The 108,650-nt window shown below is 52.8% G+C and overlaps 1 protein-coding gene across 1 annotated transcript; it reads left to right on the top strand.

The window, feature by feature from the left end:
- The first annotated feature begins 5,887 nt into the window (after positions 1–5,887).
- Positions 5,888–107,675, top strand: Sez6l (seizure related 6 homolog like). The gene is made up of 21 exons (XM_048340700.1): positions 5,888–5,973; positions 6,082–6,594; positions 50,983–50,995; positions 52,024–52,203; positions 67,167–67,365; positions 77,013–77,726; positions 78,457–78,590; positions 79,803–79,995; positions 81,731–81,916; positions 86,369–86,531; positions 87,258–87,424; positions 88,208–88,402; positions 89,659–89,797; positions 93,049–93,245; positions 94,958–95,152; positions 96,552–96,743; positions 102,781–102,975; positions 104,611–104,643; positions 105,296–105,410; positions 106,548–106,650; positions 107,646–107,675. The coding sequence occupies exons 1-21, from the start codon at positions 5,888–5,890 to the stop codon at positions 107,673–107,675; spliced, it is 3,942 nt and encodes a 1,313-aa protein (XP_048196657.1).
- The last annotated feature ends 975 nt before the right edge of the window (positions 107,676–108,650 follow it).

The raw sequence follows: 108,650 nt of genomic DNA, 5'->3' as shown, positions 1-108,650 counted from the left end.
CCAGTGGTACCCTGGAGTTAGCCAGCCCCGCCACTGCCATGGCAACCGCGGGAGACGCAAACAATGCCTGTGTCACACGAAATTGTACACAAAGGGTGTTTGCTTTTTGTCCCATTATTTTAATAGGTAGGCTGGCAGCGCCGGGCCTGCGGAACAGCAGGCCTCAGAGGAGCTGCCAGCCGCAGCCTCTCCTGCAGCGACTGGAATCTGTCACAGGCTTTCGGGCGTCGTTGGCACTCAGCTCGCATCTGGGGCTGGAAGTTCCTGGGGCTTCAGAATCTGACTGTCAGCCGCCATCCATCGCCTGCTCTGTTCCTGATGGCTAGCTATGGGTGTGTTTCATCACCGTGGCTCCCACATGAGTGTGCAGGGGCACACACACACACACACACACACACACACACACACACACACACCTGTTGATCTGGAAGGTGGAGATTCACTCCAGATCTATGCAACATGTAATAAGTAAAAGTCCTTCTACTCATGGGACTGGGGGGACAGGGGGGAATCTGCCTGTCACGCACTGCAAGGTCGTTTTATGCAGCAAGGAAGGTTTCTGAAGTGTGGAAGGCTTTCTCGAGGTGGCGTCTTCATCCTAGCTGATTGCAGAGGGCAGGGAAAGGCCCACTGTTTATCTGCTGTGAGGAGAGGCAGGGAAACAGCTGGAGGAAGGGGCACACCCATCCAAGACTGGAAATTTGCCAAGGGAGGCACGGGAGGAGTCTGAACAATGAAGAAGGGGCGCTCTGGGAGGGTTCTTAGGGAAGGGTAGGAGTCTGTTTTGGGAGAGTCTCCAGCCCATTCGCAGGCCTCCTCTGCTTAGTCCATTGACCTTCAGAACTAGAAGTCCTGTCTTCCTGATTATGCAGGTGGGTGAATTTCAGGAACAGGGAGGGCAAGCGACTTTACCAAGGTTGCACAGGAGAGCATGGAGGAGGCTCCGGCTGTCCAACTTCTTCCTCTTGTCCCTTGAGCTCCCAAACTTCCACCCATGTTGGGGTATCTCAGGGGAATAAGGAACGTAGGCCTCATCCCCATAGATGGCCCCTTGCCAGGAGACTGTGTGGGGTAACAGCAAAGCCAAGACTGGTACTGTGTGGGCCATGGGTCGTCCCCTCTCCCCACCTCACACCAGGCCGGCGGGTGGATGTCCTCCCTCCCCTTCCTCCCCTCCTCCCCAGGCAGGGCTGGGCTCTGGCTGGGAGCTGGGAGCAGGGCGCCTATATTGACTGGAGGACCAGCCCCTCCCCCCTGCCCAGCCTTCTCAGAATGCTATGCCAACACCAATGGCCAGGCTTAAGAGGAAAGGACAAGCTAAAGAATGTTCTGGAATTAAACAGAGCAGCACTGCCTGGGTTGATTCCACGTGAAGTGAGTCATAAGAAAAACGTGCTTGACCTGGCCATGTTCTTAACCCACTGAGATGTCTCCTTCATCTATGCCCTCAGCCCCAGGCACACACAGGAGTGCACAGCACCCCCAGACACTCAAGGCCTAGAGTGACCCACAGGTACGCGTGCACCTGTGCGGACATAAACGGTTCTTTATGGTCTGCAGAACACACAGGTCATGAGGGTCAAACGCCAAGCAGAGAATTTAAATTGACATGGCAGCTTTAATTGACTCGATTCCCACCTTTGCAGTCCTTATGGCACAACCCTGATTCAGGAAAAATCTCAGGAGGGGGGTGGGTAAGGGAAGAGAGAGAGGGAGAGGACGGGGCGGGGGGGAGGGAGTGGAGGGAGGGCAGGTGGCTGCAGGAAGCTGGCTTGTCAGATACACTTGTCTGTGATGGAGCCTTTCCTGTGCTCTTGGCAGGGCGACTTTCCTTCCTAGCTGACAAGACAGGGCCCCTGGAGGACGTAAACCCATCCTGCCGGCTCTGCTTTCTGTCACCTTTCAGCAGGAAGCAAAGGCATTGTCACCCTGGCCAGTCACCACAGGGCAGGGGTGCTCGGGCAGGGGCGCTCCTCTAGAGCTAGGCAGGGAGAGAGGAGAGATGGGGATATCTCCAAGGGGTCCAAAGGGACTGTCATTGCTCCTGTGCAGGCTATGCAGGGTGGCCTGGCCCAGGCCAGCTACGTCACTGCTGGACTATGCCCTGGGTGCCATCGTGCCAGAATGATGGAGGCTGTGGGGCTGATCTGCATGACAGGGGGAGGGGGGCATCTACATCATGGAGTCACTGCTTGGTGTTTGGTGTTCCTCCCTCCCCTCAAAGACCCATTATGTGGCTGTCTCTGGAGCTGTTGCTTGTGTTTCTTTTTTCCTCTTTTTCCGTGTGTGTGTGTGTGTGTGTGTGTGTGTGTGTGTGTGTGTGTGTGTGTGTGTGTATTCTGGGGCTTGAACTCAGAGCCTGGCTCGCTGTCTTTGAGCTTTTTTCCTCAAGGCTAGCACTCTACCACTTGAGCCATGCTGCCTCTGCCAGCTTTATGGTGATTAATTGGAAGTAAAAGTCTCAAGGACTTTCTCGCCTAGGCTGGCTTTGAACTATGATCCTCAGACCTCAGCCTCCTGAGTAGCAAAGATGACTGGGGTGAGCCACCAGCACCAGGCTGAGGTCTTCTCTTTTTGTCTGTTTTCCTGTGGAAAATGTGATTGGAATTTCCCCAATCTGAGCCTGGCACTGGTGGCTCTCACCTGTAATCTTAGCTAATCAGGAGGCTGAGATCTGAGGATTGTGGTTTGGAGCTAGCCCAGGCAGGAAAGTCTATGAGACTCATATCTCCAATGAGTGGCCAAAAAGCTGGAAGTGGCACTGTGGCTCAAGTAGTGGAGCACTAGCCTTGAACACAAAAGCTCAGGGACAGTGCTCAGACCCTGAGTTCAAGTTCCAGGACCTGAACACACACACACACACACACACACACACACACACACACACACTTCTCTACATCTAGATTCTCCTAAGGGAGGAATATGATGCCGGTATGGAAAGAGGGATCACTAAGTATGGACAGACTAGTCCTCAGGATTAACTCTGATGATTATGATTGGTGCAGACAAAGGACGAGCATCACGGAAACGTGAGGACAATGTCCGTCACTAGTGGAGTATCCCATTCCAGCACAGGGACTGTGACCTGCCGGGTACACTGCTCAGAACACGCCTCTCCCTTCTCCACCTGCACAAACTCATCCCCTCACCACTGGCCATTCCTCTGATGAAGTGTCTCCTATTATAGACACTCATCCTAGATCTCACATCCCTCGCTCTAGATCACTGTGCTTTTATGTTCCTCGTGTAACCCAGAGCTCTCTGAGGTGCTTGGGTACTAAGCATTTTGCTGTCTGCCTCTCACCTGAATAAGATAAGCAGTGGAGAGGTGGAACTCTGACTCGTTCACTGAAAAGTGCCCAAAACACTTCCTGGCACATGGTAAGTGCTCACCAAGTATTTGTTGAAAGGATGGATGGATGGATGATGGACAGACGGATGGAGAATGGATGGTTGGGTGGATGGATAGATGGATGGGTAGATAGATGATGGGTGGATGATAGGTGGATAGATGGATGGATGGACATGATGACTGGGTATATGGATGGATGAACTGATGGATAATGGATGGATAAGTGGATGAATAGATGGGTGGGTATATGAATGGAAGGATAATGGATGGATGGATGGATGATGGATGGATGTGAAAGCTGATATCCAAAGCACATTGGGTCTCGTGTAATATTACGCAGCAAGTCAACAGAAAATAACTCAGGCCTGCAGACTGCTATCTCTGCTCCTTTGCTATTAACCACACACCTCTGCTAGTGAATTTGAGTATTTTCCCTGTGGTCTAGGCTGCAGGGCCCATGGTGATGGCCATGGCTTCAGCTCATCAGAGGACACAGCGCAGCATGAGGAAGTCAGTGTGTGGCATCCCGTCAGGCCACACGATATCATTGTCCACTTGTGTCCACCACACCATGTGACAAGGGTAATTTCTGCCCCTTCTCTCAGAAGAGGAAAGTTAAATTTAGAGAGGTTAAGGACACAGTCATGTCCTTTTGCAAGAAGAGGCAAGGCAGGGTCTCACCCTTTGTCTCCATTAGATTAATTTTAGCTGCCTGCCATCTGACTACCACACAGTAGCAAACAAGGTGGATGGAACGGTGGGCACCAGGGAGCAGCTGAAATCTTTTCCTTGAGCATCCGTGGGCAGCAGAAGTCTAAACTACCTCAGACACGAGGCCTGCAGTGCCCTCCTAGGATAAAGATGGACCGGTTGTATAAGACAGAACAAGTCCCTGCCCCCCCCCTTTTGTTCCTCTGTGAAATGGGTGTGGAAAAAAATGTCATGGAGAAAGACTTTCATTTGTGAGCTGGACATAGAAAAAGAAAACAAAAGAGACAATGTCCTGGTACTGCTGTGAAGTTTTACTCAACACATTTGCAGGTGACTGGGTCTCCGTCCTCTGCTCTCAGGGCTTTTCACCACATCATCCATGGATGCCATCCAGATGTTCAATGTCCTTGCCTAGAGGAGTGGCTAAAGGGCAGGACTCTCAATCATTGCACCTGCTGGGAACATGGAGGGGGCTTCCCCAAATCACATCACAAGAGCAGCTGTCAAATTCCCGGGAGGCTGTGTGCTAGGTAGAAGGGTCTGGCTCTGAACTCAGTCCTGGAACCCTCTGGCCCTACTCCGTCCTGGCAGAGTGGCCTGGCATCGCTGAGGTGTCTCTCTAGGGTCTCCCAGGGACAAACCACACCTTCCTCTTGGGATGATTATAAAAATCGATCCAAGAACGAGGCGGGCTGGCACCTGGCAAACAGTCGGTGCCTAATTAGAATTCATTTCCTTGTCTGCCAGCATGCAGCCTCCTGTGTTTCTGTGTTGTTTCCTTCATCACCCTCCCCTGTCCCTTCCTTCATCTTCCTTGCTTCCTTTTCTTTCTATTCAGCATGGATTCCTGAACAATCCTGAGTATTCCACAAATCTATGGTGACCTTCAGGACAAGCCCGGTCACTTTCCAAAGAGCTCTCCGCCACTCCTCTGCACTTGTGCCTCGACCTCCCTCTTTATAAAGCTCAGTTGGCATTACTGTGCAGAATGGACATGGCCTGCAAGCCATGGAGTGGACAAGCTGGGGGCTGTGGAAGCACCAATCCTGTCAGGACCTGTAATGAGAGCTGCGCCTAAAGCACCCGGTGAATGAGGGACACTGGGAGTGCTTCCTCCTCATGCAATGCTCTTCGTCCCCCCCTCTTGGGTTCTTGTTTGGGGCTCCCTGCTCCAGAGCTCTGCTAAAGCCACCCCCCTCCCTGCTACTGCTGCCTCCTCTCCATCTGCTCCTCTGCCTGCGCAGCCCGTGGTGCCCCAGCTGCAGGAAGGGGGAGGGGAGGCCTTCCAACCAGGCATGTGGGGCCGGGGAGCTGCCCAACCACTGCAGCACCAAAGGTGGTCTCTGTGAGGGGGGCCTTCCTGGCCCCACACCTATCTCCTAAAGCTGGGGGGAAAGCAAAGCTGCTGGAGAGGCACAGCAGGCCCCAGGAGGGTGGAGGGTCCTTGGGAGTCTCAGCTCTTAGTGAGAAGGGGGGACCAGAGATAAAGGAACTGTCCCAAAGGGGGGGGGATGGAACTGTCCCCATACCCCGAGGGAGCCCAGGCTGAGGGGTCCCCAGGCCCTGGGGAAAGCCAGGCTAAGGGGACCCCTGGCCCACAGGGACGACTGGCTGGGGGCCCTGGGGCCCCACAGACAGTAGGGATGCGAAGCTGGAGCCCCGTGCACAGGGACCCGGACCTGGCCTTGAGTTTGGGCCACCTGCTATGGGACTCACCGTGTTGTGTTTTCCGGGCAAGAGTGGCAGGCAGGGGTCGGCAAGAGTGGGAGACTTTCTGGGTTTTTGGATTCACTTAGGGAAGCACTGGCAGGGAAAGGGGCGGGCATGGGCTCCGAGGGCCCTAGAGGAGCTGGACCTGGGCCCGTCTGTGAGGAAGGGCTGGAGGCCTCCAGACCCCAGTGTGAGGAGTGGTAGGGGGCTCCCTGGCCGGGGTGCGGGGAGCCTCGGCGGCTGGGGGGAGGGGGAGAGGGGCACGGGGCCCACACTGGACACCAGGGGGTGGGTGGTCAACTTTGCAGGGCCGGGCGGGCTGCGGGGGACGAGGCTGGCACGGGGGCGCCCCCCAGGCCCTTGCAGGCGCTGCGCGCGGTCCGCCGGCCCCTCCCTGCGCGCTGGCCTCGGCCCCCGCCCCAGCTCCTCCCGCTCCTCCCTCCCGCTCCTCCACGCTCGCCGTCGCCTCCACCGCCACCGCCGCCGATCCGGCTCCTCCTCACTCGCCCGCCACTCGCGCCCCGCGCAGCTCGGCAGAGCGATCCGCCGCGATCGCCCGGGGCCTCGCCGGCTGCCCCGGCCCGCGTGCCCTCCCTGCACCCCGCCTCCCTTCTCCTCCCCTCCCCTCCCTACGCGGCCCTCCCCGCCCGCTCGCTCTCCCTGGCCGGCCTGCCCGCCGCCGGCCCTCCGCAGTCCGGGCTCGGCGCCCCCTCGCCCCGCAGCCACGATGCCCGCGGCCCGGCCGCCCCACGCGGGACTCGGCGGCACCGCGCTGCTCCTCGCGCTGCTCCTGGGGCGCCCGGCCGCAGCCACGCAGGGAGGTAAGTGTCCTGGAGGGGGGCAAAGTTATGGTGCGTGCGGGGCAGCTGCGGGGAGGGGATCCTGGCTGGCCCGGAGACCCACGCATCGCCATCCTGGCTGGAGGGCGTGGGGGGAAGGTCGCTGTCTGAATTCGGGGCGCCGGGTTTCCCGGGCTCGGCCTGACGGAGTGTGGAGGTGGGGATCGCGCCAAGGACCCTAGGCTCCCCCCCCCCGCCCCCCCCCTGCCTCAGCCCGTGGCTGAGAACCCCGGGGCTGAGAACCCCGGGGACAGCCTGAGGAGTCCCCTCCATGAGGTCTCCTCCAAACCCCCGGTCTGCGTGGAGCCCTTTGCACCGCACCGGTATCGGGGCTGGGGTCCGCATGAAAGGCTCTCCTCCTGGGGAGGGGACCAGAGACGAGGGGCCGCCGACCCACCGGGAACTGGAGACCGGACTCAGAGCGCGCGTCTAGGGGACCTCGTGTCTTCCCCACACTCCCACCCCAGGACCCCTTGGCCGCCTCTGGCTCTGGCTGCCCAACGGGGCGCCACGAAGCCAGAGCAGGACTTGGGTGTGGCTTGAGCCCGAGGTCAGTGGAGGGGGCTCTGGGCTTGGTTCCCAGAACTTGGCAAGGGAGAGAGAAGAGCTTCTCAAGTGGCGCCAGGAAGCTGAGCAGGGCCCCCTTCTCTCCTTCCCACACTCCAGAACCCCCTCCCCACACACAGTCAGGGACGCTAGCAGGATACTAGGCACGCCACCGTGTGTTTGCTAGGTGGAGAAAGGGGTACAGTATGGCAGAGGATGACAGCCCCTTTGTCCTGTACCCTAGCTACACCTCAGGGGTTCCCCCCTAGAAAAGTTGTACTGAGGGACTGGGGTCCAGAGAAGAGTCAGTGCCTAACTCACCAAAGCTATCATCCCAAGAGCCACCATAATTAGGAGAAGAATTGGACCACTGGCCCTGACCTCGCAATGTCCTAAGGTCTGACTCTGCTTCCCAGAAATTCCATCCTCACGTGGAGAAAAAACAAAAGCAAAGCAGCCTGCTGCAGTATCCCCCCCCGACCCCTCCCGGGGCCAAGGACACCCGCCCTGCCCAGTGGGAGCCCTGTCTCACTTGCACCATCTCAGTCCCGAATTGGGATGGGGGCATGCCGGTGTCAGGCTTTGTCCCTCTCTCCACGGGGAGTTCTGGATTCCCCCACCCCCACTCTGCCCCCCCTTCCCTGTGCGCAGCTTCTTTCAGCACCATAAGCCCTGGACAGCTCCAGCCTCTTGAGCCCTAGCTCCAAGTCTCTTCTCTGGCCCTTCCAACTGCCCCCTGTGGCCTGGGCTGCCTGTTAGCACAAATCATGGGGTGTGCAGTGCACAGCAGAAGAGATAGCTCATCCCCTTTCACCTGACAAAACCTCTCATGAAGAGAGAAGCCTCTTTGGGTGAGGCTGGGGTGTTTACAGTTTGACCCAGGTTTCGGACACTTCTGGGAAAGACCGAGGGCCAGATTTGGTTTCAAGAAATCATTTCTATCACAGTATGTCCCTTCTTAATTAGCTGCCTCCCTCCAGCCTTGGACTGAGTCCATATCTCCACACACACTCCTTTAAATCTATATTGTGACTAGTACAGAGACAGACAGAGAGTGGCTTTTCTAAAATGGTCCTGCCTTTGAGACCCACATTCTACAATACACTACCTTCCAGGGAAGAGAAAAAAAAAAATGGCTTAATGGCACATATTGAACTGTCATCCAAGACAAAGGTATTCTGTGTGTGTGTGTGTGTGTGTGTGTGTGTGTGTGTGTGTGTAGGAGTGTGCACTCTACATTTTAAATTTTAAAATGACATTCCATAGATTATTTTTTCCAACTGCTCCACACTATGGTTAGCTAGAACATAAGCATATATGTTTAATTAACTTCAGGTCACCACCAAATTAAAGTCAACTGATAGACTGCTTTGGGAGGCTCGGAAATAAGCGTGCAGCTTTGACTCTCAGCCTCTGGGTCACAGATGGGAGCCGGTTTGGCAATAAACATGGCCCATTGGGATGGGTGCATTTGAATCCACTGACCTTCTATAATAATTCTCTCTCACACATGAAATCTCACATCCACTGTCTGGTTCCATAGTGAGGACTGGTCCTCCCTTTGAGGGCAGGGAGGTGAGGGGATTGGTAAACACTTGAAAGGAACTTGTTGCTACATTTCTATGCAGGGCACGTGATTCTCTGAGCCATTTTGCTGTAAGGCATGAATAAGTAGAAAGTGTAACTTGTTTTTGAAGAGGCTCTTTATCGTCTCAGATAGGCACATGGGGAATAATTGTAAGTACGTGCTAAGATTCCTGAGCTTGAGTGTAGTCTCTTTTCCTTTTTCCTTGAATTAATAAAGCAAATGCAATATTGCTCAGTAAGACTGGAATTCCTCCCTCACCCCCCCCCCGGGCAGCCTCAAATGTGTGTCGCTGTTAGATTCACTTAAAGTCTATTTTCATTATGGATTGACAATTGTCCTCCTGCAGTATCAGCTGCCCCTGTCAGGAACTACCTTACTGCCACTTGAAGGATGTTTTTCGGGTTCACACAAGCTCCACTTGGCCCCGAGGAAAAGAATCTTACATTCCTTTCCACCCCTTGCCAAGGCAAAGGTCTGGCTTGGGTTTGCTTTGGGTTTGTTTGTTGTTTGTCTGGGATCACAGTGGCTTGTTTTCTAGTTTTTGTTCTCAGTCCCTTTCACAAGCTATTCAAGGGGATGCAGTTTACTAACTGTCCTATTTGATCTATCATTTCTTCAATGTGAGTCATGGTGCAGACTTCTGGTGGGGGTGATTCAGGGAAGAAGAGAGGCAAGTTTGGATCTGGGGGCAGCAGAAGGGGGGCAGCAGAAGGGGTCCTCTTCCAGCCTAGAGCAGAGAAGGCTATGCTGAGCACCCCTCTTCTTGCGGCTTGCTACTCAATGCCTGTATCTCAGGGAGACATGGTGGTGACTCTTGACACACACAATGAAAAGAAGATTGTTCTGAGAGGAGTTAGAGTCCACACTCCAACTGCCCTGTTTCTGTATTAAGTTCTGTTTTCCTGGATGAGGCCAAATCACAAGAGCACTGGAATTCTGTGTATGGGGTCCAGGGAAAGAAGCGTGGCTTTGGAATCGGAGGAGTCCAAGCCCAGAGCCTCGCTAGCATTTCGTAAAAAGGTGTGGTGGTCTTTGGCAGGAGCCTCTGTTTCCCCATCTGTGGGATGGGGACAGGTAAAGAAGTGGGGGGGGGGGTAGGACAAGCCTAAAAGGAGACTGCTGGGATTGCTTAAGGTATACAAATGCTCCTGGCACCCAGTAGGTACTCAAGCAATGTTTTCCTACTTTCCCCTGGATGCTGGGAGAGACACTGAGATCATTGAGGGGAACTGCCCTGTCTGAGGCCTCAAGCCGGTGACAGTTCCCATTTCCTAGTGCAGCAACACTCATGCTGCATGGTTTCAAACCACACAACCGCCACTAGGAACTGAAGCTCATGGTCTGAGCAATGGATGGCAGGTTCATCAATGGGAAGATGCTAGAGGAGCATCTTCAGGGAGAAGATATTCCTTCATTCATTTACTTATGCCTCCAATCACTCATTCCTTTGCTCATTCCTTCCCTGCTCACTTGCTCACTGATTCATTTACCTATTTGTTCACTCACTGATGCATACACTCATTCATTCATTCACCCATTCACTCATGCACTCATTCATTCACACACTCATTTGCCCATTCATTCTCTCATTTATTCATTCACTTGCCTATACGTTTATTCACTCATTTATCCATGCACTTGTTCATTCTTTTTCTCCTTTTTTTTTTTGCCAGGCCCAGGGCTTGAACTCAGGGCCTGGGCACTGTCCCTGAGCTTCTTTTGCTCAAGCCTAGCACTCTACCACTTGAGCCACTAAGCCACATTCCCGGCACTTGTTCATTCATTTACTCCTCATTCATTCCCTCATTCATGAGTGTGCATTTGTGGGACATTTCTGGTTCAATCAATCGCTTTACAGTTCTGGGGGCTGAAAGGTGTAGGATCAGGGAACCCACGGATTTGGTATCTGAAAGGTATAGAATCGAGGTGTCCACAGATTTGGTGTCTGAGAGGTGTAGGATAGGGGTGTCCACGGATTTGGTATCTGGTGAGGGCCTCTCACTGGTGGGCAGCATTTTGCTCTCCAGCTGAGCTCAAAGAGTTCAGCATATGGATTTGAGGTGACACGGGCACAGCACTGCACCTTCAATGCACCCTGCCTTGGGTGCTGGGTCTCCATACCAGGGTGACCACCCAGAGAGAGCACCGAGGCCTGGGTATGCTGGGTTCCATAGCTGAGAGACACCCCCCCCCCCGAGCTGTGACGCTCCACAGGAGGGCCGGCTTCCTTCTCAGCAGTGGCTGTCAGGGAGGGCTTCCCGGAGCAGGTGACTGGCCCTGGAGTTTGGACTGGCCTGAGGGGAGGTAGCAGGTGCCAGGGGACAGAGGAGAGGTTTCTAGAGATCCTGAAGCAAGGGTTTACCCTTCTGATTGAAAAGAAGGAAACCGGAGCTGGTGGGAGACAGAGATGGGGGTGATGGGGGCAGATGCACCTGTCACCTGGGAAAAGACCCAGCCTGCCCCTCCCTGCCCTGCTGGCCTTGCCAGCTCCTCAGATGAGTGGAACAAAGAACTGCTGGGTGCAGTGTCACCGCCGTCCACTAGAGGCTGCCATGACAGGAGAACCCTCCAAAGGCGGCGGGGCTCCGCGGCCAGGAACAGACACAGCCCTGCAAAAGCCTGCAGGGTTGTTCTCCTGTGCTGGAGACTTGCGGAATCCTCCGGTCCCCATGTTCTCAGGAAGAAATGGAGCGGTCCTCCCGTGGCTATGGCACAGATACACAGGGCAGGAACCCAGCAAGAAGGATGCAGACGGACAGACGGGAGGGCGATGGAGCCCACGTGGGCAGGATCAGCAGGAGGAGGCGGGGGCTGTGTGGAAGCCACCCAGGATGGTGGATCTGGCCTGTCTTTGTGATGGCTGGCTTGTGTTGGTCACATGGAGAAGCAGCACCCTGTCCCCACCCCCACCCCAGAGACACAGGGCTTACCCCCCTTGTGTACATTAGGGAAGCTGAGGCACAGAGACATTAAGCAATGTGCCTGGCATCCCAAAGCCCAGATGGGGTGGCAGCCAGGCATCAAACCCAGGACTGTGCCAGATGACCCCTTGGTTATTCTGTTGTTGTTGCTGCTTTCATTGGAGACAACACTGGGATTTGAACACAGGGCCTCCCACTGTCTAGGCAGGTGCTCTACCACTTGAGCCACACACCCCTAGCCCTTCTTGTTTTGATTATTTTTCAGATTGGGGGTCTCTTGGTTTTCCCCAGATATCAGTTCCCAATTCTCCTTCCTGCAGCCTCTCCTCCAGCCTCAGATCTCAGTTCTCCTTCCTGAGCCTCTCTTCTGGCCTCAGATCTCAGTTCCCCTTCCTGAGCCTCTCCTCTGACCTCAGATCTCAGTTCTCCTTCCAGCAGCCTCTGCTCTGGCCTCAGATCTCAGTTCTCCTTCCCACAGCCTCAGATCTCAGTTCTCCTTCCTGCAGCCTCTCTTCTGGCCTCAGATCTCAGTTCCCCTTCCTGAGCCTCTCCTCTGACCTCAGATCTCAATTCTCTTTCAGCCAGCCTCTCCTCAGGCCTCAGATCTCAGTTCTTCCTGAGCCTCTCAGCAGTGCTGCGTGGTGTCAGGCCAGCCCACACGTGACTTATTCATAAAGATGGGATTTTTGCTAAGTTGCTGCCAGAGCTGGCCTCAACCCATGATTCTCTCAATCGCCCCCTCCCTCCCAAGTAGTTGGAATTATAGGCAGGAGCCTACATGCCCGGCCTTGAGGTGTGCATTCTTATATTAAGGATTTTTACTAAATGAGATTAGACCCACCCTTGCCACTGGGTAGTACTAAGCACTGATGAACATGTGCATTTGTGTCATGTAAGTAGCTACTTTTACTCTGCATCTGTACCTGACAGGACCCTTCTGTAAACTTTAGCTATCTGCAGTGTGATCTAGTCATTACTATCAGATAATCTCTGGACAGTGAGCACCACCAGTGCCTTTTCTGTCCAGCCTGGCCCGGAGCTCATGGATGCAGGCTCTCGGGAAGGGCCCAGCAAACATCTGCCCAGCAGGCACTGAACGCGCACACCAGGCCTGACCTGCTTCCTGCCCCTGGTAAGCACAGGCTCTAAAGAAAGTGAGAGCAAAGTGGGCCACAGCAAGGAAAGCATGGTTTTATTCATAGGCAAATAGCTCACAGTCATTTCCACTAAGGTATAACTCTGTATGTGGCAGGCAGGCCATTGGCTGGTTTGTTCCATCTTCCTGATTCCCGTCCATTTTGTAGACGAAGAAAACCAAGGTTTGTGTGGTACTGGGGTTTGAGACTGGAACCTTGCCCAGGTCAGAACTCTCCACCACTTAAGCCACTTTGCCAATTCTGGGGTGGGGCAGGGTGGGCGGGATATCTTGACATTTTAATCCTCTTGATCTCAGTCTCCTGGGTAGCTGGGTTGACAGGCATGAGCCACTGGACCTAGCTTGGGGAAACTAAGTTAGGTGCAGTTGGTTGTCAGATTCAAGCTCAGGTGACAGGACTTTGAAGCAGGGCCATTTCCAAGCTGGGCTCTGCCATGTTTCTAAATGTGTGGCGGACGCCTTGGACACCAGTGTAGGGTCACCTAGGTCAGGGTGACAGCCTCCTCACCAAACCCCAAAGACTCCCAGTAAAGAGACAAAAAAAAAACAAAAAAAAAAAAAAACAAGAATTCTCCTAAGCCCTCCTGGGTCCCCACAGAGGAAGAGTTTCTAGAATATTCTTCCTGGTCAAGAAACAACTTCACCAGGGAGACTTAGCATTCCCATTGAAGTTCTGACTGTTTTCAGTTTCTCACATTCTGGGGTCTTCCAACTACAATGGGGATATTCATGTTGTGTAAAATTAGTTTACATGTAGCTGGACGCTGGTGGCTCACTCCTGTCATCCTAGCTACTTGGGAGGTTGTGAGATCTGAGGATCACAGTTCGAAGCCAGCCTGGGCAGGAAAGTCAGTGAGACTCTAGTCTCCAATGAACTACTCAGAAGAAGCCAGAAGTGGTGCTGTGGCTCTAAGTTATAGAGCACTAGCCTTGAGCACAAAGAAGCTCAGGGACAGTGCCTAGGCCCTAAGTCCAAGCTCCAGTACTGGCAGGGGGACAAAAATGTTTACATAAACTCCCTACTGACAGGCCAAAGCTCAAGCATTCCCCAGCCTTGAGCCTGTAGTTCTTCCACCTGTCAAATGGCTCTCAGCCATCACTGCTGGTGCACAGAGCTGCCCCTCGGGGCCAGGACCAGAGTGTGAAATTCCCACAGGGCTGATTTTAAGTGCATGGTCTTGAACAATTTACTAGTTCCCTGAGCCTGTGTGTGCCCCATGTATGAAACTGAAGAGTCCTGTCTACCTTGCACAATTGTTAACAGCATGTGCAGAGGTCTCTCACTCACAGCCAATCCTCCATCAACAGTTCTATTACTGCTTTTCTTGCCCAATCTGGAGAACTCCTATTCATCCTTCAAAACCCAAACCTAGTTCTCTTTTGTCCTGCAATGCCTCTACTGGGGGCTTCATCAAATTTTTTACCTCTCCCCCTTCCTCCTTGGCAAGGAACTCGTAGAAAGCCTCAACTGAATCTTACTCCTCCGTGCCTCCCTTTGCCTGGTCTACTTCCAGGGCTCTCACCACTTGCCAACCTGTGCTAAATTCCCTTCATCTTACACTTCCTGGTGGGGAGGTGCAGTAAGACTCCTGGGAGGTGAATTATGTCCTCATCTCTCCTCTCCTCATGTGGTTTTGGGCAGGGCTGATACACCTCAGTTCCTCTTCTACAAAAGAGGAGTCATCATAAAGCCCCTGCTCTAGAAAGGCTGGAAGGAAAATCGATGAGAAAACAGATGTGAGGTCATGGAGTGGCTCTACAGAAAAAGAGGAGGAGAAAGAAAAATGAAGAGATGAAGAGAGACACGCCCTTCACCGGCAGAGGGGGAAAAAGCACGCTTTTGTACAAACACAGACCAACAAGATGAACTGTCCCTTGGCTTTTGGAATCCATCTTTCTCCACAAAAGAAATACCCAACTCCATTATTTACCCTGTAACGAAGTTCATTTCAGAATGAAAACCCTCCCAAGTAAGAGGGAAGCTCAGGTGTCAGTGGATCTGACTTCTTCAGAAGAAGAACAACTGAATGTTGAGTTGAATTCAGAGCTTTGAGCTCATTTAGCTGACGCTCTGCTGCTGAGCTGTGCCTCCAGTCCAACATTTTTCCTGGATCAGTAGAGATGGAGTCTTGTGAACGTTTCTGCCCTGGGTTGGCCCTGAAGCTTCGATTCTCCAGAGTAGCTAAGGCTACGGAGGTGAGCCCACGGGCAGCTGGGCACAGCCACCTTGTCACCTGGAGCAGGCCGTGGCTGGGCCCTGCCTGATCCCAGGGATCAGGGGCAGGCAGCATTAATCACACCCGCCCAATGCTCACACTGTCCATCTGTCCTGGCTTAACAGCTCAGCAGGGCACCCCACACGCACACCTCCACACCACCCCTGGTGCTTTCAAGTCATTGAGGATAGAAACCCAAGTGCCAAGAGAGGACTCGGGCAGTGCCAGGCCAGGCCCTGCTCCCTCCCTGCTGTCTTCCGATCTGGTTCTAGAGCAAGTTTAAGAGGGAAGGGAGTCTCATTCTCCTCACACGTGAGCTCTGGTTGCCAAGGAGAAAGGGGGATGACAGCTCCAGACGGAGGGTGGGGGGTGGGGGGCATCTGAGACACCAGGACCCACAGCCCCCACTGCCCTGCAGTGACAAGGCCTGGGTAGAGCATGAGACGCAGCCGTGGCTCCCTCCTCTCTGAGCTGGTACCCAGGCCTCCCAGCCCCGTGGAGCAGCTTGCTCCTGGGAATGGTGCCATCCGAGCAGATGGCTTGAGTCAAGCAGGCAGAGCAAGCCAAGGATGCCCAGGGAGGTCCTGGCCTGGCCAGGGGCCCCTGCTGGGCCTCTTGCTCTCTCCATAGGCCACTGGGAGCGGCTGATGGTGACACCAGAGGAGGCCAGGACCAAAGACTGAAGGAGACATAGGTGATGGGGCCTAGAGCCAGAAATGGGGCCAAGACTAATCAGGGACTGGAGATGAGAACACAGGAGATGGAAACAGCCAAACACACAGAGTCCAGAGCTTGGGACCAAATTCTAGAGGGAAAGAGATCTGGGTACAAAGCTCTAGGTGACATTTTCCCTGTCTGGTATCACCCATTCCCAGAGCAGTGGTAGGAATGTGCTAAAGCTTTGTGTCAAGCTAGGATCACACCTATAACCCTAGCTACTCAGGAGGCTGAGATCTCAGAGTCACAGTTCAAAGCCAGCCCAGGGCAGAAAAGTCCCCATGAGACCCTTATTAAACACCAGAAATACAAAAAAACAAAACCTGAAGTGGAACTGTGGCTCAAATGGTAGAGCACTCGCCTTGAGCAAAAGAGCTCAGGGACAGAGGCCCTGAGTTCAAGCCCCATGACTTCAAGCTCCCCATCAGGCCTTCGCTCCCTGTGCCCCTCTTTTAAAGCAGGCTTGCCAAGTTGTAAAAAAAAAAAAATCTTTATGTCCTAAAGTTTAGAATACCAATAGAGGACAGGGCCCACTGGCCAAGGACAAGAGGCCAGCTAGAGAATGTGTACAGGACTCTGTCTGGTGTGTGACCTTAGACTTGTCCCTTGACCTTGATGTGGAGGGGGGCTGTGGGTGGGTCCTGATGGTGGTGAATTGTCACTCTTGTTATGGTTGCTCTGAGCTGATCTGAAGGCTTTCCCATCAGAGCAGGAAAGGCAATGTAGCCTGCTTTTGATTCTCTTCAGCTGATTGGTCTGAGTGTTTGTGCCATTCTCTCTAATCCCACCCTCCTGGGGGTGGAATAAGGAGTGGGAGTAAGGCTTAGGGGTCCTGGCTGGGTCACAAGGGTAGGGCCCTAGAAAGCAGGATTGGTGCCCTCCTCACCTCTGCTTCCCAAGGCTATTTTGATGTTTCCAGATCAAACTCTACCTGTACATTGTCTAAAACAGTAACCACCAGCCACCCCTGGCTATTCATTAATTATTTAATTCATTTAAATTGTACACTGGCGTTGTACTGTATTTTAAACACTCTTTAGCCTGTGTTTGTTCTATTGGGCTTCATGGGGTCAGCCCAAATGTCCACCTTTCCAGAAAGCTCTATTGGCTCCGTACTGCCCTAGCTCATGACAGTCTGCACACAGCTCTTCGTGCTTAACTTCTTCGTCAGATTTTGAAGAGGGGTATGAGGCTGTGGCTCAGTAGCTCACAACTAGATTCTCTGCTACTCAGGAGGCAAAGATCGGGAGCATTGTGATTCTGGGCCAAGTAGAGCAAAAAGTTAGCAAAACTTCATCTAAATAAATAAGCCAGGCACCAATGTTGTCCCAAGTAAGTGGGAGCTATAGAAGGAGGAGAATCGCAGTCCAGACCAGACCAGGCAAAAATAGAAGACAACCTACAATGTAATCTAAAGTTAAAAGGAGCTGAGGCATGGCTCAAGTGGTAGAGTGTCTGCCTAGCAGGTGCAGGGCCCTCAGTTCAAACCCCAGTATGTACATATATACATATATATGTACATATATATGGAGAGAGAGAGAGAGAGAGAGAGAGAGAGAGAGAGAGAGAGAGAGAGATCTGGCTTGCTCTGTTCAGTCCTTTGCATCAGGAGAACAGTTGCTATTCAGTTGGTTGTGCCTAATCCAGGCATCCATGCCTGGGACAGCCAATGCCACTAATGACATCTCACATACCAGCCCTCCATCTCCCAGCTGCTTCCTGGGCCCTTCCCCTGCCTCCCATGTGGCCCTGGAGCCAGGCTATGCACATCCATTAAATACTCACACATATCCACTAATTACCATACTGGGAGGAGTTGTAAGAAGTGACACAGAGCCAGTAACTATGGGAGTGATGTGTTTCCCTCTCTTCTACATGGCCAATCCCTGGGGTTAGTACCTGATTCTTACTATCTCTAAGTTGTTACTATCTCTTAGTTGTTTTAAATAAAGGAATAGAGGAGCTGGGAATGTGGCCTAGTGGTAGAGTACTTACCTCGCATACATGAAGCCTTGGGTTCGATTCCTCAGCCCTACATAAACAGAAAAAGCCACAAGTGGTACTGTGACTCAAGTGGTAGAGTGCTAGCCTTGAGCAAGAGAAGCTCAAGGCTGTCACAGTGCCCAGGCCCTGAGTTCAAGCCCCAGAACTGGAAAAAATGAAATAAAATAAAATAAATGAATGGATGGATGAATGAATGAGGAAATGAAATGAGTGAATGGATGAATAAGTGAATGAGTGAAGAAATGAATGAGGAAATGAATGAGTGAGTGAATAGATGAATGAAAGGATGGATGGATGGATGGATGGATGAGTGATGGATAGATGACCAAGTGAATGAGGGAGGGAGTGAATGGCATACATTTACTCTCTCACAGTGCCTGGGGCAGAGGAGCAAGTGCATAATTTTAGTCTTTCAAGGGTGACCTTGACTTCAGAGGACAACAATTTGCTGTTGGAGTTGAGGGATGAGTCAATACATTTCTCTAGAGCTCAGACCTAGACAGGAAATGAAGAGAAGCAGGGAAGGTGGGGAGGGCAGAGTGGAATGACATCTGTGTTTTGCGGGGACATGGTGGCCTTGTGGAGTGGCTCCTGCACGTGTCCAGGACATTTCCCTGAAGCCTGAACAACAGGTGGAGCAGGAAGACATCTCAGAGCGAAACATCCTGAACACCGTAAGGCAGGTGAAGGCGCCAGAACACTGAGCCCAGCGCTGCCATCACTACCTTGGGTGATTTGGGAGCAAGTCATTTCATTTCCACAAGTCTCAGTTTCCATCTGCAAAGACAGAACCAAATTCTATGTTCCTCACTCCCCTCTGGGGGGTGGAAATGAACCCCAAAGCTGCACAGGCAGAGAGAGTCCTCCCAGCATCTCATCCCCTAAAGCTCCCCATCAGGCCTTTGCTCCCTGTACCCCCCTTTTAAAGCAGGCTTGCCAAGTTGTAAAGCTAATTTGGGGCCAACTGCCTTGGAAATTAATGCAAAATATGTGGAACCAAGTCTCGTTTTCGAGGGCTTCAGGAAGGGAAATTTGCCTGATTTATGGCATAAACAAAAAAAAATGAGGTGCCGAGACTAATTTGCATGTGTTTACTTCAGCTGGGTTCATAACTTTTTGTTTGTTTTCAAATTTTTTAGAGTTTTTTTTTTGTGGTTCTTGGGGGATTGTTGTTATTGTTGCTCAAGGAAGCAACATCCCTATCTTGTGAATCCCTGAGTGTCCTCTTGAAGGGGCCACTTACCCCTGGTTGCCTCGATTTCCTGGGTGATGAAATGAGAATGCATGCTCAGGGGAGGAGTCAGGAGTCTCTACAACTCAACAAGAGAGGCTGGTACCCAGGTGTAACCATGATAATGTATACCACAAGGCTCAACTGGATCTGGTGTCACCACTACCACCGCCACCACCATCATCATCATCAAGCTGTGAATCTCGTCCAAGCCCTCACTGATCTGGGAAAACCTCAAGAACACAACTGCCCTGTGTGAGTGAACCTTAGGGCAGGGCCAGCAAGTGCTCAGGGACCAGACGCATCCGCAGTCCCTAACCATCAGGCACCTTGGTCCTGGGAGCATGCACATGCCCACCCCTGCCCAGGCACCTGCACTTGCGCACACAGCTGGGAAAGCTGTGCATGGCCACACTACACAAGTTCCCAAGGCAGAGGCCATGTGCAACTTCTCTCCATCCCTACTCTGGCTCCCAGAGGCTGGGGGCTCATGCGTCATGGCAGAAGAAAGCTGTGGGCTTGTCATTACTGGGCTACAGAACCCAGGGAACCCTGAGCTCTATGGAGCCAGCGAGAACCTGGATAGGAGTCTGGCCTGCCGACCCAGGACACGCAGTGGAAGAGAATTCACAGTTTATGACCCTCCCCCCTCCACTAGATAAAAGGTTTTGTGGGAATTTGAAGAGAAGCATCGGGTTTACGACAACCGCACCTGCACTTGGCTTTCAATTGGAAGTATTTTATTATCTTCCTTAATAAAATCGAGAAGCAGAAGGCAGCAGCCCAGGTGGGCGCATCCATCACTCACTGCCCAGGCCTTTATGAGCTCCGTTCAGCCTGCTCAGCACAAGCTGAGCCCTGCTGGCTCAACCACAGGGCTGGGGCCTGGGTGTGCAAGAGGCCTGCGAGAGGCTAGGTCCTCCCTCCCAGGGCCAATCCCCTCCTGGGTCCCAGAATGTGTAGACCCCTGGAAGGCTGAGAAGGAGAGAGACTCGTAGAATTCACTGGCATTCTGCCATGGCTTAATTTGCTAGTTGGTTATTAGCAGAACCGTCAAAAGTGTCTGTCTGGGATAGCTGTTTGATTCTAGTGAAGAAAGCTGGCCCTGGGCATAGTGGTGTATGCCTGTGATCCCAGTTAAATAGGGGGCATAGGTAGGAGGATCGTGAGCCAAGGCAGGTCCCAGGTAAAAGTGCAAGTCTTTGTCTGATAAAATAGCCAGTGCAAAAAGGATAGGAGACGTGGCTCAGTGACAGTGAACACCTAGCCAGCAGGAGGCCTTGAGTTCAAATCCTACTGCTTCCAGGAAAAGAAAGAGAGAGAAAGAGAGAGAGAGAGAGAGAGAGAGAGAGAGAGAGAGAGAGAGAGAGAGAAACCAAGCTGGTGTCTCACACCTGTCATCCTCGCTACTTGGGAGGCTGAGACCTGAGGATCACAGTTTGAAGCCATCATGCTCCATCCTATAATCCCAACGATACAGAAGGAGGAGGTGGGAAGATGATGGTCTGAGGCCAGGCTGGGCAAAAGCTCAAGACCCTATCTGAAAAACAAATGAATTTGGGGGGAGACTCCAAGAATGTCCAGAACTTGAAAGACAGGAGCAGGGGAAGAGCCCCTCATCATCCCTCTTCACACTGTTCTCAGAGTCACCTGCCCTGACCCAGTGTGGAAGCTTGCATGGGCCCACAGAAACCCCACTTGCCTGGGACCCCAAGACCTGCCCTCCAGAGATGACCCAGCTGGTGAAAACATGCTGTGTGGCCTGGGCCCATGGCTGCCCCTCTCTGGGTCTCAGTGTCTCCATCTTTTAAATGGAGTGGTCCGAGACACACCAAGAGCTCCCAAGGGCCCACAAGTCCAGGTTCTGCCCCTGCCTCTGCCTGGAGACCATGCGTGGCAACCTGTTGTGATGGCATGGACACTCTGGGCCCTTGCTGAGCCCTGTGCTCGGGCTACAACTCCTGCTCTGCCACCGCTGAGAGTTGGGGAGGCTGACAGGTTGGCTGGAGGTCATACGGGCAAGGACAGGTCTGAGCCTGATCCACGAAGCGAATGAGAGCAGATACCTCCTCCCCACTCCCCTCCCTCACAGAGGGAGCCCAGCTCTCCTGGCTCTTCTCCTTCCTGAAAAATCCAGTTAAGTCTGTTAATGAGCCAAATAAACGCACCCCGTCAAGTGTGTGATTGATTGGACCCCGCTCCCATACTCCTTTCTGTGGTGCCAAGAGATGCCAGGCTGGGCCCAAGGCAGCCATAGCCGCCATCCTCTGCCTGCTCCATCGCTCCTGGGTCGGCAGGGAGCCGCCATGCCCGGGATGGATGCTCCGATGCTCAGATTTAACTCTTCCCCGCCAGGGATAAGAGTCTGGGGACATTCCCATTCCTGCCAGTCCCCACTGCAGCCTGCTCCTTCCACCTGCCACAGCCAGAGCCTGGTGCTCCAGGCCTACTAAGAAGTCCACAGGATTCTGTGCCCTTTGACTTCTCAGCCTCTGGCCTCTCAACCTCTGACCTCTCAGCTGTGTTTAAAATCCCCAGTTCAGGGGCTGGGGATATAGCCTAGTGGCAAGAGTGCCTGCCTCGGATACACGAGGCCCTAGGTTCGATTCCCCAGCACCACATATACAGAAAACGGCCAGAAGCGGGGCTGTGGCTCAAGTGGCAGAGTGCTAGCCTTGAGCGGAAAGAAGCCAGGGACAGTGCTCAGGCCCTGAGTCCAAGGCCCAGGACTGGCAAAAAAAAAAAAAAAAAATTCCCAGTTCACCCTCGATCTGCCCCTCCCACCTGCCCAAGCACTTCTTTTTTGTCGGTTGTAGGGCTTGAACTCAGGGCCTGGGTGTTGTCCCTGAGCTTTGCCCCTCAAGGCTAGCACTCTAGCACTATTTCTGGTGTTCTGGTGTCAATTGGTGATAAGAGTCTCATGGACTTTCCTGCCCAGGCTGACTTTGAAACACAATCCTCAGATCTCAGCCTCCTGAGTAACTAGAATGACAAGTGTGAGCCACTGGCACCTGGCTTGCCCCGGCACTTTAAAAGCCTTTCTTTGTTCCTCCTCTTATTATCTGAAGCACAGAAAGAGCAGCAAGAGAGGAAAAGAATATAAATTTAGGGTTAAATTCATCCTGCTTCCCTTCTGTAACTCTGATCAGATCATACAAAAATAATCATTATATAGTATTACATATGACACATGTAAGATGTAATAATAAGATATAATCTCTCTCTCTCTCTCTATCTATCTATATATCACTGACTCTCCATTTTAGGCTTGACATTACTGGGTAAATTAAATAATATTTATAATATAGTTTGATGGGCAGAAATTAGATATACACTGAGATTGTTCTGGCAAAAGACCTTTTTTTTTAAAACTAATGTATGAGCGCGTGAACCAGTTTGGAGGGCCTGTTATTGTGATTTAAGATCTGATGTCTAAAGGGTTTCTTCCACAATCCCTGCTGAGAGAAGAGTTGAAAAAAAAATCTGGCTGTATCTCCCTGGTCACTCACGGGCTTTGGCCTCCAAAGTGTGCAGGAGCGTGATGAGTCAACAGCTGCAGGTGTGCGCCTGTGAGTGTCTGTTTAGGCCAGCCGATGAGTCTGTGGTAAGACTCAGCGTGGCGGTCGTCCTGCTCGGTGTGTGTTCACCAGCGCCACGGACCTCGGGAGGCTCTGTGGGGGCGGGGGAAAGGCCTTGGGGCTCCTCCATGCGTGGCACCCCAGCACCGAGGGGTCCCCTGGGCACCCCCTCTGGGCGCTGGGGATTTTGTCAGCATTCCTCTCAAGGGTCTCTCTCTCTCTGCCTGTGTAATGCTCATGCGTGCACTAGGTAGAGTTGGTCTGTGTGCTCATTTTTGAACAAATCTCTGGGCCTGGAGTGTTACAGGATGCCCACTGATCACCCCTGAGCCCCGCCCCCCCCCAACTTATGTACTGAAGGTAGAAGTTTGATACTTCCCAAAGGGCTCTGTCACAACCCAACCCCCCTTAAAAAAAAAAATCTATGGAAGTCCCAGGTATCCAGGAGCAAGGAGCTTTTTAGAGTAAATGCTAAGAATAAAATGAGCAAGTATAAATCCCACAGGGACCTTCGTCCTTGGTGGAGTTTACATAGGGCCTTGGGACAACATTTACAGTAGTGACACAGCACTGTCTCCAATCTCCCTGACTGCCACCTCAAGCAGGGAGGAAAGGGGTAGGGACCCCCCGGGGTGAGCTGTAATGCAGCCCTCTGCCATGCCTGCCCTGTGCAGGACACCAGAGAGAGAGACCTGTGCTGTCTCCCTACGAGCTCACTCTGACTCAGTGAGAAGAGGAAATGTGTGCTCAATCGAGTCCTTCCTTCACTGAGCCTTGTTTATTTCTAAACGCACAGGTAGCATGTGACATTCTCTTAGGACACTTACATTGATGGGCTCAAGAGATTGCAACCAAATTTACATGTCTTCACTGAAAGAGAGAAAGTGAGAGGGCCCAGGGATTGTCTCCTACTCAGAGTGAGATTGAGCAAGTCACTTCATTCTTTCATCCACCCATCCACCCATCTACCCATCCATCCATCCACCCATCCACCCATCCACCATCCACCCATCTACCCATCTACCATCCACCCATCCACCCATCCACCATCCACCCATCCACCATCCACCCATCTACCCATCCACCATCCACCCATCCACCGCCCACCCATCCATCTATTACCCATCCACCATCCACCCACCCAACCACCTGTCCATTCATCCATCATCTGTCCACCCACCTGTTTATCCAACTTTACTTACCTCTGTACATTAAACAACTATCTTTCTTTTCTTAATATGTTAATATTTCCATTACCTTTAAGTAATTATGTAAAAAAAAAAATTCTTTCTATTCATCTACCTAGTAATGAACCCATCCGCCCCTCGGTCCACCCAGTCCCCCATGTCTCCATCTAGCCCTGTTATGTAAGGCCATTTTAAGAACTGGCTTGGACTTCAACAAGCTTGTCTGGGGGATTCCTTCCGTCAAACCACACAAACCAAAAGCATTGTTGGTGTAACATTCTAAAAGGAGTACTAAAGTTAGGCTTTTGAACTTACGTTGTTCATTAACTGTATCTTTCTCAATTTATATTTATCTTCAATTTCTCAAGAGGCATCAAATGTACACAGGAATTCTTCACAAAATATGACCCTAACCTGTCAACTCTTTTCAAATGTAATGAAACTTTTATGAACACTAAATTTAAGAAATACTGAGGTTGACATATAACAGAATGCTCTGGAAGGATTTAATGTCCGCCTTTATTAATTTTGCTTTTATAGTTTTCTCTTACCATTTTGGAGCCCATATATCGCTTTCGGCTCTTAGATACTGTGACGGGCTCTCTCAAAGCTGTAAACCCCGGGGCATGATGGGTGCGGCAGGGTTCCTTTCTGCCTCTTGTGGCTCCTTGCTGATGGAGGAAGGGAGGCAATGCTGACCACAGGACAATCTCAGGATTCACTGGAAACACGAGCTGCCTGCTCTCCTATGCCTCCCGTAAGGCATCTCTGGCCCCACCTAGAAACCATGGCGCTGCTCAGAGCAGGGAGAAGTCAGGGGCATTCGCAAGTGCCCGCCGTAAATCTTCAGTAGTGCTGCTGTAGTAGGAGCGTTTTGATTACTTTTTTGAAATGTGAAATCGTGGATTTATATCCTGTGGTCACATTTGGGAACTTCTTTTTATTTTCATTTTCCAGATAAAAAGATGTTTCGAGAGATGCTGAAAGGTTTAAGATAATAAAGGAAAATTGCTCTCGCCACAGCAGGGAATTGTGGGCAGTTGGCATTGTCTTTGAACGAAGAAACACTAGAGAATTCCCAAGAGAAAAAAATCATCAGTATGTCACCAGAGGGGAGGCGGAGAAAATCTCATTGGAATTGTAGCACTGGGTGAAAATTCCAGTCTGTCTCCTTTACTGAACCAGGAGAGAAGGCTGGGTGCAATGGCACATGCCTATCATCTCAGCTAGTTGGGAGGCAAGGAGAGGAAGATCATGACCCAGGCTAGTCCAGGCAAAAACTCAAGACCTTAACTCAAAACTATGTAAAGTAGAAAGTGCCGGGAGCATGGCCCAAGTGTAGAACTTCTGCCTGACAAGCCCAGGGACCTGAGCTGAAACCCATAGCATCTGATATGATTACTCCATTCATGGAAATAATGATGAAGGATACATGACTCAGAGAAGGAAGGTTACAGAGCAAACCCATGTCAAGGTCAAGACCAAGGTCAAGGTCAATAATTGAGCTTGGCCTGATGCTTTTTTCCCATCCCACTGTATCATGTTGTTCTAAAATAGCAGAACTGAGCACATGACGAAGGTAGCCTTTAAAAAAATAATTCGCTTCTATGTACACATACATTTTTGAGCATTTGGGAGATGTGTGGGGAAAGTTAATTAACCCTCCCTGGCCCATCGCACCCAGGAGGGCTATTCAGACAGTCTGTGCAAGATCTTTTCTTCTCTTTGTGACAAGTTTGGAAAGCAATTTTCCCATCAATGTTCCTGTGTCTCTCTTGGTGTTTAAAACTTGCTCTGGCATTCAGTTCTGCTCAGTTCCTGGTGGATGTTTGGGTCCATTTTTCCCTGGCATAATTACAACACTGGGTTCAGGGTGCTGTGCCTACACTGTTCCCTGTTGGATGACTCCAAGATGCAAATGCTGGTGCTGGCCCCTATAGTAAAGAAATTCATGAGGACAAAATTCCTACTCCCAGGAGACTCTGGGGCTGGGAGGGTAGGGGAGGCTGGATATGGGAGCAGACAATTCTGACTAAAGGTGGCATGCCCTTTAATACACCTAAGCCTCACCCAGAAGCCCAGAGGCACACGAGATCCAGACTGGGAATCAGATACTTCCAGGAGAAGGTGATTTCTCAGCTACATCCCCAAAGGATGCGTAAGAATGAGGAAAAAGGAAGATGAATGAGAAAAAGACATTACCTAGCACCAAAGCTCAGGGCAAGAATGTTGGGAGGAGGGCTGGGAATATGGCCTAGTGGCAAGAAAGCCTGCCTCATATACATGAAACCCTGGGTTTGATTCCTCAGGACCACCTATATAGAAAACGGCCAGAAGTGGCACTGTGGCTCAAGTGGCAGAGTGCTAGCCTTGAGCAAAAGGAAACCAGGGACAGTGCTCAGGCCCTGAGTTCAAGCCCCAGGACTGGCAAAAAAAAAAAAAAGAATGTTGGGAGGAGACAACCTTCAACCTGAAGGCTCCCAGATCAGTGTGATCCCGGGATAGTGTGTAGGGTGCAGCCTGGTTCTTTTTATGGTCCTCTTGGCCTTGCTGAAACCAATAGTATTGCTAAGGCTGGGAATGAGGAGGAGGAGGTAGCAGCAAACAAAATAGGCATGGTTGTTATACTCCTGGAATCAATGTGTGCATGCACACACATGTGCACACGTGTGGAATCACACAGGAGTGGGGGAGCAATGAAGACATCCGTCCTCAGAGAGGGATTCTGTAAGATGGTGACCTTTAAAACTCAAACTTAGTAGATAAACAGAGGCTCACAGGCCAAGAACAAAGGAAACAGCATGTGCAAAGGCCCTGAGGAAGCCACACACTTGTCAAGTGAGAACTGAGGCCAGTGTGGCTGGAACAGAGTGAGCGAGGACCAGTGCGGTCAGAAGGGGGTTCACAGAATTCATGGGGTTCCCAAACACGTTTAGTGCTGGGAGGCAAGCTAGGTTTAGGGAGAAGGATGGCTCTGAGAGGTCCTGTGCAAAGGAGGAAGCGATAGAGCTTCATTTATTCAGAGGATCCTCATCATCCTGGGAAGGCAAGGCCGGGCCTGAACCTGAGAGGAAGCTATGGGGACAGGAAGTGGCGAGGTCCAGGCCCATCTTAGAGTTCAAGTCAGCAGATCTACTTAGGGATTAACCACACTGGATCAAAAATCAAATGCTCCCCCCATTCCCCCCACCCCAGTCAACATGGTGGTCCATTGGTGGTCCACTGCCATGAGGAGGACTTCAGCCATGAAGCAAATTCGGCTTAGGGAGCTCATAGCACTGACCCTGCAGGGACAGACCACCAGCAACTGTGAAATATGGCAGCCTGTGGAGGCTCTGCCAGGGGCGTCTTTAGATGGGGGGGACAGATGGCTTTACATAGACATTCCCACACACACACATACACCCTACAGCTCACCCTCTCACACGTATTCCTTTCGACAATCAGGGTGGTCTTGTCTACTTGTTGCTTTTCTTGTCACTTATTTCTTTTCTTATCGCACCCGCCATGAGACTAGAATGCATGAGGGCGGAACATTGACTGTCTTATTCTCCAAGTCCCTGGGACACAGTGGGTGGTCATAAATCCCTGAGGAAATCATGAAGGAAGACAGACAGACGATGAATAGATACATAGATATAGTTGGGTAGGTGGGTCGATAGATAGATGGATGGATAGAAAGCTAGATGATGGATAGGTAGATGATAGACAGATGGATAAATGGATAAATGGATGGGTGGGTGGGTGGATGGATGGATGGATGGATAGATATATCTGGGTGGGTGGATAGGTAGATGATGGATGAAGAGATAATAGATGGAAAGCTAGAAAGCTAGATGACGGATGGATAGATGATACATGGATGGATGGATGGATGGGTAGATAGATAGATATATTTGGGTGGGTGGATAGCTAGATAACATTGGATGAATAATAGACAACTAGAAAGATAAATGATGGATAGAGCAAGAAATAGAAAGCTAGAGATAAATGGATTGATAGATGGGTAGGTAGATGGATAGATAATAGATGGATAGACATGATAGACGGTAGAATGGTAGACAGACGGATGGGTGGATGCACAAACATAGAAAGCTTTTGAGCTCTCCCAGGCTCCCATCAGAAAGCCAAGGCTGGCTTTGTGTTCTGTCTGTTGCCATCCCCCCCACCCCCCAGGAAGAAGGTTCTGGGATTCTGGGGAGGATGGATCCAGGAAGGCCCTGTTGGAGTGGGTGGTACATGAAAGACCTGAGTGGTTTGTGTATGGAAAGGGGGTGGCCCGTGGCCTTTCCAGAAGATTCCCAGGCAGTGTGGACAGAGGGTGGGGAGGGGTAATCCCCCCTCAAGGCCCAGCCAGCTTGGGTGGTTGCTAAGCAACTGCCTGGGGGTGGGTTATGTAATACGTGAGAGGAACGCTGTGTCCCCTAAAGGAACCAGGCTCTCTGGTGGTGGAGGTGCTCCACCTTGATGTGGCCCTCGCCTGCCGGCTTGAGTGATAGAGTGAGGGTGAGCTGGGCACCAAGAATGCGCACACACCGCCTACAGGGAAAGGAGCCGGGCCGGGCGGGGGCGGGGAGGGGGTGCGTGTGTGCGAGGGGTTCCGGGAGGCGCTGGCCCAGCCCCTCTCTCTGTGTGGGCCCTACTTGCAGCTTGAGTGACACCAGATCTTCCTGCGGCTTTGACCCAACTTTACAGTCAGGTGTGGACCAAGGGGAGAAGCTTCTGGTCACCCAGGCTTTCTTCCATTAGCTTTGGCCATTTTCCCATCTCCTCATTCTTCCTACCAATCATCATGGTGCGTTGAATGAGAGAACCAGTGACTCATAGAACAATCAGAGAGAAAGGGGAGCAGGGTCTCGGGGCATTCTGGGTGAATCACGAACTTTGAGTTCCAACACCACCTGTCTCTCTTGTCTCACACTGGTGATGTCACACTCTGGACCTCTGGACCTCTGTTCCCACTCCCCTGGGCTGGAGGGGGAGGGGGGCTTCCCTCATGTCACCTCCTTTCCCAGTCCTCCAGATTCCAGAACATTTTTATTACTTGCAGATAATTCCATTGAATGTGTGCAGAGAGCATTACCCTGTGCCTGACACCCTCCAAGGGCATTGTGTTCATTTTTTCTGTCTTCACTGAGATCTTGGTAGCTTCATACGCCTCCACTTCAAAAAGGGAGAAACCAGAGACACAGAGAACCTGAGCAGCGTGCCACACACCACCCAGCACGTGGGAGACTTGCTTCTATCTCAGAACCCTGTTCTGAGATGTCCAGATGCGCAGACCCCCAGGCACACTGAAGATGTGAGTTCAAGCATGCTCATTCCATATTCACCTACCCCCAGAATCTTACCAAGCAAAAGAAGAATCCAGCCTGTGGTCAGTGACTCACACCTGTCATCCTAGCTACTCAGGAGGCTGAGTTCTGAGGATCATGGTTCAAAGACAGCCCAGGCAGGAAAATCTGTGAGACTCTTATCTCCAATGAACCATCTGAAAACCGGAAGTGGCGCTGTGGCTCAAAGTGGTGGAGCACTAGCCTTGAGTGAAAGAGCTCAGGGACAGTACCCAGGCCCTGAATTCAAGCCCCACAATTGACAAAAAAAAAAAAACAACAACAAAAGCACACTCTATCACTAGATGAATTCCTATAACAAAGTGGGAAAGTCAGTCTCTAACCTTCAGTAAAAAACTGACATCCTCTGGTGTGTCCATAAATTCACGGTGGCTCACTCTCCCAACAGACACCTAAGGGGGAGGCCTGGCTGCCTTCCCACCATCCCTAACCATAGAGATTGATGGATGGGAGAACATTCACACACACACACACACACACACACACACACACACACACACCACAGCCTCCTCCCAGAGCCCTCCCTGGGGGCCATTATCAGACACAGACTCTTCAGCCAGAGGGACAAGAAGGGACAGGAGTCATCCTATTCTCCCAGTAAACCATCCATCAACGTTATGTCTTCCTTTCTTTTTTTTTTTTTTCTGATGGGATTCGAGGGAGAGTTTATTGACCACGAGGGTGGAGGGGCAGATCTGCTCTTCAATCACAGCCTGTTGGACATGGTGCAGATCTGAGTGGAAGACAGGCCAGCCCTCTGGTGATTTAGAACATTCTCCACTGTTACCCAACTGGCATGGGATGGATCATTACTCATCACTAATAAGCCTTTCATAGAAATGGCACATTTTAAAAAAGAAAATACATGCTAGGTTGCCATCACTTTCTTTCATTGTAATTCTCCCACAGTGCTGTTTCACTTTAGTTTTTCATGCAATTGCGATCATCTTATTTTTCTGTTCAGTTGAGCTCAGACTGATTACTGACACACCCCTGGTACTGCCCAAGGGGCCTCAGCTCCCTGCAGCCTCAATTCCTGCTACTTGATTTCTCCTTTTCTTTTACTTTGTGCGTTCTTTTTTTTTTTAACATCTGTTCTGGAATTTGAACTCAGGGCCTGGGAGCTGGCCCTGAGCTTTCTTTTGCTCAGCACTCACACTCTACCACTTGAGCCAACACCATTTCACTTCCTTGCCCTGGGCTGGTTTCAAACTGCAATCCTCAGATATTGGCCTTCCTGAGTAGCTGGGATTACAGGCGGGAACCACCAACACCCAGCCAGTTTCTTTGGGAATAGTGAAAGTCCATGTTGGGGCCATCCGCTGGGCCTGGCAGGCTCCTGCATTTGCCCGGTAGACACTGCGCTTGCCCGGCAGACACTTGCTGAAAGAGTCAATGGAGCTGGCAGGGGAAGGGGTCCTATTTTGTCCATTTACACCCCATTCCATGCACTGTGCCTGCCTGGTTTGCCCTCCAGCTGCCCAGAACCCTGCAGACAGGGAGCGGGGAGGCCATTCTGCACCCCAAATTCTGGACGTGTCCCTTCCCTCAGAACAGCAACAAAGGTGCTTTAGCTGTTGCTTTTGTCTGCCTCCCACTCATCTCTGAGGCCCCGGCCAGGCTGCTGGGTTTGAGTTCTTGACAGACTGTAGACAGATGATGTTGGTCACAGCTCCACAATGGATGTACACAACCACTTGCTGTCTCCTGTCCTGTCACACACCTGCCCTCTTTAGGGCCAGTATCACCATGCCAGACAGGGATGTGGAATGCATGGCCACCCTGACCACACTCATCGTGTTCACCCAAGTCCTGTAGCTATAGGCTATGGACATTTGACTACTCTCTCAACCAGAGGGAAACGGAGGGCCAAGGGTGGGGCAGCTTGACCAGAAGCCACAGTGACCCACAGAAGTAGCTGGCATAGTCACAGAGCACCAAAGGAGGCGAGGCTGAGGGAATTCCTCAGTGTGTCCACCACACTGGCCTCTCTGGAGATGAAAAAGTCACAGAGAGAGAGAGAGAGAGAGAGAGAGAGAGAGAGAGAGCATCACGAAGCATCATTAGAATATCTCAGCTTCTTTTTCTTGTCATGTGCTTGGCACCTTTGGCATCAATATGGCTTTGAAGGAAAAAGATAATTGTAGTTCCAAAATATCCAAAATCTCCACACAGCCTTGTTCTAAAACACCTTCTACAACCCTAGCACCCACCCCCCTATGGCACTGGGCAAGGGCTTCGCCTGCCTTCCTTCCTTCCATCTTTTTTGTGGTGTCAGGATTTGAACTCAAGGCTCCACTTGCTATAGGCAGGCTTTCCACCCCCTGAGCCTGGGAAGCATTCTCAGTTGCTACCCTGCTTCCCCCTGCACAGTGAAGAAATGATTGCACACAGGTGTGCACACTTACCACATGCCAGGGACTGAGTCACAGCAGAATCAGCATGCATAGGTATTGTACCTGGGGAATCAGCCATGCTGAAGTGATAGGACACACTGACACTGATGTCCCGGGAGAGAACAGAACGGGGGCTCTAGAATAACAGAGGTCACCCTGGGTGCCGACCTCCACCCAAAGCACTTAGCGCACATTAATTGTGCCAGCAGTTGCATCAAGGTATAAAGGAGGTGTTGTGATCACCTCCCTTTTTACAGAGGGGAAAACTGAGGCTCAGAGAGGTCACGGACTTCTCCTGAGATCACACAGTGGCCAGAGCGAGTGGAACCTGGCTCCACAGCCTCAGTATGTGACAGCCAGCCTCTTTGTTCTGAGAGTGTTCCCATCCAGTCTCCCATCAGGCTGGGGCAGGGAAAGGCCCCATGGAGAGGGGGTGGGGAGAAGATGGGGCAGGCCCTCGAGCAGCAGGGCAGACAGAAGACAGGAGGACAAAAGACAAGGCCCTGGGCAGGTTGGAGTTCAAGTTTTCTAAGTCCAGGAGCACAGATGTTCTCATGGGCTGGACGTTGTGAGCACTGGAAAAAGAGCAACCTTGCTGGCTTATCAGCACTCTGCATGTACCGCTCTCTCTCCCTCTGTCCCTCCCTCTCTCCTCCTCCCTATCTCCTTTTTGTCCCCCTGCCTCCCTTCTTGTCTCTCTCCCTCTCTCTCCCTCCTTCCCTCTCTATCTCCTTATCTGTCCCCTCCAGTCCCTCGCTCTCTGTCTCTGTCTCTCTGACTCTCTCTCTCTTTGTGTCTCTCTCTATCTCTGTCTCTCTCCCTCCCTTTCTCTCTCTCACTGTGACAATATTCACCAGTTACCTGCTAGACTTGCAAGTGCACAGACCCTACCACATCTCCAGCACATGTGTGAGCCCCCATTACCCTCTCCACAGATGATAGAATCGGCAAAGAGCAAAGATCTCCAGCACATGTGGGAGCCCCCATTACCCTCTCCACAAAGAATTGGCAAAGAAATCAATGTATCAGTGTCATCTTACAGAGGCAGATCCATTTCTTTGGTGCATCTTGGGGCCCATTCCCCCCCACACACTCCACCCCACCCCGGGTGTAGCTGTAGCTCTTTGCCACATTCCTTCCATCTCTTCCTCTGCCTCCCTCTCTGTTGTTTCCAGCACCTCGCTGGACAGGGTGGTCTCCAGGATGTCCGTGAACAACACTATGCCAGTTTGGAAGACTCCCGTCCTGAAAGGTGTTCCATCCTCTCTCTGAGCTGCTTCATGGCTCAGCCCAGCCGGCTTCCTCACCCCACTCTGCCTTCACCTCTTCTTTCCCTAAAACTCCATTTCCCAAAGTAGGAGCAGGAGATCACGTCTGTCTCCATCTCCTGAGCACCCACTAAAGAAAAAGAAATGGTTTCCCCTTCTCCATCTCTGCAGCATCGTCCCTTATCCCAAGACACTGTGCTCTAAGCTAAGCCAGCTCCCTGCAACAAAAATGGAGACTGGCCCAAGCCAGTGGCAGCCTCTGTCTTGGGGCTGATCTTTGACGCCCAGAAGCTGCAGTGATTTATTTTGAAAAGCCCCCAGGGGACACTTGATCCCTCAGGGGAGAGGTCTGGAGTCCTCAGGATTTCTTTTGAATCCTCATGCTTTTCTGAGCCCATCTAAAATTGTGTTTAAAGCGCACACGCGCACACCCGCACACACACACACACCATAAACCTCAAGTTTTTGCTTTGCTGGAGGTTGACCAGGAGAGGTTGACCCAGGAGGGGGGCCTCACCCTTGTTACAGGGACACCTGGGGACAGATACAGCCTTTGCTCTTATTTCTGTCAAGTCCTCAAGAAGGGAGGAAAAGGGGACACCATCCACCAACACCCTCTCTGGCTCTGACACAAAATGTGCTGGGGGCAGATGGGACAGAATGACTACAGACCTAAATTCTTGACTAGGTCAGCCATCATCTTTGAAAGATGCCTTTGATCTCCAGACTCTCGGTCCCTTTAGGAATGAGATGGAACACTTCTCTCCCCAGGCACCAATCTGGATTACATGCAATGATTCAGGAAAGGCAGCCAGGACATAGTAGGTCCTCAATAAAATACTACTTAGTTACAGTCATATTTGCAGCCCACATCGTTACTGATAGAGGTGGACTTAAGTCTTCCTTGGGTTTGAGTTGTGTTCTATTGGTTTGTTTTTTCTCCTGTGTTTCTCTTTCTTCATTCTCCCTTTCCAACCTGCTGTCAAATCATTGGAAAGGTTTAGAATGACGTCTTAATTTAATCCGTGGATTGTTTTGGTTTTTTTTTAAGCAGAGATATTTGTACTTAGGGGTGGGTAAATGAGGGTTCGCCAAAAAGATCCTTAACTCTCCAACTTCAGCACCGCTTGACATCAGCTTCCAAACCTACAACCATTGCCCTTTGCCCTTTGACCCTTAACTCCTTCTATCCTCATTCCTGCAGTCTAAACAACAAGAAAATGTCATCATCTTATGCAATAGTCATGTGTATTTTAAGGAAATTGAGAGAAAAGTTAAATATCTCTGCTTACTAAGATAATGACTATTTCTAGTGTTTTGGGTTTTTTGTTGGTTTTTGTGAAGAATGTAAGTTCTATTTTCTTCAACCTCAGAACTTACAGATATTTGGGGAAGGGGGGTCAGTATTGAACTCAGAGCGTCATGCTGGCTAGGCAAGAATATTGCTATCTGAGTCATGTCCCCAGTTCTTTTTGCTCTAGTTGTTTTTCAGCTGCTGTTGTGGCCAGGATCAGGTTTGAGTGATTCACCCAAGCATTTGAGTGTTAGGACTTGGGGTTCTTTCTTGCAGCAGCAAAGTTGAGAGATAGGGTTAAGAGCTGTAGCCTAAAAAGCCAGGCACCAGTGACTCATGCCTATAATTCTAACTCCACAGGAGGTCAAGATCTGGAGGATCACAGTTCAAAGCCAACCCAAGCAGAAAAGCCTGGGAGTCTCCCATTTCTAACTAACCAGCCAAATGCCAAACTCGAGAGGCAGAGCTCCAAGAAGCATGGCAGAGTGCTAGGCATGAGCAAGAGAGCCAAGCACAAGTGTGAGGTCCTGAGTTCAAGCTCTGGTACCAGAACAACTAAACAACAACAAGGAGAGAGTTGGAGCCTGGTGGCAAATTGTGGACAGGCCTTCTCCTAAACCTTGGTGTCTACTCATTTCACAGGCTTTCCCCAGGCCTCACTCCCGCCTTGACTCCATATTCCACAATGCGATGCAAGCAGGGGCCTCGGTACAGCCAATGCCGAGCCGTTCCAAACCCAGCCTCCCAAACTGGGATATAATTACACACCAGGACGCCGGTTATAGTAACAGAAAACACACTAGTACAGCTGCCATCTGTGGGAGGGCTGAGACCATCTGCCATCATCAGAGTTTGGTGTTTGGGTTTTTTTTTTTTTTTTTACATTCTTGAACATTTTCTAGTCTTTGATCTATGGAGAACCTGAGTCTGGTTGGATAGGATTGTTTTCTTCTTGAGGTAGAGATTGAACTCAGGGCCTTGCATTTTCTAGACAAGCACTCTCACCGTAGTCATGCCCCAGTCCTTTGGCATTAATAATTTGTTATTTCAGCTAGGGGTCTCATGCTTTTGCCTCCAGTTGTGTTTTGCTATCTTCAGAGGGTGATTCTTCTATAGCCTCCATCTCTCTCATAGCTGGAACTAAAGGCAATGGTCACCAGGCTTGGCTTAGTTTTTGAGACATGGCCTGAAACCACAGTCCTTCTCCCTCTGTCACCAAAATGCCTGGCACTACAGATGTGCACCACAGGTTATAGTGGATTTTTAAAAACAATATTGTATACCAATTTATAGTAGAGGGAGGGGCACATGTTGTGTGTGTGTGTGTGTGTGTGTGTGTGTGTGTTTCTACAATCTTTGAGGTTGGTTTGTTTTTATTGTCTCTCTTTCCTTTTTATGGTGCTAGGAATTGACTCTGGGTTTTTCTTGTGCATGTTAAGCAGACCTTCTGCCTCTGAGCTACATCTCAACTTCTGTCCCTATAAGATAAATGAATAAAATTGCCAGATGCAGGTGTAACCCTAGCTACTTAGGAGGTTGAGATCTGAGGGTTGTGGTTTAAAGCCAGCCTGGACAGGAAAGTCTGTGAGACTGATATCCAAATAACCACCAAAAAGCTAGAAGTGGAGCTGTGTAGCTCAAGTGGAAGAATGCTAGTCTTGAGCCAAAAAGCCAAGGCCCTGAGTTCAAGCCCCAGTACTGGCACGCATGCATGTGTGCACATGTGTGCATACACACACATGCACACACATACCACACAGAGAGAATAAAATCACTTTGGCTAAAAATGTTAATGACTGAAACCCAGCCTGATCCAGGCATGGCTGGGTGGATTTGAGTTCTTGGACATTCCTTGTTATTGACCCTTGGCTAGTGGAATCTAGGTAAACACCCCACCATGCAGAAATGCCCTGTGGCACTGCCATGTCACGAGTAATGTGTGCTGGAAAGGTAGAAGTTGATGTGTCCCCCCCTCCATTTACCAAAGCATTATGTGTTTGGCTGAGTTGCCTTGAATGTGAGTGAGCCTGAGCCCCCTCCCCCCATGTGGAGTTCTCCTGTCCATAGTTGAAACTCTAAAGTCAGATCATGAGGCACAAAACACATCTCAAAGAGCCACACTGTAATACCATGCACACCCATTTTCCACTTGGTTGTGAAATAGATGATCCTTGCTTCACCTGGAGAAAGACTGGATGTGTCAGGGTAATGGTACACATGCTAGTGAATAAATAAACCCTCATTCCTCAGTGACCTGGAGCTGGAAAGCCCAGGGTTTGCTCACAAAGTGTCCGTTGCAGACATTTCAACTCAACAGGAGCCTTTCTCCTGAGCGTCCCAAACGCTCTGTCCTGCCTGAGGCTCCACCATTTTTGGCTTTGGGAGTCTTCAATAGACCCTCGGTAACCACTGGGAAATGAGGGAGGCGAGAACATAGGGGAGCTGAGTAAAGCATTGTAATGCCAACCATGTGTGTCCTTGCTCGAGAACTCTCAGAGTCTAGCTGCAAGGAAGGCTAGGACATGACAAACATCTGAACCTAGCTGCAAGGGAAGCTGGGGCACAGCAGAGAACTCTCCCAGCCTGGCTGCAAGGGAGGCTGGGGTGTGCTGTCTGAGCTTGCACGCAGCAGAAAAGGAAGCGCAGCAGCCCCTGTCAGTCACACTGGTCCTATGCTGTCATGGGAAGTCACTCACTAGAGCAACAAGTCACATACTTTGGGAGATATGCACACACAGCTGGCACTCACCACCCACAGCCTGCTGGCTCAGGGTTGGCAATCATGTTGAGCCAATCCATCCAGAATCTTCCCCCATTCTTTCTCCTGAGCTAGGTCAAGTCATGTGCAGATGACCCACTGCTTAGAACAGTCCACGTGCAGGTTTCCAGCTTTCCCATGGTGAAAACCTGCACCTACACAACTATTCTGTTTGTCACTTCAGCAAGGTGCCCAGTGAACTTCTTTCTGAACCTGCTCCACACTACATCACAAGACAGGCTCTGGGACTAATGGGCTCCCCCACTGTGCACTAATGTAAGTGTTCAGAGTAGGTTTCAGGCTAAGCTATAATGTCCAATGGCTTAGGTCTAATTATATGCATTTTCAACTTCAAGTGAGGTTTGTTGGGATGTCACTCCACCATAAACCAAAGAAAATCTGTGACTTTAAATATGCATCTGAAAGCTGGGGCCTATGGCTCACATCTGTAATCCTAGCTACTCAGGAGGCTGAGATATGAGGATTGCAGTTCAAAGCCATTCCAGGCAGGAAAGTCTGTGAGACTCTAATCTCCAATGAACCACCAGAAACCAGAATGGTGCTGTGGCTCAAGTGGTAGAGCACTAGACTTGAGCTGAAGAGTTCAGGGACAGTGCCCAGGCCCACAGTTCAAGCCCCACAACTGACAAAAAATACAGATTCAAGTTATAGAGTACCACCCATGAGTGAAAAAGCCAAACAAGAGCTCAAGGCTCTGAGTTCAAGCTACAGTACGTGTGCACGGCATCCAAATTAACTCAATTAGGTAGATTTGGCATATTCTGCCTGGCATGGTGTCTTCCAGATGACAGATGCTCAGTAGATGCCTTTGAATAAAAGAATGGGAGGAGGAGGAAGAGGAAAGGGGGGAAGAGGAGGAGGAGGAGCAGGAGGAAGAGGAGGAGGAGGGAGAGGGAGGGAGGGGAGGAAGAAAGGGAGGGAGGGAAGAAGGAAAGGAGGGAGGAAAGGAAAGGGAAGGGAAGAAGGAAAAGAAAGGAGTAGAAGGGGAAAAAGGGAGGAGGGAGAGAGGAGGAGCCACAAAAAGGAAACTGTGTCCTGTAAAGCTTCAAACACCACATGTATTTTAGCCACAGATAGAACTTATCTGTGAGCCAAGTTGAGAAATTGGAAAGCCACTCAATAAGCATAACCCCTACATGTCCCTCCTCCCCTCCCCCTTTCTCAACCCTCCTCCTCCCAACCCCTCCCAGCCGCCACCCAATGCACAAGCTACATCTTCCCACTGGTTCTGACCTGAGACCTGCCAGTCCAATTTCTGCTAGAAGAAAGACAAAGCACCAGGAGTAGTAAAGAATAAAAACTCTCAGATAATTCATCAAAGCCTTCATGAAGTCTCCTCTTCTCTTCTCTGCCCCCAACGGAAGGAGGGAGGGCTGGCACACACACACACACACATACACACAAAGCTCATTTTCTTGAGTGGGCACCAACAAAGGACAGAACATTAGGGTTATTTTTTTTTCCTCACTCTCTCTCTCTCTCCCTTTAAGAGAACATAGAGCTCCTTTCAGCATTCATTGGGACATTTTGGAACACAAACAACAGCGGAAGGCGATCGTGCGGTGATAATTGCCTGTAATTCCGATGCCAGTGGCATGCCAGTGAGGCCTCGCCTGCGTTCCCGGGTGACAGCTTCTTTTGTGCTCAGACTGGGAGAGTGGGCACGGGTTCCTGCATCGCCAGCCCAGTGCCCTGTGCACACACTCTCGTTCTTCCCTGTCTTCATTCTCAGGACCATGGTGACCCAAAGACTCGGGGGTGGGGAGGAGAAACAAGTTTGATATTCTTCCAATTTTTCAATCAGAAGTGTCTGTAAGCCCAGATTAGCCTTTAAGCACAAAAAGGCAAGCGTAGATCAAATGGTGGGGCACTGAGCAAGCAAGCTAAGTGAGTATAAGACCCTCAAGTTCAAATCCTGGCTCCTGCAAATAAAATAAAGAGATGATATAGGATGCTTAGGACCTTGGAGCAGTCCCTCAAGATCACCTCCACAGGTGTATTCACACCTGTTCTGTATGTTTGGCATCTGAAGAGTAAAGAGTAAAGAGATGGATGAAGGGTTGGGTCACCAGGAGACAGGGCAAACTTTGTTCTGCTTAGGAGAATCATCCCCAGCTACAATCAGTAGTTTCACACCGGGGGGTGGGAGGGGGAGTGCCAGCTGCCAAGGGGAAATTTGGGATGCAGGCCCTGGCAATGTTACTACATCTCTGACACTTCTCTGAGCCTACTCCTTGACTGGCCAAGTTGGGTAGCACCACCATCCCCATCAGATGTCTTGGATAATGGAATGTATGGATGAGAAAAGAAAGAAGAAAGGAAATGGGGAGGGAAAGGGGGAGGAGGGATGTCTGGCTTATTCACACAGTAAATATTGGGAAGAAATGTCAGAGTAGATGATGGATGGATGGATGGATGGATGGATGGATGGATGGATGGATGGATGGGTGGGTGGATAGAAAGGTGGTGGGTGGATGGATGGATGGGGGTGGATGGGTGGATGGTGAATGGATTTGTGAACTCATGAATGAATGCATGGATAAATGGATGAAAGAAGGAGGAAGAGGAAGAAGGGGGAGGGAAAGGGGGAGGAAGGGATACAGAAATAAAGAGCAGAGGGAAGGAGAAAGGGAGGCAGGGATGGAAATAAACAAACATCCTGTGGGACACAAGGGTTTTGAACTTGAATGAACTGCATCTCCAGTCCCATCTTGGGTATCTATCGCTCACCTGAAGCCTTGCTCATCAGATTTTCCTGCAGCCTTTGAGACCCAATTAGAGCTGACCTCTGAGGTCAGTTCCAGCCTGCAGGGCCCAGTCTCTCCCTGGCCTTGCTGTTTCCTGCTGTGTAATTGCCACTGGGTATCATGTCATACAGTCTCCTTGTGGATTGTTCCTGTCACACAGAGTGCTCACCTCCTGGCGTGGAGGGTGGGCTGGGAGAAGGTGGGTTGACTGAGGATGCCATTCCCACTCCAGGAGCCCCTGCAGCTCTGTGTAGGGCATGGAGATGTGGTGTCTGTATTAGAAAGAGCATTCACAGAAAGCGTGCCGAGCCCTGCACACAGTCAGCCTCACCTGGCCAGTGCCGCCACTCCAAGACTACAATGGCATGTGTCCCCACTAGCGTGGGAAGTTCCTAGAAGCGAGCAGGAGACAGGGGTCATCTTGCACTGGTGGTGTGACATCCTCCCAGCATGCTTTGCAAGCAGGGAATGGAGAGTTAGCATGCACACTGCTGGTGTGAGCTCTGCCCCAGTCCTGGAAGCTTCCTTTCCCCAGATCTGGGTCAGGGGAGGTTCCACTCGCAGGCAGCTTCATTCAGGCCACTGTTCCAGAAACGTCCTGCAGGAAAGCAGGGCAGAGCAGCCCCGGGATGTGGCTGTGTTCTCAAGAAGTCTCCAGGCTCAGCAGGGGAGAGGACTTAGCAGGCCAGAGGGGGGACCCAGGGCCTCCTCCCTCAGGAACACCTGGAGTAGCAGTGACAAGTGACACACCAAGGGGGACGGAGTCCAAGATCCAGACCAAGCAAAATCACAAGCCCTGAGGATGAAGGGAGCAGGACAGGTCCACACCAGAGCTGCAGAGGTCCTCGTGCAAGCCGAATCAGAGCCCCCTGCCTCTCTTGACTGTAATCAATCTAAAGCACAGCACCCGGGGGGCTCAAGGCAGAGGGCAGGGGGGCTGCTACTTTCTCTTCTTTGATTTTCTGGACAACCAAGGCTCACTTATACCAGGTCACACAGCAAGGCAGCTACAGGTCTGAGACCCAAACCAAAGGTCTGGCTATCCTGCTGGGCCTGACCCTGTGGCACCACCCACCTGTGTCTCTGTAAGGAGAACAGAGGGAGGTAGCCAGCTTTTTATCCAACTGTGTGCTGAGCACTCTGCACTGGACCCGCCAGTAGTCCTAAGGCTAGCTGCTACCCTGCCTGTGGCTCTGGAGGAGGCATCAGGGAGTCGGAATGAGGAAGTGGCCAGCTCCACAAGGGGCGGGGGAGGCAGGGCAAGCAGACTGGAGCTCATTCATTAGTGTTGCAAGTGAAATACTTTAATATACATTTTTACTGTGTATTTATATTTATTTATAAATATATATGATTAATATAAAATGAATGTAAGTAATATAAATAAGCTTTTAAGTTAAAAATATATAGTATATAGATACACACACGTGAGCAGCCTCAACCATAAACTAGAGCTCAAGAGAGAAAGTCATCCATCAACCCAGTGATTTATTGAGGGGAGAGTTTTGCACCCAGAGCGGCTGGGAGGTCGGACCTGGCAGTGACCTGCCTCCCGTGGTGAGGAACTTCCAGCTATGCATGCCCTCATTTCTGTCCTGCGAGGCCCAGGACAGGCCCTTCCCAGCAAAGACAGGCCCCTCACGTCAGTGTCCCCCGAGCCCGCATACCCTGGAAGAATGTGAATTTCTTGCCTCCGTTGTGAGGGTTTCCAGCCACCTTCACACTTCGGGGTGGCATGGGACTGTTTTTTGTTGACATCCAGGGCTCTTCCCATGGGTTGTCTGCCTTCCATCCACCAAATGGGTTTGTTCTGCTGGCATTGGATGGAGTGTGCCGAGGAGAAGAAGCAAGGGGTTGTATGGGAATGAAATCTGCTAACAGGCATTGCTACCTTTCACTCTGATTCTGAAGCCAGTAATATTTCAAATTCATTCTCTCTTTCTCTCTCTCTCCCCTCTCTTCGCTCTCTCTCTCCTGTCAGATGAAACTGTGTACTGAGAGTTTGTTATATATGCCACTAAATTCATATGCATCAAACACAATTTACCTCATTGGTATGGTGGAGTAGATTTAGTTTCTCACTGCAGGTATAGGCTGTCCTTCTTTGCTTCCTCCCTAACAGAAAGAAATGTCTTACTTAGGGGTTAAAAGTCCAGAGTTTTGTTGTTGTTGTTGTTGTTTGGGGTTTGTGTTTCTTTTTTTATTATTTGTTGGTCATGGTGCTTGAGCTCAGGGCCTGGGCACTGCCCCTCAGCTATTTCACTCAAGGCTAGCACTCTGCCACTTTGAGCCACGGTGTCACTTCTAGTTTTTGAGTGGTTAACTGGAGATAAGAGTCTCATGGGGACTTTCCTGCCCAGCTAACCTCCAACCGTGATTCTCAGATCTCAGCCTCCTGAGCAGCTAGGATTACAGGTGAGAGCCACTGGTGCCCAGCTCAAGGGTCCAGGTTTATGCCCAGCCGGGATATGAATCCTAGCTCTGCTGGTCATTGGCTAGGTAACCTTGGAAAAGTCTCTTCTCCCTCTGGGCTCTGTTTCCTCATCTGTCACATGAGGATAGTGACAGAATCCGGTGGAAAGGATTGTTGTGTGGTTTAACTCTGACACTGAGTGTGAAACAGGCGGTATAGTGTTAATACATGGAATTCTGAATGATTATCGACAATAATAATTATTACCATTGCTTCTCCCAGAACAGAGAGAAAGAGACAGAGATGTTGGGAGACGTTTCCGTATTTTTAAGTCAACCCCAGAAGCTGTCTGGATCTAATCATTCATACCTTGCTAAATCAAACTTGTCATTTCTGCTTTGGAGTGGAAATAGCTTCAATACTGAAATTAATTACTAATAAAGCAGGCTTTGTAATTATTAATAAAGCCAGTATGGGGGGAGCTGTGGTGGGTTCCATACCTTATTGTCACGGAATAAAAACAAAATATCTGAAGGGAAAAAAAGACAAAAGCTAAATTAATGCACCATCCTGGATCCAATTGAAAAAAAAAAAAAGCCCTCAGAAGGCTGACTGCTGTTGACTATAAATCTGAGCAAGGGGACTGGAAAGGCAGAAACTGAGGCAGAAGGGGAAAAGAGGAGAAGTCACTAAGCCAGATCCCTGGGAAGTTTCCTAGAGAATGGGGCAGGCAGGGTCCAGCACCCAAGAAGGTAATGGTGGTGGGCAGGGAGGAACTGCCGTCCATGGTGTGAATGTCTATGGAGACATTAGGTTAGGGGTGGAGGAAAGGACCTAGGACTGGGGTTGCCGTCCTCTGTGTGGATGTCTACAGAGGCATTAGGTTAGGAGTAGAGGAAAGGACCTAGGACTGGGGTTGTGGCAATGGTGCGGGAAGGAAAAGAAAATACAGTGTCCTTGTCCTTTCTCCTCCATGATCACTGAAAGCCACAGGTTAGTAGTTTACAGAGAACAGGGGTTGGTCAGCTTATAGTTCCGGAGGTTGGGAAGGTCAGGGTTACAGGCAGTGTTGGACTTCCAGCGAGGCCTGCATTCACATCATGACCCAGCCCTGAGTATCCCATGGCAAGACAAGAAAAGCATGCCGGCAGGTGCTTGCATTATAACCAACTCTCTCCCTCAACCCACCATGAGTTCTTCCAGGAGTGCAGAACTCTCTAATGACCCACCCCTCAAGTATCATCCACACAGCACCAAAGAGATGGGGTTCCCACACATGAACCTTAGAGTGACACCTTCAAACCATCATGCAAGGTGTGCTTTGGAAATAGAAGTCAGAAAGGGGAGCTTTAGTCCATCAGGGATCCCCCAGAGAAATGGAACCATTAAACAGATAGATGGAACAGATAGATAGATAGATAGATAGATAGATAGATAGATAGATAGATAGATAGATAGATAGATAGATAGACTAGGAAATTGATTCACATGATCACAGCACAATCCAGGAAGTCAGAGTCGGGGGAGGAGGGTCTTGACTTGCTCTTTACAACAATCCACTCTCATACTAACCAGTGCCAGGAGAATCACATTAGTCTTTTCCAAGAGTGATGTCTCCAGTGATCTCATTACCTTCTCCTAGACTCCTTAAAAGTCCTACTACCTCTCAACATCACCATACTGGGGACCAGGCTTAAAAGCAGCATGTGAGCCCTGGGCAGGGGCAGGGTGCAGGGGGGAGTCCAACTGCATTCAAGGTATAGCAGGTGCTATTGACTTGGAGGAGGAAAGCCAAGGAGATGTGAGATGATCAATATGCTTCCCAATATAGGGTCTGAAGCAGCCAGACAGATGTTGATCACCTACATCCATCAGCCACGGCTCTGATGATGGCAATTAACAAACAACCCCCTTCCCCAACATCTGGAAATTAAAGCTACAAGTAGTGAGTTTACACTCATCTGTGATGTGACTGGGTTCAAATTGAGAGACCTTCTTTAGATACAGCACTGGCTGCTGTCACAAAAGTTCTGTTTGACTTGGATTGGGGGGTGTGGCAGGGATTTACAAAAGAAGAAAAAAAAAAGGAAGGTCACTGAAACAAACCATTTTGAACATCACAGAGCAGCATCAGGGGCTGGAGAAATGTGGGGGGATGCAATTCTGAGGCAACTTGGAAGAGATTTGTCTCAGCTATCCTACAACTCAGGGAATTGAGAGAGAAGATCAACTCCCATTTCTCCCCTGCTCAGGCAATTTCAGCTTTCTGATTAGCTTTCTGTGGCTTGCAGGGACTTTATCGGGCAGATAGTTGTCACACCAAACACAGGACGAGCTTGTCACTGGTCAGAAAGCCAAGTCCACCGGAGAGATTGGCTTGCCTGCCTTAATCGATGCCATTCTCACAGCACTAAGAATCATGACCACTGCCTAGCCAGTTCCTGCTCCTCCATCAAGACTTTCAAATAGCAGGATCTGCCAGCCTATCAGAAGCCATTAGCCTCGGAGGTTGGTTGATTTTGAGACAGAGAGTAAAGGTTCTTTCCAAGGACAAGCTGAACACAGGAGAGAAAATAGACAATGGCCTGGATCCAGAAAGAAGAATGAAGTAACGGAAGGAGGATGGCATGCAACAAGATGATGTCCTTAACTGTACTTTGAGTTTTCTAGGGAAGCAGAGAAAGAGATAGATTCTGAGTGTGTTTGGAGGAAATAAAACTGTTGTAGTCCCAGTTTGCAATTCTTTTTCTCCATCCCCAGTACCAATACACTCCGCTGTCACCTACTCAGCCGCAAAGGTCTATTGCTTGCAGAAGAAAGACCAAAATGACTCAAATGACCCACTGTTCCCAGCATGGACTAGTGGCCTGCCACCTGTCACTGCCACACAAGCTGTTCTGCCACCCAGGAGCCCACACCCTACCAACTCCTCTCAAATTCACTCCGTCAGACGTCAGACTTCAAGCCTCAGGGCTGCAGAGCTCTCCTGGGCCCCCCACCTCCATTACATTTATATCTGAACCTTGAATGTGCTCTGAGAATTAAGTTCTCTTCTTTCATATTCCTGTTCTCAGCTGGTAATTGTACCTACATCTTTCCTGTGATTATATGGTGGGAATCTGCCTATGAACTCTATGATTGGAGCTGTGGGTTCATTTAGAGAACACCGTGTTCACCCCAATCCTTTCTAACTTCCTCTGCTACCGCCAATGTCACAGACTCTCTTGCACCTAGGAACATCTATGATGATATCTGTAAAATGAGATGGTAACATGGTGGTATCTGGCCGATGAGATGGCCCCATAGTAGCGTCTGGCCAATGAGATGGCATTGTGGTGGTGTCTGGCCAATAAGATAGATGTGTGATAGTATAAGCTCTCGTGGCCCCTACCATGTGAGGATGTAGCAGTGGTCAAATGAACAAACTGTGAGAAATGTGTGAGCAAATGGACTTTGTGAAAGAGAAGTAAACTAGGAAATAAATGTGGGTGTCCATAGGGATTCACTGTGCATTGAACAATGAGCATGAAAGGCCAGGCAGTTCCAATGGCTCCTTCCTCTCAGCCTACCATGAGGATAGCAGAGGTGATAGCAGATCTGAGGTGAAGGGCTCCTTTAACAATCCCAAAGCCTGTAGAGTCGAAGACCACCCATCCCAACGAGGCTCAGAGACAAAGGCCACTTCCCCAGGTCATACACAGCTAGTAGGGTAGGAAGCTGCGACCCCAGGGCCACAGTGCGGCCTCCGCATTGCTGTGCTCATCTGCTCTAGTTGTTCATCTAAGCCAGTGAAGGTCAAAGTTTATGGTGTCTATGAGGACATGGGGGCAGGGGTGGGGGGAGTTGTTCAATGACTCCAGCTTCTTGGGTGTACATATGCCAAAATATCAAATATACGCTACATGTGACCTTTATTGCATGTCAGTGATCACTCAATAGATACAACTGCCAGGCAGCCTAATCACCAGACACCAGTGAGAAGATCAGGCTCTCGGACCCCAGAGCTGCCGGTGGGGATTTGGGTAAGCAGATGGGGGGTGGAGTTTGCATTGAGTGAGGGGTGGACCCTCAGGTGGGTACCCTGTCAGGTCACCCGGGCACAAATCCTGTCTCCACAAACTGCTCTGCAAGTGGGAAACGGATGCTGAGCCATGGCCCTAGCATTAGCATCCCAGGAACACAGCCAACCTCCAAGAACAACTCATGGGCTGCAGAGCCAAGAACACTTCAAAGGAGAGCCCACTGTTTCATAAAACCCAGCACAAGCCACTTCCTCCGCATACTTCCCACGTAGCTGGGATGAAAGGCCTGAACCACTGTGCCCAGCTTTTTATGGGTCAAGATGGGGTTTCTTGTACTTTTGTTGCCCCAGGCTGGCCTGGAACTGTGATCATCCTCAGCTCAGCTTCCCAGGTAGCTGGGATTACAGGTGTGAGTCACCACACCCATTTTTGTAAAGGGATTTTAAAGGTTCCCAGGATCTTAAGCATGCTAGTAGCCAAGTGAGCCATGTCCCACGACACGCGGGGGTTTAGAGACATCCTACACACGTCGGCCACTGGAACACCAGCCACTGTGTCCCCAGTGGCACCCGACTCTAAGGTTTATTGAAGTAGGTAGCCAATAAAGGAGAACAGCACGCAGTATTCAGGCAGGAGAGAGAAGTTTATTCCCAAGCTGCTGGCCTGTGGCCGAGATGATGCATGGCTGAAGAGAAGGCCTGAACCTCTGCCAGACAGGAGGTATGGTCAGGTGGATTGCAAGGGGGCGGTAACTGCCTCCAGGTGTGCCAGTTACCTAGGTAACGCAGGTACTGGGCACAGGCTTAGACAGGCGGGGGCGCGGGGGGGGGGGGGGGGGGAGCGCACCTGCATGGAGCCCTCCCGGGGTGGACCTACACCCACCAGAGGAAGGAAAAAAAAAAAATCTCACATCAGACCAGAAATGCAAACGTTCCATTCGACACCCACAGACCATTTCTGCTGGGTAATAGATTTAAGCAAGTTTGCTTCCCCGGCATTCGTCCCTAATCTGCGCTTGTTCCCTTTGCAGAAAGTGTAGTGTCCTTCAGCCACGCTGAGAATACAAATGAGCCGTTGTCTGTGCCCGCTGTCTGAGAGCCTTCTGCTGAGCCCTGCTCTGGGCCGCCTCCTCTTTCCACCACTGGGCCTTGCACATGGCAGGGAGTGCCAGGGGCAGAAGGGGGACAAGGGAGGCCCTAAGGGGGGGGGGCTCCTCCAAGCCCCCACTCTTCTCCTGCACCCCAAGAAAGAGAGACTAGCCAGTGATGAGAGACACTGTGTATCCACAGCCTTCCAGGCCTTCTTCTAGTGCCTGCATGATCGTGTCCAGTGATGGATGCAAAGTGCAAGCTCAGAGAGGTCAAGCACTGGGACCAAGGTCACACAGCATTTTTCCAGTTCCTCATTCCCAAGTGGAGGGGTGAACTGTCCGATCAGACAATGCCATGGGACCTTGGAGGGGACAGCTATTGACAGGCACACCCTGGGCAACAGCCCCTCTTGGTTCACTGGTAACCCAAGGAGCAAGACAGTACATGGTACATGGTGGCTGGCCTCAGGCTGAGGGACAGTGTGGGGTGTGGGGAGGTGCTCTGGGCAAAGCTCTGGGGTTGGGGGTAAGCTGTAAGAAGAACAGGAAGGCCAAGGGGGTTGGCTGCCATGTTCATCCGTGGCTGTCCAATGCCTCCTCCTCTCCCTCCTCTCCTGTCTCCCTTTCTCCATCTCTCCGATCTCCTCATGGCCTCTCTTTCTCCTCTTTTCTCCCCTTCCCTTTTCTTCTCTCCTTTTACTTCACCTCCCTTTCTTCTCCACCCTCCTCTTCTTTTTTGTAACCCTTCCCTCTTCCCCTTCCTCCTTCTCCTTCTTCCTCTCCCTCCCCCCTCCCCCACCCAACAGATAACAAGCAGCCCTGGAACCTCAGGGACAAAGCTCTCCCAGGTCCTGCTGGGTTGGAATCCCAGCCCCACCCTTACTAGATGAACAGCCTGATGTCCTTCTCTGGGCCTCAGTTTCCTCTTCTATGAAATGGAAATGGAATAGGATCACACCTTGCAAAGAGGAGTCTGAACACCTTTCATGCGACTTTCCATACCACGTCTCCTCTGGGGGGAGGTCAGAGGCGCCCACCACTCCTGGGACAGGCAGCGCCAGGCATGGCTGGGAGTCTTTCTTGGCCACCCTCCGCCTGTCTCCGCTGTCTCCTTGACCATCCCATCTGAGGCTTTGCCTAACCTCGGTGTTTTCTTTCTGTGGGTGTGTTTTGTCCTTGCGGAATCTGCAGTGTCACAGTGGCTCCTTCCCCTTCTCTGTGCCTCAATTTCTCCCATGTGCAGGGGGAGCTGCGTGATGAAGCCAGTGATAGTTGAAGGTGTTTGTTCTTATTCTTGAACACGTTTTTACTCTTGGAAGGTGGGAAGGGACGTGGAACTGAAGGGCTGGGGAATCTGGGTTGGGGTCCCCTTTCCAAGAACCAGAAGTTCCCCCTTCCTTTGAAACTAAGCAGCCTGCAAGGACGGGCGGGGGAGGGGGAGGTACTGTGACCCTTCTGCAGGTTCCTGGATGAGGCTGGAGTACAGAATATGGGGGCATCTCTCACCTCAAGGCCTCAGTGCTTTCCCAGGTTCCCTGAATGTCTGGGCCTCCAAGAGACAAGACTGAGCAGTGTCAGAGCCAGGCCTGGGACCAGATCCACCACATTCCCCTCCCCCAAGCCGAGCTGGGGGGAGGGGACAGGGGGACAGGCGGGGAGCTGGAACCCTGGCCAGGGAAATGTTCCATTTCAAAGTCACAGTGCATTCCCTCCACACAGCTGCGAGGAAAAAATAGAGTGGGTTGGAATTAGCACATCCTCTTCTCTTCCTTTTTAATTTGTCACTCTTCCCTCATCGGGAGAGCTCTAGCTCCCCGACTCCGCCACAGTGGATGCCTTCCTCCCTCCTCCCCCCTCCTCACCCTCTCCCTCCTCTCCCTCCTCCACCACCACCACCAGAGGAGGGCCTATCAGGGACAAGGCTGGTGGAGGTGGGAATTCTTCACCCTGACCTCACCCAGGGGCTTCTGAGCAGGGACTCCCCAGGTTCTACTTGCCAGCTTGAGTCATAACAGGCCTATTTGTGGTGCTCATTGTCCCCTCCGCATATAGAAATGTCACGCAGGACACAGCCCCTATCATCAGGGTGGAGGGAGACAGTCCTGTGTACAAATAGTGACCAGGCAATGAGACAGAAACTGTAGCAGCAGGCAGAGGGGGCAGATGGAGCCTGGGAGGGGCCTCAGAGAAGGCTGCCTGGAGGCAGTGATACATACCTTGGGTCTTGAAGGATGAGTCGGAGTTCATTAGAGTGATGGTCTAGCCCCATGCTTGACTGTAGGTAATATCCAATAACTGTGAATTCTTCATTCTGCGTCCTCCAAGGGCCCGGCCTGGTGCAGTCCCCATCAGCCCCTCCGCTGCCTCCTGGCTGTGCAGGAGCCTGCACCACAACAGTCCCCAAACCCACTAGCTCCCACTGCTTTCAGAACCTTCTCCTAGACTCTTCTCTGCTCCCCTCTTCCTCCCCTGCCTCAGGAAAATGCTTCCAGAAATTGCCTGCCACCCTCCAGGCAGGCTGCTTGCCAAGGACAGTGTCGGGGAACATTTTAGTGGGTCCTGGGTTTGAATCAGACTGTGGCATTTCACTCCGGCCATGATTTCACCTCCCTGAGCTGCCTCAGTTTCCCCTATGTGAGACAAAGACAGCCAAATCTCTGTTTCGTATGGAACTGTCAGGGTAAGGGCCGCTGCCATTGAACCTTCGCTTCCCCTTCCTGCTTCCGTAGGGGCAGGGACGTGGTAGGGCCCAGGTGGGCCAAGGAAACTGTGCGCACAAGGAGCAGCACACAGTGTGGCTACTTGATAGGCAGAGCCAGGAAGCAAATGGGTTAAGAAGCTGGCAGAGCAGCATGCATGGGTCTCTAGGCTCCGGGCCTAGACGCTGACCCCGTGGGGTTTATCGATCCGACAGAGCAGGGGTATATTTCTTCCCATGTCCCGTTTTGAGGGCACACCTAGCCCTCACTGCTGATGGCCAGGGCGCATTCCTGCTTGTCCTCAGTCAACCCAGAAGCTGAAGAGCAGTCAGGCTCTTCATCTCCTGCATCAGGCCTGCAGCCTGGGACCGTTCTTGATGGAGGAGCTGCTGGGCCCAGCTGGGAGCCTCAGCATGAGTCAAGGTCATGTCCTAGACAGCGTTCAGCCTGCCCAGGCTGCTGCTGCAGCCACTGCTTTATGAAACAACTAGTGCGATCCCAGCCGCTCAGGAGGCTGACACCTGAGGCTCACAGTTCAAAGCCAGCTTGCGCAAGAAAGTCCATGAGTCTCTTATCTCCAGTCAATCGCCAAAAAAGCTGGAAGTGGAGCTGTGGCTCAGGTGGGAGAGCTCTAGCCTTGAGCAAAAGTGTTCAGGGACAGCATCTGGGCTCTGGGTTCAAGTCCCAGGACCAGGAAAAAAAAAAAAAAAACCACTGTGTGCGGCGATGAGGAGAAATCCTCTGGAGGGGACACAGAGGCGGGGTGGGAACTAAAATATGAGCCCCACATGGAGGATTGGGGAGCTGTGCTGATGAAAGCACTCTGTGACAAGATGGCACCCCTTCATTTACTTCAAAGCTGCTTATTAGCACCTAGGAAGTACCTGGCATGGATGGCAGGTGCCAAGGAGGGGAAAGACAGGGTTCCTGCCTCCCTCTGCCTGCTGGGCAGTGACAGCGCACCATAAGACATTGCACTGAATTCTCAGTGGCTCGACAGAGCCCCGGTGTCCTTACCTGAGGCTGGCAGGTGACCAAGGGGCAGTGCAGGCCGGGTGGGGGTCACGTGACAGGGGCTCCTGAGGTTTGGAAAGAAACCAAGAGTCAACCCAGGCTGGCAATTCTGCTCTCAAAATAACAGCAATCCCGGGTTTTACCTGGCAGGTGGGACCTACAGGTAGGGAGGGATGCCTGCTCAAAGGGGGCTCCACCAGCTAGGGGTGCAGAAGGACGGGCAACCTCAGATCCCCAGTCCCAGAGCACACCTTAGTGTCAGCACACCCCCAATGGGCGGTCAGCACATCTTAGTGTTAGCACAGTAGGTGGCCAGCATGCCTTCTTGTTTGCACAGAGTAGGTGGCTAGCACACTTCAGGGTTTACACATAGTAGCCAGGCAGTATGCCTTCATGTTTGCACATAGTAGGTGGTGATCACACCTTACTATTTACACGTAGCCTGCCTTAGTAATTGCACACAGTAGGTGGTCAGTGCACCTTAGGGTGCACTTAGGGTGCAGCATAGAGTCTGCACATAGTGGGCAGTCAGTATGCCGTTGCTGGTTGAATGACAAGCTCCTTTCCCAGGAGGCTTCTGCCCCTCCCTCTTCACGTCATTATTGTCATTCACAAAATGTTACCTAGGGTGCTGACCCATCGGTGGGGAGCAGGACACCAGGTGTGTGCCAGGCACTGCCCCAGGCTCCCAGCATTCATCAAGTGCAACTCCAAAGTTGCCCTCCTGCAGCTTCTACTCTAATGAGGGAAACAACTGACTGGCAGAGGTCTTGAAAAACTAGAAAGCCAAGGAATGTATTAAAAGGCACCAGAGAGTCAGGCCCTGTTGGCTCACACCTGTATCCCCAGCTACTAAGGAGGCTGAGATCTGAAGATCAAGGTTCAAAGCCAGCCTGGACAAAAAAGTCCATACCAATAACCTCCTACCTCCAATAAACCACCAAAAAGCCAGAAGTGGGAGTTGTAGCTCAAGAGGTAGAGCGACCGTGTTGAGCACCAAAACTCAGGGGCAGCTCCTAGGTCCTGAATTCTAGCCACTGGGCCAGCATGCATGTGTGTGCACACAACAACAACAACAATAATGTATCAGACACCATGGGAAAAATATAAAGCATGTGAACCTAGAGGGCGGGGCAGCAGGGTGGCAGAAATGACCCCTGAAGCTGGTGACCCTGACCTCTGTGTCCACAGACCCCCAGTGCAGACACTGGCCCTGGGCAGATGGCGAAGCCACCTGTAGCAGGTGTCCCCACCCCAGTGTGGACAGGTCAGCATGGAGGCTCCTGGCAGGAGCCTGACATATCTCAAGATGTGTCAACATTGCCATTCTTAGCTGGGGCAGCTCTGGCTGGCTGGAAGTCCACACAAAAGGTGAGCGCCCCTGTCCCCGAGGACAGACAGCAAAGACACTTCCTGCTCAGCCCCAGCCACTCCAGGACCTCCCGTGGGCTCTGCCTGCAGCCATCCAGTGCCGATGGCGTCTCCCATGGCTCCTCCTTTCATGCCACCCGGAACCCAGCGCTGGCTGAGGGCAGAAAGAGAAGGACAATGTGTCATCTCGCACTGGGCTGGGCTCCATCTTGGAAAGTCAGTATAAGAGCGCTTGCTCAACCAAACCCCCGCTGTTGTAAACCCACCATTGAAATGCACGGTTGCCTCTTTCGATACACAGCAATTAAACAGTGTGTTTTGTTCATTAGCAGGAAATTGACACAGATGCAATCCAGCTTTGTAAATTACCTCTCCTCTCCCGCACCTGTTGGGGAAGGTGGCAGGAGGAAAGAAAGTAATAACCATTTGAGGCTATTTTAAAAAACAAAAGCAAAAAACAAAACCCAACAGCAAAACAAAACATTTCTAGGACTTCCTTAAAAATAGCTTCCAGACTCTCTGGCCCCCCATCTTGTGCGCAGAGGTGGCCAGGGTGGGGCGGGCAGGGGGAGGCAGCCCTCACCCTATGTCACACGTTCGAACATCACGTGTCTCCAGGTGCCAGAGAGACCCTGTGACCAGCCCTGCTTCACCAGCCAGATGCCATGCATGAAGGACACGTGTGCAGATGGGAACTACCCTCCATCCATCCATAGCTCATGACCCCTTTAGGAGACACAGGGGTGTTACAGGGGTCCCCAGAACTCAGACATGGGTACTTAGACAAATCCCACAGCCTCCTCCTCCCACCTCACAGAAGACACATTGCTCAAGCTGGTCCCTGGGACCAGCCATGCATCTCATACCCCATATCTGTCTCAGTAAAGCCGCACCCACCTCACCAAAGTGGCTCAATGTATGCAGTAGGTGCTCAGTAAACAGCTCAATGTTGCTACCCAGGAGGTCACTCCCAGGGACTTCCTACAGTGAAGGAAGCCTGTCTCGCTGTGGAAGAGGCAGACAGCACCTACTCCAGCCCTCTCTGGCTGGTGGAACTGTGGGCAAACTTGCATCCCGCTCTGAGCCTTACGGAGAAAATCAGACCTCAGGCAGTTTGTCTCAAGTCTGCCTGTTGATTGGCTTAACAACCCCGGAACTGGACACTGGCTGGGAGCGTGGATTAGGGAAGTGGCTACAGCCCTGGTGTTGGAGGAGGGGTGCTGGCTGGCAAGGGCCCTTGCTGTTTGAGATGCTGAGATATAGAAGACTGATATTTGGAGCCAGGTAGGTCAGAGAAGTCTATAAGGCTCTATCCACAATGAACCAGCAAAAAGCCGGGCTGGAGGCATGGCTCAAATGGTAGAATGCCAAGCTTTGAGTGGGAAAGTTGAGCAAGGGCATGAGGCCCTGAAGGCAGGCAGGAAGGCAGGCAGGGAGGGAGGGAGGGAGGGAGGAAGGGAGGGCAGGCACTGTGGACTGTGTTGGAAGTCCTGTGGGCTCTGTTCCCCATCCTGGTGCTAAACTGGGTGTTAACACATCCAGGCCACCTTCCCAAGGAACCCCACATAGACTGGTAGGATTTTAATTCCCCCATGCCACGGTATTAGGGAGAAGGAGCAAAATAACAGAAGGGGGAGCTCAGGAGTGCATGCTTGCTGCAGCTTCCGGCAGTGGGGAGCCTCAGAAGGTATTGTGTTGGGGAGATGACATGATTTGAACTGGGCCAGAGACCTGCCTGTGTGCAATGGATGTGAAGAAAGCCAGGGGCAAGGAGGCACCCCCTGCCTTTGTGGAACCCTCTGGTCCCCATGGCCCTGTGTTGTTGGGGGACGGGGGAGGGAGAACAGGCTGCAGGTCTGGGAAGGGATGAGGGTTGCCATGGAAACTTTCTCCAAGGTAGCTATGCAAATTCTCCAGGCACTGTTCCCGAGGACCTTGAGGGCCCGGCGCAGGCAGCTCAGAGCCTGATTTACCCAAGATCTGGATACAGTAGGATTGGAGGGGAGAGAGAGAGACAGAGACAGACAGAGACACAGAGAAAAAGAGGGCTGAGACAAAACTGTGTTGTTCTGGAACAGAGGAGGATGGGAATAGGTTTCCAGGCTGCCCAGGAAGCCCTCCACTATCCTTCTCCCATCTCCCCCTCTTTTCCCCCAAGGCCCCATAGTTCCCCCACCCCTGCATGGCAAGCTTCCATAGCAGTGGGACTTGGGCTATCTGCAAACTGGACTGGCACAATGGTGCCTCTGTTTCTATAGGCAGCTCAAAATCCCAGTGGATTGTGTTGGGTTTTCCCCCTCTCTCTCCCTCTGGCCTGGTTATTCAGTAAGTACCACCTGGTAGTCAGGACGCCAGGTCCCCTACTGGAAGATCAGCCATAGCACTGGAGAGCTTGAGAGAGACGGGCACTCACTCCCCCACCCCAGTCCTCACCATGAGGGGCAGGACGCAGACCCTCAGCGCCTCAGGCCGCCCTCGCCCTCTGCCTGTCCTGCCCCTTCTCCCAGAGCCTCTGGCCCCAATTTCCCAGGCAAGCGCTGCTGTTAATTTCCATTCCTGTGCCCTCCCTGCCGCCCCAGCCCTCCCCTGGCATAATCTGCTTAGTTGAGAACACCAACCTATCAGCCCAAAGCTGACCCCACCAGAGCCTCCTCCTTCCTCCCTGAGATGTAAACGTAAGAAGTTAATGGGAATTAAAAGCCGCATTACACAAGTATCAAGACTTGGTGCGAGTTAATCCTCCAACGTCTACTTCCTAACTGATCCTCATCTTACTAATTAGCCTGGGTTTCCTGTCTGAGTCTGAGCTCATGCAGTGCTATATAGATCCTAAATCTGACAGATTCACCCAGTTCCAGTGCTTGGAAGACCCAGGCCCTCCTTCCTCCTGTTGGATGACCATTTATCTGGTGAGGCATGGCTGTACACATCTGTAACCCCAGCTACGCCAAAGGTGGAGTTGCAAGGATAGAAATCTGAAGCCACCCCTGCCCAAGTATTACAAGACCTTATCTGTAAAACAGAGTAAAAGCAGAAAAGAGGACTGGGGCATGGCTCAGGTGGTAAAGCGCAGACCTAGCAAGCAAGAGACCCTGAATTTAGTCATGAGATAGGCTGGAGAAAAATGCATTCACTAGAGCAGGCTTAGCTCACAAGTGCTCTCCTTACCCTATCCCACCCCACCCTCCCCTGGGATGGAAGGAAGGAGAGGAGGAAGGGGAGGGAAGCTGGGAGGGAGAAGAAGAAAGAGAGGAAAGGAGGGAGGAAGGGAGAGAGAGAAGGAGGTCAGAACAGGACAGAGGGAGGGAAGGAGGAATGGAGAGAAGGGAGGGAGGAGGAGTTGGGTCTGATTGCCCTCTGACCCCACACCTCCCAGCCATGTATGGGAGAATCTGCTATGACCATCATTATTGGTGTACTGCTATTATTATCACTAGTATTAGAAGGCCAGCTCCCTGAAGAGAGAAGCAATCTCTTCTATCTCTCTCATTGGCAAAGTTCAATTGTTTCCCCACTCTGGGCCCAGAATCTCTCTGTACTTTTACTCTTCAATGCCCAAAGGAAGTCAAAAACAGCAATAATAATATTTCTAAGGTGCAAGCACACTAGACCACATTTCTAACCTCTTCCTTCACAATTAATCATACCACTTTCCCCCTGGGCCTGTTGTCCTTCGATGAATTAAATGAGGTAATATATTTTCTCAGTTCCAGGCACCATATCTGCAAAGGAGTCTCACCTAAAGGTGACCCTGTAATAGGGAGGGGGTGACTCTGAGCACTGTGGGAACCCCAAATTCACATCCGCCTGGGGCCTTGGAATGTAGCCCCGTTTGCAAACAAGGCTTTTGTGGATGTGTGAGGGAGAGTCCAACACCCAGTGATGGATGTGCTAATAAAAAGGCCCTGTGAAGATGCCCTGTGGTGAGGTGGGGTGGGGGGAGGGTCCTCCATTTGTAGGTGGGGTGACAGAGCCACCAGCCAAGGACATCAGGGTAGCTGAGAGCCCAGGAAACTGGCCCCTACCAGGAAGGAGGTCTCTCCTGAAGGCTGCAGGAGGCCATGCCCTGCTGACACCTTGATTCTCATCTTCCAACCTCCAGAATTGCAAGAGGATAGATAGGTGGGTTTTCAAAGTACCCCACCTGAGGGTAACCTGTGGTGACAGCCCCAGGGCCTGCGATGCCCCCTCCCAAGGCCTGGGTTTTCTGTAGGATGTGGACCATCCAGCAGGAACCTTGCAGGGGCCCGGGAGGAGGAGTGAGGCAACCCCCATGATGCTGGTGGAAAGGGTCAGGCAGGACCCAAGCTGATTGAGTTTCCCTTGCTGCTGTCCCTGCCTGTGCTAACACCTGGGCTGTCAACTGCCTCTGATCCATGAGCTCAAAGCTCGAGCCGAGCCTCCATCACTGCCCCAAGGCTGGACAGAGCTCACAGGGAAGGTCACTAGAAGGGGGAAGGACAGGACACCTGTTCTGTGACACCTGGACCCGGATGCTAAAGGCCACCTACTGTGTGCTGAGCATTAGAAGCTCAGAGCGCCCTCCAGCGCCCACTGCAGCACTGCCCACCTGGCTGAGTCACAGCGCCCTCACCTGGAAAGGAGGAAGACCAACGTCCTGCACATAAATACTTAAGCAGGAAGTACCCCGGCCTTTAGTGAGTGTGTGTTTCATCACGTCTCCGTGATGAAACAGGATAGTGGAGTGGGCCCCCGTTTCATTCTCTAGCAAGTAGGTGAGTATTATATAAGACGCTGATAATTGGGAAAGGAATCTGGTTTTGAGGCCAAGAATTCCACAGGGTGGGCAAATTTTAACGGCAAGTTTGTCCTGAACAGCGCAGGGGCTGGAGCAGGAGGCCAGGCAGCTTCTAGGGGACCGAGACCCCACCATTGCTGTGTGCATGTCTCAGGAAGCCCCCGCAGCACCCAGAGGTGGCTCTGCAGCCTGCAAAGACTGGAGGAAAATTGAGAGCCGGGTGTCATGGATGTGTGCGCCCTGGATGGCAGGGGGCAGCTAGGAGTCAGCTCTGGATTCAAATCCTGCTTCAATTAGCTCAGGGAACTGTGTATCTGCATGTGTCCAGTTCCCCCTTGCCCCTTGCTGAAGAAACACTGGCATCTCACCGACTGCCATGTGCCTGGCCAGGTAGGTTCACAGCCTCTGAGCCAGAGACAGGGACAGGGGACAGCTGTCCCCAGAGATGCATTCAAATCCTGCTTGATAGAGTAGAAGATGGGCTGTGCTGAGCCGTTCACCCAGCCGCAGCAAGAGGTACCTGTTTTCCCCACCTTCATCTTCTCCCAATGCCTGTAGACCCCTGCCCAGCACAGCCCCAGGCCTATCTGAACACCACTGGCAGCTCCATCACCCGGGACCTTTGTAGAAATACAGAATCAGGCCAGGCACCTGCGACTCCCACTGGTCAGCTACTCAGAAGATAGAGCTTCTGTGAGGATCATGGTTTTGTGACCAGCCCAGGCAAAATAAAAAATAAACATTCGTGAGACACCCCACCCCCTCCACTTCATCAGAAAAGGTCAACTACCTCTGCCATCCCAGCCATGGCAAAAAGAATAAATAGGAGGATCATGATCCAGGCCTCCCCAGGGAAAAAGTGAGACCCTACTTCAAAAATAATCAGCCAAAAAAGGTCAAATCTGTGTTCTGTGGAGGTCCCCAGGGACTCGGATTCTCAACCCAGCTTCAGAGGCCTGGGCCCTTCCCAGCCAGCTAAAGGAAGAGAAGAAAGGAATTCTGGAAAGAAAGCCACTAATGTTTCCTATGCCTAGGCCTTTCTTCTTAGGGTGACGTCTGAGGTCTTTGGGAAACCTCTTGTCTGACCTCCCTTGCCACAGTTTGGACGTCACAGAGGTCCCCAGAAGTCCACGGGGTAAAGTTTACTATCATCAGTTTCTTATTTCTAAGTTGATCTGTTTAGATTCATTTGATTTATTGCATGCATCCTCAGCTAGGGTAACATGACCCCCTCCCTCCCAGAGTAGGGCGCAAAATTTCATTCTTCTGTATGTATAAAGCACAGGGCTTTTTTTAAGGTGCATAAAAAGAAATATATCATGGGGCTAGGAATATGGCCTAGTGGCAAGAGTGCTTGCCTCATATACATGAAACCCTAGGTTGGATTCCTCAGCACCACGTATATAGAATAATGGCAAGAAGGGATGCTGTGGCTCAAGTGGCAAAGTGCTAGCCTTGAGCAAAACGAAGCCAGGGACAGTGCTCAGGCCCTGAGTTCAAGGCCCAGGACTGGCAAAAAAAAAAAATATATATATATATATATATACATATATATATATATCATCTGCAATATTTAAACCTTAATAGAAAAAATTAATCTTAAAAGAGCTTTTGAGATGGATAATCATGAAAAAAGATAAACTTTGATAAACCTAGGCTTATGATATAATCCATTTGCAGTTATCATTTTGGGGGTGGGGCGTGGGTCTTGAACTCAGGACCTGGGCACTATCTCTCAGCTTTTTCACCTAAGGCTGGCCCTCTACCACTTTGAGCCACAAGGCTACTTCTGGCTTTCTCATGGTTAATTGGAGATAAGAGTCCCAAGGACTTTCCTGCCCAGGCTGGCTTTGAACTGGGATCTTTAGATCTCAGCCTCTGGAGTAGCTGAGTTGAAAGGCATTAGCCATCAGCACCTGGCTTCATTTTTTTTTTTACATTGTGCTGGTCCTGGGATTTGAACTCTGGACCTAGGCACTGTCCCTGAGCTTATTTGTTTAAGACTAGCACTCTACCACTTGAACCACAGCTCTACTCCTGGCTTCTTTATGGGAGGGAGGGAGGGGTGGTTAATTAAAAGAGTCTTATGAACTTTCCTTCCCAGGCTGGTTTTTGAACCACAATCCTCAGATCTCAGCTTCTTGAGTATAGCTAGGATTACAGGCAAGAGCCACCGGTGCCTGGCCAAAGTTATCATTTTAAAATTCCACACCACTGACCACAAATTGAATGCAAGATTAAATATTTGGCCCAGGATTTGAGGCAAAGGGAATCTCGTAGGAATTCTTTGTCCTCCATAGAGGTCACAAAAAAGCAGCCACATGACAAGGACCACATTAGCTTAAAATGCTCAAACCAACTATACCCAGTGCCCACAAGGTCACCGTCACGTTGGTGAGCTGGGTAGTTTTGTAATTTTGAAAATCCCTCGGACAGTAGTCTATAGCAGTGGTCAGCTAGAGTGATAAGAGGGGGGAGTGAAAGCTCCTTTTCTTCAGAGCAGAGGAGTTCACTGCAGGGGCTTTGAGCTTGGAAATGGACTCTATGGTGACAGAAGCTGTGTGTGTGAAGATGTCCACTTGCTAAAGGGCCAGCACTGAGCTGGAAGCAAGGAAGCCTGTTTCCTTGGCCATCCATCCCTACCCTCTCTGCTCACACATGAGTGTGTGCATGCACACACACACACAGATGAAAATGAATGACCACAGATAAAAATGGAAGAAGTAAACAGGTAGGCAGAAGAACTGAGGAAAGAAGTGAGAGGCTGGGTGAAAAGAGGGGCAGATGATTGAGGATTGCTAAGGGAGGCCCAGGAGATGCATGCAGTGAAGAACCCCCCTCTAAACGATGAGGGAATACGGGGATGAGCTGACCAGCCAGAAAAGAGAGAAGACAGAGGCCCCGGAGTGAGGAGAAGACAAGCAAGGAATTAAAATGAATTTCTCTCTTCCCACCTTTCCTATGACCAAAATGGCCCAAGAGCTCTTTGCATGAGCAGAATGCAAACACGTACAGTCAACCTGCGCTGCAAGGCTTGGTCCAGAACATGGGGCGGAGCCCCTCTGCAGATGGCAAGGTTGGAATGGCCTAGAGAGATCACCTGCAAGAAAGAGTTGGGTGCCTCTATGCCTCCTCAGAGAGGCTGGGCAAGGCCCCAGGTGCCTCTATGGGAATGGCTGTCACTTAGGCACTGGTCCCAGAGCCAGGTCCCAGGACCTGCCCAAGAGTATCACATGGCCCCTTATTTCACTGGACATGAAGAACTGGCACCTTGGTCCATTTCAATGCTGCTGCTGCTGCTACCATAACAAAACATCATAGACAAGGTGATTTATAACAAGCAAGAGTGCATTTGGCATATGACTCAGAGAGATGGAGAGTCCAAGATGGAAGGGCCCACAACTGGCAGGAGCCTTCCTGCTGCCTCTTGCATGATGGAAAGCCGAAGGGGGACAGGATGCTTGCAAGGTGGCAGCTGGCCCAGCCCTGCTCTTGGTATAGCACACAGTAATGGCCATTTGTCCATCAGGAAGGTAGTGCCTTGGTGACCAGCCCCATGGAACAGACCCCACCTCCCAACCATGTGGCCTTGGGGACTGGATCTCCAACACCCCAACTTCATGGGACATGCTCCAATCACAGTACCTGCTAAATCAGACACCCTGGGGGAAGCCCCTGGTTATTGGGGGGGTGTTCACAAATCCCCTCTTAAGGGGGATCTGACGCTGTAGCATCCACAGGCCCTGTCATGGAGAGATGGCATCACCGCTGAAATGCTGTCGAGGGAGAACATTCTGGCCACAGCAGAGGAGAATCAGGCTCCCTGCAGAGGAGGATGAAGCGCAGATTCCTCGGCCTGGAGGTCAGAGCTACCGTGCCCTGGACCAATGGTTCCCAAGGCAACAAGACTTAGCTCTCCCCCCCAACCCCCGAAAGGAACATCAGGCTGTATCTGGAGAGTTTTTTTGGGGGGGGGAGTGTTAACTCGGGTGAAGAATAATCAATGACTTGTACCCCACATGAAGAGAACAGAGATGTTGTTACACATCTTACAGTGCATTGCCCAACTCCCCCAACACACACGTCATTAAGAAAATGTCCCCAGCCAAATGTCAACAGTGCCAAAGGAAGAACATGGAGAGCTAGGCAAATGCACCCCAGCCATGCACTGGTCTTTGAAGAGAAGTTCCTGCTACCAAATACCGTCTCCTTGCTCAACCCCACGCTCAGGGATTTCCCCCACCCCCACCCCGTTAGTTCCATTCCACCCTACTTCATCACAAAGGAAACCCACCATAGAAGGGCCAGGCATGCCCTTCTTGGGGCCACAGCCCTCCTCCTTCCACTCTGCTCATTCATTCCTGGCATAAATATTTACTAGGTTTGCTTTCTGCAAAATACACTGTGCTGATATGGGAAACAGAATGGTTGACCAGACAGTCAGACCCTGCCCTTACAGGACTCACATTGCACAAGGACGTTCTGGGCACTGGGCAGGGGGGAGGGGTTGTGAGGTGGTGGACAAGGGGTGTATGCTGAGATCCAGGGCTGAGAAGAGACTCCCTGGAGATCAGAGAAGATGGCCCTCCGGATGTCCCATCCGGGCACTGCAGCAGGAAAGAAGATCCTGCTCTCTATCCCTGCGGGCAGTGTCCATCTGCTGCTCAGGAGAATGGAGGAAGAAAGCTGCAGCAGGCAAGAAAACAGGCATCTCATTCCAGCTAGTGTTCAGTCTTAGAGAAGCCTTGGAGGAGTTTATCACAGCTAAGATCTTGATACCATCTGTATTTAAAAAAAAATAACAATCCTATCAGACTACTTGTAGAAGATTAGCTTTCCTTCTTTTGGGAGTATAAATGGCTTAGACCAACTCTGGCCGGCTTTATCTGCGTGCTCCTGCCAGCCAGCTGCCCTTTCCTCCCATCAAGATGGCATGACAGGGCTTCAGGAATGAGTCTGTCCTTTCCCATTCACTCTGGCTAGACAAGTCTTTTGTCAGATTCCACTCTGCCCAACCTGGGTGGAGAGCTGCTGCTGGTATTGGGACACAGGGTGCGGGGTACCGAGGGGAAGGCTCAGCCTCTGCCTTTGAAATACATATAGGCTTCCTGACATTTGTTCATTCAGGCCACAGGCATAGCTACCTGAGTGTGGCATGGGGCCGGGTACTGGTGGCGTGGCTCAGCCAGGCTCGCCTGCTGCCTGTCAGCTGTGCCAATAGCAACAGAACAGCCGGACACACAGCATGGAGCCACTAACCCAGGGAGCAGGAAGGAACCCAGCATCCAGCCCCAAGGACCCAAGGGGCTTCCTGGACAAGGCAACACCTAAGTGGCCTGGAGGAATTCGCCGTGAGCCAGGTGTGGAAGAGGAGGGCAGAGAAACCAGCTCAGATCCAGCATGTGGGATATGGCCCTTTTGGTGGCTGTTTTAAAGGCACAGTGGGGAGACCCTAATGGGAAGAGCCTCGTTCCCACCTCAACCAGCTACTGAAGGCACAGCGGCTTCCTCCGGTGCTTTGGGAAGGAGACCTGGGCTCAAGGATGTCATCTAAAACCTACAAATGTCTATGCACAGGAAAGTCCTCTCCTGAGACCTTTGGAATTCAAGGCCTTGGCTGGCAAGGCCAGCCCTTCGCCACCAGATAGGCCCCACTCTCTTCCGTGACATCACATGTGAGCTGTGACTCCGCCCTCTTTGTTGACGCGTGCAAAGGTAGGCCATGCCCTCTGTGATGGTGTCACCTGCAGGGCTGGGGACCCACAAGCCCCACCCTTGTAGGCAACTGCACTGAGAGAAGCCCAGGCGGTCACTACCAGCATGGTCTTCCTTGTTCCGGCTTGCATCCCTGTCTGGCAGGCTGGCATGGTCATCACGCACGCTCCTCTGGCTTCCAGGAGACAGGAAAATTCCTTCCCGTCGTCCAGTGCGAAGACAACCTCACTTGTGCCAGTTCTGAGTCTGGGAAGAAAATGAAAGCTTCCACCACATTAGGCAAGCAGTACCCAGTCTTCTCCAGAGGGAAATTACTTAAATAGAATCCAAATCCATTTCCGTGCCATTAAATATTCTGGTCTGTGTTTTAATTGAAATGATTATATATTCCTCCAAAGAAGAGCTATTTGAAGAATTGTTCCTTCTCTGTTTCTGTGTGTGTGTGTGTGTGTGTATGTATGTATGTGTGTGTGTGTGTCCCCAGAATGGCCAAAGAAAACACTTGGTAGAAAGGTAGGCCGCCATCATTAGCCTGCCCCCTTTCCCACTCATCTTCTTTAGAGCTAACCTGGTTTACTACTTTTCTTTCAGAAATAAAAATAGAGCTCTTCGAGGCATCCAGTACGCTGGGATCTCTGAGTCCCTCAAATAGAATAAACCAGATCACTGTCTCTTCTCCTTAAGGACCAAGGCTGCAGTGGGATGCATGTGGCAGATGCCATCTTTTGTGTCCCAGTCCCCAGCAGGCGAGTTTGGTTAAGGGGCAGGGAACAAGGCTCAGGCCCACCAACTCCTTGCTCAGTAAATGCTTCAAATGCCTTTTCAGGCTCTCAGTGGAGCATCCTGAAGGAGTTTCCAGGCTAGCAGGGAAGGCACACCTGAAAACAAGTCAGTGAAGTGCAGCATGGAGGAAGGAACAGAAGCCAGGGTCCCAGGAAGCATCCGCGGGCTCTATGACATCTCCATCTAGAATCTGTGGCATGCCGTGGTTTGTGTCTGGATTTCCTCCTAGGCTCAGAGCAAGTACCAAGTCAGCCATTTCTTCTGTGCCTAGAAGAATGGCAGGCACAGAGCGTGACTAGATCAAAATTAAATGGCCAGGCACAGGTGGCTCACAACTAATCCTAGCTACTCAAGAGGCTGAGATCTGGAGGATTGCAGTTCAAAGCTAGCTCAGGCAGAAAAGTCTAAGATCTTTTATCTCCAAAAGGCAAGGCTGGAGGTATGATTCAAGTGGCAGAGCACCATCCATGAGTGAGCAAGCTGAGAAAGATCAAGGCCCTGGAGTAGTCTCAGGAGACAGAGAAAGGAGGATCATAAGTTTGAGCCTAGCCCAGATTACACAGCAAGTTCTAGGTCAGGCTCAGCTACAAAGCAAAAGTTTATATTTTTAAATAGATTTTTAAAAACTAAAGGAAGGGCTGGGAATATGGCCTAGTGGCAAGAATGCTTGCCTCATATACATGAAGCCCTGGGTTCCATTCCCCAGCACCACATATATAGAAAACGGCCAGAAGTGGCGCTGTGGCTCAAGTGGCAGAGTACTAGCCTTGAGCAAAAAGAAGCCAGGGACAGTGCTCAGGCCTTGAGTCCAAGTCCAGGCCTGGACAATAAATAAATAAATAAAAACTAAAGGAAGAAAAGAATGGATGTATGGATAGATAGATGGGATGGATAGGTAGTGGATAGATGGATGGATGGGTGGGTGGATGATGGGTACATGGTAGATGGATGGATGAGTGAGTAGACGGATGGATGGGTGGATGAGTAGATATAAGAATGGGTGAATGGGTGAGTAGAGAGAAGGTAGATAGATGAGTGGGTAGATGGTTGGATGGGTAGATGGGTGAATGGATGGATGGATGAATGGATGAATGGGTGTGTGGGTGGATGATGGATGGTGGATGGGTGGATGGATGAATGGATAGTAGGTGGATGGGTGGATGGATGGATGGTAGAGGGATAGGTGGATGGTAGATGGGCGGGTGGATGGACAGATGGTTGGATGCAAGGCAAGGTGTGCCAGGGACCTGGGGAGGGAGCATCACTGGCCCCTGAAGGGATGTAGAGGTTCTAAACCCAGGTGCCTTCATAGCTGAGACAGAGGAAATAACAGAGCCTTGCTACATAGCCAGGGGAAGCTCTGGCCAGCAGAGGGAACTAGTTATATGAAGTCACAAGGACACTGTTAAATCCAGAGCTAACATTTATTGAGCACTTATTGTGCTCCAAGCTAGTGCTTGGGGCTTTGCTCCTGGAATTCTCCTGTCCACTTCTCGTAGGAGCAGCCCAAAGCCAGGGAGAATGACTCTCTAAACTCTCGTAGGGAGGAGATGAAAACAAGCAGTTTTCAGTGGATGGGGCGGGGGGCGGGGGAAAGCAGATTTGGTGACTCTAGCTCTCCCAAGACATGGTGTTTAGAAAGCACCAAGTATTTGACGGGAGATTGGCAGTGGAGCCAAGCCCCTCCCTTGAGGAACTTTTAAGTCTGTGTTTGCCAAATGGGAATTCTGGGGAAAGTAGGAGGAGAATCTACATGCAAATGACCTAAATGCTTGTCCTTTGAGCTGCAGGGCTTATCAGAACCTTGACCAGGAAGGCAACCATTTGCACTTGGTCCAACAGAAAGAGAAAAGGATCTGCTAACTTACTTTTTTGTGATGCTATTTTCCCAACCCCTAAAGAATGGGGTTTGCTGCCTGGATGATGGAAACTGAAGGATGTAAGGCATGGGAGGGCATCATTTGGAGAAAAGTCAGCAGGTGGGCAAGAAAGGTGGCTACAGGGCTACAGAGAGAATGAGAGGCAGGAAGAGAGCTGGAGGGCTTGCTGACAAGGCACCCACCCCAACCTCCTTCCCAGGCAGGATGGGCACAGAGACGGTCTGTCTATGGGACAGGCCTGCATCTGGCAACAGAGACACGCTTCTCTTCACAGCAGGTCCAGCGGGGGAGAAACTAAATCCATCCACACTGCATTATCCAAACAAAGCCGTTCCGCTCCTGCAGGGAGCAGTGGGCCGGCTCTGCACAGCAATTTAATGGCCATGGCATATCGCCCAGGCCATCAATTAAATTCCAATCCAATTTCCTTTCTAAGACTACTCTGCCTTTGGGAGTTCCTTTCTAATGGGGAGCTGATCTGGCTGATGAGACGGGAAGATGGCTTTGTCCAAAACACGGGAGAACATTGCTGGCACCAGGGCCGGCCTCTCAGATCGCATCCTCCCTTGCCAAAGAGCTCACGGGTAAGAACAGATGATCAGACTGTACCACATGGCAGGGCCGCTTCAAAGCAAAAAAAAAAAAAAAAAAAAAAAAAGTGATCAGTGGCGTTTGCTTCTTCCACCCCTGTGTGACCAAGATAGGAAACAGAGGCTCAGCCTCTGGTCAGCACTGGCCAGGTCATGTAACTACTAATGGGGTTTCTTAAACTGTCTCAATTTTCTCTTTCTCCACTGTATTCAACTCTGCCCTCCTCCCATGGCAGTGAGAAGGATTCACTAGCTTAATCAAAACTCATAGAGCTTGGGGTTAAAACATCACTGGAGGCACAGAGTGCGTCTGAGCAGGAAGGACCTGTGTACAGGAATGGCACAAGGACAGCTGGTTTCTCGTTGCATGTGATGGGGCAGGGACAGGGCTACCTGGGCATTTCCAGATATTTAGTGGCATCCTTAGCTCCTCCCATTAGATGCTAGTGGACCCCCTACCCCCAGGGGTGACATCCAAAAGTATCTCCAGGCATTGTTAAATGTCCTCGCGGGAAGGAGGTAGAGTCACCCCCCAGCTGCAAAGCCTTGAACGTCAGGAACTGTAGGTGTTTTTGAAGGGAGGTGGCAGGCCTGGGGTGGCAGCTCTCAGCCTCGGTGTAGATGTCTGCAAGATGGAAGAGCAGGTTTGCTTTGGCAGAGCTTGGGCTCTAGGGTTAAACCAGAGGATGGATGTCCAGGGTACTCTGGGAATGAGCTGGGGAAATGTCCCATGCTCCTGGGTTATTCCATCATTCAGGGCCACAGGGCGGGTGGTCACTTTCACACAGCGAGTTTGCAGGGCTCCAACAGCAGAGATGAAGTGGAGGCCTAGCGAGGAGTCTTGTGCTTTGAAGAATTGGGGTTGGAGTCCAGATCTACCGGTCCCCTACCTCCTAATGGTTGGGTTGCCCTCTGACAGCCTCAGTTTCCTCATCTGCGCCATGCAGGGGCCGCAGCCCCCAGATGACACGGGATGAAATGATCCATCCGTTCAAGACCTCATGGGGATCCCAGCTTCCCATGATGCCGATGATGTTAGGGGGTGGGGGACTGTCTGTCTGTCCCCAATCCAGGGAAGCTGAGAAGGGGTGCTGAGGCGGAGGGCGCAGAGGCGGAGGGGGGTAGAGGTGGAGGGGGGTAGAGGCCGAGGGGCCCCAGAGCTGAGGGAAGGGGGGGAGGGGGGACAACAACCGCTCCCAGCGTGCCCTGGGACGAAGCACTCCTGCTTGCTCCCAGCATGCACTGGAGGCAGTGCCTACTGGCTTCCGGCATGCACTGGGACAGCCCGATGGCGGCTCTGTGCTGCAATGCAGAGCAGGCGTTTGGTTCGCCGCTGACACCATTTCCTCAGGTGGAAAGGAAGATGGCCGCAGCGACTTCTCAGGGAAAAGTCCTTTAGGTCCCCAGGAAGCGCGGCCGCGCTGCCGTGCACGAGGTAGGCCTGAAGTCCGCCTTTGGCGCCTCCCTGAGCAACGGCGGCCGCGCCCGCCTTCCCTTGTCGAACCCCACAGGCGGGAGGCCAAGGCCAAGGCTTCGGCAGGTGGAATTTGTCTCAGATCCCGGAGATGCTGGGGGCCGGGTCTTCGCCACCTCCGGGCATTTTCTACTTCTGAGCGCCTCACTTGACGAGCATTCTAGAACATTCCCTATTGTGAGTGGGCCTGCGTGGTCACCATGAGGAGAAGTGGGCAGCATGCCCCTCCTATCGTCCAAACTCTGGCACACCGTCTGCATTCCTTCCCACGTTTTATATTTGTCTACTGAGGATGTTGGTAATTGAATCTAGATAGATTTCCCGCCCCGGGCACTGTCTCTTGTATCTGACTTGCCTGCTGTTTGCACCCACACAAGTCGCCCTGTGTCCTTGTTAACCCCCCCACACACTCACCCTTAGCAAGTCAAAAACACAGTCACCTCTGAAACATGAATGGCCCAGGCACTGAGGGGGGAGGCAGGAAGGAAAGGGGTGTTTAAAATGCAAATGGATCGGCTTTGATGTCAGCCCAATTAATCAGATGGTTAAAGACACAAGGCAGAACCTACAACTCTCTACCTTAGTAACAGAGAGGCTGGATGCTCCGCCCCTCCTGTGCCCTTCATGAGAAGTAGCCCGACAGAAAAGAACCTTCTAGGCCTTCTGAGCCCAGTCTGAATTCCAAAGAACTCTCATGGGGGGGGTGGGGGGGCGGGCAACACAGAGGGCAATTATCAGAGAAATACTATTGCAGCCAAACCACTGAAACAGCCTTTTCTTGCCTGTCCAAGCCTGCCCATGTACCACCTGCTGTGCATCCCCCATCCCGGTTCCGTGGCCAGGGAGGAGGGGCCTGGGCTGTCACTTCACTGTGATGCTTTGTACCCAAATCTTCCCCCATCCATGTAACCATGACATGTTCAGCAGCACTAGAAAAATGAAGATATCCAGCAAATCTTCCAGCTGAGCCTCTTGTTTGTCCTCTTGAAGTGACAGTGGACTGCATGGTGTGTATGCATGGGCTATGACCCTACTTCTTGCCTGTAAGCCAAAGCCAACATGTGTTCTAGGATGAAGTTTGGCAACTTGAGGGCCACTTGGTAAGCACTGAGTGTCCCTTGCCTGAAATGCTTGCAATCAGAATTGATTCAGACTTCATGTTTTGGACTCCTTGCCTATACATAATGAGATGTTCTGGTGGTTAGACCCACATCAAATAACAAAATTAATTTGTGTTTTATATACACCATGTGCACACAGCCTACAGGTCATTTCACAAAGTATTTTTTTAATGATTCTGCACAGGAAGCAAAGTTTCGTGGAGTCGAATTTTCTATCTATTTAGGGGTTTTTGTTTGTTTTGTCCCAGTACTGAGTCTTGAGCTCACGGCCTACATGCTCCCAATTGACTTTCCTGCTCAAGACTTATGCTGTACCACTTGAGAGTTCTCATTGACTTTCCTACCTAGGCTGCCCAGACCCTGAATTCAAGACAGGACAGGCAAAAAAAAAAAAAATTTCAGACATTTTGGGTTTTTATATTAGAAGTGTTTCACCTACAGTGTGTGCGTTCATAATATGTCATTTAAAGAAAGGACTTTGTCTGACATGTGGAATCATGTGCCATACTGCAGGCATGATTGTGGCACCAGGCCACAAGTTCACGGTATGGGATAGATTCTAAGCAGACAACATGAACAGAACAGACTGGTCTTGTGCTCAGGAAACTGATTCCCAGTGGGGCAAGCAAGAAGGAAGGTGGCAGTTCACAGTGTGGCTGAGCCTTTGGCTTATACCTTCAGTAGTGCTGAGAGTTGAGGGAATGGCTTGGCATAGTGGCACAGGTCTACATGTCCAGCTAATACTGGAGGCAGAGATTGGGAGGATTGTAGCTCAAGGCCACCAAAATGTGATCATAAAATAATTATCAAACAAGTGTGCGCAGGTGGCATGCACCTGTGTTCACAGCTATACAGGTGGCCAATGTTGGAGGATTGAGTCCCAAGCACATGCCTGTGCAAAAAATATAAAATCCTATCTAAAAATATGTCAGTGACATACCTCTTATCCTAATTTCCGTTCCTTTCTTCCATTTTGTTCCATCCTTTCTCTTCTTCCTTCTCTGATGAGCTGGAAAGCCAATGGATGTCTTCCCCAGGGGAAGGCAGTCCAGCGGGTGCTGACAGGGCTGGTCAAGTTCTTGTACTTGCACCCCATGCTGTTCCTTGATGACTGCATGTTGTGTGGATCTACAGTCATTTGCACAATCCTTTGCAGACAGACAGGGCGGTTGTTCACAGATCTCTGCTGCTACACACAGCACCTGGTGTTCTACACACTTGATGCTGGGGTGGGGTGTGATCAGTAGCTGTGAATATCTCTGCTTTAGGCCACAACCAGGCAGTGCATTGGTATCAAAATCATGTACAGCCCACTGTGCTCTGGGGACTCACAGCCACATGCATCTGCTGCACATCCCCAGTTGGGCCTGCAACACAAACTGTGGCTGACATGAGGAGACCCTCACAGCTTCTCCTAGAATCGACCCCTTGGCTTCTTGGGAGCAGATGTGTGGTGGGACAGGTAAGAATTTAGACACTACTCCCTACCCCTCCCTCACCCCCAACACGGTTTCCAGGCAGGAGCAGCTACTAGAGAAACCAGAGAAGGCCTGGAACACACTATGCCTACAGCCCACTTGCCACGAGTCCCACAGAGCTAATGCTAAGTGCTGGTGCAGTTGATACTCTCCCCACGAGTTGGTGGTGGTGTTCCTAGGTGGAGATTGTACTGGAAGGTGGTTTTTCTGTGTCAGTCTAAACTTGGAATGGGCAAATCTTTTGACCAGGTACTGCAACTGCTAGATGAGTCTCCCAGAGAAATTACCTGGACATATTTATTCACCCAAAAGTCTCTTAACAGCTGTGCTATTTGGAGGCCAAGGGTAATGACACAAACACTCAGAGCTGGCAGGTTCCATAATGTTAATGTTTTATATAATTTTAGAGTAATTGCCATATACCCAAAGGGAAAGATACTCATGATGGATGATGAGATGTTGATGGTAGAAGATAAATGTGCTGAAATACTATACAGCTGTGAAAATAAATCAGTGCCAATATTTATCAACATAAATTTAAAAAGTGCTAAGAAAAAAATAAAAGGGGGAGGGGAATCAGTTTGCAGGAAAATCCATAAGGTGTGACAGTATTTATATAAAGAGTTGATACATGCTGCCAAGTACGACGTGTAGTTTGGACAGGTTGATACTTGAAATAGATGGGAACACACAATAAATAATAACAGTAATAAAACAAAGCATATGTCATAAATGAGAAGGCAAAGCACCTAAGCCAGGATGTTAGTTACGTGTGGAATGTGGGGAGGACCAGAGGTTCTGGCTCTATTGCTGACACAGTATTCCTAGGCAGAAGATACATGTACATGTGGGAAAATTTGCCATCTTAGGTTTTGTTTTTTTCTTTTATGATGACTGGAATGGCTTAAGATGTGTGTAAGTGACAGAGCCATCTGTGCCGTGTGATAGTTCAGTGACTGTTGGGAGAGACAGAACATGACAGCTGTGCTCAGTCATTGCTGGCTGTTGTGCGCTCTGCAGCTCACAGGCGTGCTTCCGCATGCTCTAAGCACCCTGAACCATACAGAAGGTTGCTACAACCCTATCACACAGAGGAGAACATCAAGGGTCCAGGAAGGGAATAGACTGTGTGGCCTGTCCCTGACAGTTAGCGTCAGGCTGGGCCTAGAGCAGTAACAGTCACATAGCCCTTGCCACCATTCCAGCTTCTAGGCTCAATACACTTGAGTGCTTTTATAGCAGTGCATTGTATTTAGAGATTAAACTAGATCCCATTATCACAGACACCCCTCTGAAGAAGGTGATGGTTGTGCTTTCAAATTCCTATGTTTCAAGTGTCTAATTTTGGAAAGTTCAAAGATGAGGGGAAAGAGGACGTGCACAGGAAGGGTCAGAGTTCCTAAACTGCCCTGATTTGCCGTGTGACCTTGCACCCATCACTTCCCCTTTTCAAAATCCTCTCTCCTTTCTTTAACCTACAAAGTGGGGGATCAAAATGGTTCATCCCAGAACCATCGAATTATGGGAGGCTGAGGTGAGAGCGTGGGGGAAATGCCCCTTGAGGAGGGTGACTCCCCATCTGTGGACCAATACTTCCAGCTGGGAGCAGATGACACCACACTCCCCTGGTCCCTACCCTTCATCCCAGAGTCTTCACACAGTCCACAGTAATGAGCACCAAGAACCTATTACCCCCTAGTCCTTGTTCCCGCAGGACTGGAGAGGTGGGTGAGCAGGGCCATCACTGGCTACAACAAGCAAGAGTTGTATCCACCTGTATAATATCCCACACTGACTTTATGACACCTACTGTTTGCCCAGCAATGGGTATGTTGTAACTGGTGAACTAATGAATGAGTAGATAGAAGAGTGGGTGGATTGATGAGTGAGTGAGTGTGTGTGTGTGTGTGTGTGTGTATGTGTGTGTGTGTGCCAGTCCTGGGACTTGAACTCAGGGCCTGAGCACTGTCCCTAAGCTTCTTTTGTTCAAGGCTAGCACTCTACCATTTGAGCCCTAGCACTACTTCCCGCTTTTTCTGTTTATGTGATACTGAGGAATCAAACACAAAGTTTCATGCATGCTAGGCAAGCACTCTACTGCCAAGCCACATTCTCAGCCCAAATGAGGATTGTTAGTGGATAGATGAGTGCGTGAATGGGTGGATGGATGGACTCACAGATTGATAGATGGATGGATAGATTGATCAATCAATAGATCCATTGATCTCTTGATCTGGGGTCTGATGGATTGATCCATTGATGGGTGATAGATTGACAGATGAATCAATCTAGAGATCAATGGACCTATGGGTTGATAGACTGATCCATGCATGGATGGATGGACAGATGGAATGATAATCTAATGTGGATAGGACTCCTACTCACGCAACCAAGCTTCCTTTTCCATAAAATGATATTCATGCCAAGACTGTCTCCATTATTGGAATCTAGTGACACAAACTGACTGACACCTGGAAAAGGAAGGAAGATGGCTCTGTTTAGTTTCCTGTGTTAACCAGGTGTTCCCAGCTATAGGTAATTTTGCCATCCTTTGGCCAAGCCCACAATCACACTGTATCAGGGAGTGGATGCAGGGAAATTTCCCACCTGATCTTAGCTGGTGGAGGCCAGTGAGGCCCTCTGCTTCCTACAGCACCCATTTTTGGCCCCAACAAAAATAATCCAACTCAGATGTCAAAGACATAGAATTAACTGGCAGCCTGCAGGGTGGTCCAGAAGCTTGTCTGGTCTCCCCTGATGGGTTCTGGTATGGGTTTCAAGTCCCCAGTGGCTTTGTTTGGTTCCTGCTATTCTGTGCGACCTTGGGCAGTCATTCGCCCTCTCTAGACTGGATATTTCTTCTCTGGGTAGCTTATAACTACCGTCTTGGGGAACCTTTGGGTCCTTGAGATAATACTATATGTGCTTCTGGGATTTGTGGGGTCCCGTCAGCCGACTGAGGCAGGCTCGGCAAGCCATTCCTGCAAAGTCAGAGGGGACCAGAAATAACTGCCTGATGGAGGCTCCGTAATGAGGGCCACAAGAGTGATGGATATTTTTGTAGTACATTTGCCCAAAATACATCTATTGAGTCACCCACCAGCTCGGCTTCCTAAAAATCACCACTGTAAAGTTTGTGCGGGAGCTGCTCTACAGAGAGGAGGCCAGGTGCAGAAAAGCCAGTGCGCTGACTCGTCCAGGCCCACCCAGCCAGGGAAAACAGTGTGCAGGACTTGAAGCCAGACCCAGCTTGAGAGTTCCCCACACTCCACATCTTGGTCTGGGAAGCAAATGACCTTCATCTCCCTGCCATGCACCCCCAGCCCTGTGATGGCCTCTCGAGGTTCCTGGCAGAGGCACTGGCTAGAAATGAATGTCACACAATAGAGATTTGTTGATGCCACCAGCAAACTGTTGCAGTTGGCACAGACGAATCCTCTGCCACCAAATCCAGGAAAGTAATGAGCCTTCCCAATGGCCGGCTGCTCAAATAAATTTAAATGACAGTGCTTACAACCCCAAGATTGGCTGAGTAAGCATCCCTCTGCAGGAAATGGGTGAGGACAGCCATCAGTCCAGGGCCTCTGGCCCCACAGTGGACGTTATTTGTACTTGGAGCTGTCTGTGGAGCAGCTCTGACCACCCCCAGCCTCCCACAGAGGGGCCATGATGACAAGGACAAGGGTCAGCCATGTTGGCAGCTGGCCAGCTCCAGGGGCTCAGCATGAGGGATATGCTAGTCTGCGTGTTCACATGCTGAGTGACCACCACCCTATGGCTGGGGACAGGAGCCCCGCTAGGTACAGATGGAACTGAGAGGGTTAGGAGGGAAAGCTCCTAGTCAGTGACTGGGAGAAGTGGGTCTGAAAATTTAAACAAAGCTGGGCACAAGCACAATCTAGGATAACAGCTGCCCATCAGCCACTCTTAAAACATATATTTATTGTTATTATAGAGTTGATGTACAGATGGGTTACATTTACATAAGTCAAGTAATGAGTACATTTCCTTTTGTACAGTGTCTTCTGTTCCCTCACTCTCTCCCAGTCCTTCCTTCCCATCTCCACCCACCAATTATATAGTTCAGGGCTGGGAATATGGCCTAGTGGTAAAGTGCTCACCTTGTATACATGAAGCCCTGGGTTTGATTCCTCAGTACCACATATATATATATATATATATTTTTAAAGCCATAAGTGGCACTGTGGCTCAAGAGGTAGAGTCCTAGCCTTGAGCAAAAAGAAGCCAGGGACAGTGCTCAGGCCCTGAGTCCAAGGCCCAGGACTGGCAAAAAAAAAATTTTTTTTAATTGCATAGTTCACTTTGATCAATGTCCGGTGAGCTCCACTGCTGCACTTTTCACCTTTTTTCCTCAAGTTCTGTGCCCCCCACCCTTCCAAATATATACACACGAATACACCATATATTAGGTAAACAAGACAGAATCATCAGAGAAAAAGAAGTCTTTTGTTTCCATTTCAGTATGTATATTATTTTATATAAATATGAAGAAGCACTTATGCATTGCACCTTTCTGGTTATCTCTTAAGGTTATCTTCTTTTGGTCTCACTGTTTGTGAGTATCTACAGTCCTGTGTAATTTGTCATATCCCAGTGTGTTTTATATCTAACTTTGGCATATAAGGGAGAACATATACCTTTTGTCTCTCTGATCTTAGCTTACCTCACTTAACATGATTTGTTCTAGTTCCATCCATTTCCCTGCACATGGGCACTATTTTATTCTTTCTAACGGCTGTGTAAAATTCCATTGTAGGTACCACATTTTTTGGATCCACTTATCTATTGTGGGGCATCTGGGCTGTTTCCATATCTTGGCTATTGTGAATAGACACCAGCCACCCTTTAAAGTAACTAAATGATCCCTGACTCACCCTAGCTCAACCTAGGATTCTTTCTCTGTGATACGCAGCAAAAAACCTTTTCCTAAAGGAGAAATCATACTTTAACCACTGTGGTAGTGCACACCTGTAACCCCAACACTTAAGAAGCTAAGGAAGTAAACTGAGAGGTCAAGACCAGCCTAGACTACATAGGAAGACTTGTCTTTAAAAAAAAATAGGAAGAAAAGAAGGGAAAGAGGAAGGGAACATACTTTGGCAGTACTGAGGTTTGAACTTGGGGCAGTCTTTTTACACTTCACTGACCTCTGGCTAGGAGAAATATTTCAAACACTGATTTTTCTGTGAGCTAGGGCTTTGTGGCACCATCCATCCATCCTTTCTTGTGATGCCGACCTGGGCAGTGAGCCATAGCTCCAGGGGACCATCCATCAAGGAGGCTGACAAGTGATGCTTGAGGTTGCTAAGCTACGGCTTGGTGGGCGTAGCCTATCTGATGCATTTTCAATTTTCGGTAGTTTATTTTTTTAATTTTTAATATTTGCATTATCTTTAAGTAGTTTTACAAAGGAGTTACCATTCAACAAAGCAGTCTGTGAATACAATGAATTCTCACCCCTCTCTCCCAACCCACCTCTTTTCTCATTTTTTTTCATTTTGTAGCGTATGCGTTGCATTTTTGACTACATTCTCTGCCCTTCTTCTCTTCACCCGTGTACCTGCCTCCCCTCAACACTCACCCTACCTCTTTCAAATAGTATTTTCAAATCAAGTGATGTTTGTATAGGTTTTGTTGTTATCTTGTGTTTTTTAATTTATCTTTATTATAGAGGTGATGTGCACAGCGATTACAATTACATGAGTCAGGTAATAAGTATATTTCCTATCATGCAGTGTCTTCTCTTTCCTCACTCCCTGCCAGTCCCTCCCTCCCGTCTCCACCCACGAGTTGTATGGTTCACTTAACAATCTGTGTTTTTAAGTTGAGGTGGGTTTATCACCACATGACACCCTCATAGTCCCGGGGTCACCTGTAACTAGTTTTACTTTACAAACGAAGCTAAGTCCGAGGAGCTCACAGAGCACACAGAGCCCCAGAGCCTGGCCTCAGTCTGCACCTCCTTGTCTCTGCTTACCTCCACCCATGCACCCCACTCCCTTAAAAACCTTTGTCTATACCAACCTCACTCTGGTCTCCTGGTCCCCAATGGTCTCATGTCCCATCCTGAATCTACCTGGAGGAAATTAGTGATCAAAATACTTGTCTCAGCCAGGCACTGGTGTCTCGCACCTGTAATCCTAGCTACTCTGGAGGATGAGACCTGAGGGTGGTGGTTTGAAGCCAGCCTGGGCAGAAAAAACCATGAGACTCCTATCTCCAATTTACCACCCAAAAGCCCTTTACCTTAAAGCTGTGGCTTCAGTGGTAGAGCACCACCCATTAGCACAAAAACTCAGGGACAGGGTTCAGGCCCTGAGTTCAAACTCCAGAACCAACCAACACACATGCACATGAGCGTGCATGCGCATGCACACGCGCGCACACACACACACACACAGATACACACACAATATTGTCTGCCACAAGATTTGTTTTGTTTTATAGCATTGGGGACCAGGGACCAAACCCAGGGCATGTACTTGCTAGGCAAAGGCTCCACCCCCAAGCCAGGCCCCACTCTAGTTCTGTATTATCTCATTTATAAAATGTCTGTGAAGTCCAGGACCCCAAGCCAGGTCAGAGAGCTTGACAAAGACAGCATGGTCTGTCTCGGTCCTCATCACCTGGTAGCTGAGCCTTCCTGACGTGCCTGGCAGATGTGTAAGGAGCCTGTCACAGCCTGCCACCACACCAGTTTCTCTTTCTGCACATTTATCACACCAAATATGACTGTCCCCTTCCCTGCCCTCCCCTCTCCTGGCCCGAGTACAGCTGACCATGAGACTCGAGCTCTAGGGCTCTCCAGTCCTAACACGGAGCAGCTCTTCCTAGCATGGCTACTTACATTCAGGAAAGGAAGGGAGGAAGAACAGGACTTAGAGGCGAGCCTGGTCAGCCTCTGCTGGGCTGTCACTGGAGTCTGACTGAAAGGGACTCCCTACCATTCAGCCCTGCCTTAGCTGCCATGTTTTCTCTTCTTCCCAAGGTGCTGGTCCTGAGGGAGATACTGGCCCTTCTGACCCCTACCTCCTGCCCCCTGGAGCACCAGAGAGTGGCAGTTTGAGCCAAGAGAGTGGGGAAGCAGCACTGACCATGGCTGCTCCAAATCCCGCCCAGTCAGGGGAAGGACTGGAAGAGCTAGAGGTGGAAGGAGCCACAGCAGCCCCCGAGGACCCCGAGAAGGAGGCGGGCCCTGAGCGCACCCTTTTCCCTAGGAAGAACTCGCCTTCCCTGAAGCAGGTGAACTCTGCCAGGAAGCAGCTGAGGCCCATGGCCATGTCCACGATGACCATTCCGAGGGCAGGGTCCCCCCCAGTGGCTGCCACCAGCCTGGGGCCCCTCTCCCCCTCCACCGAGAAGCCCCACCCACCGGGGGACCCAGAGCCTGCTGTGGCCTCTGAGCTGACACCCAAGCTGCCCCTGTGGCCGGGCAGGAAGGAAGACACAGTCCCCACGACACCCGCACCGCTGCAGATTGCCCCCTTCACCTCTCAGCTGTACGTAGCTCAGACACTCCCACAGAAGCCCAGCCCTGCAGAGCCCCAGGAGACCCCTGAGGCACCCCTGGAATATGTCAGCCCTCTGGCCCTGGAGGACAAGGGTGAGAACAAGCTGACGGGGTCAGCCTCTGAGGAGAGCCAGGAGACCACCACGTCCACCATCATCACCACCACGGTCATCACCACAGAGCAGGCCCCAGGTATAAGGCCCACTGCTCCAGTGTGGGGCATGGGCTGCTGGGGTCCCGGGGAGCCCCAATCCCACCCCCAGCCCCACCCCAGGGGTTCAGAATATGTACCACCTTCCACAGATGAGGCCAACAGACGCTGAGGCTCCAGGCCACAACGCCTGTGCAGAACTGGGGATGGAACCCAGGGCCAGAGCCCATGGGGCAAGCCTCTGCCACCGAGCCCCACAGGTGTCATGTGGGCAGCATAAACAGCCCACTGTGGGGCCCATTCACCTGAAAATACAGACCCCCAAAGTGTGCTGGGCATGTTGTGTGCCTCTAGCCCCAGTTGCTCGGGAAGTAGAGATTGGGAGGGTTGCAGCTCCAGACCAACCTAGACAAACACTTAATGAGACCCCATCTCAATGTAAGTGGAGAATGGTGTTTCATGCCCGGGGTTTCCACGAAGATCTTGGTCCAGACTGGCCTAGGCAAAACTGCGAGACCCTAGCTGACAAGTAACCTAAGCGAAAAGAGCTGGGGTTGGGGCTCAGGTGGTAGAGCGGCTGCTCAGCACGTGCGAGATCCTGAGGTCAATCAACCCCAGTACTCTCAGAAATTGTGCCTGTGGCTATTCTTAGCTGTGACACTTCTCCAGGCCCACTCACTCCCAAATAGACACACGCATGTGCATATATACCCAGCCCCTCTGAGCCTCATATACAAGCCTCCTTCCACCCTAACTAACCTGTCTCGCCAGCTCTCTGCAGCGTGAGCTTCTCGGGTCCTGAGGGCTACATCGACTCCAGTGATCACCCGCCACTGCCCTCCAACAACTTCCTGGAGTGCACCTACAATGTGACAGTCTACACTGGCTATGGGGTGGAGCTGCAGGTAACTGGGGCTGGCGAGGGCCTGGCCGCCTCCGCAGGGGGAGCCCTCCCTCAGCCACGCTGGCCGAGTCCCCAATCCATCCCTACTCTCCCAGCTCTACCCAAGGCTATTTTCACTGGGTTTGGGTGCATGAGCAGGAGTTTCCAACTCTGTGTTCCTTTGACATCCATTGGAACACATGGAGGATACGTTGTGAGGGATCTGACTTTTTTTCCAGAAGGAAAATACCTTAATACCCTGTGTGTATCATAGACACATGCACGCGCACACACACACTGCACCTGCCCAGCCTCCCTGTGACCCAGTGACAGGGGCTTCTCTCCAGGGCAGACACACAGCCTCAGACGATGGGCTCCACTGTGGCCTCCAGTGCAGGCACCAGGCTGACGTCCTTGAGTAGAAGTCGTGTAGGAGGATAAGGAGGCTGACGATAGCTCCCCAGGAGGCCCACTCAGAACACCAGTCTCTAATTCCAGCCACAAGGCCCCATTACTAAACAACCAGCAAAAGGCTGGGCTGGAGGTGTGGTTTCAACAGCACAGTACTGAATCGGTACAAGGCTGTGATTAAAAAACACCTGGGGGCTGGGGATATGGCCTACTGGCAAGAATGCTTGCCTCGCATATGTGAAGCCCTGGGTTCAATTCCCCAGCACCACATATACAGAAAATGGCCAGAAGTGGCGCAAGTGGCTCAAGTGGCAGAGTGCTAGCCTTGAGCAAAAAGAAGCCAGGGACAGTGCTCAGGCCCTGAGTCCAAGCCCCAGAACTGGCCAAGAATAAAATAAAATAAAATAAAAAAACATCTGGCAGCAGCAACAAATTAATTAATATTTTTATTGAGCCTTAGAAGCAAACATACCTTTCTTTAAGGATGTATTGAGCCCCTGCTACACCCTCAGGCCTGGGCTTGGAGACTCCCTCCGGGCAGGTCCTGCCTCGGCCTCCCCCAGCGCAGACTCCAGACTCCACCAGCTCCACAGCTGTCAGCCTCTGGCCTGGGGCACAGGTTGGGGGATTGAAGAGCCCCTTCCTCCCTCCCCTCCCCCAAGTAGAGGCAGCTCCTCTACCCTGCATCAGGGGCTCCAGGCCTGAGGGTCCCACTGGCCTGGGGCTGGTGTGGGGACCAAGGCAGGAGCTGTTTAGGGGTACACACTGGTGTCCCCCACAGCCCAACACAACCCCGCCTCCTCTGTCCTCCCGCCCATCCCAGGTGAAGAGCGTGAACCTGTCAGAGGGGGAGCTGCTGTCCATTCGTGGGGTGGATGGCTCCGCCCTCACCGTCCTGGCCAACCACACGCTCCTGGTGGAGGGCCAGGTGGTCCGCAGCCCCACCAACAGCATCTCCGTGTACTTCCGCACCTTCCAGGACGAAGGCCTGGGCACCTTCCAGCTGCACTACCAGGGTAGGGCCAGGCCTCCTCGGGCCCCAGTCTCCACCATTATCATCCTGTGCTGCCGGGAGCCCCGCCACAGACCCCACCCACGCCCGCTTCTCCACAGCATCCCATGCCCTCAGCTGCACAAGGGCAGCCCTGCAGAGCCTCTGTGGCCCAAACCCAGCTGCCATCTAGGGGGTTATAGTCTAGAAATGTCCCCCTCTGTCCGTGAAAGCCTGGCTCCTTGCACCTCAGATAAATCACTGATAACTACTGAAGTACACCAGGACACACGTTCTGACGAGCAGCCACCTCTGTGCTCTCAGTGACAAAGCCTCAGGTTATGTCACCACACTCAGTTGCTGACGGTCGTAATGGGAGGAGATGGTGGAGGCTGGGGGGAGGATCATGGGACAAGGGGAGCCCCTGTGTCCACTCAAGGTCACGGCCCTGAGCTGCATCCTGGCCCCACAGACCCTTCCTCTGCAGTTTAGCAACCTTCCACTTTCTTTTCCCTTCCTCCTTTCCCACTCCCCCCTTTCTATGGTGGTACTGAAGTTCAAACTCAGGACTTCACACTTGCTAGGCACGAGCCTGGATAACGAGTCTCATCTCCATCCCTCTGTCCCCTAGTTATTTTTCAGACAGGGTCTCCTGAAGTTTGTTCCTGGGCCAACATTTTGAACTATGACTCTCCTACCTTTACCACCTGTGTGGCTGAGATCACAGATATCTACCACCATGCCTGGTTTGTCAGTTGAGATGAGTTCTCTCCCACTAGCTTTTTGCTCAGTCTGGCCTTCAATCATGACCCTCTTGCTCTCCGTCTGGAATGACAGGCATGAGCCTCAGCCGGGCCAAGACAGGTTTCTTTTTTTTTGTTAGTTTCCATATCTTTGAGTATTTTCCAAAGAGCTGGCCCAAGACCCTGCGTTTGTCATCCTTAAATAAATTTGCTGGGCTAGATTCACCTCCCCTGGGTCCAGGGATGTTAAGATTATTCTCTCTTAAGTGTGTTCCCCTTTTCACCCTCTCCCCTGGGTGCCTGACCTGCGGGCGCCCAGGGTGGAGTGACGGGACACGGGTAAGCCTCAGTGCACGTGGCCGAACGAGACTCCCCAGGCCCTTCAAGAAAGACACTCACAGACGCATGGGAGTCTCGGAGAAGACCTCAAGGGCGTTCTGTTTATTCAAATGAGGAGTCAAGAAATATACCCCAAAGGTGGGCACAGGAGAGGGGCCCCTGATTGGCCACAAGAGCTGTCCCTCAAGTGATGTCAGGGGACTTTCTTTGTGGGCGGAGGCCCAGCCCCCCAACCCCCAAGGACTGGGTTCTGGGGTCCCCAGCCATCAGACCATCAGACATGTGCTCGACCCCCAGGGGTGGGGGCTTCTCTTCCTGTTAAAGGCGGAAGGGGAGGGGACAGGCTAGAGCCAGCTGTGGCCTCTTAAAGGCACAGCTGTCCCCCAAAAATTCACTGGCAGTGTAGCTAGAATACCTCCAAAGAGAGAGAGAGAAAGCCATTCTGTGTCTATGAGGGGGTGAGGCTCTAAGGAGGTCTGGGAACTCTTTCCACCGAGCACTTCTGTCCCCAGGTTGAGGAAGGAAGGACGCCCTGAGAGAAATCTGTTCTGGCAGCATCCATCCCAGACCACCAATAGCAGTCACAAAAAATACCGTCCCCACCTGTTCTACTCAGCACAGAGTGGCTGCCCTTCCTCCCGCATGCAGGGTGACTGTCTGCCTTTGCCTTTGCTGCAGCCTTCATGCTGAGCTGCAGCTTCCCCCGTCGGCCCGAGGCGGGGGACGTGACGGTGATGGACCTGCACGCCGGCGGCCTGGCCCACTTCCACTGCCACCTGGGCTACGAGCTGCAGGGCGCCAAGACGCTGACCTGCATGAACGCCTCCAAACCCCACTGGAGCAGCCCCGAGCCAGTCTGCTCAGGTACGTTCCTTCCCCTGCCAGGTCCACGTGCAGCCTGACCCCTGGCCACTTAGCTGGGCCACCATGTGCCTTTCATACCTCGCGTCCCAGGGCGGTGAAGGTTTCTTCTCATGGCTTTGACTTAGATGTTGCTGATAACTCAAACACATCCAGCACCTTGCTGTGTGCTCGCTGGCCATCTGTGGATCTTTTCCAAAGAAATGTCCTGTCCCAGTTCTTCCTTTGCCCATGGTGAATTGTTCTATTTGGGTTTTGTTGTTGTTGTTGGATCTTAAGAGCTCTCTATGTATGCTGGATAGTTGGCCTTCATCAGATGCAAGATGTGCAGATGGTTTCTCCTCTTCCACTGTTCCTTTTCACTCCTGGTGGTGAAGTGTGATGGGAAGGAGGCATCAACTCGGATGACCGCTGACTTACCACATGCTTCTTTGGTGGCCTGGACTTTGGTTGTGCAGCCACCATTGCTGGTAGCATAACCAGTGTGCTACCCTGAGAACCCTGGCGGGGGGGCGGGGGCCATGACCCCATGTGAGGCACTCATGGAAGTGATGTCACCTACCCTCAGTCACCAGAGACAAGGTGGTGTCACATACGCTCTAGGGAGTTGCAGGTGGCATGTGACACTGCAGGATCCTGAGGGCGTGTGGCTCAGGGTCACACAGGGCCTCCCTGGGGTCCAGCCTGGGGAGGGGTAGGAAGGGGCTAGAAGAAGCTGCAGGGAGGGAGAGGAGGCTGTGTGAGAGGAGGGACTGAAGCTGCCTGCTCACCCGTTCGAGGGTGGGGAGAGGCCAGGGAGCCTGAGGAAGCCACAGCGGCCGAGTCTGGAGCTGGGGGTTGGGGCTCAGATTAGTAGAGCCCCCAATCTTGTAAACGCAGAGCCCCAAGTTCAGATCCCAGTGCCACCAAGTAAAAAACATGATCTGGCTGAAGCGCAGCAAGGTGGCAGGACAGGCATGCTGGGCAGGCAGGCCGTGTCTGCAAGGAACAGAGCAAGGAAGCAGCCCCCTACCCCCACCCCCGCCTCTGGGGGGTGGGGCAGCAGCTTGTCCAAGTGGACAGAGCTGAGCTGTGGGATGTCAGGACAGCAGCCACCATGTCGAGTGATCCTGGAGAGGAGGGACCAACACGCTGCAGGTGAAGCTAGGGAGAGGAGACAGGAAGTAACACAGAGGCTGTGACTGGAGCCCATCTCTCCCGAACTGCATCTCCCCCTTTCTCTCTCAAGGTGCACCCCAGAACACAAGATAACTAGAAATGCACAGGTACTGTGGCCCACACCTATAGTCCTAGCTACTCTGGAGGCTGAGATCTGAGGATCATGGTTTGAGGTCAACTGGAGCAGAAAAGTCTGTGTGACTCTGTCTCCAAAAGAATCAGCAAAATGCCAGGTTGGAGGTGTGGCTGAGATGGTAGAGCACTAGTAGAGTAAGGCTGAAGGTCCTGCGTTCCAACCCTGGTTGGGAGGGAGGGAGGGAGAGAGGGAAAGGGAAAGGGAAAAAAGAAATGTGTATTGAGGAGCCCTGGGCAAAACCCGCTAGGTCAGCATCTGCGTCTGAACTCAGCCTTGGGTGGCCGAGTGCATACGGCCATGTGGGGGCGTGGCTGTGCCTCCGTCTTCCCACACTATACCCACTGCTGGGCAGCAAAACCCCCTGTGGAATCACAGGGTCCTGTCGGGGACTGGGGGGAGCTCCACAGTAAAGCCCTCACCTAGCATGGCCCGGTCCTGAGCCGGCCAGGGAGGTATGGATAGCTGGTGTTAACTGAGGGCCTACTGTGTGCCCGCTGTAAGCAGCGTGTGGAGGTGACACAGGAGAGCTGTGCATTCCTGCCACGTGCCCACCCCCCGTGGAGTCAAGTGGGCTCCAGAAAACAAATGAGAGCGGATGGCAGCCAAGGAGATTTAATTGTTCCAGGATGAGCCCCGGGGCCCTGCAGAATTTGTCTTTCTGTCTCTTTTAAGCAAGGGAAGAAATCCAAGCCACGAGGCAGTTGGGCAGTTGGTCCACGTTCTTCCCGCTTCATTTTTTTCTCTACGTGTGAATCAGAAAGGGATTAACTCCATTACACTAAGTGATATGGATTGGCATCTGGACTGGCACATTGGAGGCCATTAGCTGGTGTAACAAGGCCGCGAAGGGAAATGATGAGCACTGCACAGAGAGCACTGCTCGGCACTGGGACCACCGCATCCTCCAGCTCAGCCCCTCGGCCATGGGCAAGGGCACTGGCTGTGCTGAGTGCCAGCTGCTGGGCAGTAGCTCCATGCTTCCCCTCCATGCACCCCATCCCCATCCCCAAGGAGGGAGGAGCCAGCCACCATTTCCAGGGGTAAACTCAAGGCGGCTTTCATGGCCCATCCTGGAATCACAGCATGAAGAGGCCCATCCGGGTTGGAGCCACAGGCTGGCTGACCAGAGAGGACAGTCTCCCCAGCAGGGGACGAGTGGCCTGGGTGTCCCAGAGTCCTTGTCATCGTCCCAGAGGACCAACTATACTTCCCAGCACAGACAGAGCACACAGGAGAGCTGCCATGGATGGCTCTTGCCTGGGCATACACAATCCATCATAAAGTCACTCAGTGAGCCCCAGACATGGAGCAGGTGCCAGAGGGTCCAAGAAGGGAAGACAATAAACTCAATAAACATTTATGAAAGATCGGGCCATTGCACACACCGTCTGAGTCAGTGGAATATGGTGATGGTGGTCGTGGTGATGATGATGGTGGTGGCGGTGATGATGATAGTCCCAGCTCATGAGAAGTTCACATTGTCTTGAGGGAGAGACTCGGAATGAAGCAATAAGCCTATTTGTTCTCCTGGTGATTGATGGCAAGAGCCGTGATGAAATATTGAGCTGGGAGGAAGAGATGGACGCCCTGTTAGCCCTCTCCAGTCTGCCTTCAAATTGGTTCTTGCTGCTTGACTTCCATTTCTCTGGAAATGAAGGAGAAATAGTGAGACCTGTGCCCGGAGAGAAAACTTAAGTTCCCTCCATCCTCCTAAGAGATAGATGCACTACCGGGCACCATGTGACGTGTCTGAAGTCCCAGTCACTAGGGAGGCAAAGGTGGGAAGATCTTGATCCAAATGGGCCCAGGCAAAAGCAAGCTGGAGTCATGGTTCAGCAGCAGAGAACCTGTCTTGCAGGTACAAGTCCCTGAGTTCAAACCCCCAGAAGTTGCTTCCGTGTAGACTTTGCCCTGCTCATGATCTACATCTGCCCTCCACATCCTACCTCCCAGACTCTCCAAGAGATGCCTGCTGCCCACCGGCTCTGTGCAGGCTGGGAAAATCCAGACCCGCTTCGGCCAGCCACACCTTTGGAACAAACCAGACTCCCCTGTGACAAGCAGCACGGGAGACGAAAGGGCCTCTTGACAAGGCACCGATCACTATTTTAATGTTTCTTTATTAGATTTTCTTTTGTGATACAAGTCAGACAAGGTTGTATGGAAATAAAGATGAAGAAAGTTGAGAAGCTGTGATGTGTGGATGATGGGAGCAAGTCACTTACAGTGCTGGTCTCGGCGGTCTTTGCACATGGCAGCGTGGCAGGCTGTGGTGGGTGGTTTCCCACTGTGCTCCTCCGGCCTGGCGATGGGGGGGGGGGGGGGGAGGGCATTCCTCACAGGCCAGGTGTTCACTGAGAACCGGGTCTTAGGCGATTTCGCGGCAAACTGGTGAGCAGCTGCTCTTCCAGTTGTGAGAAACAAGGAAGCCGCAAGATCCTCCTCCACAGATCTTTCCATGGCCTTCCTCCGAGCCCTGGACTCTGGGCTGGCGCTGGAACCTCATGTTTGCAAACATTTCACCAGCTTGCCTCTGTGAACGGTGTCACCGTCACATTCTAACCGCAGCAATGGCGGAGCCAGGCCATGGCCACCACATCTCCATTCTGTTGCTATGGTTTCACGGTCACCGATTTGCTGTGTATAGAAGCACAAACTCAGTTGCCTTTCTTTATATTTCTTCTTTCATGAGCTTCATTCATGTACTCTTTTTTTTTTCCTTACTATTTGCTTTTGACCACTGGACCCACTCAGCCCTTTTATATGTATATATTGGATAAGGACTTGGGCTTTTCCCTGGCTAGACTCTGGACCCTGCTCCTCTGACCTCTGCTTCCTGAGTAGCTGGGATTACAAGCATGCATGACCACACCCAACCCTTGATGGCCATTTGGTGATCAAAAGCCAAGGCAAGCTAGGCTAGTAGCATCATGGAACCCCTCAGTCATGGCTTGGCCTACCCCCATGCACAGAGTTGCTGACCCCAGCTGTGCAGCAGGGTGTCCTGTGAGCCCCCCCCCCTCCACGACCCTGCCTCCCTTCCATTCCAGGTGCTGGGTTTCCCCTGGCTGAGGGGTGAGGGTGGAGTTGGGGAAAGCTCTCTCTCTCCCTCTCCTTCTCCTTCCCTCCCTCTCACTGCCCACCCCCTCCCCCCCACGCAGCCCCCTGTGGAGGAGCCGTGCACAACGCCACCGTGGGCCGCGTCCTCTCGCCCAGCTCCCCAGGGCGCGGTGGGACCCAGCTGTGTGTGTGGACCGTCGAGGCACCTGAGGGCCAGAAGCTGCACCTGCACTTTGAGAGGCTGGCACTGCTTGGGAGGGACAGGTGAGGCCCTGCGGCCATGCAGAAGTGGCCAGGAGCCATGGGGAATGCACAAGGCTGGGGCTCCTGGAATCCCAAAAATGGAAGAGCTGGGCATGGAGACGCGGCAGACAGAGAGGAGGAGGGAACGGGCCATGCAGATCACGTGGGAGGCCACAGGAGCCAGGGTCCCGTCCACCCTGGGCCCCACTGCGTTCTTTCTCTCAGAACTCACTCCCTGCGCTCGGATGCCGAGGGCATCACCATCCAGCACTGACTCTGAGCCCAACCATGAGTTAGACTCCAGGAAGAACAGGCAGAAGGGAGAGGGTGTCAGGAACCCCATCCGGGCTGCTGTTGACACCTCACAGCGGGGCTCAGGGCTGGCTGCCAGGCTGTGTGTCCATCACCCAAGCCCTGTGCTTCCACCGCAAGGCTGAAGTTTACCTGGGCTGCTCCCGGGGGCTCAACCCCCACTTAGATGGCAAGGCCTGCCAGAGGCTCCCAGCTCCTCAGCCACCTCACAGGAACCCAGGGCAGGGGCCAGACCGGGCAGCGCACACCTATAATCCCAGCTACTCAGAAGGCTGAGATTTGAGGAGTGCCATTCATAGCCAGCCTGTTCAGAAAAACTTTGTGAACCACCAAAAAGCCAAAAAGTTGGGGGTCAGGTGGAGTCGTTTCTCCGTGTGAGCTGGGGCCGAGTGGAGACAGAGTGCAGGGGACTGAAGTGTGCGACCTCTCCCCTAGGATGGTGGTGTACAGCGGGCTGAACAACGCGTCGGTGCTCCTGTACGACTCCCTGCGCACCGAAAGCGTGCCTTTCGAGGGCCTGCTGAGCGAGCACAGCGCCATCCGCATCGAGTTCTCATCCCCGCAGGGCCCGGTCGCCTCCACCTTCAACATCCGCTTCGAGGGTGAGCACGGGAACCCCAGGCCTGGGCAGCTGGGAGTGGCCGTGGCTGCGAAGGATGAGTGAGGCCTCTACAGCCTCAGGGCCAGGCTGTGGGAGTCGCGGGGAGTGGGGTTGTCCGTCATGGGGCCCGGTGCCCCATTTACACCAGTGTAGGCGTGAAACCCCAGCGCTCCTCCCCCTCCAGGTCTTAGATGAGGGGACTGAGGTGTAGGAAACCGGGGGGCTTGCCCAAGACCACCGTGATGATCCCCGGCAGCTCAGATGCACCAAGTGGGCTCCTGTACCTCAGGGGCCTCCCCAGAATAAATGTTCGGGGTGTTTGGATCCTGGGGGCCTTTCAGTGTGGGTGCCCCCACCAAGGGGCCATGGCTACAGACTGACTCCCATGGTACCCGCAGCAGAAGCTGGGAGGGCTGGCTACACCCGGGAGGTAGGAAGGAATGGAAACACAGCAGCTTCTAAGTTGGGCACGGCAGTGCACGCCTGTAATCCCCGTGGGCGGGGGCGGGGGTGGGGGAGGGGGGTGGGAGTGGGGTGAGGCAGGAGGATCACAAGTTTGAAACCAGCCTGAGCTCCCTAGGGAGACCCTATCTCAAAAATAAACAAGAATAAAAATCCCAACACACATGCGCTCTGTGGGACTGTAGGCGGGTTTTACCGATGAAGACACACGGGGCCCCACGCCCCCATGCAGGGAGGCGGGACCTGGGCTGGGCGGGGGTCGCTCGCCTCGGCCCCCCTCCCAAGGCTGAGCAGCCTCTGTCCCGCCTGCGTCCGCGCCCAGCCTTTGAGAAGGGCCACTGCTACGAGCCGTACATCCAGAACGGAAACTTCACCACCTCCGACCCCACCTACAACGTGGGCGCCGTGGTGGAGTTCACCTGCGACCCCGGCCACTCGCTGGAGCAGGGCCCGGCCACCATCGAGTGCATCAACGCGCGGGACCCCTACTGGAACGACACGGAGCCCCTGTGCAGAGGTGAGCGCCCACCCCCGCCGGCCGCCGCGGGGGTGTGGGGGGGGGGGGGCGGCGGGAGGCCGGGCGCGGGGTCGAGAGGCCCGGGGCGGGGAGGAGCGGGGGGTGCGCCGAGGCCCTGGGTGCAGAGGCCCCAGGCTCAGGGTGCGGAGTCCCCAGGCGCGGGGTCAGGAGGTCCTGGAGGCGGGGTGCGTGCGGCCAGCCCTTACTGAAGTGACGGCTCAGGGAAGTGGTCCCGGCAGCACGGGGTCCACACACGGGCTCAGCCCCCCGTAGACCCCTCTGTTGTGCGGCGCGTGCCCACAGCAGCACGGGGCGGCCGCGTCCTACGCGCCGTCTTCATGGGGCGCGGCCGTGCCCGCCCTGTGGACACATCCCATTTCACCCCACCCCCACCCCCACCCCACCCCCGCTGCCCTCCGAGGGGCGCGAGCAGGGCCGCCTCCTCTGCCCTCGGGAGGGGACTCAGGCCCGCAGGGCCCCGGGCTCCTCGCCCCCATGGGCTCTGGGCCAGCACGGCCGGCCCTGGCCGCCGCGCCGATGGGAGTCGGGTGCAGTGGCCGTCTCGCGCCGGTGACCATCGATCCTCGAATTGAAGGCGCTGAGTTCACGGATCGGAATTTATTGGCGTGCTGGCCTGAGCCACGTTGAGAACTTTCCAAAGCGCTAAACAGCTGCGCGGATGGGAAGGGCGCCCTCTGCTCCCCTCCCCCCCCCCCCCCACGCCGACCTGAGGCCCGGGCCCAGGTTGTGCGGGGACTCGCCGGGCCCGCGCCAAATCGGGGCTCAGAGGCTCCACCAAAACCCAGCCACTGCCACACCAAGAGAAGGCCGTGGCTCGTCCACCTGACCCGACTGTGGGTCTTCCGTGCCCCGGGCAGGGCTGTAGGGGTTCCCAGGGACCCCAAGCTCTGCCCTTGGTGCTGAAAGAACCCAACTCCCACCAGTCCCTAGCTAAACAGAGGGGATTCCGGCTGAGAGTTGCAGTTCATCCCTACAGTCCCAGAGACAGGAGGATCATAGTTGGGGCCAGCCAGAAAAATAATGTTGGCAAGACCTCATCTCAGCTAGTCAGCCAAGTACAGCAATGCATGCCTGTGATCTCAGCCACTTGGGGGACCAAGGTTGGGAGGCCTGAAGTATGAGGACGGCCCAGGCAAGTGACAAGACCCCATTTCCACAGGTATTTGGGGTGTGGTGGCCCCTCTGCCCTCCTCACATGCTCTGTCTGCCTGTCTGTCTTTCTGTCTGTCCCGCAGCCATGTGTGGTGGGGAGCTCACAGCAGTGGCTGGGGTCGTGCTTTCCCCGAACTGGCCGGAGCCCTACGTGGAGGGCGAGGACTGTGTGTGGAGGATCCACGTGGGGGAGGAGAAGCGCATCTTCCTCGACGTTCAGTTGTGAGTGTGCAGCCCGGCCCGCCGGGCACACCCAGCCTGCTCCCTCAGTCCCCATTAGCTAACCACCCACTATGTGCCAGCCCCTGTTAACTCAGCACTTACCATGTGCCAGAGGCGAGGACCCCACAATGAGACCGGCAGCCACAGCCGCAGAGGCAGGCCCTACCTGCAGGAAACCCATCCCACAGGAAGCAGGTTCAGAGCCCGATGTGCAGAGCGAGGGAAGGTTCTGGTAGCCTCAGGTTCGAGGCTTGATACACAGAGAGGAAGTCAGAAGGGGCTGCCCTGAGGGCCTGATAAGAAAGCCCGGGGTAAAAGTCCCAGTGTTGCCCCCTAAAGAAGTGGAATGCGCAAAGGCCCCATGGCGGGGCACAGAGGAGACAGCACTGTAGCACACACTTCCTGCCCGTCTCCCCTGCTCAGTGGCTCTTCCTCTCCATCATCAGACTGGCCTGAATTCTTTTTATTTTAATTTTCTTTTCATATTATTATTATTATAATAAAAGTGATGTACAGAGCAGTTGCTGTGCCATAAGTCAGGTAGAGAGTACATTTCGTTTTGGACAGTGTCACCCCTTCCCTTGCTCTCTCTGTTTTTCCCTCCCATCCCTGACACAACCTGTATAGTGCATGTTCCACATAGTGTCCAGGGAGTATGGCCTGAATTCTTTTCTGCCTTCAGAGTCCAGCACAGGGCCTGCCATGTAGTAGGGGCTCAGGAAACAATTGCTGAGTGAAAATTCGTGGGATGAGTGGACATCATCACACGCCGTGTCCACTTCCTGCCTCCCCTGGAGGTGACCCTTAGATACTTCATACAGACACACAGGAGGGGGGAGAGAGAACACACAGCTGACCCAGATGGGAATCATGCCTAAGGAAGAAAGAAAGCTGGATGTGTTCTGGGACTTCACCGGTGGAGACAACGCAGACACAAGTGGAAGGAAGTGTGTTTCTGCCACAGGAACAGTGTGTGTTCAGGCCCGGATGCAGGAAGAATGGCCTTTCTACTCTGTATGTGATACTGAATATTTGCTGAGCATTTTCTAGCCCGGGAAAAAAAAAGTTAGCAAACCCCCCATCTCAACCAATAAATAACCTGAGCATGGTGGTGCACACCTGTAATTCCAGCTGCACAGGAGGACATACATAGAAGAATTAAGAGTCTGAGACCATTGGTGGGCACAAACGAGAAGCCTTGTCTGAGAGGCTATAATCCAGCCACTCGGGAGGCTGAGGTCTAGAGGACCAAAGTTCAAAAGTCTGCGAGACTTCATCTCCAATTGATCACTGAGAAGTTGGAGGCAGAGGTGTGGTTCAAGTGATAACGCCCAAGGCCAGCAGTTCAGCCCACCACCACTTCCAGCCACTGCAGATACCTCACACTTTAGAAAATGGCAGCACAGAGGGGTTGAGTGACTTCCTCAGGGCCCCAGTACCCGGTACCTTAGCTGATTGGGCTGGGCCCTACCTTGTGGCAGGAAAGAAAAGCAATGGAGCGTCTTTCTTACCATTTCTTTTCCCAGCATGGGACATTAACTCCAGATCCCAAATTGCAAACCTGGCCTGCCTCCTCCCTCACCCAGGCCCCATGCCTGGGCCTGCACTGCCCTCTGCTGGCCACAGGAAGAATTGCTCCATGGGGGAGACTACCTTAAATCTGTGTCACTTGATCCAGACCCAGGGAGAGCAGTAATGATGGCTGTTCTCATCCCCCTCAGAAGAGGTAAACACGTCCACTGATTGGAAACCCAAAGCCACACAAGTCTCCTATAAAACCTAAGCCTTTGGGCCCACAGAGCCCCTCCCCAGACCCTCCTGCCTTTCTCCCATGTCGCCTCCCCAGATCTGCACCTTCCAACCTCGTGAGAAATCACTCATCTACCAGAGCGAAGTGGCCCAGACCGGCCATACCTGTCAGCCCGATGATGTCACCACGTATTCTGTTGCATGGAATTGATGGCTACACTGAACAAAACAGAATTCTGGTCAAGCAAAGAACATGAGACACGTACCAAGCCAGAAAGGCATGGAGGGGTTGGAAATCACAGGTTTAACCTGTGCTCTAACACAAGCCCCAGGTCCTCAGAACACTTGGGGGTGGCAGCCTGGGGAGACTGTGCAGTCCCACCCCACAGGTGCCGTCTGTGATTCTGTTCTTACTTCTGGGGCCTGGTACCCCGCACACTTCATGACCTCCACAGGAGTACGTTAAATAGCAGCTAGAAGCTCAGTCTGTGGCAATGAGCAGAGAGTTGTTGTAGTCCTATCTGGTTCCTTGTGACGCTGAGTCTCTCCTGTGAAATGGAGACAACTAAAGATCCTACTTGACAGGGTCTTTAAATGCTTAATCTGCAGTCAGCAGTGCCGTTGTTAGCCTGGGTCTCCCATGCTAAGGCCCTGGGGCAGGGAGGGTGGAGTGAGGAGGCAGGACGTGACCATGGTGGGCAGGGGAGCTGGAGTAGCCCTGGGCAAGGCCCAGATGGGAAGGGGAGAATGCTGGAGAGCTTGTCAGTGGTGAGCTGGCTTGGGGAGACTCGTCAGGCATTCAGGGGTGTCCAAGGGCCTCAGACTCGGATCCAGGAGTCTGAGCCTGCATCATCCTTCAATGCCAATGAACAGCAACTGCAAGCTCGAGCACGTTCCAAGAATATGCTCTCCCAGCCCTGGCCCCACAGGATGCAGAAGTCTGGCTTCTGAGGGGCTGGACACATGCTAGGTGAGGGAGAGAGAAAGATACATACATACATACAGGCACACATAGATGATAGGTAAGCAGACACATGATGAGTCACCTTGCCTAAATAGCCAAGTTACCATTCATGATGAAATTAGAACATACTGCTGCATTCAGGTATTTGATCATATTTACTCAGCACCTCAGCATCACAGGTGAACACAAGGCCTATGTGACACACCAGCAGGCTGGGTCACGTCCTGTCACAGTGCCAGACGTCAAAGGCAGTGTTTCCACCTGTGCCACGCAGTGTGGACATGGCCAGGAGGGGCAGGCACACACCATTCTTGAGTGTGTGTTCCAAAGCCAATCCTTCTATAAACCTGCATGCCAGGTTTATAGGAGGGAGCTGCAGATCCCGGTCACATTTGCAGGTCTGTGTCACACACACACACACACACACACATCAGCAAACCACACTCTGGGAAAACAACACACGGCTTGTTCAACTCCCTGCCTGGCTCTGGTGACCTCTCCCCTCTCCTCCCTTTGTCAACACCCTCCCCCACCCCAGCCTGAACTTGAGCCACAGCGACATCCTCACAGTGTATGACGGCGACGCGTCCAGCCCGCACATCCTCGGGCAGTACCTGGGCAGCAGCGGCCCGCAGAGGCTCTACTCGTCCACTCCTGACCTCACCATCCAGTTCCACGCCGACCCCGCCGGCCTCGTCTTCGGGAAGGGCCAGGGATTCATCATGAACTATGTGGGTAGGTGTCAGCTGTACCCCAGCTCCCTCTAGAAGCCACTGGAAGGTTTGGGAAGGGCCGAGTGGGGCCTCTGGTGCCGTTGGCTTAGTTCACACTGGTGAGGGTTCTAGTCCTGCCACTGGTGGCTGTGGGGCTGAGTCACTGAACTGCTCTGGGTCCTGTTGGGCCGTCTGTAAAAATGGGAATACTGAACCCCACTCCACAAGATGGGTGTCAGGATTGAGTAGACTGTCTCCTAATGTGTGTATGCAACAGTGCTGGGGTCTTGGGCCTTGAACTTGGGGCCTGGGCACGACCCCTGAGCAAAAGGAGGCTCAGGCTAGTGCTCTACTACTTGAGCCACGGTGCCACTTCCAGCTTCTTTGCTTTGGTTTGGTTTTTTGGTTGTTCATTAGAGATAAGAGTCTCCCAGACCTAGCTGCCATGGCTGGCTTCAAACCATGATCCTCAGGACTCCACCTCCTGAGTAGCTGGGATGCCTGGCAATGCCTCCTAACCTTTAAAAGTTGCCTTAGGTCCTTGTGGTCCGCTGGGATTGGACTTGCTCGGGGCCACATCTCACAGAGGTGGGAGCCCGGCACGGAGGCTCTGCTCCCCCTAGGATGAGCCACGATTCCCGTGTCCGAGCCTCTGGCCCCTGCGAGTCCGCTCCCGGCGCCGTCTCCCCGCCCCAACGTCTGCAGCTGCGTCCTAAATCCAGCGCTCGGCGGATCGGATTTTTTGGTTTTTAGGTTTTTGTGTAGTGGTTTTTTTGTTTTTTTTCAAAGCCCTAAAAATGGAGGCCTCTGTTATCCCCACCCCACCCCCCTTCCCCGCGCGCGTCTGGCGGCGTCCCCCGCGCCTCTGCTCCGCGCAGGCCCGGTAGGCCGCGCTGCTCCAAATAAAATCCCCGCGCGGCTCCGGGGAAGCCCGGGCCGCTCGCAGCGGCCTCCCCGCAGGCAGAGCGAGCAGTGCCGGCACTGCGGGCGCCCGGGCTTCCCGGAGCGCGGAGCTTGCGCGGCGAACCAGCTTTTTTCTCCTGCAAACCCCAGCCGTGCGCGGCGGGGCGGCGCAGTATGCGCAGAACCTTCCAGTCACTGTCTTTATTGTATAATCAACAAGCACTTACCTCCACGTGGCTCCACTCCCCGAACAAGGGATGGGTGCGCGAGGATTTCAGGGAGGGCCCGGCGCCTGCACCGCGCCCCCACCCCCTCCGTCTCAGCGGCCTCCACCGCGAGCCCGGGATGAGGGCGGCCCTGGGGCGGGCTCGGGGTGGCGGAGGCTCCGGGGCGCGCTCGGGGTGGCGGCGATCCCGAGGCGGGCTCGGGGTTGGCGGCGGCTCCGGGTTGGTCGGGGTGACAGAGGCCCCAGGGCGGTTGGGGTGGCGGCGATCCCGGGGGTCGGGGTGGCTACGATCCCGGGGCGTGCTCCGGTGGTGGCGGTCCCGGGGCGGTCGGGGTGACAGGGGCCTCGGGTGGCGGCGATCCCGGGGCGTGCTCGGGTGGCAGCGGTCCATCGGGGTGACGGAGGCCCCGGGGCAGGCTCGGGGTGAGGATCGTGGTGTTCAGGAGAGGAGGCGGGCGGGACACTGAGGACGCGCGGCCTTCTCTGCAGAAGGCCGAGCAGAGGTGCCGAGGCGCCTCCTGGGGCTCACCCCGGGGACGGGGACGGCTCTGCCCCGGCGCCCGCGGCGTCCCCCAGGCCGCAGTCTCAGGCACTGTCCCCCGCAGAGGTATCCCGGAACGACTCGTGCTCCGACCTGCCGGAGATCCAGAACGGCTGGAAGACCACGTCCCACTCGGAGCTGGTGCGCGGCGCCCGCGTCACCTACCAGTGCGACCCGGGCTACGACATCGTGGGCAGCGACACCCTCGCCTGTCAGTGGGACCTGAGCTGGAGCGGCGACCCCCCATTCTGCGAGAAGAGTGAGCGCCGCCAGGGCGCCCGTCCTGGCTGGGGACGCCCGTCCCGGGTGGGGACCCGTCACGGTGGGACCCTCTCCTCTCTCCTGGCCCACTCACCCCAAACCTCATTTTGTAGCTTTCAGGGGATCTCAGGCCTTCGGGACCCGCAAAGATCACAGAAAGGAAGGGGAAAGGGCATGGTGTGGCTGTGGAAAGGGAGGGCGGCAGCCCGCCTGGAAACCACTGTCCTTGTCTGCCCTAAGGGACCTGAAAGCCCTGCCTTCGAATGCCAAGGGAGACAAGGCCCTGGGTTCAAGCCCCAGCACCAGCACAGAAATACAAGCAAGCAAAAACATTAAAAAACCAACATATTTGATAGTTTACATGAGGAAATTCATAGATACAAACTGTTCACACCTGCTTTTCTTTCTTTTTTTTTTTTTTCCTTTTTGCAAATAACCAGGTTTTGTCTTTTTTCTTTTGGTACTGAGGATCAGGACACCATTTCACTGGCCAGGCAAGCACTTTGCCACCAAGTTACCGCCCAGCCCAAATGCCAGTATTGAAACTCAGGGCCTCACCATCAACTGAGCTAACTGGGCTGACACTCTACCCCTTGAGCCAGGCTTTCAGTTCCAGATTTTTGCTGGTTAATGGGAGAGAGGAGTCTCACAGGGCTGGCTTCAAACTTTTTTTTTTTTGCCAGTTCTGGGTCTTGGACTCAGGGCCTGAGCACTGTCCCTGGCTTCTTTTTGCTCAAGGCTAGCACTCTGCCACTTGAGCCACAGCGCCACTTCTGGCCATTTTCTATATATGTGGTGCTGGGGAATCGAACCCAGGGCCTCATGTATAGGAGGCAAGCACTCTTGCCACTAGGCCATATTCCCAGCCCGGCTTCAAACTTTAATCATCAGATCTCAGCCTCCTGAGTAGCTAGGACAACAGGCATGAGCCACAAGCCCTCTCTGTACATGTTTGTTTTTTAATTTAGAGAGATGGATACCTTTGGGAATAAACAATGTTGCTTACTTAATTCCTTTTTGATTGGCCTACTGTTTCTCCTTTCTCCCTGTGAGTGTTTTAGTGTGAGCACTAATGGATTCCTTGCAGGCTCAGCCCGCAGAGAACATGGCTGTCCCTCACCCCGCATGTGGGAGGACTTGCCCAAGCTAAGCATGCACACTGCTTCCTTCCCGTTCCAAACACCGGCATGACTCACCTCCTAACATGTAGGCCTCTGGGCCTTCCTGTAAAGTCTTTGGGAAAATCCTTTTTAAAAAGATTCCAATTCCTGCTGTCTTCCTTCCCAACCATCTTTCTAAAGCAGATGGCTTACTGGCTTCCAAAAGGGCAAATTAGGAAGTTTTCTAGATCATTCCAGAATGCCCTGACACCCCGTGGTCTGGTTCTGTCTCCACAGTCATGTACTGCACAGACCCTGGAGAAGTCGAGCACTCTACCCGCTTGATCTCAGACCCTGTGCTGCTGGTGGGCGCCACCATCCAGTACGCCTGCAATCCCGGCTTCGTGCTGGAGGGGAGCTCCCTGCTCACCTGCTACAGCCGTGAAACAGGGACCCCCATCTGGACATCTCGGCTGCCCCGCTGTGTCTGTGAGTCCCTCATTCCCTGGGTCTGAGCAGGGGGAGGGGGTCAGGACTGGCTTGCGGCGGGGGGGGGGGGGGGGATTTTATCATCACCCCATCTCCCCAATGGCTGACTCAGGCTGAGGCTCTTATACTACAGTATTCAGGTAAAGTCCACTCCTGAATTTCCCTCTCCTCATCCCCAAGGAGTCCTAGGAGCTTGGGGTTATTGTCCCCCTGTGGTAAGAAGAAGGCAATAAAACCTGAGCATAGTGGTGCACACCTGTAATCCCAGCTCTCAGGAAGCTGAGGCAGGCAGCTAGAGTTCTAGGCCATTCTGTGTGACTTAAGGAGACTCTCTGGAAGGGAGGGAGGGAGGGAGGGAAAACCTACTTATGATGAGAGCTATTAGACCACTGCCTCTCCTCACACAAGCTGCTGAGTGGAGGTTAGCTCTGAACCCAGAGCTTTTCATAGAGGTCCCAGCCATCACTCACACCATGGCCTAAAGAAAGCGTGGGGCCACAGAGGGGCAGAGCCTTACCGGAAAGGAAAGCAGGCCCAGTGACAGGCACCTGAGGTCCCAGCTGGTGGAGAGGTTGAGGCAGGAGGAGCTCTTGATCCTGGAGATACAGGCTAGCTCAGGCAGTGTAGCAAGACCCCATCTCAAAAGAGGGACGAGGGAGAGGAATCTGGAGATGGGGTTGGGTCCTGGGACAGCCACGTGCTGACAGCGACGATGGGCAGAGGCAAGCACTGCCGGTGGAGCCCGTGGGTCAGGCTCTGGCCAGCCTCCGCCAAGAAGCCCCGTGAGGCCAAGGCTCCCCAAGGCTGCCACGGAGCACCGTGCGATGAACTCACACCCTCGGGTGCAGTGGGGCCTGCGGTTCCACGCCTGTCAGCAGGGAGGCCGGCCTCCAGGCCACCAGGGATCAAACCCCGCTTCAGCCATCCGGCCATAGAGACCTGCAGGTGAGAAAGCTAGGGATAAAGGCTTGTTAACAAATACCAAAGGTGGGAATACCATTTTCTTCAAGAAAGAAAAAGAACGGCTATTTACTAATGAGGCGCCATCTTCAAAGACCCCTCTGGGATGCTCCAAGTCCAAGAATTTCTGAGGTTTCTGAGCCAGGCCCCCCCCCGGGCTACCGCACCCGACATCTCAGCAACTGGCACCTGAGACTTTATCTCCAAAATAAGCAGCATCGTCCTTTCCATCCGGGTCTGTGCACCTGTCTGCTCACTTTCCATCACCAGGGCTGGGCTGGCACTGGCAGAGATGGTACAGCGGTATAGTCCGTGCAAGAGTGAGCTGTGTCTAGGTGCATACGAATCAATGGCCCCGGAAAGGCCACCTCCGTGCTTCATCTCCCTCTGCTGGTTATTCCAGGCACTGCAGGTGCCACTGTGGCTTCGCATTCTCTTCTGTCTGCCCAGCAACCACCAAACTGGACCAGGGAGCTTCCTCAGCTCCAGGGAGGAGAAGAGAAAGGAGGGAGGGAGTTCTCCTCTGTGATGACCCCCGCCCCAGCCGTCCACACTGTGGCTGCAATCAGCTTATGACTGCTCTATTCCCACTACCCTGAGTTCTGGAAGACACAAAGCACATTTCACCTGGTGCCCGGTGGCTCCTACCTGTCATCCTAGCTATTCAAAAGGCCAAGACCTGGAGGGGTGAAGTTCAAGATCAGCCCAACCAGAAAAGTTCACTGGACTTCCATCTATAATTATATAATTGATCATCAAAAAGCTGGTCAGGGGGCTGGGAATATGGCCTAGTGGCAAGAGTGCTTGCCTCGTATACATGAGGCCCTGGGTTCGATTCCTCAGCACCACATATACAGAAAATGGCCAGAAGTGGCACTGTGGCTCAAGTGGCAGAGTGCTAGCCTTGAGCAAAAAAGAAGCCAGGGACAGTGCTCAGGCCCTGAGTTGATGGCCCAGGACTGGCCAAAAAAAAAAGCTGGACAGGAGGCATGACTCACGTGGTAGAGTACAAGCAAGTATAAGTCCTGAGTTCAAATCCAAGTACTGATGGGGGGAAAAGAAAAGAAGAAAGGAAAAAATATTAGGAAGAGAGGGAGGGAGGGATGGAGGGAGGGAAGGAGGGACAAGTCAAAAGAATTTATTAAAATTTATTCAACAGGAGGATAGTTGTCCTGGGAATATGGCAGCAATGACAGCAGTCATAAAAACAGCACTTATTGTGTGCTTACTGTATGCTGCTTTCCTTCTGGGCATGAACCATTTAATCTTCACAGTGGCCCAGCAATCACCCATTTTACAGATGGGGAAACTGAGGCTTGGGGAGGCCACCTGGGGCTCACAGATACAACCTGAGCCCCTGGGCCCTTGTCCTCTGTCACATGCCTTTGATTGAATGAGCACCAGGTTGTTTCAGAAGTATTTATTGAAAGCCTGCTGTGCACCTGGGAGTTTGGGGTGGCAATGCCCTCACTTGGGCCAAGGGTCAGAGGTTCTGCTGGAACTTGTTTAGAAGAGTCATTAGAACATGACCAGCTGCTGAGCCTGCAGCTGACACCGGCACACACAACACTGCAGAGCTGGGCATTAGTCTGCATGCCTGTGATCCCAGCACTGAGGAGGAGGAGGCACAGAGGATCACGAGTTCAAGGCCTGCTGGGGCCTCATACTCCCAGAGAAAGAGCTTCCCATTAGGTGTGGGCCTCCGGTACCCTGTCCCACGGGCAGGAGTTACATCTGTCTCAGTCACCACTGTGACATAGCAGCTGGCCCATAACAAGTTGCTCAATAAGTGTCTGTCGGCTAAATAAAGATGCAATTGTGCATTCTAAAAGGCGCTAACTTTTCAACCGGCTGAGATGGAAGTTGCACCGTGAGTACAGGATGAGCGTTTGTGTTCTGGGAAGGAGGTGGGGAGTGTGGGCGCCTGTGGAGGCTGCAGGACAGAGTCCCCAGGATGGAGTCCCCAGCACATTGGGCCCCCTCCTGCAGACCTAGGTACCAAAGGGATACATTTTCCTCCACTACCAAGGTTTGAACTCAAGGCCTCACGCTTGCTCAGCTTGATGCTCTACCACCAAAGCCATGCCTCCAGCTCTGCTGCTTCTAGTTGGTTGGAGACAAAGGCTTCCTGACTGTTCAGCCCAGGCTGGCTTCAAACTGCAGTCTTCCAGATCTCAGCCTTCCTGAGTTGCTAGGATTCCTGGCTTTGAGGCAATGGTTGATATGACTTTGCAGCGTGGACCCGCCATTTCTGCAGGCCAGGAGCTGGGGATAGCTGCACCGCACCCTCTTAGCAGAGCCTCGGGGGCTGGGCGGGGGCAGGACCTGCACAGGGTTAGCTCAGCTCTGGGCTTGGCCCAGTATCCCACCGAAGACCGCGAGGGCAGGGTGCCAGTGAGCCGGGCGCGACGCGAGCCCATGGTGGGGGCCACCAGGGCCTCCACATCAGCTAAGAGCAAGGAACAGGCCTCAACCTGCTCCAGGCCCGCGAGTCCCAGGAGGCCGCGAGGTCGGAAGCTGGCTGGGCTCGGCCCACCATGCTCAGCTGGACGGAGGAGCCAAGACGAGCCCAGAGGGAGGAGCCCCAGGCCTTCCGGAGAGGCGCTGCAGTCGGCAGGAGGGCGGGAGGACAGGGAGGCAGTGGAGGAGGCCGCCCGGGAAGTGACCTGGCCCTGGGCCTCCACCCCAAGGGCTGAGGCAACAAAGTAAGCCTGAGCTGTGGAGACCCCGGGGCCTCCAGGCCCGACTCTCTTGGGGTCCCCACTGCAACAGTGGGAGCACATGGCGATTCTGAGAGCCAGGCCTCCCCTGTGGCCACCGCAGCATTCACACACTCAAGTGAGCCCCCTTAGGCTCCAACGTGAAGCCAGAAGTCACTGAAACCACTGGTAGGAGCACAGGGTGGGGAAACCAGACTGCCTGGCCTCGACACAGAAGCAATCCTGCAGCACACAACTGTGGGTATATAGCCCCCAAAAAACTGAAATTAGGGGGGATTCAGGACCCTGCTGATGGCTACTTCTATCCCATAGCCCAGAAGCAGGAAGGAGCCAGGGAGTGGATAAACATAACATATTCTGTGCATAGTGAAATACTACACAGCCCTGAAAAGGAAGGGAATGCTTATACGTTGCACCTTTGACGGACCTTGAACACATTCTACTTGGCCACATATGCCAGCTACTGAAGGACAGAGGCATCTGACTCTAGAGAAGTAGGCGTGTTGGCCAGGGATGGAGAGGAAACAGGGAGTTGTTCAGTGCCCATAGCTGTCAAGATTTTCCAGCTGGGGGGCTGGGGATATGGCCTCGTGGCAAGAGTGCTTATCTCATATACGTGAGGCCCTGGGTTCAATTCCCCAGCACCACATATGCAGAAAATGGCCAGAAGTGGCACTGTGGCTCAAGTGGCAGAGTACTAACCTTGAGCAAAAAGAAGCCAGGGACAGTGCTCAGGTCCTAAGTCCAAGCCCCAGGACTGGCCAAAAAAAAAAAAAAAAGATTTTCCAGCTGGGAACAGGCCTGAGAGCAGCTGCTCAGCCAGGCTCACGCTTTAGCTCTAAGGAGGCTATTTTACATTTGGAGGGTTTTGTCACATGTTGAAAGGTTTTGTTTTGTCTGCAATTGTGGGTTTTGAACTCAGGGCCTGGGTGCTGTCTCTGAACTTTTTTCTCTCAAGGCTAGCGCTCTATCACTTGAACCATAGCACCACTTCCAGTTTTCTGGTGGTTAATTGGAAAAAAGAATCTCTTCTTCTCTGGGATGGCTTTGAACCACGATCCTCAGATCTCAGCCTCCTGAGTAGCTAGGATTACTGGCGTGAGCCACCGCTGTTAGGAAAATGGATAATGGAAAAGAAAACTGTTTATTGAGGAACAGCAAGGAGCACAGACCTTCCCTCGGCTTTAGAGGTTGTGCCAGGGGGTGAATTTGGGACCAGGCTTATAAGGGGTCTGAGCATGGAGGCAGAGGTTACTAGGTCTGGGGGGGTTGGGCCCACAATGTATTGTTTACAGCTGGGCTTAGGTGAATTGCCCTGCCTGCATATCAAAGCAGGTTCCCATACACCTTCGGTTTTGTCCAGTGCCTGTGTGGGCATGGGAAAACTGGGTTCATCCTTCATACTCCACCTTCGGATACATGGAGGACAGAGGCAAGTCCTTCAACCCCCCCCCCCTGGCTCCCAGCTGAAAGGTTTTTTTAACCTATTAGGGGCCCAGGTGGGTGCAATCAAGAGACTGGCCACTAGATGGCAGTGTGGGCTCCTGGTGCACCAGGTGTTTCCCAGGCCTCTGGCTGCCCTTTGTCCCAACAAGGCCTCCAGGAGACAAACCATTGTGTGCTGGGTGCAGGAAGGAAAGGTTGATGGTGAAAGGATATGTCCCAGCCATCCCAGGGGACCATGCGGAGATAGTCGTGAACAGGAGAAGAAGGTGTATAAGGAGGTTTATTAGTGGGGCCATATCTCCCACGGGAGAGGGAGCAACATGGTATCTGGCTTCTGCACCTTATCCAGGTGGTAGCTTCTCTCTGGGGCTAGAGGGGAAGTAGGTAGGTCTAGATGGTGAGTGGAAGTGGCCCATTATAGCTCTAGGGCAGGGAGTTTAGGTTTGACTGGATCTGGGGGCTAATGGGAGGAGCTGAGGACCTGAGGAGGGGGAAATGCTAACAGATGGCAGCTGGCACTGAGAAAGGTGAGGAGGAGGAGGAGGAGGAGGAGGAGAAGGGAGGTCTGGGTATTGAAAGACATCACCTGGATGGGTCCCTCTGATGTAAGCTGAGAACTGAGAAGATTTCTTCATTTCACTCGGAGCCCCTGGGACATACAATCCTCCAGAGTCCTGAGTTCCTGCTAGTGTTCCCACACTGAGGATCCAAGAGGCTGCCACATGTGCAAGCCAGTACACGGGGAGGCCCCCTTCATTCTGCCACGGTCCTGTGTCGGGGCAACAGGAGGAGCAGGGGTCTGTGGGTGTGAGTTAGGGCCGGAGGAGGGCTGCAGTTGCGGGGAGGGGGGTGAAGCCTGGCCCCCATGGCCCCCGAGGGCTCATCAGGGCTGCCTGTGGCTTGCATTCCAGCGGAGGAGTCCCTGGCGTGCGACAACCCAGGGCTGCCTGAGAATGGGTACCAGATCCTGTACAAGCGCCTCTACCTGCCTGGAGAGTTCCTGACCTTCATGTGCTATGAGGGCTTCGAGCTCGTAGGCGAGGTGACCATCCGCTGCATCCTGGGGCAGCCATCCCACTGGAACGGGCCCCTGCCTGTCTGCAAAGGTAAAGAGCCCATCGGGGGCCCGGGGGGGTCACCACCCCACCCCGCTGGCTCTGAGAAGGTGGGCCACCATGCTGCCCAAGACCGGCGGCCCTGTTCCATGGCAGCTAGTGTACAGAGCTCTTCCCACAGGCCGGGAGGCCGAGGGCTCAAGCAGGGCGGACAGCTCAGGTCTCTTCCTCCTCCTGTAAAGCCACTTGTGGCAAGCAGGGGGGCCCCACCTGTGCAGCCTCACCTGACCTAATACCCGCAAAGGCTCAACCTCCGAGTGCCACCACATATGAATGTGGGCTGGGACGAATTCAGCCAAGGCCTGGTTCCTCCCCTCCCTCCTCACCGCGGAGTGGGGCAGCCTCGGAAGGCCCAGCAGTCCTTGTTGCTGCATTTCAGGCTCAGCTACCTTGAGGACTTTGAGGCCCAGGCAGGGGGAACCCACAACCATCATTTTCAATTACCCAGGCCAAGGAAAACAATCTACCATGCAGAGCAAACTCTAATCCATAAGTCTGGAATGAAAATAAAATGAAGCCTGCCCGCCACAGTAGCTCACACCGGTAATCCCAGCTATTCGGGAGCCTGAGATCAAGAGGGTTGCAGTTCAGGGTCAGCCCAGGGCAAAAAGTTTTCTTGACCCCACCCCTCATCTCAATCAATAAGCCAAGTGTGGTGGCACATTCCTGTCATCCCAGCTACAGCAGGAAGCAATTAGGAGGAGTCTGGCCCAAGCCAATTTAGGCAAACAAAATCAACATCTGTCTTAAAAACAGTGGAAACAGGTTAGGCGGTAGGTGTGGCTCAGTCAAGCCCGGCTTTATGGTAAGGACAAGGCTCAGAGATGGTGGGTGTGGCTCCGTGGTGGGCGTGGCTCCGTGGAGGGCGTGGCTCCATGGTGGAACACCTGTCCAGCAAGCCTGAGGCCCTGACTTGAAACCCCAATACCTCAAAAATTGTGAAGCTAGATTTGTATAAAGGTGAATTCAAAGCCGGGCTTGGCTTTGGGTGAGGGTCTGGAGACTGCCCAGTGGTCAGTGCTCTGACCTGCATGAAGCCAAGGAAGGCCCTAATCTTGTGGTTAGCATGGAGAGATGGGTGGAGTTCCACCTCTAGCTCCTAGAGCTGATGGGTGATCGCTGCACCTCTGGAGGTCAGGTTGCCCCCTGGATGGAGGCGCTGACAGCTGTCTACAGGAACAGGATGGGCCAGGCGGGTGCGGGGCCTTGTGACTTTGGCTACTACCAAGCAGATGGTGAGTGCTCAGGACCCACTGGTCTTGCGGCTCTGTTTCCTCCCCATGAGGCTGAGGACTGTCCTGCTGACCACAGTTGTCTGGGATGTGTAAAACCTGCCCAAAGCTGGGCTCCATGCCTCATGCCTATAACCCCAGCTACTCAGGAGGCTGAAATCTGCAGAATCACAGTTCAAAGCCAGCCTAGGCAGACAAAATGCCAGGCTGAAGGCATGCACAAATGGCAGAGCACTGGCTTGAGATTCTGAGTTCAAGCCTCAGGTGCCAGCACCTACACACATGTGCACACACACACACACACACAATGTCGCAAAGCAAGGCATCAGACGTATGGCTTTGTGCAAATAGTGAACCCTCTTCACACTGACCAGCGCTTCTGTTTCTCTTTCAGTGAATCAAGACAGTTTTGAACATGCTTTAGAAGGTGAGTCCCACTCCATAATAGTATTTTTAAGCAATACATTGAACTAGCAAAAAATAAAACAAGGCCAAGTGCTTCAGTAGCTTTATCCCTACAGTGAATGGCATAAGTAATAAATCCTGCCTTCACACTAAACAAACCAAAAATAATTGCAAAGCAAACAAAACTGTAAGGGAACAAGGTCGCCAGGTTTGCAGCTGGGGTCCTACAGAGAACCCGAGGGGAATGGATGCCAGTCCATTGCAGGATGGGGTCGGGGAGGGGGGGCCGTGGTCGGGCTGGGGCTGGGGCCTGGCCCCGCGGGCGGGCTGGGGTCGTTGGTCGTCACACCCGTGCGTGCGAGGTGAACCAGGTGGAGCCGGTCGTGGCTGGGCTCCAACAGGGACTTGGCAGGATCCATGGGGCAGCGGCAGCGGCAGCGGCAGCGGGGCCCCGGTTGGAGCCCTGCTCGGGCCCCTGCGTCGTAGTCGGGCTTTGCCCAGCCTGGAGTTGGATTTGGACGGATTTCAGCCAACCTCGAAGGGTGGTCGGGGTTTGGGTCCCGCGGACCCAGTTTGCTGTCCCCGGCGAGCAGGCTGGGGACGCCCAGGCCGGGTGCAGAGCAGCGGTCACGGTCCCCAGCCCCGCACGGGGACTCAGGAGTCGCTGCGTTCAGTAGCAGAAGCCGCAGCCGAGTCGTCGCTGGAAGGTGGGAACATGGCACTGGCCATCTTCATCCCGGTCCTAGTCATCTCCTTACTGCTGGGCGGGGCCTACGTTTACGTCACACGGTAGGGCCGCCCCTTGCATGCAACCCCCTGCCTTCCCTCCCAGGTAGCCACGCCCTCTGTCTTCCCTTCCAGGTAGCCACGCCCCCTGTCTTGCCTCACACGGTAGCCTCGCCCCCTGCCTGCCCTCACATGGTAGCCCCACCCCCTGCCCTCCCTCCCAGGTAGCCACGCCCCCGTCTTCCCTTCCAGGTAGCCCCGCCCCCTGCCTTCCCTCACACGGTAGCCCCGCCCCCTTCCTGCCCTCACACGGTAGCCCCGCCCCTGGCTTCCCACACAGATAGGCCTTCCTGCACAGGTAGGCCCTCTTCAGCCGGCCTTCGGTGGAGGAGACATTTGCCTTGCGCTGAGCTCCCTGGCCGGAACGCTGGGCGCCCCGCGAGGAATAAGACCCAGCCCCACCCCAAGGAGTTAGGGTTTCTGGGGGCGCGGACATTAGACAGCACCCGCTGGGCCTCCCCCGCGAGTCCCAAGGTCTTCCAGGCTCTGGAGCCCATCACCGTGAACAATAGAGAGCGTGTGAAGTATCCAAAAAAAAGCCTGCAGTTGAGCCGAAGGTGACCTTCCGTGCGGGAAGAGAAAGGAAAATGGGAAGGAAGAAAACCCTGGAATAGTGGTGTTGGCCACCATGGCTAAGCAGAGGAAGAGGAGGCAGCCCCAGAGGGAGGCAGCTGCTGAGCAGGCTTGGAAACAGATAATCTGAGTAACTGCAGACGGGGGGGAGAGGCCGGCATCAGGCAGAGAAAGGTGCGCGCAGAGGGCCTGAGGCAGGCCAGGGCCTCCTAGGCCTTGTCCCTGAGCTGGTCTGGAGTGAAGTGAGAGCAGGCAGACAACTTGAAGAACCTGTAAGACTCTGAACACACAGTGACAGGCAAGGGGGGCCGGGGGTAAGCAACAGGTAAGCCAGTGCTGACCAGGTGGCCCTGAAGTGTTCTCAAGGCAGCCTGGCATGCAATAGATGCTCAACAAACACTCTGCAGTGAAGAGAGATGTGAGTCACCTGACAGACAAATCAGAGTCCACTTCCCCCCAGTTGGGGTGGGGGGATGGGAAGAGGTGGAGCCGGGTCTCGCCTTCCCCTCTCAACTTCCCCAGCCCAACTGGGGTACATCCCCTCACCTCCCTTCTCACCCCTGCCAGGTGCCGCTACTACTCCAGCCTCCGCCTGCCGCTCATGTATGCACACCCCTACAGCCAGATCACTGTGGAGACGGAGTTCGACAACCCCATCTATGAGACTGGGGTGAGTGAGGGCACCCCTCTCGGGGCGTGGGGAGGGAAGGGACCCGCCTCACCCACTGCCATGCCTCTGCCCCTGGGCCTGGGAGACAAGCCACACACTGAACACAGGGCCATGCCAGCCGCTGCCCATGGTGCCATCCTGCTGGCTGCCACGGGCCGAGACTGGCATTGCTACACTGCACACATGCCAAGCACTTGCTCATCTGGAGATCCACCATTCTCAGGGCTGTGTTCATATCCACACATGAGGCAGCTCAATTGTGGACTCTCTCGACTTCCCCTCGCTTGGGGGGGAAGGGGCTTGTCCGCCCCTTCCTGGGTGGCCCTTTATCGCTCTCACGTGGGAGCGATGGCCACAGGTAGCCTCGTCTCTCTCTCGACTGCCCCTCGCTTGGGGGGGGGGGGGAAGGAGCTTGTCCGCCCCTTCCTGGGTGGTCCATTCTCGCTCACGCCGGAGCGATGGCCACGGGTAGCCTCGGTGGCGTGTGGTTGCAGGGTGCCCCAAAGCTGCCAAGAACGACACGGACGCGTGGGTCCCTGGAGAAAACCTCTAGGGCTTCTGTTTATTCAAATGAGGAGCCTCCCAGATATACCCTAAAGGCGGGCACAAGAGAGGGGCCCCTGATTGGTCCCAAGGGGCTGTCCCTCAAGTGATGTCAGACTTCCTTCTCTTCCTGTTAAAGACAGGAAGGGGAGGGACAGGCTGAGGTCAGCTGTGGCCCCTTAAAGGTGCAGCTGACCCCAACACTCAATCACCTAGTGCTGAGTAACACCCTCTGCTAACCCCGGAACCAGTGGTGCCCCATCCTGCAGACATGTGCACATGTGCCCCGGTACACCCCAGCATAAGCCACGAGCCATCTGCTCATAAGCAGGCTGGGGGCTGAGCGGCATCACGGGGCAGTGCATGGGGCCCTGGGGAGGGAGGAGACTCCAGGACCGGGGGACGGCCCCGCCAAGCAGAGCTGGCCAGGTCTGCCCGTCTGTCCCCTGCAGGAAACCAGGGAGTACGAGGTTTCTATCTAAGGAGAGCCGCGCCCGAGTGGGAGGCAGTCAGCACAGCCTCCTCCAGACATGGCGCCAGCCCGCGCCACCGGACCGCAACCCAGAGTGTCTGCCGTCTGCTTCGGACTCTGCTGAAGAGCTGCCATTTTCCTCCCTCACTGTATTTATTCTATTTGACATTGCAATGGGCTGTCCCGAGACAGTCAGGAGACGGACAACAGGCGGGCATGAGACGGTAAAACAGACGTGAAACACCCACCACCAGCCAGCACCCAGGCCGAGGGGCCGGGCCGGCCTGGAGCCGACGCTGACCTCCGCACAGACCTCGCCGCCCCAGGCTCCCCGGCAGCGGCTTCATTGGGTTGCAGCGCAGCCTGGGTTCCGTTTTGCAGAATAAATTCCGTGCCCTCCTTTCGGATTTTACCAACCCCTAGCAGGCCTCACCCCCCGCACGCGCACCCACGGGCTCTGAGACTCGCAGGAGTACCGCCTCGGGCCTCCCGGCCTCCCCAGGTGTGGGGATGAAGACCAGGTTTTCTTTCTGACAGGACGGTGGGAGGCAGGGGAAAGGGGAACGTGGGGGCTTCTCTGTGCGCGCACCGGCCGGCCCTGCCTGGGGCATGAGCTCTGCCCGGGCACTGGCCCTGAGCTTCGGCTCAAGGCTGGCGCTCTACCGCTGGAGCCCCAGCGCCCCATCTGGCGTTTCCAGTAGTTTATTAGAGGTAAGAGTTTCACAGCTTTTCCCTGCCTGGTCGCCAGGATTACAGGCGTGAGCGACTGGTGCAGGGGGATGATGGGAAATGCGAGGGTGGCCATGGAGGAAGATGTGGGAGGGAGCTGGGTTTAAAATGTTCTTTGCTGCCCCAGGCCTTGCACCCCTGGGCTGGGACAATGGATCTGCAGGGGGGGAGGGGGACATACCTGGCATTGGGAGGGAAGGGAGGGCAGGTTCTGAACCCCAGGGGTGAGCTCCCTTTCCTGGCCTGGCATTCTGGG

The sequence above is a fragment of the Perognathus longimembris genome, chromosome 3 (assembly GCF_023159225.1).
Source record: "Perognathus longimembris pacificus isolate PPM17 chromosome 3, ASM2315922v1, whole genome shotgun sequence".
NCBI classification, from domain to species: domain Eukaryota; kingdom Metazoa; phylum Chordata; class Mammalia; order Rodentia; family Heteromyidae; genus Perognathus; species Perognathus longimembris.
The sequence above is the reverse complement of the archived record's forward strand: the minus strand, read 5'-3'. Positions and strand labels throughout refer to the sequence as shown.

Bases quoted from the DNA above. Each gene is read 5' to 3' on its own strand.
- Sez6l (XM_048340700.1), top strand. From the start codon at position 5,888: ATGGGCTCCGAGGGCCCTAGAGGAGCTGGACCTGGGCCCGTCTGTGAG. The intron at 86,532-87,257 runs GTGAGGCCCTGC...CCTCTCCCCTAG, and splicing joins GCACTGCTTGGGAGGGACAG to GATGGTGGTGTACAGCGGGC. The intron at 104,644-105,295 runs GTGAGTCCCACT...CGCTGCGTTCAG, and splicing joins TTTTGAACATGCTTTAGAAG to TAGCAGAAGCCGCAGCCGAG.